This window comes from Passer montanus, unplaced genomic scaffold (assembly GCF_014805655.1).
Source record: "Passer montanus isolate IOZ18808 unplaced genomic scaffold, ASM1480565v1 scaffold4, whole genome shotgun sequence".
Taxonomy (NCBI): Eukaryota; Metazoa; Chordata; class Aves; order Passeriformes; family Passeridae; genus Passer; species Passer montanus.
In genome coordinates this window covers 5,424,720-5,543,652 of record NW_024368818.1, presented here as the reverse complement: position 1 = coordinate 5,543,652, position 118,933 = coordinate 5,424,720, and the positions used below count along the sequence as shown (strand labels likewise).

At 38.7% G+C, this 118,933-nt stretch overlaps 1 protein-coding gene across 1 annotated transcript; it reads left to right on the top strand.

Moving 5' to 3' along the window:
- Window positions 1-17,054: 17,054 nt before the first annotated feature.
- On the top strand, window positions 17,055-90,292 carry ZMYM2 (zinc finger MYM-type containing 2). Its single transcript, XM_039718378.1, has 23 exons — window positions 17,055-17,141; window positions 18,297-19,162; window positions 23,582-23,867; window positions 26,703-26,868; window positions 27,665-27,877; window positions 41,839-41,989; window positions 42,728-42,843; window positions 48,400-48,516; window positions 49,098-49,248; window positions 59,026-59,198; window positions 65,242-65,407; window positions 66,266-66,300; window positions 68,060-68,189; window positions 68,360-68,475; window positions 69,195-69,366; window positions 70,840-70,941; window positions 72,901-72,995; window positions 78,849-79,017; window positions 79,962-80,113; window positions 84,038-84,152; window positions 85,277-85,528; window positions 85,902-86,022; window positions 88,601-90,292. The coding sequence occupies exons 2-23, from the start codon at window positions 18,304-18,306 to the stop codon at window positions 88,791-88,793; spliced, it is 4,050 nt and encodes a 1,349-aa protein (XP_039574312.1). The 5' UTR covers window positions 17,055-17,141; window positions 18,297-18,303; the 3' UTR covers window positions 88,794-90,292.
- Window positions 90,293-118,933: the final 28,641 nt, after the last annotated feature.

Here is a 118,933-nt window from a genome sequence, read left to right as displayed (position 1 = left end):
GGTGCGCGGGCTGCGCCGCCAGGGGCGCCGGCGGGCGGCGCGGCGGCTCCGCTGGGAGCGTGCAGCCCGAGAACAAAACAAAAAGGCAGCGCCTCGCTTGGGTACAGCACGCATTCAGGTGGTCTTCCCCACCGCTCGTATGTTGAAATTTTTTTCCCCCCCCTCTGTTTCTGTCCCGTGCTGTTGTACGTGGTAGGTTTTCCAGATTTGCAGAGCTTGCAACTTTGTCACTTTTTGGTGGCTTACATGTACAAAGAATGAGTGGTTCGCTGCAAAACCTCACTGCTTAGGATGAGGACATCAGATCTGTATTTATTCTGAACATCTAAAATTATGAACCACATTAAAGAGTTTACATGGCGTGTTATCTTTAATATAAAGTCGTCTGTTCCAACCCTTGACTTGCTACAGCAGTTTAAAATTTTTAATAGTAATTTTTTAACTCTTATTATATCTTGGATGCAAGGCTACCATCTAATTTTACTTCTGTTTCATTCATTATGCATTCCAGTCTAACAGCTGTTCTGTTTTTTCTGATGATCCTTCATATCAAAAAAAGTTACTTCTAGGAGCAATCAAGGCAAATGATGCTTTGGAAGGAGGGAGACTGTTGTGTACTGAAGCTGGTTTGACAAAAATTAATTCAGCTTTGTGTGGCTGCTTATGAAAAGATGAGAATATTGCCAAGAACAGCCGTATAGCTAAGATTCAGTAAACCTTTGTAAGACTTAGTAAACGTCTTGCACAAAAGCATCCTGGTAGGTGGCACGTTGTCCTCTTCCAGCTGTGAGGATGGTGGTGCAGCCTTCTTATGGCATGTGATAGGACCATGCTGTTCTGGGAGGAAATGTATTTGGTGCTCAGTGCTGCAAGGTCATCTCTAGGAACCAAACTCATCAGCCGTGTTATTTGGTGGTTAAACTAAGTAACTTGTTTTAATAGAAGTCTCCATTAATTAGAGCAATAAATTAACTTTATTCTCTACTAAATTTGCTTTATATTGTTGTTATTAATCCTCTTTGACTTCAAATATGTGATTGCATTCTCCTGTTGCTTACCCTGTAATAACATGCTAAGAGGGATTTGCATCAGCAACAAAGTGGCAGTGAAAAAATGAAAGCAAGTTTCTCTGTCTTTTGTAGAGCTTGCTCAAGTATGTACAGAGGGCCGTGGTACAAAGCTGGTACAATGTTTCAGATTTTTGCTGGAGTTGTTTGGTTTGGGTTTTGGTTTTTTTGGTTCTGCGGAATCATGAATCATCTTGTGGTGTTTGGGAAGTTTTCATTTTGGTTTTGAGGACTAAGTACAGAATTACTGAAGTTCTGTCACATTGTTTTGAGTTTGCACTCAGTTGATGTACCCTGCAACAAAAGCAGTATGGGGAGTTCTGTTGAAAACTTGTATCAAGAATTGTTGCTAATGGAAAATTCACTGTTCATGGAGAACTATTTTTCCATCACAATTAACAATGAGCTCAACCAATTTGTGGAAAGGGATTGGAATTTGAAGTTCACAAGAGTTCAAAAGACTACTCAGGTGTCTGGTGTGAGAAGTTTGAGGTAATACTTGCCTCATGAGGGCCTTAAAAGTCTCTTGTGTTGCAGTGGAGTTTTGCGTCCACTGAAATTTGTTCAATTCCGGAGCTGAAAGTGTTTTCTTTTCAATTTCTTCTTAACTTTGTTCCAGTGGCTTAATCTTAGTAGTTGAATGCTCTTGTGGCTAATTGGGTTGCTTGCTTACACATTAAAGTTCAGATGAAGCTTAGCTTGTATTCCATATTTATAGCTTGCCCTATGTGCTGCTGGCAGATATGGCTGGCAGTACATGCCAACTTGATGTATGAACTATTTACTCAATTTAGATGCTACTATTTACATTCTTCATTTTTTACTGAGATTTGCAAGTTTGTCAGATAGCGTTTTGTACTTCCAAGAGAAATTTTTGATAGAAGGAAGAAGTTTGAGACTTCTGGAATGCAGTTGCATGTTATGGCCTCTTCAGTTAGGACTTTCACTATATTGATTTTTATATCATAGTTTTCCAGCTGCACAGTGAATTATCTCAGCCCCTCCTGTTTGTTGCCCATGCTGTGTGTATTGGTGTAAATGCACTTTATTGGGACTATTCATCCTGCCACCTATTTTGGGAGAGAAGTGCTGATTCATGTGTGACTGTTCTCAGGTGTTTCTGTGGTTTCTAATGCACAGACAAGCTTTGCGTCTTTGCTGTCACATGAATCTCCATCCCTTACCCCCTGCTCAGATGGTTAAGCAGCGTTCATTGCTGCTGTGATTGGCATGATTGAATACAGTCCTGGGTGTGCCCATTGGCCCAAGAAGGCCGATGGCATCCTGGCCTGGCTCAGCCCTGGTGTGGCAGCAGGAGCAGGGCAGTGACCGTCCCCCTGTACCCAGCACTGCTGAGGCCACAGCTCCAATCCTGTGCTCAGCTCTGGGCCCCTCACTGCAGGAAAGACATGGAGGGGCTGGAGCGTGTCCAGGGAAGGGCAACGGAGCTGGGCAAGGCTCTGGAGCACAAGTGCTGTGAGGAGCAGCTGAGGGAGCTGGGGGGGTTCAGCCTGGAGAAAAGGAGGCTCAGGGGGACCTCATCCCTCTCTGCAGCTGCCTGACAGGAGGGTGCAGCCAGATGGGAGTCTGCCTCTTCTCCCTGGTTACAAGTGACAGGATAAGATGGCCTCAAGTTGCACCAGGGGAAGTTTGGATTGGATGTTTGGGACATTTTTTCACTGTAAGGGTTGTCAAGCATAGAAATATGCTGCCCAAGAAAGTGGTAGAGTTGCCATCCCTGCAAGTAATTAGAAGATGTGTAAGTGTGAAACGTAGGGACATCATTTAGTGGTGAACATGGTGATGCCAGTTTAATGGTTGGACTTGATCTTGACTGTGTTTTCCAACCTAAATGATTCTATGATTTCAATGCCATTAAATAATTTTGACAGTTGAAAACTTTTCCATGAACTCCCAGAAGTATTTTATATGTATTCTGTGGAACTCAGTGCCACTAGAGTTCAATAAGACACACACACAAAGAGTTTGATTATATGTGTGTATGTATGAGAACATCAACAGTTGTAGTAGATGAGATCAGTCACTGTTCTTCATGGACAGAGTCCACTGAGGGTTTCTTGTCTCTTCACCTGAAGTATATTTTGGGCTGGACATGTGAATGATGAAAGTTGTTTTCTTGCTCTGACTTGCTATCAGAAGAAAATTATTTCAATCAATGGTTATAATACAGACTTTATTAGTCCAACATAAGTAAAATGTACAGAGATTGTTAATTTTTGTGTTCTAGTGACAAGATTGCCACCAACATATTTTTTCAAATTGCTCTTAGGGCATTTGTTTTCCGTAAGTTTGTTGTTGTGCTTAAATGCTTAATTTTTGTCCCTGTTTCCTAAATTTTTTGGGATTAGTTTTACCATAACTTCTTTCTCTACCCCATTCTCACCATCCGCTATTAAGAGAATAATCTTGTAGGGATAGTAGGGACTCATCACAGAGGTGGGGTGCAGAAGCAAGTCTTCAGTGATCTTAGAGTAGCTGCAGTAGTGAAACACTCAGGTGTTGTCAGTGTTGTCAGCCAGCCATACTGAGTGTCAGTAGCACAGGAGGATTTTGGTTGGGTTTGTTTGGGTTTTTTAAGTTTGTCTGAGGTGAGACTCCGTAATGGTGTTTGCTGTTATGCAAAACTATGTGTTTGGGTCTCTAAAAAATATAATGTGTAGTATGTTACTTCTTTATTTAAAATGGTTATGATCTTTATTGTACAGCTTCTTTAACCCTTCCAAGACTATGAGAATCCTTCAGTTAGCATCGCCGTAGCTTCCAAAGGCTGTAATACTGACATTTGTGTACCTAGTGCTGTACAGAAGTCTGTTCACCATAGTATCTGCTCATCAGTTTAACCCCCAACACATGCTAAGCAGGATGTGATCTCAGTTCCACCTTTCTCCCATGGAATAGTTTGTACAGTAGCCATGTATGCTTGGGCACGTGCTGCCAGTTGGGCACTGATGGGGACAACAGCTGCTTATGTATTTGAACCAGAGCTACTGATGTAACTTCTGCTGGGCCAGATCACTAGGAGAGATGAGTGACATTATGGAGGAGTTTGTGTTGGTTTCTGCATTTAGTTTCCTCTAATCTTTTGCTGTGAAAGATGGTATTGAAGAAGATAGAAAATCATGCAAATAGAATTGTATAGGTTATGCCAGATTTTACTAATTGAGGGCTGCTTACAGCTCACAGTCAGTCCAAGAAACATGGACATCTTTGTTTTCCTCCTGCAGGCTTTTGTTGGAAATGTACTGGCATCTTACTTTTCTTTAGGCTCTTCTGTGCAATGCAACCATACTGAACATTAAAAAAACTTAATTCATTTCAGTTAACTTACAATGCAACTGTGCTTTTTTTCCTTTTGCTTTTTGTTTTCCTCTCTCCTTGAAAGTAACCTTGGTGAAAACCTTACTTCTTTTTGGAGTTCCTTTTCCTTAGATCTGTGTAAGATCTTTCCAGCTTTGTATTTACTCCTTGTACTACATCAGATTTCTCTAAAAGTAATTTTGTTCATCTCATTCATAAACTCTGCTGTCATGCCTGTATGGATGACCTTCAAGTCTCTCTCTCTTCATGACTTGCTGCCCTCTAAACTACCTAAATCTCTGTGTGCTTTTGACTTCTCTTTGTGGATGTCTGACCTTTAGCTGAGGCTAGTATTGCAAAGGAAAACTCTCTGTGCTGTTGCTTGTAGACAGCAGTGTCATGAGATGTTTGGTTCAAGCCCATAATCTAGCCTGGTTTTAGACATAGTACACACTCTTCTAACAAAGACTGTAGATTTCTCCCACATATTAAGTGGTGTCTTAACTGTTAATCAATTAGGTGTTTGTTATTTAGCTGTGTTAAAAAATCAGATGAGTACAAGATCATGCCTTTGATCTCTGTATCATGTGATAACAATTTTTCTTAACAGATGTGGTAAGAATGATCCTGCTCTGTTGATATGGACTTGGAATTCTATACCAGAGTGCTTTCCTGGACATCTCCAGTCTTTTTGCATGTTATGGCGGTAAAACCAACAGGTTTTACTTACCTTTAATCTAACGTTGGGATTTAACTGTGAAGGGTACTATCTGTTTTTTGTTGTTAATGAGATTGTAAGTGGTGTTTAGGAAGTGATGTCATGGGCAGTTAAACAATTTCATTCATTCTCCTGTGATGCTTGTCATGCTTGGAGAAGTTCTGCGTGTGCACCCTTACAAGCAAGCCAGTTGCAAACTATTAATGCAAAAGAACCTGACTTTAGGAAATAAAGCATACTGAAAACAAACCCCAACCACCACCTTTCCTGTCACCCTGGGACTCAAACACACCATCCTTAGAACAAGAACTAATTGTAACCATTGTTTATGGTGGTGCCGTTTCCTTGTATTCTCATTTTTGTCTCTCTCCATCTGTTGCCCCTTATGTTTAGATTGTTTGCTCTTTGAACAGTTTTACTCTGTTTGCACAGTGGCTAGCATGATGTGGTCTACAGCTTTGGCTCCTGGGAGTCTGTGATAACAGTTGTGCTCTATGGGTGTGGTATTGGTGTCTTTTTTCTCTTTTTTTTGTGTGTGTGTATGGAAAAGAGAAGAAGACCTAGTGTTCTGTTATACCTGAGATAATGTCATTGTTTTGTCTGAGCAACAATTGATTATTAATAACAGTTCTTAAACATTTATAGATTGGTATATTAAGCTGGCAGAATTTACCAGGCATCTTTTGAGTTTATAATTAGTGTTTGCACATGTGTATATTTGGGATTTTATTTATTATAATAATTATTAGTAGTAGCAGTAGTTTTTCTTGTAAAGGTGGTTGTATTTTTGGGGAAAAAAAAAAGTAAATTCAGGAAATTGTTTTGTTCTGGTAGGTGATGCCTCATTAAGGAAGCCTAGTAGTATCTAGAGAGGCCAGGTAAGAAGTTCTTTGTAATCTATGTAATAAAAAAGAAATCCCGATTTAGAAACAACGGAAAACAGAGAGCAAACATAAGGTGATTTGTTTTTTACCAGAAGCAAAAATGGGATGTTTGCCATTGTCGCTGTGTTTGACCATCATTATGTATACTTCTGTCCAAAGAATTAACACATAGAAATACTGAGATGGTCTGACTAATATTGTGTATAGTACAGTAATGATCTGAACTAAATTCAGCTTTTTTTTTTGGTAATTCAGAAGAGCCATAAAGTTTGGAGAAGATACACAAGAGCTACTTAAGAAGGAGTGGCAAACATGCTTTCTATTAACAGACTTCAGAAACTCAGTCTATTGCTCACATAAAAGAGAATGGATTACAGTGTGACTTAATCCTGATCTAGGAAAGACGGTGCACCCAATAACATGGTAGATAATTGGCTGTGCTTCCTTCATCTCCTTCTCCATCTCCAGTGTTAAAGGCTGAACTTCTGAGTGTCAGTTATTGCCTAAGCAGTACAAAATCAAACAGGGAACACTGTGTAGCCTTTCAGCAGGTACAAGAACTAGAAGGTGGAATAGCTTATTGAGGCATCACTTTATTCTTTTTAGACAAAAGTTTATAGAGGATTTGAAAAGCTCCCTGCTAGCAAGTTAATAGTTTGTGGTGTTTTTTTTTTTAAGGCGCAGACTATACTTCCAGTTGCACATGTGGATTCAAAAGACGAAATACTGGCCTAAAACAAATACTATGTTGTATATTTTTCAAGGGTTTAAATTTAATGTATATATCCTTGGTTGTATGACCATTTAAACCAAACTAACTTAGGTTTGGCATTGTCCTTTCCTGTTTGTACCAACAACAGCCTTTTCTGGATTTTTTTTTATTATTTTATGTTTTTAATTTTGGGAGTTAATTTAGATCCATGAATCATCATAATGAAATTTGAGGGTGAGCAGCTATGTAGGTGTAGAGTATTTGCTCTTGGTTTTTTTTGTGTTTCTGTTTTCTACCATCTGAGCTCCCATGATGGAGTGGCTGTTAGAATCCTTAAACAGCTAGGGAGAAAGGGGAAAGGAGTAGGAATTCAAAACCACAGTAGTCCTGTCCAGGACTGGATGTGGTTTGTAGTTGTGGAACCATGGCCTTAATGAATACAGTATGCATTTTACTTAAAAATAAGACTACCTTTTACACTTTAAAACAGTTGGATAACCTGGAGTCTTGATTGCATAATGTAACTTGTAGCCAGCCAGCCAGTGCAGCTGTGAAAACCTATCATACTTGCCTTGCTGACCAGATCTATTCTTGCCCTGGATTCTGTTTCCCATCAACCGTACCTCATATACAACTGGAACTATTTTGTGGCTGGTTTTTTCATTTGATTTTATCCCATTTCTTTTTCTGTCTCATTTTGTTTGTGGTGGTAAGTTTTTCTTTCCTTTGTTACACTGTAGCTTCATTGTCTGTTTATTTGGTCTTGGTCTGCATGAGTTTCCCTCCTACATACAGCATAATATTAACTTACTCTTTTAAATTCAGTTTTCTTTGTTCTGAATTACTTGATGCATTGAATACTAATCACTGCAAGTAAATTGTGTTGAAGAAGCTTGTCCATACCATGCCCAAAATACTAGGTTGTTAGTCAATACTTGATTATTTCTCAGGGATGAAAAATCTGGTTGAGGCTATTAGCTGATGTTAGTTATGCTAAAGGCAAAGAAAATGGTCTGTCTGCAAACTTGTTCATTTACAGACTTTGGCATGACAGTTTTTCCTCTTTCTAAGCATACACAAAAATAAAGTATTTTAGAAGCATTAGCCAAGAAGATTTGTGTAGTCAGGCACTGAGAAGTGGTATGCCATTAGGCATGGTGGATACCAGTTACCCATACAGAGTTATACATATATGAGTGTAGACTAAATGCTGATTTAAAATAAAAATTTAAAAATCCCAACCAATTAAGAAGAAGCGCTATAGAATAGTGTTAAAAGTATGTATTGTTAGTTAGAAAGTGTCTTAATTTCCAGGATGTTTGGGAATAGTACAATCTGGGCACTAATAGGATAGAAGCCAGCTTTGGCTAGTCCTGGAGAACAGCAAGTTAAACATGAATAGTGCACCCTAGCAGGATGAATGTAAACAGCATACTGGACTGAAATAAGTAAGGTGGTAGCCAGCAGTTTAAAGAAAGTGATGATTCTGCACTGTCTTATACTGGGAGAACCCATCTACAGTGTTTAGTCTGGTTTTGGTTAGACTCCGTCCTAATGAAGATACGGATATTCTGGAGTAAGCCCCGTGTAAGACCAGGGTGATGGAACACATAACAAAGAAGGAAAGGCTGAGAAAGAGGGGAAGGTTGAAGGGACAGGTTACTGCTGTCTTGAACTAATTAGTGGGAAAATAGAGAAGACAAAGCCAAGCTCTTCTCTGAGATGCCTTTTGGTAGAATGGCAGGTAGTAGGCATAAGTAGCAGCAGGGGTAACAATTGTTTATAGCTAAGATAAACAAACATTGGAAAATTCTTGCTCTTGGGATTTCTGTTTTTTCTGGTCTCTAGTTGCTTGATCACATTTGGTTGGTTTATGTATGATTGGCTGTACATCCAGTTTTTGTAAATTTACAGATTTGAAAGATTGTGTGTTATTTATGTATATCAGTTTTTTTTGTTTTTTTTTTAATGCTAGCAAAAGCTAGGGACTTCATAGATTTGAATTCTGAGTTAATCTTCATTGCTTCATGTGGAGCAAGAGTAAGGCATATTTTTGAAATGTGTGCTGTGACCCATTGACACCAGTGGCCTGTATTCTATTACCCAGGCTTGACATCTAAATAAATTTACTATTCCTGGGTCTGTTTCTGATCTAGTCATTCAGTATTTGTTTTTCCTATTAAGTGTTGCATTTTTTAAAGTTAAGATCCATCAGATGACAACTTGACTCTTTTCATGCTGTGTTAATGCCACTTTCTAGTTATTTTTCAGGATTTAACATGTCCTTTTCCTGTTTTCATATCTCTGGCATAGTGTTTCTCTACTGTTTCTGTATTCCTTTTCTACTTAGCCATCTTTCAAGTCTGTTGCTGTGGTCCAGTGTTGCCTGTTTTCTGAAAATAGACATACATCTGGATATGAGTAATAGATAAGCGTTTATAGTGGGTCCTTTGTTTTTCTGTCTTGTTTTACCTTTCTATTCCATTTATAATAAAGGACATCCTTAAGCAGCATCTTGCTGCGTGAGTAGTAGATAAAATTTACTCTCTACCACATTACACATAATGGCTTTTAAGGCTAGAAATGGTGCTGTGTTCTTGCTGATCAGCGTGTTCAAGATTAAACAGCCATGAAATACATAGAAAGTGTGTGGATGAGGAGAGACATGGCAGTGTGGCTGCCCTAAAACAGTGTTGGTCAACTGTATGATTTTGATTTGCCATGAATTCCTATGCCAAGTGCTGCTCATTCTTTGATGAGGAGTCTTGAGAATTACTGGTGCTTGTTTCGGATACCCCTTCATAAAATTAAGTTTGAGGTTGACTCTGTATTTTGCTTCTGTTTGTGCATGCAAGGAAGCATTTCTTAGCATTCATTGAGTAGGAAGACTCAAGGAAGAAGCTGTGTTAAGCAAAATTATTCAAATATTCCTGGAAGCATCAGTTGGAAAACAGATGTCAGCATTCACATGCAACAGTGGTGGCTGCAGTTCAGTTAAGATGCTCAGAAGATATCAGAGTTCACATTCTTTTAGTAAGGCTTAGCTGTGTGTAAGTAGTTACTCTTGTGAATAAAACTAAAGCTTACTGATTTGCTTCAAAATACTTCACTAAGTAAATCTTGCCCTTTTACTGCTTTTAGTTACTGTCTCTGCAGGATTTCAGGTCTTTTCATATGCATTTTGTTGAATTCTCTGAAATTTGCGTGACAAATACATTTTAAGTCTTACATCATGACTTTTAGTAAGCTAATTTCTTTAATCCATACAAAAAAAAAGGAAAGATTTAAATTTGAAGCAGCTCCAAACCTACTGGAAAATAAATTCTGAAGTAGTGTCTCAAAACTGAAGTAATGAGATATACCAGACTTTTGTAATGATGGTTCAGATGAACAGGTATACTGGATTTGTGAACTTAAACTTAATATCCTGTTCCTGAAAGCTGTTACTCATGTTCTGAAACACCAGCAATATAAATACATTGATGGGTTTGTGTTAAATATTATTCAGACTCTTTCATTAGCTTGTATAGTAATTTAAGACACTTGTTTTACTTTGGTGTTGTGAATACTTGCACTTGAGGTTAGCCCAAAATATGCAAGTATTCCTGTTGAACTCATTACCATGATTTGTGTGTGAAACTGGCAGATGAAATGGTTGAGTCATTGTGGCATTAGTGTAATATCTGAGCCTTGCTTAAAGCCTTGCTTGTTTCAGATACACAACTCAGCAGTGGCCAGTGGATATGCATGTTGTAAAATTCAGTCTGACCTGTTTTTAATATTCAGCCTGTCACTGCTTGCTGTGTTGTCAGTGGGCACATGCATGCTGGATTGCTTTACGCAGTAGCTGCTGTCAGGGTAGAGCATTTCTGTCTGTGTCCATCAGCTTGTCATGGCTATCCCATCTGCTGAAATTATCTCTGTGCTGAAGTTTAGAGCTGCGGCACCAACATTGATATGTTCAGGCACAGCTGTAGTGTTCTTGCACAAAATTTTTTTCTTTTGGGGAGCTGATCTGGCTGGAAAGGATTCCAGCAGGAAAGTCTCTTGTCTGGTTATGTGTGTGGTTGCAGAAACAGCTGTGCCACATGCTAGTATAGCAATGAAACTGTGGATCTGGTAAATAGGCAGACCTCCAGAAGTGTTATAGTTTTTGTTAGAGATGTAAAAGTTAACAGTAAGTCAGAGCTACCATGTATCCAAGGCATATGTGAATGTAAAAAGTTAAGGGTGATGACTGAATATCCCTCAGGAAGGATATAAGGAAGAAAAACCCACAAACCAAAACGGCTTATGTGGTTGCCTGTGGTAAGAGTTTTATGTCTGGCGACTCAGAAGGGCCCTACAACTGCTTTGTATCTACCTTGGAGTTGTGTTCACACAGGTAGGAGTCTCTCCATACACAGTATATATCATTTACTGTGCCCAAATTGAGACTGTAGTAGTACCATGCAGATGTAGTTTTAAGCTGGTTTAAATTACAACCCTTTAAAAAATCTGGGCTACTTGTGTTTTTCTAGCTTCTTATGTGTGGATATAGTTGGGTTACTAGCTTGCTTCAGTTGCAGTGGAAAAGTCCTACTTTTAGGTGATGTTAATTGGAGTGGTTTGCTTTGTTTTTGGGGTGAACTGTAGCATACATTCAGGCAGCCACTGGGTTGATGGTTCATACCCCAGGAAGGCTGTGGTAGGTGGGTTGCATCTGGCTGTGTAGGAAATGAGTGTTCCTGAGCTGTAGCAAGACATTAAGCTAGAAAGCTTGATAGCTGCTTTGCAGATAGTCTGTACTGAGCTTGTGATCATCAGACAAAAGGAGAGTCAAGTGATAACAAGTGATTTTCTGTAATAAGGAGAGGAACTTCAGAAAGTAGCTGAATTAAGGAATTAATTGATATTATGGTCAAATGAGTGTCAGGGTCAGGAAGTGACCATTAGAACTGGATGGCCTCACAAAACATCGGGACATGTTCATTAAGTTTCTAACCTTACACCAAAATGTTCCCTCAGCTGAAGTCAGCTTCAGAGCCATAGGCTGAAATTTGGATTTTTTGGGTAAATGGATAGAGTTTCTGTGAGGCTAGTGATAGTTCTTTTGTATGTAAGAAGATTATTATTACTCTCCTAAGTTAGGGAAATGACTGTTCTAGGCAGATAGACAATTAGGTAGCTTGTTTGCAACAGGGATGTCTAGGAATAGAAGCTTTTCTGTTAAAGCTTGATTTTTCTGCAGGTGTATTCTGGTTTTCAGTTGGCTGGCCAAGAATTTTGTAGAGTATCCTTTGAACCATTGTGTTTAAGTCATCATTGCATTTATTTTATGTTTGCCCAATCCCTTTTTGAACTGGTTGCATTTCTAACCTCTGTAGCCTTCTACAGCAGTGACTCTCCCAATTAACAAAATGATCTCATGCACAACAGGTTATTAAAGCTTCTTAATTATTTAATTTGTCACCTTTTTGTTCTTGCAAAACACTGGACAACTCTTATAATCTGTATTTTTTTATTCTTTCAGATTTAGGATCTTCCTTGAGTTGTTTTCATTTCAAAGAGAAGTGTTTTCCATGAGTATAAATTGTTCATGTAACTCATCAGTTTTTCCATTTTTCTGAAAAGTGAGCATCTCATGATAAGCAAGATGTGTGTGTAGTATGGGGGTTTTTGGTAGTAACAAATGCTCTTCGTTTTATTTGATTCTTCTTTTTTCCTCTTTGGTTGTTGATGATTGAGTAGCTTTGATGTAAAGGAGTGAGAGAGTTCCAACTGGACTCCTAAATTATGTGTATTCTTTCCCCCCCGTTCATTACCTTGTATTTATTACTAGTGATTTTTCCTGCCACGCTGCTTTACAATCAGTTTGTGTTTTCAGCTGCTGTGAATAAGTTTATATGATTAGGAAGCACTCATTTTGGGAGTCATCTCTTTGGCTGACTTATATATGTTAATCTGTGTCATTTTATTTTGGAACCCCCGTGGTAACTTGTCTTTATTGTGGTAACAACAAGCAACACATGATATTTTTTTCTTTAAATAATTACAAATCCCCCAAAGAACATCTTCTCAAAATCTTTATTATAGATAATTTCCACAGCAGTCTTTACTGAGTATGGTGTTTGAATGCCTTTTGGAAGACTTTAGTGGGACGTATCAGTTTAATCAGGGTTGGTCAAAAAGTATGTGAACCCTTCAAAAGATTTTGACTGTAGTTCTGTGAGACATTACCTTCTCATTGCAAAATTTGTGTTACTCCCCTCCCCTGTGGTTTTTTTGGGGTGTATTTATTCAGCTGTAGTTTCTACCAATTTATTTAGTGATAGAGATAGGATTGTAGTCTGAGTAATTGTTCGTGCCTTCTGCTTAAGTAATTGGTTGCAGATACTGAAATAAAAAATTGCTGACTGCCTTTAGAAATCTTAAGTGACTTCCACATGGCCCTAGTGATTTGTTCTAAAGTCCTCTTGTGTTAGCCCTTTGCAACATTTTTCCTCTGACCTGACCTGTAGAAAGAGAGCTTAGATGTGATCTTCCCTGATCTTTTTCTCACTGAACATCAGTGCAAAGAATTTATTCTGTCTTTTCTGGTTCAGGCTTCATGGATACTCTTTTACTTCAGTAAAATTTTACTGATTGTAAAATTGACAAGAATTGGGATTTTAGACAAACTGTTGCTCTGACATAGGTTAGTAGCCTGTTTCTAACCAAAAGGTGTATGAAATGTATATAAAACATCTCCCCCAGTACGATTCCAGCACTTTTGTAGATCAGAGACTTCCTGATAGTAGTCTCTGTTGGGTTTTGGAGTCTTTTTGGGCTGGTTGTATGCATGATACAGTGAGTTTTTTAAATGGCCTTCATGCTTTCAGGCTTTTTGTGCTAGCTGCTCCGTTTCTTTTCCTCCCACCGAGGTTGTTCTTTCTGAAACCAGATGTTGGAGTAATGAGGTATTTTATATTTATTTTTTGTTCTCCTGGGAATTTAAATATGCTTTTCTGGAGTGCTGTCTGGATAATTACACCTTGAACTATCTTGCGTGGCCCATAGTTAGACTAAGATTTGCTTTTTCTTCAGAGACTTCTCTAGGTGGTTGAAGTTGACTGTGTTGTAAAAATTTTTCCCATCAGTCAGTGGTGGATTTTACTTTTTTCCACCCTAGTTTGCACAACAGTTGTTAAAAGTAGTTAAAACAGTAGTTAAGTAGTTATGGTGAGTAATTATCTCACCATAGTGAGATAATGGGAATGAGAGTACTTTGCAGTCTCATGCTCATTATCTCACCTATGGTGTCACTGTTGAGTGGAAGTGATTGATAGTGTAGCATTAATGGGCTGTTTCTTCTGCTTGGGATGTAGAATTTAAAAGTAGCCCAGTAGCACTTGAGGTAAATAATTTAGTTATGATACTGTGTTTTCCTAGCAGAAAGTAGTATTCTTTTGCTGAGGCGAATAATTCTCTTTCTTTTTGTTCCAGTATTTGTATCTTAGGATACGGTCTCCTAAATTTTGTGTATTTGTTCACATTTGGAGATGTCCCAGGCATTATTTCCAAACTAGTCTTTCAAGTTTTCTTTTTGTTTTTAGGTGTATAGCATTGACAGGGAAGACACTGTACATGCTGGTCCTACTTTGGATGTCTGTTTCCAATGCCCCCTTTTGGTGGAACTGCAGTTTTAGCCAGATTTCAGTGACTCATTTTGATTTTTGTGGTTTTGATCCAAGTGTGTACATAACTGTGACTTTGATCTTCTGTCACCTTCATTCCATGTGTTATTAATGGCACTTGGTAAAGGCATTTAAATTCCAGTTTCTGCTTTTATTAAAGCAGAGTTGATTTTTTTTTTTGAGGCGCTCATACACCTCACCTGGGTTTCTGCAATTTGTGATAACTTTAACTCTCTTATCATTCATCCATGGAGTTGATCCTACAAGTATTACTTAACTGTGTTAAGAGCTGTAGTAGTTGTCATAATTCTAAAGAAGTACCTACATTTTGTCTCTTATTTCTTCCAGAAATTAAGCCTTGAACAAAGCAATGGAATCGTAATTTATTTCAGCGTGAAGACTTTTAATAGGTGAGTGGTGTAGCTTAAATTAAGAGGGACACACAAGGCCTGGTTCAGGAAGGGCTGTTGAATCTTGGTAGTGCTGGTGTTTCTGTCCAGATGTGATTTTGGTGTCTGTGTACCACCACAAAGCTTTAAGCTTGTTCTTCAGCAGTATTGAACATGCATTTTCAGCAAACTAGGTCTCACTGTTTTGTGGGTTGTTTTTTTTGTTGTTGTTGTTTGGTTGGGATTTTTTGTTTGAGGTGTTTGTTCGTTGGGTTTTTTAATAATTTGGTTTTGTTGTTGTTCAGTTGGGGGTTTGTTTTGTTAGTTAGTTGGGGTTTTTTCTGTTTCAGTTTAGTTTTTTCCCCCCAAATCTCTGCAATTCATCCAGTGATCAGTCTAATCAATCTCATGGGTTTCTAATAATTGTATTTCTATTGTAAAGCATCTTTTGCTGTTGCCTTTTTTTAGGTGTTTTTCCCTGGTTTTCCATTCTAAACATAATTTTTTTTGCTAAGTCACTTTTTTGGGGTAGTTTTTCATTTAGAACTACTGACTGTGACATTGCCAACGTGGTTTTTATGTTTCTCCTTGCCGTTTCTACTTTTAGAAAACAAGCTATCTCATTTTGCACATTTTATGGGTAATTTTGTTGTTGAGAGGTAGGAGCTATTTGCAGGGAAATATATGCAGATTTTGCTTATGACTTTGCGCTAGTAGTTAAACACAATTTTTTTTTAATACTTAACAGTACAACTCATTAAAACCTATGAGCTTTGTGGAGAAAGTAAATAGATTTAGGCAAAAAGATACGTGTTTGGAGTCTTAACTTTGCTACATGTTGTGTGCATGTACTGTAATACAGCCCAAGTCTGTTTTTCTACTAAGGATTTGTGACAATAGGAATCACAAAGGTTTTGAGTCAGGCCTGGGGTGTAGTCTTGGCATAGTCTCATTTTTCCCCTGCTCACATCTGTTCAAGTATATTTGAAACTTTATTAAAAGCTTTATATGCTTGTGATGCTTTTGTCCTCGTAGAAAAAGAAAATATATAGAATAAACCTGTGAAAGTTTAAGAATTAAATTAATTCTTTTCAGCAAAATGTGAGATGCAGAAAAATTTAAAGTTATTCAGACTCAGAGGAAAAAGTAAAAGCGAAAGAGAATATTTGATTAAATTAACTTTCAGCATAACTGACTTATTTCCAGGGAGGTACATGCCAACTACGTTGATAATACAGTTTTTTTTTGTAAGAAACCTTCTTTCATTCCAGTTCAGTGTTCCCTTTATTGTGGTTGAAATGCTGTTATATAATGGCATTTGTCTGTAATGCTAACATAGGAAGGAATTATAAGGTGGTCGCCTGCCTCTCCTCTAGGATTAATCTGGTTCACAGCTTTACTGTTTGGTCCTTGTCCTGCCCTCCCTGCTCCTGCTCAGTTAATGGTCAGCAGGGCTTGAATAGTGTACATGTGTAGAAGAATATTTGAGCTTTATTCCTCTGGGCATTTTTACTGTCTGGGGGTTTTAAGGGAAGTCCACAAACAGTAGATAACTACACAGGTTGATGCTCTCTCTTTTAAAAATGCTGCCAAGTCTGGAAAACCTAATGACTGTTATAAAATCTGAAGAATAAATAGATGCTTGAACTTTGAACATTTTCAATCTCTTGTGAGTGATCACATGTGTTAATAGAGGCTATGGATGCCTGAATCTGTGCTGAGTATCACTGCAGTGCATATACACAAGTTGAAAAATATTAGCAGTATAAGGTTTATATTGCATTGTAGGCCTGATTTTATGTCCTGTAGTTTTCATTTTATATTTTAATTTTAGCATAGTGTATTCTGCTAGAGGCAGCAAGGAGGTTGACATGATAAAAATGAAGGGGATGTAGCTGCTGAAATTTTTATTTTCAATTGCTTAGTTTACTTGAATAATTTATTTTTCTTACTATTCTATTACAGATATGCTTCTCAATTTTAATGCTTGATTACTCAGTTGCAGTTATGTATATCTGTCTCTTACCAAACATGGCATATTTTTCTCCTCTGTAAAGCCTTCTGGAAGTGTAATGTGGCAGAGTAGAAGATCTCAGACAGTGCTGTTGCTGCTTTATTCACAGCAGGGATTGAATAGACTCACATTCTCTCTAAATGTAGGATCATAGTGCTGAAAGTCAGGTTTGAACTTTTAACTGTAAATTTAGAAGAAAGTTGGTGTAAGCAGACTGTAACATAGCTGGCAGATGATGCTTGAGATGAGGAAATAATTTTGGGTAGCTAATGTTTGTTTTAACCCTGTTTCAGATCACAGTACTTTTGTGAAAGGCAGCAAGTTGGTACAAGAGCAGTTTCCCCACAGGAAAGAAAATAAAAGTGCTTGGAGCAACTTATTAAGGTAAACAGATTGCAGTGGATTTCTGGATGGGTAAGTATAGATGAGCAGGATATTTCTACTTCTTGCATTTACCTTCCTGTATAAAGGTTGTATAAAAAAGCACAGAAGATAGCTGCTTCTAACCTGCCCCTCAGTGATGTCACAGATCAGTGTTTATTCCAAGACATACCCAAATTATAATTATGTCTGTATTTTTCTTGGAGTATTGTATCAAGATCGGTTTAACTTACTGATCTTTAGTACCGATGTCTTTTAGAGCCATCGTAGGTCTTTTAGCTTTGATTATATCCAGGTTGACTTCTATATTTTTTGATTCATGGTTGAATTGACATTTATGAAGACCAGATTCCCCCAAACTGAACAATTACTAAAAGCAAACAGATCTCCTCAGGCAAAGTAGCTGTTGGGAAGTAGCTTGAATAAACACTGCTTGCTCTTAAAAGAAATAAGATGAAGTCACTGAAGGTTGCAGGAGCATGAGGTAATAAGTCAGGAATTCAAGTGAGCTGTCAGCTTGTAGTGGCTACAAATGAGAGGTTGCTGTCCACTTTCTGCTGCTCAATAATGTATCAATTCCTGTCAAGTGCAAGGGTTTCCTATATATCTCTTCCTTCCTTACTTACTCCCTTACAGTTGTCTTGTGGCTACCTAGGAAGCTTTGGCAGTGTGAGGTTGGGGGAAAAAATCAGTTAAATTTCAAAGTTGTTAACATTCCTAATAGGGCCAAAATTTAATAGGAATTCACTTTTTCTTTCTGTGTGCCTAACTCTTGATCTTGCTTTGCAGTCTAGCAAATGCAGTGTTAGAAGATAATTACTTGCTTATGTGGGGTGGGAAAGGGACTGAGAGATCAGGATAATTTAATAAATAGCACTGAAAATTCTGTTTCCTGTGTGTAAATGTGTTGATTAAACATTGTGATGTGTAGCGATTGCATATTTTTTGCTAGTATAGGATTAGAAAGTAAATGGATGTTGAGACATTCAAAAAAGAGCATAGAAAAACTTAATTTTTCTTCATATTATCTCAGGAAGGAAATAACTACTGAATTAATAGTTCCAGATTTTATCTTTAAGAACTGTTGCTGGAAAGTCGTGTCTTACTCTGAAGTTGGATGTGTTCTTTTCTTGCTTTATGTTTTTCTTCAAACAGCAGATCTGGAATGGACACGAGTCCTCTGGGAGGAGTAGACTTGTCTGAAAATACTCCTAGTCTACTAGGGAATACCACCATGGCAGCAGGTCTTGCAAATGTAGGAAATACATTTGGAGGGCCACCAAGTTCTTTAGTTTCTAGACCTAATAAATTCCAGAACTCGCCTATAGAAGATGATGACGATGTAGTTTTTATCGAACCTATACAACCTCCACAAAATTCTACATCGCTGGTAGCAGACCAAAGGAACGCTGCATTTACATCATCTAAAAATGAAGAACTTAAAGGAAGTGATTGCAAAATGCTTCCTTCTCCAAAAGACTTAAATTCTCGAAAGGGGAGTATAAGTGAAACTATTATTATTGATGATGAAGAAGACATTGAAACAAATCAAGGACAAGAGAAGAATGCTTCCAGTTTTAATGAGCGAAGACTTCCAGAGTGTAAAAATAGAACCAACGAAATGGAATTCTCACCTTCCAGTTTTTCAAGAAGTAAGGTAAATTCAGGAATAGGTAATAGTGGTATAACCACAGAACCAGACTCAGAAATTCAGATTGCTAATGTTACTACATTAGAAACTACATTAGGTGCTATGAGCTCTGTCAGTGTCGGTCATTTAGAAAATGATGGTGACGGGCGTGACATGAACCTAATGATTACACATGTAACGTCACTGCAGAATGCCAGCTTGGGAGATGTATCTAACGGACTGCAGTCAGATAATTTTGGTGTTAATTTGCAAACATACACCCCATCTTTGACTTCACAGACCAAGACTGGTGTAGGACCTTTCAATCCTGGTAGAATGAACGTGGCTGGAGATGTATTTCAAAATGGAGAATCTGTGACTCATCATAATCCTGGTAAGTTGCAATTTTGAATTTCCCCTTAAAGTCTGAAAATAAGTCCTTAAATAAATTGATTATAGAATTTTTGATTTAAGTATTTTTTAGCAGTGACACTGCTTAGTCTTTTAGCTTAATATGTATGAAAGATCTTGATTCTCTTCATGCCCATTACTACCTTATCTGTGACTAGAATAAGATATGCTCAGTGGCATAATACATGAGGAAACGTGTCTTCATGAAAAGGACTATTAAGTATTGGAACAGACTGCCCAAGAAAGTGATCTCCAACCCTGGAGATATTTAAAAGGGGTTGTAGATGTGGCACTCAGGGACATGTTTTAGTGGGAGTCCTGGGTTAATGATTGCATTTAATGATCTTAGGCATCTTCTCCAACCTAAATGATTCTGTAATTATATATGTGGTTTGGAAGATTTCTTCTGAATCAGTGTTAATCTGTTTTCCTTGAGTAGGTGCCACTTCTCCGTATGAAGCAGTAGGTGCATAACAGAGACACTTTTGTCCTATACATTAATTTAGAGTCTGATGTCCCCTGTAAGCAGTGAAGTGCCTATGATGGAATGGTTTGGGTTGGAAAGGACATTTAAAGATCAGCTCATCCAGCCACCCTGCTGTGGCAGGCACATCTTTCACTGGATGAGGTTGCTCAAAGCCCCATCCAACCTGACCTGAAACACTCAGGGATGGGGCATCCATAGCTTCTCTGGATAACCTGTTTCTGTGTCTTGCCACCTTTCTTGTAAAAGAATTATGTCTCATGACCAATATAAACCTACCCTCTTTCAATTTAAAGGTACTGTCTCTTGTCCTGTTACTACAGGTCTTGTTAACAAATCTCACTGCATTTTTTTCTCTAACCCTCTATATATGTGTTGAAAGACTGCAATATGGTCTTCTCAGCCTTCTCTTCTACAGACAGAGCAATTCTCAACTCATTGCTTTTCTTCACACGAGAGGTGTTCAAGCCTTCTGTTGCTTCTTGTGACCCTCTTTTGTGCTTGCTTTAACAGCCTCATTTCTGTCTTGTACAGGGGACTTCAGAGCTAGATGCAGTGTTTTGCAGGTGGGCTCTCAGCAGAGCAGAGGGACAGAATCACCACAGACTAGGGTACAAGTGACTTTTTGGTCTGTAAGCACAGGTTGCTGGCTCATGTCCAGTTTTCCATCTACTGGTCCCCCACAGTCCTTCTCCACAGTGTTGCCCTCAATCCATTCAGCCCCCAGTTTGTACTGATATTGAAGATTGCCCTTGCTGACCTTGCACTTGGCCTTGTTGAGCTCCGAGTTTTCCATAGGTTCATTCATCCAGGCTGTCAAGATCCTTCTGGATGGCACCCTGTCCCCTCTGGCTTATCAATTGCACCACCCAGCTTGGTGTTCCCAGTAAACTTGCTGAGGGTCTGCTTAATCTCACTCTCTGTATTGTTGGAAAAAAAACCTAAATAGTATCAGTCCCAGTACAGACCCTTGAGGGACACCGCTTTTGATTGGTTTCCACTTGGACATTGGGCCATGAACTGTAATTCTTGGGGTCCAGTCATCCAGCCAATTCCTTATCTGTCAGATAATATATGTATCCAATTCAGCAGCAGGAACATTGTGGGGGGACCTTATGAAAGGTCTTGGGAGAGGTCCAGGTAGATTAAGTCCATGTAGATATACTTTAGAGTGGAACTTAGGTTTTGTTTCTCTCAATGGAATCTAATTTTTGTGTTTCAAAAATGCTCTAGAGAAAGAGCCAACACCTAGTAAATTGAGGATGCAGTTTACAATTGCCCTGATGTGAACCAGGTTTTAATGCAACTGTCTGTAGCTCAGTGTGTTTCAAAAGCTGCATACCTGTGTAAAACTTCAGTACTGTATTCTTCCCCACCTCTGCCCCAAGTTGTACTGACACATTCTTTTCAAAGCTTTTCAAAAAAACCTAAATTTTTGCAAGATGACTCTGTAAAAAAAAAGGTGTAAATGACAGGAAAGGATAATTTTGTAGTGCTTTAGAGCAGGAATGAGTAAGAAAGAAGGGGAGCAACCTGAAAAGCCATAGCAGTAAGAAGTACTGAACATGACACTGTATAGTCTCATAAAACTTGGCCATTACAGAATTGCAGGTAGGAACCTGAAGGATGAAGACATAAGGCAGTGAGGTATGAAAACTCACCAAGAATTAACTAAGGAAGTGTGATGCACCTCAGTTCAAGGACATGAAAATTGGATTTTACAGATCCTTTGTGGAGAGCTCTAAGCAAAGGAAGTGACATGGCTGAGAATTAAGATGTGAAGAAAAGGCATAATATAAAATAGGTATCTATGAAGCTGGGATATGGAAAAAATAAAAGAAAAAAAAGGTCAAGAGATGTTATTGTTCTATGTTTATGGAAGGAAAAATGCAACAAAATATCGAGGGAGGCTATCTGAGGCCTTAAGAAAATAAGGAATAATTGAAATAACCTTAAAGAGATATTATTACCTAGCTTAATTAGGTATTAGTCATGCTGAATGTTTCAAACCTACATGAGTGGCAAACCGAAGTTTTCATGACTGGCAGTTGAGTGCTACTGGAATTACAAGCAGATGTCTCTATTGCACATGCTGTGCATTCCTGATAAGAGAGGCAATGTGCTTTCACTTGAAGTCTAAAAGAAAAGAGGAAACTCTCAGAACATTTTGAGGTGTTAAAGTGCTACCAGGATATTAGTATATTTGAAGTAGTAGAAGTATAGAAAAGTTTGAAGAGGACACTTAAGTTGATTTTAATTCTAAGCACTTTGGTAGCTTGTCTTAGTTTGTCAGTAAGGATATTCACGCCTTCACAGGTAAATGCCTTTAATGCTTTTAAGACAAATGTGTTTTGTTTTGTGCCCTTTTCCCTTCACCTTTTCATTCCAGCTCTTCTGTTTACTCTCAAGCACTACAGCAGGTAAATTTCTAGCTTGTCTTAAATGCCTGAGTAGTGGGATATCCTTGACAGCTAAAAAGTCGCACCAGAAAATGATCTTTTACCTGCTAAGGAATGTATGTTGTTTCTTGTACTAACAATTGTCTTGGAACTTTGTCCCTAAATGAATTTTAAAGCTGTGTATCAGAATATGTCCTTAATAGAATTCTCTGGGGAAAGAAAGGAATGCAGAAAATAGAAGGAATGGGTTCTTTTTACTTAATGAACGATTATGCATCAAAATAATGTTCCTTAAGAATAAGGTATGGGCAGTTGCTTATGTCAGTAGGTTAATGTTTTTGTTATCTGAAGTCATAGAATTTAAAATTATCTGTCTTACGTTTGGGTATTAGTTGTATTAAAACTCCAGAAATAATCTGACTCACTCCAGTAAACATTCAAGGCTGGGTAAGTCCCAAGGGTTGTCACAGTATTTGGTATAACTGGCACACTATTGAAAATTCATGCAAATGGTTTTTTATCATGCAAATTTTCTTTTTCAGTTTTAATTCATGCTTAAGAAATGTATTACTAGTGGTAGTCTTCAGAAGGTAAACATTTATAAATTCTGATGATAATCACTTTAAATGAAAGCTTAAATTACAGAGAAAAGCCTAGAAATGACATTTTATTGGGGGATTTCTTTTCTCCCCCAAAACTGTCTTCTGCTCCAGACCAAGATATGGAGCATGTAATTTAACATAGGGTGTTTACAGATGTATTTCTTTCCAAAAAAATGTCTTGCTAACATTCTTGTTATATGAGTTACTTATGCTACAAAAGATTGAGCAAAGATAACTTTGTTCCATGGTAGTTTATTTTCCAAAAAATACAGATGGAAAACTAGTGGAGTCTGAAACATGGGGACATGGATCTGTGTACTGGAAGAACTTAACAAAATGTTATTTTTTAGGTTCATTGATTTCTACTGAGGAAGTTGTTTCTCTCATGAGTTTGGAAGTTCACTGCTATACAGTAATAGTTCTCTGGCTGCAGGCTGGACTAGGAGCCAGTCCTAGGGTTTATCACCGAGGCTGGACACATTATGCTTATTAAAGCTTTAGAACAAAATAACTAAGGAAAATTTTGGATCTAAATTTGCAGAGTTTGTCTCAAACATTGGTTTAGAAATTCTCTGTTGTCTGTTGGTCTCTTTTTTTTTTTTAATTGCAGTTTTGTTTGTCTGAAGATAAGATTGCCAGCTTGCAAACTCAGTGCAAGTGAATTGAAATCTGCAAAACCTGTCACTAGATGTAGGATGGGAGCATGCTGAAATTTGTTCATGTTCTGAAGTTTTGTAGCAGTGGAGAGTGGTACCATCAAACAGGATTTTTTACAATAAACCTGAAATTAAAATATCTTTCTTCTGTGGTCATTCCCACAGAAAAATGATTTTATGATGATACGTCTGTGAATACTGTTCTGTACATACATATGTGTCTCTTGATTTACTTTTATGTTTGGGTTTTTTGTCTTGAAGATTCTTGGATATCCCAGTCAGCTTCCTTTCCTAGGAATCAGAAGCAACCAGGTGTGGATTCCTTGTCACCTGTAGCATCCCTTCCTAAGCAAATTTTCCAGCCTTCTCCCCAGCAACAGCCTTCTAAGCAGGTCAAAGTCACATGTGCGAACTGCAAAAAGCCTTTACAAAAGGGACAGACTGCGTATCAGCGGAAAGGATCAGCTCACCTTTTCTGCTCCACTACCTGCCTCTCATCATTTTCACACAAACCCACTCCAAAGAAACTTTGTGTCATGTGCAGAAAGTGAGTTTTTTATTTTGTTTCGCTCTAGGACCTAAATTCAGTGCTATTAAGATTCTTACGCGTGCATGAGAACTGCTCCATGAATGATATAAAATTTGATTATGAAAGTGCTTTATATAGTGTTGCTTTAGTGTTTGGAAATGTTGAATTCTTTGTGTCTAACAAAATAATACCAGCTTTTGAATTCAGAGTATGGGATGTTGTTTTATTGAAAGCCAGTACACTAAAAATAGCTGGTTTGGTTTTTTTTTAAGATAAGGTGTCCAAGTTGTGGCATGCTTTGTGACAAGACATACTTCATATATGAAGTCCTTTGTGAAAAAAGTGTACCGTGTGTTGTGTAGAAAGCACTGATTTTGATAGATGAAGATGTAAAATCAAGAGACGTTAAAAGGATGAGAAAGTCATACTTGCAAGAAGCTGGAAGAAACTTGGGAGTTCTTCCACTCTTGGTCATAGGGGGATAGGAAAAGCCTTAGATTTTCTCCATAAGTGGGGCAACTGGCAATTTTGAAGCTGAAGATTCCTTAAGTGGGCGGTACAGAGGGAATAACAAGCATAGCTAGAAGTGGCTTATTTTAAATTCTGGTTAGGTTTGACTTGCAGTTTTTCATGATTAGCCAGACTTGAAATGCCAAAGAGAAGTCTTCTGTAAGTGTGTTCTCATAGTGTTAAGTGTACAGACTGGCTGTACTGTCTTTTACTTTCAGTGTACTGCTTACTGAGCTTTTTGCACTTTTTCAGAATCTCTGTCTGCTACATGCTGCAGTGACACTGGTTAAAGGATAAATTTTTGCTGAACTAAAGAAGGGTTGCAGTAAAGACTGCCTTTTTTATTGTGTGCTCCAGAGAGCATGGTCTTTGCTCACTCACAGATTTAAAGTAGTAAAAACCTTTTACATGAATGTCCAGTGTGCTGGATTAATGGCTAGTATTCAGATGCAAGCTATTGATCTTTTGTCTCCTTGGCACTCAGTAAAAATAAGCTATAGAAAACGTTGATATCCTGCATATTCATACTATGGTATCCTGAAAACCTAGAAAATATAAGATATTCTAGTTTTGGGGTTTTTTTTTAATCTGTGTGAAAGGTTGAATTCACTGTACCCTTCCCTCTGCAGGGCTAGTTAAAAGTAATACTTGTTCTTTCTGTTGGCTTGTTACGTGTTTATGCACTATTTTTTTAAGACATCATCTGGTGATGATATTCAGCTAGCTGCATGATCTCTATAAAGATGAAGATTAGACCAAACTTTTCTGACTGAAATCGTGGCTAAATCCATGCTGCTTTGCCACTTCAGAGATAATTAAGTTATGTGTTGCAAGAGGCTACATACAAAACTACCCTAAATGAAAAGGCTTTATTTTTGAGGGATGAGGAAAACACCTTATTTCTAGCTTTTGAGGTTAAAGAAATCTTTCTGAAGTCACCTTTGGCAGTTTTGGAGGTGATGTTAGTCTTTGCTTTTCCTCCACTGTGAAGTTTTTACTCAGTCACAGTTAAACAGAAGATAGTATAGGCACTAAATTGTTCCTCTGTGGCACTGTTCCTCTGTATAACCCAACAGGAAAAGTCAAAATTGTTAGGTATTTTATTATAAATCCCTTTTCTTGCATTCTTCTGAACTCTTCTGTAACTGCAAATAGCAAGCTCCCCAGGGGAGAAGCTCTGCCTTCATTTTGCAGAACAGGAATGATAGCATTCCCTGACACAAATCTTAGTAGTTCTGCAAAGGGTAAGCCAAACTCTGTCAACTTCCCCTTGATGGAAGAAGGCAAGATTGCAAGTGTTGGTATCAGGGCTGTACAAGTTAATTTTCAAGGAAGTGTCTAGGGAAACATACCTTTTTCCCTGTTTTCCCAGTGTTTTTTTACCCATCTTAGTTTTAAAGCTTATAGGTATGTGGGGTGTGTGTTTTGCAACTGGTGATCCAGATGTGCACAATAATTGTTTTTAATCATTCTGCCCAATAGCATTTCCTATATGTCAATAGTAGGTTTTATATTTCTGTGGGTTTTTTGCTTAGAAGACAAAGGAGGTGGCTTTTATTTCCTCTTCTTACTTCTTCTAATATATGGTTTCTATAAGCTTGGGACAGTGAAAGTCTCTTTGCTTAGAACAAGGTTTGTTCGATTTCAAATTACTTTTATTGATGGTTGATGGCTTAAGGTCTTAAATTGGCTCAATTACATGGACAGCTGCATGAACTGCTCAAATGCTTTGGAACTTTATAAGGGAATGATGGAATAAAGTTTTGTACATTTTGAATGATAGAACTTCTATGCACATTTGTGGTAGAGTTCTAAGCTTTTTGGTTGTTTATAAGTTTGAGAAATATGAGAAAACAACTTTGTCTCTTCCTGTCATCCTGTCCTAAGATTAATACTGAAAATGTTTGAGGTACCTACAAAGAAATTTCATGCTTTTTATTATAAATCTGAATTTTTTGTATGAAACTTACATATAGCTTTTGTGTAAAGGGAAAAGCCATTGTAAAATGGCTAGTTCAAATTTGCTGTTAGTTTCTTGAAAAAATTGAGTTTGCCATAACTACATCTAATGGTGCATTGACACTGCTTAGTTCTAGAATAATTTAATGGGAAAAAATAACTCAAAGCCAAAGAAAAACATAGGGGTTTACACAGTAAAGACTTAGTTACAGTAGTTGCAAGAATATTATCAAACGTAGTATTCATCCTGTGAATAACAACTGTACACTAAAAACTACTGTTTTAAAGTGGAAGCCTTGAAAGGAAGAATGAATCTTACAACATGTGAAATGTTCTTGTTTATATATGTAAAAACATAAGCACATATATTTTTTTTTATTTCAGAGATATAACAACAATGAAAGGTACCATTGTTGCTCAAGTAGACTCAAGTGAGTCTTTCCAGGAGTTTTGCAGTACATCATGTTTATCCTTCTATGAAGATAAACAGAATCCCTCAAAAGGAGCCTTGAATAAATCAAGATGCACAATCTGTGGTAAACTAACTGAGGTCTGGTTGACTGTTTTTTGTCTTTCTCAATAATGACATATTAATACCTTATATACTGAAATAAGAAAACTGCAAAGAAGAAAATGTAAAATCTTCAGTATTTTGAGATATTAAAATATGCAGGTTTTATGTTCACGAAGAGTGGCTGAAGGAAGAAAGTATTCCAAGAGGTTGATTTTGTTTCAGAAACTTGAACTGCCTTTTGCTGATAATGTGTTCTATTAGGCATAGAATTTTGTAATTGTAACCCAGATTTCTCACATAAAAGAATTGCTGATGAAAAAATGTCAAGATCCACTGTATTACCTATTTTTTTACTGTATATTTTGAAAGGTAATGCAGATGGTTTTAGAGATCTGTGGAATATGTGTAATTTTCAATTCTCATGAATGTATGTATTTATTCTTGATGCCTTCTTGATTAGTGAGCCCAGCATAGTTCAGGCTGCTGCTTTACACAGCATATTGTCTGGCCAATCTTCATATGCCAGGTGCTTCACCTGTAAATTGACTGTTTTATAAAATTGCATAAATTGGCATTCTGCCCTCATATGCAATTTCCACACCCATCCTGCTGGCCTTTCCTTCTAGGCTAAAGGGTAGATGAGTCTAAGAATGTTTTCCTAGTACTTTGGAGACAACAGGAACATCCCTTTCTGTTTATATATTTCATGGTCATTTCAAGTTTTTAAATAGTGAGATGGTTATTTGAATGTAAGACTTCCAGCTGGTCTGTTAGTTTCAGGCAACTTTGTGCTTGTCTAGTGATAGAATACTTTTTCATTTTTATTTTTTAGATTCGTCACGAAGTTAGCTTTAAAAATATGACTCATAAGCTGTGCAGTGACCATTGCTTCAATAGATACAGAATGGCAAATGGTTTAATAATGAATTGCTGTGAGCATTGTGGGGAGTATTTGCCCAGTAAAGGAGCTGGAAACAATGTCCTTACTATTGATGGTCAGCAGAAAAGATTCTGCTGTCAGAACTGCGTTGGTGAATACAAGCAGGTAATGACTTCTTTACCTATAAATTCAAGTTAATTAAACATTAACAATCCTTAAGTTTATCCTGGTACTAATAGCATGGGTTTAGTTCTCCTAAGAAGACATAAGTAACAAAGACTTATAAGAATGAAATTATTGCCAGTGAGAAGAAGCTATCTGCAGTGGACATTTTACTGCTATCTCTTTTTGATGTTGCTGTAATAGCGATATGTATTCATTCTTAATGAAAGTACAATTGAAATTAAATTTTGTTAATAATTTCTGGTTATTTCTGTCAGTGGTATCTGAAGTATATTAATAGCAAGAACACCACACAGGCTTTACTGGTCCTTAAGTTATGGCTTTTTTATATAAAAACCTAGTTGGATGCAGTTGAAACATTAAAAAATATGCAGAACATAACAGATTGGACATTGCTGTGAGAAGGCTCTAACTGGTTACAGTTTGGCTGTGTACTTGCACTATGTCTCATCTCCATTGTACAGTACAGGATTCAAAAAATTGTTACTGTTGTCCTTCAATGTATCAAACTTTATGCATTAATTTTATTTACTTGGTTTGCTTTTCATTTATTTTTAGGACTGTTAAGATAGTAGTAATTGAGTTTAAATATAATGTCAAATCAAGAAGTCTGATGCTGCTGTCTTTTATATTTTACAGAGCCAGCTTAGCTCTGAACTGTTGCTAATGCTGGCTAGAGGGTTTAAATGTTAATCACAGTATTTATAGTGTAATAGGATAGCTCTGAAATATTAAATGTTTCAGGGGAGGATACAGAATATGGGGATTTGGGGGGTGTTATTTTTGGGTTCTTTTGCTTGGTATGTTCTGCTTTGATTTTATAGGAGTAACATTCTGACAGGGTTGTTTTACTAGAAAGAAATTTGTGTTTCTGGTTTTGAAATGCACACTTGAATATGAGAGTGGCCCCTGTGCTGCACTTTGCTCGGGGCTCATTCTTCATCTCTTCCCATTTTTAAGAAACCAATGCTCCAAGAGAAGAGGCATTGCAGTGCTATGTTGTAACGTTTCTTTAATGTTGCATCGTGTGTGCTTGTAGTTTCTCACTGGACGCTGAGCTCTGATGCTTTTGGGGATGGCTGTTCCTGTGTATGTGCTGTGTGTGAAGAGCAAAGCTGGAAATGTGTGAACAGCCTCATTGGAAACGTAACATAAGCGTTATTTTTTTGCCACAGCTGTACCAAAAGGGACAGGATAGGTTTTCAAGCTACTAAAAACATAGGCATGCCCAGAAGCCATGGAAAGACCTGAAGAAACGTTGAATACTGTCTCTTGAAGAAACAAAAATGCAGGAGATTAACTTTGAATGTGAAACATTCCCCCACAACCAGTATAACTTACAGTGCACATGGAATTATGAAGTGAATATGGAATTTTGAGGTTAAATGCTGAATTTGTACTTTAATGACAGAATATACTGTATTTTTTCACAAATCATTGTATTTTTTGTTTAGATATGTGTTTGAGAATGAGAAGAACCTGGGTAGCAAGTTGTATGTTCTAGTTTAATTTGGAGAGGAGGAGCAGTTTGCAGTACCAAGGATCTTCACAAGTAGTGTCCAGTTGATGCATTATTGTGGGAAGCTTTAAAGTTGAGACACTTTGTTTTGGTTCATTCACTTTTGACAGCAAATTTTATGCAAGCAAGTTCTTAATTCCTTTATCAAAATATGTGGTACTGTGCAACTATAATAGGCTGTGAGAAGCTTAATTTGAGTGCTTGTGTGCATCTGTTTTGGAATGGTGATTAAGCCTAATTCTTAACTGGTAGGTTTTAAATATTCACACAGTATGAGGAGTTGGAGTATTATTAAGAGAAGCTCTTATGGGAAAATCCCATGTGACCAACCAAGTGGCTTTCTCGTATGAGGTAACTACACCACTGGATAAGGGAAGGACTACAGATGTAGCTAATCTGGACTTTTGTAAAGCCTGTGACGTGGTGCCCCACAACATTCTTCTCTCCAAATTGGAAAGTGGTGGATTTAGGTGGATTATGAATTGGTTGGATGGTAGCATCCAGAGAGTAGTGATCAATGATTCAGGGTCCAGGTAAACATTAGTGACAAGTGGTGTCCCTCAGGGGCCCATATTTGGATGGGTGTTATTTCATGTCTTCATTAAGGAATAGACAAAGGCACCAAGTGCATCCCCAGCAAGTTTGCAAATGACACCAAGCTGAGGGTGCAGTGACACACCTGAATGACGGGATGCCATCCAGGGGGACTGGACAAGCTTGAAGTGAGTGCATGGGAATCTCAGCCATGTCAAAGGCTTCACAGAAGTCCAAATAAAGGACAAAGACCAAGTGCAAGGTGCTGCACGTGGGTTGTGGCACCCCCCCGTGTCAACACAGGCTGGAGATGAGCAGATGGAGAGCAGCTCTGCTGAGAAGGATTGGGTGATGCTGATGGATAAGCTTGAAGTGAGTGCATGGGAATCTCAGCCATGTCAAAGGCTTCACAGAAGTCCAAATAAAGGACAAAGACCAAGTGCAAGGTGCTGCACGTGGGTTGTGGCACCCCCCTGTGTCAACACAGGCTGGAGATGAGCAGATGGAGAGCAGCTCTGCTGAGAAGGATTGGGTGATGCTGAGGGGGGAGGGGCTGGCCATGAGCTGTCAGTGTGCTCTCACAGCCCAGAGAGCCAAAGCTGTCCTGGGCTGCACCCAGTGGTGGGCAGCAGGGCCAGGGAGGGGATTCTGCCCCTCTGCTCTGCTCAGAGCCCACCTGCAGGGCTGCTCCAGCTCTGGGCTCCCAGCACAGGGAGCACAGGGACTGCTGGAGCGAGCACAGAGGAGGGACACTGGGATGGTCAGAGGGAGAGCCTCTCCTATGGGGAAGAACTGGGGGAGTTGGGGTTGTTAAGTCTGGAAAAGAGAAGGCTTCAGGGTGACCTAGTGGTAATGGTAGCTTCCAGTAACTGAAAAGAACTTAGAGAAATGATGGAACAAGATTATTTACAAGAGCACATAGTGATGGGGTAAGGGGAAATGGGTTTAGATTTAAAGAGAGTAGGTTTAGATTAGATATTAGGGAAAATTTTTACTGTAAAGGGTAGTGAGGCACTGGAATAGGTTGCCCAGGGAACCTGTGAATGTTACATCCTTGGGAGTATCTGAGGAGCGATGGAGCCCTGAGCAGCCTGGTCCATTGGAAGGTTCCCTGACTGCGACGGGGGGATTGGAGCTGGATGATCTTCCAACCCCTAGACCATTCTGTCATTCTATGAGTATGTGAAAGTCATGAAACTATAAAAGCGGATGTTCTTCTGGTATATGCTATAGGTGTCTGAAGTTGCTCAGGACACAAATACTTGAGAATATTTAGTTGATATAATATTTAGGTTTGAAGTTTGTTTAGGTTTTTTGAGTATGTTCAAGGAGTTCTGTTGTTTTTAGAAAAGAAGTTTAAAAAAGACTTGAAAATGTCACTGACAACCCACTGAACCACAATTGGTAAATTATGGGTTGTTTTGTTCAGTTGTAACAGTTTTTTCTTAGAAATCAGTAGACCTTGCTTTAAAGGAGAACTGCTGAAGGAGAGATTTTGGGAGAGTCGTTATTGCATCCTGAAATAAACTTCATGAAAGAAATGATACAGAAAAAGTTAATATCATTTGATTCCAGCATTGTGTTGTACAACTAATCATTGTGTGTCACATAAGAGTTTTAGCAAATGTTTTCTTACAAACAGCTGTAAAATAAATAGGTCTTATGAGCTTTGTATTAAGCAGTTTATATTGTAAATGTCATACACCTATCAATATTGCTATACATTTGTAGTAGTAATAAATGAAAACTCCTTCTTATTACTTGTACTTATCTATATACTTAATCACAATTTTAAAAAATAAATATTACACTGATTTGAACACATAATTTTTCAATAACTTATCATGGACTTTTTTTCTTCTTTTCTTGGAATAAAAAATTAAACTTGTGGGTAATAAAAATTACAGTGGCTCTCAGAATGATGAGTAATTGGATTACTGCAAGTAATCCATCTGCTGCAAAGTGTGTCTTTCCTCTGGTTTAGACTGTTCCTGGCAGTAAGAAACAGTGTTCTTCCTGGTTTTTTCTCAAATGTCTTGTCACCTTTCAAGGTGATGGATGCACCTGTCTTCCTATGTACCAGTTTCAGAACCTGCTTTAAAAATGAGACATACATAACCTTTAATACTGCATTTTGAGTCTTGATTTTCTGAGAGGTCATTGTTGTTCTTTCTTTCTTAAAACTTAGTGATTGCAGATCTTAGGTGTCTTTTAGTATTAAAAAGTTATGACATACAAAATATTTTTAAAATACTTACAAAACAATAAATAAGCATACCATAACTAATGCTCACTGTAGTTACATGCAAGAGCAAGTTAATTTCTCTGTGATACAAAAGCCATGTGTGAAGACAGCTAAGTGCAAGTCAAAAAAGATAAAACAATGATAAAATAATTTCTCAAAAAAAAGTGACAGTCTAGATAAAATGTGAAAACAAAACTCATTGGAAGATTGGAAGTATTTAAATTTTTTAAAATCTGAAGATGACGATTACTGCTAGATTGTACACTCTTGACTGTTGCACTGAGGTTCAAACTCTTCACATGTAGAGAGTCAAGAGGAACTTAAAGAATGACCCTAAACAAAAAGGAAAAAAAACAAACAAACCACACTAGAAGAGAATGAAATTATATCTGAACAGGAACTGACTAAAATTGTCTGATATTGTACAGATACTGAAGTACCTTGTTTTTTTGAGCAGCTATTTTCTATAGTTAAAATGAACGTATGAGCATTTAGAAAATTACTATAATGATTTATTTGAAAATTATGTACAGTAAATTGGAAGTGACCTCAAATATGCCTGCCATAAAGATGTTAACAACATGCAGCACATACCTAGGTTGCTTCATTATTTTTGTTTCTGCTACTATTGCATGTTTTCTGTCTCTACAAAATTAGTTAACTTCCTCTCCAAAATAATTCCCATGTTTTTGCCTTGGTTTGCTGGATTTTGGTATAGGCTTGACAGCCTTGCTTTTAGAAATAAGTGGACTGTTTCTCTGAATTTGTGACTTAGCTTGTGCAGCCAACCATACCTTTTTAATTTTGAGCTTTCCAACTCAGCTAAAGCAATGTCTCTGTCTGCTTTTAAAAATATTTTGCTTCCTTGCCTGATCAGTCCATGGTGCTCTTGATTCCACCAAGAAAGTATTTAATGCCTTCCTAGTTAAAAATGTTCCTTTACCTTTTTTACTCTGCTTCTGTAACTAAAATTCTTCTTAGAATGAGACCTGGTATTTGCTTCCTTTGGGGGCTTCTTAAAAGTGATGGTCTTCATCTACTGCCAAAAAGCAGGAGGGTGGGGAAGGTGGGTGGGAAAGCAGCTCTAGCTATTTCTTCATAGGCTTTCTGATAGCTTGGACTGAAGTGAGACTTAATGAATGCAAGCCCAATGAGAGTTTTTCTAGTTGGAGAGGATGCTTGCAGTGCCTTTTCATTTAGTGAAAAATCTTTCAATTTATGCACTGCATAAAAGTGCATTTGGTTACTTGTTGATTAGATGAAGACATACTACTGAACATGCTTCAAGAATAACAAGGCTATGCCATGCCCCTAAGCTATTCACTTGCAAGCAATAGGAAAAAACATCCTAGGCAGTTGTGCTTCCTTGTTTAGTTCCTGCTCCTTGCCAAGGAACTGCTTTTGTGAAACTCTTGAAACTCATTTGTCTATTTTATCTCTGTGCAGGGGTTTAAGAGACTTCACTATACACAACGTGCATGTCAGTCCTGCAGCTAACAATTAATTGCTTACATAGAGTTTGTACTTAGCCTCATAAAGTGTATTGTTATTGACTGGTTTAAATGGTATGATAGAATGTCCTGCCACTTAGCACTTCAGTGGAAGCATTTGGATTTTCAGCTTTGTCCTGTCCCTGCAGTGTTGGGGTTTTTTTCTGTGCTTCTTTGCTGTTAAGACAGAGTGTCCTTCCTGTCTTCCTTTCTATCTTGATAGTACAATGAACTACAAAATCTACCACTTCCTGCTGTTTTTACTGTTTTATAAACTCTCATTTCCAAAAGAGAAAGTACTCTTGACAAAGTCAATAATTGTTAGAGTTGAACAGCCCACTTAGATTGAAACGTTAGAAATACTGACTTTTTTTTTATTTCTAAATTTTGATCACTTTTAAGGAGAAGTACTGTGGTTTCAGCCAGATCAAACTGTGGTTTAATAGTGGAGTTTCTTTGTCATATAGTCATATACCTGAACTAAACAGAAGTGTCAAACCACTTCTGTTTAGTTCAGGTAATACTCAGTTCGATATTAAGTCATCTCCAATAATACTGTTGTCTGGTGCTATGCATGCTTCTACAAATGGAGATGGCTAGATCCCTTTTTTCCAGATCTAAAATGGTTAAAAGACAGAAATCTTTATCAACGAAGGAATAATAATTTCTCCTTTCTTCCTGCTTAGTAATATGGGGAGGTTTTTTGAGACCTTTTGATATTTATGACCCTAGGTTTCTTGCATCTCTGATGTAAACTGAATCCTAGAAACTATCGCATTTTACCTTTGCTTTTACTATTTATTCACTCCTGCTTTCTGTAACCCTTTATTTTTACTTTTTTTTCTTCAAATGTCTGTCTTCCAACTGTAGAATTCACTGTTCTTCAGTAAAAACTATGGTACCAGATTCCTTAGACATCTGAATATAGTTCATAGTAACTGTTAAGAATACTATTATGTAGCTATTTTAGAAGATAAAAATAGATGGGTCCATCAGAAATGTTAAAATGGTTTTTTCATTCTGAAGAAGACTACATAGAGCAGTCAGATATGCTCTCTGATTTGTGTGGGAGCTCAGGAGTTTCCTGGAAAGAGGAAGCAAAGAGGTGGCATGATTTGGTATCGTATATAACCACATCTGTACACTGGTGTACCTGGAGTAATTACCTGGCTGGTGTTGGGGGGTAGAGAAAAAAGGCAGAACAGAAGCAGCTGAAACATTCAGTTAATGTGTAAGTAACTTATTTTGAGGCAGGTGTTTTCAGCTCTGCTTTTCTCAGAGACAGGAAGACAAGTGTCTTGAGCGTGGGAACAAAACCAGCAAAAAGAGCACTGGCAGTTGGAGATGCCAGGGAAAAGTACTGGACACGTTATCGATCTAGCTGTTTGCAGAGTTCAGCTGATGGAATGTAACATAAATCACTTGGTGTTCAAGGCTCACAAAAGCAATTGCTTGATCTTTTGCTCTGAGGACTTGGGCAAATGCTTTTGAGGAAGAGTTTACACTTGTTCCTCTTGGGGGAGGGATGATTTGGATGCAGTATTTTAAGAGAAAATAAATTATACAATGTCTTCTTTCTTTGCCGGTACTGATTCTACTGATTCTTCTTTTCTTAGACTTGCATGTTGCCTATGGATCCATCAGACCATCCTTTCAAATGAATCTGAAGTAGTGATGACCTTTTCTGAGGGATCACAGTTATCATAGAATTCCATGTAGCAAATGTATCTGCTTTTCTGCTTATAGAAAATGTTTTTTCTCCTTTTCTGTTTGAACACAGGTATACTAAGTTTCTGTCCTGGAATTTCCTGGTGTTTTTCTTAATTCTAATCCAAACCTCTTATTCCGTAAAGTTACCAGGGAGGTTTGCCTGGATTGAGATGTATTTAACAATGTGTTTTTCCATGGAGTTTTAACTACAAAGCATTTCCTTGAACTGGAAGCAAAACTTAGGGCTGCTACATAGCATTGTGGCAATCAGCTGCTCTTCTGATATGTTCTGTTGACTGACCCTTGCGTGGGAAGAATGCTCTCTTACACTGCTGGCATGTCCTTCATCATGCTCTCTTAGTCTTGTCAAGGCAGACAAAGCAGGTGATACTGCTTTTTTCAGTCAAGAATAAAAGTGTCTAGCACAGATGCCTAGATTCAAGGCAGTAGTAGCTTTATTGAAGTATTGTTGCAGCCAGAAGGTTGAAGAACAGAGGCTTTCATTAGTCCCAGTTGCAAACAGAAATGAGGCTTCTGATAAGCTGTGAACTTAAGGTATTGGTCTGACATTTATTTTGGAGTTTGATCTTTCTTCTTTGTAGGGTACATGTAGCAAGAGCTCTAGACTTCAGCTTACATTATTCTTTCAGTAAGATGTAAAGGAAGGTCAAGATTCCTTCTGAAATCATAGTTGTTTAGAGTAGCAAGAACAAAAATTCCTGAGAAACCTTTTAAGTGAATTTTATTTCCAGGAATTAGTATTTTTGTTGAAACAGTTCCTCCAGTTCTGTGAAATATGCCACGTTCATCTGCTTTGTCTTGCATTTTGATAGCTGCTTTTGTAGTTGCCCATTTGAGTTGAACACTGTCCTAGTGAACAGAAGGAATAGTTATCTGGAACTGGTGATTGCAAGAGTTTTCATATCACATTGTTTAATGTCATCTGTCATGAGATACCTATCATGAAATAGACCTGGAATGAAGTCTCTTAGGGATATACAAACAAATAATGAAAGAATGAGTGAGTTTAGAATCAAATACAATCAGAAGAATTTTCAGGCTTTTTCATCAGCCATAGACTTCATGCTTTGGAAGAGGTCAAACAGGCAATAGGATCTAGCCAAAATTAGGTCATCTCAATGCAGAAACTAGGTGGAGTAGTGAGGGAGAGGTGTAGCCCAGACTACTGTGCATCAAGCTTTCCCTCAGAGGGCACTGAGCCTTTATTATCTTGAAATTTTGCTTCTGGATTAACTTCATTTATTTCTACTTAGTAATTGATACAGTTTTCCTTACTAATTTGATTGTGTTTTAACTTCAGTTTTTCTTGAAATTACAGTCCTCAAATGTGCATGTTTTCATGGGATGCTGTAGATGTGAATTTGCACATGGGAGGAAAATGATACTTTCTTTTGCAGATTGGTTTTGTGTTATTTTCACCTTTGAAGGAAACTTAAGCTGAAGCTAGTTTGACTTGCGGGTTTTGTCAAGAGGCAGGAGCACAAGATGAAGCTAATACTTGATCTGAAATGGAAGATAATTGCCCAGAAAGCAGCTTTGGAGAAAAAGATTTGGCCATCCCAGTGGAGAAGATGAACTGGGGTTAGGAGTGTGCCCTTGCAATAAACATGGCCAGCTGGGTCCTGGCTTATCTCATAAAATGCCTGACCTCTGGAGGTCATCTTGTCCACCCCCAGCTCAAACAGGGTCACCTGGAGCAGGTTCTCCAGGAGCACATCCATTTGAGTTCTTTAGTATCTCCAGGGATGGGGACTCCCCATATTGTGTGGGCAGCCCATTGGTTTATGAGCAAGAGTACAGCCAGCAGGACAGGGGAAGTGATCTTTGTGGGCCACCCCCTAATCCTTCTGCTCTTCAGACTACATCTGGAGTACAGTGGGCAGTTTTGGATTTGGCAGAATGAAAGGCATTGTCATGCTGATGGAAGGTCAGTGGAGGACTGCTAAGATGCTTAGGTGGCTGGAGTACCTGACATTGTAGGACAGGCTCAGGAGATGTTACTTTGTTCAAGCCTGAGAAGCATAAAGGGGGATGAGTTACCTAATGTGAGGAGACAAAGTTCAACTCTTAAGAAGAGTTGCACAGTGGAAGGAAGAAATGCAAGAGACACAACTTGAAAACAATGGGAAACTTATTTAGATAAAGAAAAATGTGGTTTGTTTTTTGTTGTGGGGTTTTTTTTCAGTTGATTGGTTGCTGGGTTTTTTTGGGGTTTTTTTATGATTTTGATTCGGTGGGGTTTTTTGCTTGTTTGGGGTTTCGGGTTTTTTTTTTTCTTTTTGTGTGTGTTTTGTTTTGTTTTCCTATAAGGATGCTGAAATCCTCCTGAGTGGTTAGGAGTGCTTGTCCTTGGGAGATGCTCAGATTTGACTGGACAATATCCTGAGCAAACATGGCTGGACCTGCTTTGAGCAGTAGGCTCTATTTGAACTTAGGAGGTCTCCTCCAGTCTGTATGATTCTGTGATTTTGTTCTTCTGAAACAAAGAAGGAAGCAGTGATTTTTAAAACAAAGACTCATGTTTTGCATTATTCATTCCCTCTTTACTTAGTCACTAGTGAAGATTTTGGTATTTTGTTCTAGTTTTCCTCTGCCGTTGAAGATCTTTTTGTGTCTTGCCATGAGATATCAACAACATTGACACAGCTTTAAGTTTTCCTTAATTTCTTTTCTAAACACCCACTTTTCCTTGAGGGTGGGTAAAATATTAAATTTAGTATGTACTGTATTACTGAGAGAGCTGTTATGGTTCTGATCAGGGATTGAAACTTCTGCAGTGATGTAAGTGGGCTTACATGGAAGAGTAAGACCAGGGCAGGAACTTAGAATATTTTCCTCTGAGCATTCTCTTAGCTTCTGACTCTCTGGAGGTCAGGACATCCCTTGAACTTTACGTGATGTTCCTGTATGCTATTTTTGGCAAATCTCTTTAATTAGTGCTTGTCCAGTCTCCTTGTGACTGCATACAGTTTTTCCATCCATGATTCTGTTTGGTGAGAGGTTCTGGTGACCTGCTATTTGTCACATGAAGAAATGTCTCCTGTTTATTTTCAAATTCCTGTTGATAGTCATGCGATTTTGCGTAGTTGTTAATATTAGAAAATACACTGAGCAGTTGATCCATAGTGCCCTACATAATACCATTTTTGGTTCTGTCATTATTCTCCTAAGCTATCTTGTTTCCAGGCCAAAAATCCTTACCTCATAAGAATATTCTTTGACCCTCTGTATTTGCTCTCCTTAATTTTAGTGTATCTTCTGTTTATTCATGGTAGCTAGAAGGATACTTTGAGAGAAAGGATTCCCAAATGTTAATTTTCTGCAGAATGAAGTTAATACTGTAGATTCTTAGAGATGAAAGAGATTATGCTGGGAAGAATTTGAGTGTGGAAATGTAAGTTAGCTGAGAAACTTGATAATCTCCTCTTTTCACACTTAGGAACAGAAAAAAAATTCTTGGTTTGCATTATGGGTATTCAAAAACATTAGAGATATAGTGAGGCTCTCCGTTCATGTTGTTCGTGGAGGAAGTTGTTGAGTTAGACTCTTAAGAAAATAAATGTTTGAGACCCATGTATAATACTGATTGAATACTTTCAGGTATGCATTAATCTTTCTTTAATAATAGTGTGGTACTCCCTGGGGGTTTTAAAAATGGTTTTAATGTTTGAACTTGGAAGTTTAGGGAGTGCTGAATAGAGTAAAATAATGGAAGAAAAATGTTTCACTTGACGGAGATGATGATTACAACATTTTAGGAGCAATACATTAAAGAAGGCTTGAGACTTCTAATTTTCTTTTTCTCCACCATGCTCTGTCTTCTTCATTTGTATAACAATATGTTTCTATTTCTAATAATGCAGAAATGCTCAAACATTCTTTTTAGTTGTTATTAAAAGAATAAAATGAGAGCTTTGTTACTACAGTTTTGCTCCTACCCACAGAATCTTCTGTGTAGTTGGCATGTTTTTTGGAAATTCTTATTCTTTGTAGTCTTAATAAACTAGGTCTAAATTTGCTAGATTATTACTAGATAGAAATAAAATTTTTTCTTGCTTTTAAATCTGAAATAGATGGGGTGAAGTCAGTAAACAACTCTACTATTTAAAAGATGTATGAAATTCAGAAGTGATTGACATGCTGTTGCACTGTTTTTTGTATGCGTGATCCTTTTTCGATAGCACGTAAATGATGAGGTATTTGAGATGTTGGTTAGCAAAAGCTATTTCTGCTTTCAAGGAATTTTTGTTGAGACATGTAGTTTGCTGACACAATGAATTTTTTTCCGATTATGCTCCAATCAGTTTACTATAAATTCATTTATTAAAACTTACAGTTTTGTCTTGCTGTCTCTTGAAATCACTGTAGCCTCTGTTGGATTTCTCTTTTGGATATAGAACTTGAAAAAACTTCATTTGCCTGTATGTTGTTTTCTGATTATATTGCTGAATGCTATTAGTTTAGTTATTTACCAGCATATTTGCATCAATGCTTCTAGATTTACATTTTGGTTTATTCTGGAGCTACCAAGACTATTTGTACAAGCAGATTTTTTAATGATGGTTGTCCATTAAGCATGTTCCAAGGAATCAAGTTCTTTGTAAGTAGTAGCCTCCTCCTGTGTTATTAGTAATATAACTCAGAGGTTTCTGGATGCCCTGCTTTTGTTTATTAGCTTCCTAGAGGAGATGAATGTATAGCAGCAGAATAGTTCCAACTCACAGAACAATATAACTGCTACATTTTGGTCTTGGTATTAAGTGTGAATTTTGTCAATATTAGGAAGATGATGATGTCCTGAGTAGCATGTTTAAAGGCAAATGGAAAAAAATAAAATAGGAAGGAAGTATCCTAGAGTTGTACTTTATACCTTCTTCTAGGTAGGAGTTTGGTATCTTGAATGGTGCTCCTTTCTGGAGGAAATCCTCAGCAAAGATTTCCTCAAAACAGCATGTGGAAATTGTGAAGTTGTGTGGAAATTTTACTGGACTCTGCAAGGTGCTACATCCAGTTTGTGTCACAGGCGTGTGGATTTGTATGTTTTTATGTGGATGCTCTTAGAATAGGAAAGATGACATTATAAACCCAAAACTTCATCTCTAGCTTCATCTTCAGTCTGTAAGAGTGGATTTAACTAGTTTCTGAGTTTGGGTACTGAAAAATAGGAAGACTAAAGATATCCTCTGAAGCATCTCTCACTTTGAACAAAGGGAAGTACCTATGAAACATCGTTTGCCTTTCCTTCTCCTTTCCGTCCTTGAGAATAGGGAAAGAAGAAGAGAGAGTGCCAAAATAATTTCTTTAGAAGGGAAGAAATCTTAAGTGCCTAAGTGACAATTTTCTAGCACTTAATAAGGCAAGAGTCTGTCTAGTAGGAGGCCCATCATTTTTGGTGAGGAATTTTCTCCATCACTGTCAAAACCATGATACTATTTCTATGGGCAGAGAAGGTGTCTAGCTATTTTTTCTGAAACCTGCTTTGTCATACTTGAGATATTTGCCTGACACTGGCATATGTAATACATGTAGCACATCAAAATTACTGATTTTGTATGTCGACTATGTCATCGGTATTTCTACTCTGAGCAGCTTTTTCTGTGCTTTTTATAGAACGTTTGTTCCATTCTGTGGAAAACTGCAGTGTTGAGAGATGTGAAAATCAAGTCTGTTATCAGGTTCATGGAGTCACAGTTGAGCATAGAAACTCTGCAGTGTGTTCCTCCTGCTTGGAGGATTGGAGATACAATTTGTTTTTCTCCCCAAAGTTTATTTATTCTTCATAACTTTGCTGTGCAGGTGACTGCACAATGGAACAGATTGCCCAGAGAAGTTTTGGAGTCTCCCTCACTGGAGATACTCACGAACCATCTGGGATGAAATCCTATGCCTGCCACATGCTCTAGGAAGACCCTGCTTGAACAGGGAGGTTGGACCCAAAGGAGTCTATTCTAAGCTTACCCATTCTGTGAATCACATTAGTCATGCCAGGTTCTTGTTATTTTCCTTAAAACCATTGTCCCATCAACAAGGAGAGAGGAATAGAGTTTTTTCAAACTGCTCAACTCAGCAGAGCTTATTGCACACTCTTGCCACAGTTCAGTTTGCAGATGGTGGGGTTTGGGATGGAATTGGAATGTTTTGGTTGGTTTTGAGTTTTTTGAATGGGTTGTGTGTGTATGTGTGTGTCGTTACACAGAAGGTTATTTTTAGCTGGCTTTTTCCCAGGAGTAAGAGACACAACCATAGTGCTGAATGCTCTTGAGAGGATGATCAGGAGAGTTAATAGGAAGGATCTGATGAGAGAGCAGATGACAGAAATAAAACTTTTCCTTTGTTTATTTTCTTTTCTTAAAGACCATAATTTAAGTTAAAAGCCAAGCATAGTTTTAACTAATGCATTGTTTTGCTTTGTTTTATGTTTTAGAAATGTGGCCAATTAACATCTTGTACTGGCTGCAGAGCTCAGTGCAGGTTTTTTGAAATGACTCAGTGCATAGGACCTAATGGATATATGGAGCCATACTGCTCAACTGTATGCATGAACACACACAAATCAAAATATGCACAATCACAAAGTAAGTGAAAAGGATGATGGGTTTTCATCACTGCTAAGAGCAGACTTTTTAAAAATTTGAACACCGGGGGTGGGTACATTTGTTTTACAGTTAGTCTCTGCGGATATGACTTTATAGATTTTAACTTCATTAAAAAAAAATAATCTTCTATTAAGCACCAGTAAATGAACCCATGAGGATTAATTTTCCTCACTGGCCTTTTTTTGTGATGTTGCAAAGAATTTTCAGCTGTCTTAAGGCTTCCTGTGAAAAAAATGCTGAAACATATTGTGCTCCGATGTGTCACAGGATGATAGTGCAGGTTTTTTGCATATGAATTCATATTCTCTGAATTCTCATATGAATGCCACCCTGGATTTTTTTTTTCCAGTCAAGCAGAAGATGGATAAGAAGGGAGGTAGTTATAATGCATATAGATATTCTCTAGGTAAAGTTTTTGATCCAGTAAATAATTCAAAACATGTTCCTCGGTATGCAAAGCAGATCTCAGCTTGAAGTTGAGATGCTCCAGTGAATTTTATGGAAGAAGGAATTTTCATATTTAGTACTGATCTTTAGTGAAAGTATTTATCTAAACTTCTGTATATTTTTTTTGTTTTGTGTGACTTGTAGAAGCTGACTGGAAAACAGACTAATCTTAGTTTACTACATTGAAAAACTAAAAAGGGCTCACCTATAATAATATTTTTTCCTATTATTTAATGTTTATTTTGTTTGTAAACTACATTTTTCTTTTAGGTATGGAAATTATTTGCCACTTTTGTAAGCGAAACTCTTTACCTCAATATCAAGCCACAATGCCTGATGGAAAACTGTACAACTTTTGCAGTTCCAGTTGTGTAGCTAAATTTCAGGTTAGCTGTTGTGTTAAATATTTTCCTCCCTAAATATTTGTGTGCCTGTGTTTATGTTAAATATTTGAATATTAAACTAACTTGCTTGTGCATATATGCTTTAGAGTTAGAATTAACATAGCAGGTGCTTCTGGCTCATAACATTTTCTTTGATCAAAGTTCTGTTTCATAATGATAACACTAGCTGCTGTCTTAAACTTACAAAAACCTACCAATTTCTGCTTTATATTGTTAGAAAGCACATCTTCCTTTTACCACCTTAGCCTCTTCATGGATGTGAGCTTTGCTGTTTTGCATTGAAGATCAACAAATTTAGCCTCTTTTGTACTAAACTCAATAACAAAATTCTGATATTGAATGTAGAACTAACACAGGTTTGCCATGGAGAAATGTGATTCCTTCTGAAATGAAAGGTTAGAGCCACAACCATTTTATTTATGGACAATACCAGCTGTTTCCATTGTGGCCCAAAACTGGGGGGTTGCAAGGCTAATGACGTGCACTCTGGATGAGGCTGCTCTGCTTGTTGAAAGTGTCATATTTTCAGTATGAATCAAGGTTAAAGCATAAGTGAAACGTGTCATAGCCATTAATCTCTGGGTGATCAAAAGATATTTTAAACAAATATGTTTCAGTTTTTCTATGTAAAAGCATTTTTCCCAGATTTATGCAGGATAATTGATAATTGCTTCCTCATGTGTTGTTGAAGAATTACACCCACACAAGGTTTTCCCATTTGTCATTGAACTTTGCTGTTTTCTGTCAACTGGACAGCAAATTGGTCTTTTAGTTGCTTCTTTAATATACCCTGGGTAGGACCTCTCTCATGTAGCCATGTTCTGTGTTTCCATCACAACCAATTTGATAGGTGTCTGTCAGTGGAACTGATTAACAGAATATCTGTGTGTTGTTAGTATATAATGACAGGCTGTAATACTTACTGCAAACTCATCTAAGATCTATTTTATTGTACGTGATTTTACAATCAGTTGCATCCCCAAGAGCTCTCAGAACAAATACAGCCAGGGAATGACAAATTCAGCCTGGGCCTTCTTGGATTTGCACATAAGTCAGCATTAAGCAACGTTATTGAATAGAACTGCCAGATCATGTAATGCTGGCTGTGGGTTCATGGTCTTACTGAGTCCTTGTGCTCATGCTTCTGTTGCAGTCTCAGTGCTGCACGTAGATCTCCTGTCAGGGTTGTAGTGGAGTTTAATTGAAGCAGCCTTTCAGTCTATGGGTTCTCAGCAAAGACCAGGAATGGGTAGTTGTCACTTGCATACGGTTAGTTTGCTCAACTAGCACTGTTGGATTTTAACTTTTCATAGCTTTTCTATAGTCACTGTGTAGAAAAATAAAATGTATTCACCATAAGGCTAGAGTTGAATGTATGAGAACAACTTCTGTTCTGTTCATTTAGTTTCTCTTGTACCTAAGTGACACAAAAGGTATTGAACCTAAATTGAAAAAATGGTCAATTTACTATGGTGCTCCGTATTTTTCAACGTTAATGGAGATAAGTCTTATTTTAATTTTCTGGCTTCATATTCATCCCCTTTTTCTGCTTTGCCTGCTCTTCCTAGACTTTTTTCTTTAAGGGTTATCCTTCTCGGAACAGAATAATTGCTATTTCAGGCCTGTATTTCCTCCCTTCTTGCAAGTATTTTAGTCCTTTTGGTTTACAAATGGGCAAGTTTGTTTTACACAACTTCAGGATTGATTATAACTGTGTCTTGCAAATAACTTTTTGCTTCTAGCTAGTTGTTCTTTTAATGGATTGAAATACTGGAAAGATTAATCTGAGCTGCATGTTGTAAAGTTTATGGCCATATCTATATTCTCCTTTGAGCAGCCAGCCTGTAAGAGCATTTGATCTTGTAAGAAAGAGAATAAAAGAGAGATAACAGCCTGCTTTATGTGTTTTTGTTTGGTAGTTGGTGGTAGAACTGTGGGACTGAATCTTGTCTTCTACACACCGTCTTGGAGGTTGTTAATGCAGAGTTAAAGATGGAATTGTTCCCAAGGTGTATTGTTTAAATCAGTATTGATACTCATACTTTTACTGGGTCAGTTGAAGATCTTGCTGTTAAGGGAAAAATAAACTACTGATTAATTATTGTGAACGTGGAGGCAATAACACAAGTGTCTCGCCAGAGTTAGCAGCTGTGTAAGTGCCTGACAGTACAAGCTCTCTAGCAAAGCACAAGTCTGTGCAAAATTTGTAGTAAAACTTTGTTGGTTTGGGTTTTGTTTCCAATTTATGGATGTATCTGGAGAATTGTAGGGCCAGTATGGGTAAGAATTACAAGTACAGTGATTTTTAGCGGGATACTTTCTCTGGTTATTTACTAATGCTGCCCTTTTTCACCATTGTGATGGTGCCTGGAAGTGTTCTTAGCTCTATATGTTGCATCTCACTTGTACATATATGTGTGCCCACAGACCAATACTCTCCTAGATTTGATAATAATAAAAATATGCCCTCCATGCCCAAGCTGGAAGGTCTATGTGTGCATGAGTGTGAGGGAAGAGTTTGTTTCCTTCCCTGTTTCATTTAGTTCCAGTGATTTTGCTTGTGGACCAGTTCTAATGAATGACAAGATGTAGAAGATTCCACATAAGTGCTTCTCTTGTGCACATTAAGAACAACTTGATTCTTTCAAAGCTTTGGGGTTTTTTTCTCAGCTGGAAAAAACACCTAACCTCAGTCTGGTGCCTACTCGCTCTTCCACATGTACACTTACATACAGAAATGTTTCCACAATTTGATTTCACGTTGCTGTGAGCAAGGATAACCCTCTGTCACATATGCTGCCATGGCAGGGGCAGGGCAGAAGCTGTGGTGGTCTTCTCAGAAGATCCTGGGCTCTGTCTGCCTGGTGATCATCATTAAACTGGCAGCTTAGAGCAGTTTGAGCTGGTTGCATTGAAGGCTGAAAAGGGCTTTACAATGTTTTGGTTTTTTGCTTTGCTTGTACTTCCCATGCTCTCATTATTGAGGGCAGGCCCTCAAAAGAACAAACATAGGTACATGACTTCAAAGATGTCTTTGATAGCATAGATAAAGCTTTGTGTTCAGGGAGACTGGTGAAAGATTTTAATGAATTTATAATATTTTTTTCTTTTATTATTCCTTGTGTGTAATTATGCTCCCAAATAATTCCTAAAGGTACTTTAAGTACCTTGTAAGTTAGAAGCAAATCAAGATGGTGAAAATACTACATGCATGTCATCCTGGGTCAAATTATAATGCAGAAGCGGTCCTTTATTGTAAGCAGAATAATTGAAACTTTAAAAAGGCTTACAAATCAATGTTTTGATTAACTTGATTTAAAAACCACCTTCTGCTTGGTTTAGAACTTTCAGTAATATGAGTTAAGTTCTTTACAGATTTTTCTAGAAAAATATTTAATTAACCAGAGGAACTCATGATAAAAAACATTAATTTTGGGGTTTTTTTAGAAGTAATAATATTTAATAGTTTGTATTTGTTTAATATAGTTATGTGTAAGTTTCCTTTAAAACAAATTCTAATTTTAAATAGACTCAATCTTTTTTGTTCTCACTTCTCTAGCTTTTTGTTATTTTTCAATTACCAGCCCCCTAGACTTTGTGAGTCTGAATTTCTACCCCAGTAAGCAGTAATGGAAAGAAATAAAAGAAGCTAACTGTGGCATACCTCAGAAAACAACTGAAAAATCTCTTTTACTTTTAACTTATAGCCCTCACAATAGGCTGTTTGGGTCCCATATTTAAAGATAGCTACAAATGTGAAAGATAAGCATTGCTTTTCATCTGATGACCACTATTTCATGAAATACAGTATTTCATCTTCATTCCTCCCTCTGTCTTCAGTTTCTGAACGAGTTGTCATGTCTGTTAGTTCTTTACATCTCCTTCATTCCTGAGCTGGAGGTGCTGGGTATTCTTAAGTTCTTTTCATTTTCAAGGAGATCTTCTGGGGCTTCCATAAAGCACAGAGCAGCATGTGTCAAGCATGGTGTTTGCTCTGTGAGGACCTGCAAATGCAGAAGTGCACAGGTTGGACCTTGCAGTTAAAAATGCCTTTGTGGCTCTCACGTTTGTGGAAGTCAGCCAAAGTTAAGCAAACCTTGCTCAGCCCCAGGGACATTTTCTGGATATAATGGGAGAAATATGATAATATTTTGTGTAGGCATCAGAAAAAAGTTGTTGTAGAAGTTATATATATATGAAGTTGTTACAGGCTGATGGGCCATTGAGTAAAGATGTCATATTTCTGCTGCCTGGCATTTGGTTCTCAGGTCTGAACCAAAGAGATTGGGGGATATGCATGACTACTTAATGTCTGCAGACTCTTGACGAAGGATTAATGCATCCGCATAAAATGATACTGTTTGCACTGCCAGCTAGCACTCAGCAGTGCCAGCCCACATAGATCAGGGTTTATATCAGCAATAAGTCTCAACATAGTTTTAAACTTATTTTTTAGTGTAGGTGAGTGCTTACTAACATGAGAATCTGAAGAAAAGTATCCTGTTACAGAAATGTTTTGAATTTTTCGCTGTTAGACAGTGGAGAGGTAGTAACAAAGCTGTCTGAAGAGAATTTGTCTTTAAATATATTTGTTCTGTTTCAAATAGTTTGGGAAAGTTTGTTGAGAAGACAGATATAAGACCTGGTTTCTTCAAGTGTCTGTGGTTTCTGCTGATTCAGATTGTTTTCTTGAACACCACATCTATAATACACCAATAGTTCTTCCTTAATCAGGGAATTTGCAAAAACATCTATTCTGTTAACACATATAAGACATACTGAAAGATACAGGTACTGCATAATTGAGTTATTTTATCTGCTGATTGCTGCAGAAATGCACTAAAAAAATTTCTCAGTTACAGAATTAAATTCTCATACCTACATATGCAATCTTTAGTATTTTTCTCAGTTTTAAACCTTTGGGTTGTTTTGGGCTGGTTGTGTGAATAACTGCATCTTCCTGCCATGGGATTGAGGCTACTTAGGACTGTTAGCTAGTTTTTTCTTAATCTGAGTAAATGTGAGGTTTCTCACTGAAAGCCTTTTACTTTAGTAGTTGTATTTTCAAGTGGTATGCTTACATAATCTGCCTTGGTGAGGTTTGGTTTTAAAAACATTTGTTTGTTGGTCTGTGTCTGTCACCAAAACAGTACAAGCTGTGAAATGTTTTTATCTGAAAATATGTTTTGTGATTAACAAAAGCATTCTGTTTGGGGATATTTTTTTGTTTAATTTTACAAAAAATGTGTTAATGCTTAAATAAGAGGCATAAGAATGGTAAGGTAAAAAAATATGACTGAAGGTAATTATGGTGGAAGTAAGGGTAAAGATTCAAAATTGAAAAACCTGAGATGACAAGGGAAAAGGAATTCAGGTAAAGAACCAACCTGCAGTGCTTTTGCCAGAAATGTTCTTGAGTTTGTAAACAAACTCCTGAATTCTCAAACACAGTAAGCTTAATTGAAAAAAAACCTCACGTTTTAAAAGTAACTTGTTTTTTTTTTTAGTGATGTATGTATATATATTTATATTTTTCAGACACTCAGTGTTCAGTCTTCAACAAATGGTCAGTTCGTCTCTCCCAGTGATATTCAGTTGAAATGTAATTATTGCAAAAGTTCTTTCTGTTCAAAGCCAGAAGTACTGGAATGGGAGGTAAGGGGGATGTTGGTGTTATTCTTAGAATGATGATGTGTTTAAAAGTTTAAACTTAGAACTTAAACATGGTTTTGCTAGCTATTTTATAAGGTATTGAAGTTTCTTTTTAAAAGCTCAGTTAAAATCTCCCTGCTTCTGTAGAATATAATTTAACTTCAGTATGGATAAAAGCAGAAGTCTTTGTTCATAAATAGTATCTGTGTAATTTTAAAAAATTTATTTTCTCAGATCAGCTGTAAGTCTGAAATCTGCTTTCATCTTCAGTTACTGTAGATATGATAGACCATTATTACACTTCTTTATGAACTGAGAGAAGTATCTAAAGAGGATATGCCAAGATTGACTGGCATATTTTCTGTTCAATGTTTTCATGTGAAATTATGAGTATTTGTAGCACTGTCAGCTTGATTGGGATTTGTAAATGTTTAGCATTAGAAGTCATACTCTAATTATGTGTTCACACTTCAGTTTACTTTGTAAGTTGTCTTAATGGCAGGTATTATTTCAAGTTGCACTAGTTAGACCTTAAGATTTTATCCATTAACTTTATTCACGATGCTTTGCAACTTTGCATTTAGAACAAAGTGTATCAGTTCTGCAGCAGAGCATGTTCTGATGATTATAAGAAACTGCACTGCATAGTTACATACTGTGAATACTGTCAGGAAGAGAAAACGCTCCATGAAACAGTGAATTTCTCTGGTATCAAAAGACCCTTTTGCAGTGAAGGTATGTATGTATTTGTTTTTTTCTCCTGAGTTATTGATTGTTGTTCTGTTGCAGTTTACTTACTTTGTTTATATGTTAAGATTCAAGGTAACAACTCATTCTGTTGTACTTGAGGCTAAACCAGAAGCCTCTTCATTAGTATTATTGAAGTGATTGTACTTTTATTGTTAGTGCAGGTACTCTTTAATTTATCTGAGTTGCCTTTAGAGCTTTTCACCACTTAGTCTAGGTTGAGGGTAACACTCTTCAATGTGTGTGTGTGTATAAATACATACACCTTTATGCACATTGCATACATACATATGCACAAAAAATTACACATTGTATTTGTAAAATGTATGCAGTAGTGCATATACAACATTAACTGCACTGGTGAACACCAAGCTTTCTCTTTGATTAGCTGTTCCTAAATTAATTATAACAGTAGAAGTTCTACGTTGGCTTAGACTGATTACTTAAGCAATAACTTGAATGATGCCTGTTGCTGTGTGTTGATTACTGTCACTACAATTTGCTGGACTAATTACTTGAATTTTCAAAAAGAAAACAAACTGAAAGGGAACTACATGGGCCTAGTTTTCTTTTAAGTTGCATTAAAGCATGGTTTTAATAGAAATAGAAAAATAGATTTTTAACAAGGACCTATCCTTTCCACTTCTGGTGAGCTCTCCTTTGATACTGGTATTTAATCATGATCCTAGAAGTTTAACAATAAGTTTGGATGATCTATTATTCACAAATATGGTGAATATTTTTTCTTTAGTTATAACAACAACACTTCCAATGTCATTTGATAAGACCTCTGTGGAAGATTTCTACTTTTAGGCAGATTAAATAGTAGATATGTGAGTTTAATTGTAGGAGAACCTGTTAAGATGGAGAAGGTTGGAATGCAGGGCTGACGGCAATCTTGTCCATGCCATTCCCTTACAGCTCAGGATTCTGCAGTCTTTTGTTTCTGAAGAATGGAGTGTGCTGTTCTGGACAGGAAAGTGATAGCTGGAGAGTAAAAAACAGACAAATGAAAGCCCAGCCTTATCATTGTATTGCTCAGCAGCCTCTGGCTAGAAATTGTTTCTGTGAATGAAACAATTCCACAGAATACATTCAAACAAGAGCAAAATACTTTTCTGGAGATTAAAATATATGCTTCTATTACTGTGAATATTTGACTCCCTCATTTAAAGCCAGGAGGCTGTCACAGTGAAATGAGTTAGATTCATAATGCCACCTATGCCATTACTACTTCTGTATGAGGAGGCTTGAAGTAAGTGAGGACTTGTGTTTCCTGTTGGAAAATTAAAGGAAGAAAAGATATAAAAACAGTCTTTCCTGTTTAAATAGAGCTACTAATGGTGGGGACTCTGTTGCCAGGTGTCTTAGTGTGGGTCTTGAGTTTGCAGGTGCTGGACTGCCAGCTCAAGGGTAAATATTATATTTATGAGGGTCAATGTGTAAAATTTTACCATAAAGACAAAGTTTATCAGCTTGCTACTGAACCACTGAGTAATAGAGAGAGGATAGTCAAAAGCACCTTGAAGTAGATCATAACTTGAATAAGTACAGTTTATACTTGGCAGCTGTAGCTGAGGTCTACTTTGTGATGCATATGACAAAGAGCTGTATGTGTTCCTCTTGGAAATAAACCAATGACCTGGACAGAAATTGTGAAGGAACCCTAGACCATTAATTTTGGAAATTTGGAAAACCATCAATTGCCATCAATGGCTGCAGAAATAGTGCAATCTGAGAATGAACGGTGCTCGGATCTGATGTAGGAAGGACAGGGGCAGGACTTGTGGTGGACTTTTGGAGGTCAACAAATAGGAGTTCCATCATCAGGCATGATAGATATTTCTTCCCCCTTTCCCAGGCACCTAAACATCACTGGTTTGTCCTTAATTTCAAAGCATTTTACCAGGTATATCCAACTGTTTGTGAAATAACAAAGCCAGTACAAGTACCATATGCTTTCTGGTTGTGGAGGCATCCTGCTTTTGATATTGCAGATTGTTCAAGGAACCTCACCAACACAGATTATTTTTTTGAGCATGCAATTATTCTTCATCAGAAGACAATGTACCACAGTTTGAGAAGGAATAGCCAGAGGTACTCAGTCACAAAAGTTGCTGATATTTTTTGGAAGAAATCGAGCCCTCAAGGGAAAATGTGGGGAATTTTCAGGGGAGTGTTTATAAAAGGCTCCTAGATAAAATCAAAAATCAAACACATGATGAAATTTCTGCAAGTGTACTTACTTGTTCATCTTTGTGCAAACTGATGGAAAGCATATATAAGATCAACCACAAATATCCCTTGACTGCTTACAGCTGCCCAGCTGGAGTACAGAAGATGTTGTCATTGCTCCCATTCTTCATACCTGCGGGGTTTTTTCACACATGCATATACATATATATTTACACACAAGCCCTGGAACCTCTTGGTCTCTTGGATCAGTATTTCTGTGTGGTTTTATTCCAGCTCTGTTTCTTTATATGTTTCTCTTGAGACACTTCAAAATATGTGCAGAAGGTAGCTGAAAATTCCATTATAATAAAGTGTGATTAGAACTGACCTAGATTTTGTGCTGAAGATGGTTATTCATTCCTTCATGGAATATAGGATGCTTTTTCTGTTTTTGTCCAAAAATCGGATGCTATGTGGAGAATGAACAACCTGAACAGAGTAGATGAAAGAGTTTAATCTGTTCCACTGGTGCTGAGGCTGTCCTGGTGTTTTACCACTAGAATGCTGCATTCCAAAATATCTGTGTCTAAATTAAATAAGATATGTATGCTAAAGTAAGAAGTAGCTTGTGGATTTTTATGTATGTGTAGTTGCATGAGACTGTACAAGTTTTTCATCTTGAGGAAATCTTCAAACTACTGGGTTTGGGATATTTTTTGTTTTTGTACTACATATTCCTTCTGAGAGTCTGGGAGAACAAATCAGTCTTTGGAAATCCAGCAATGAAACTATTTTATTATGAATATCACCATAATTTTACTTATTTGTAGATGCTTACTTAATGCACCTTTCCAGTAGAACTAAGTGCTATGACTTGAACAACACTTAATAATTTTAACAAGGCTTAATAATTTTATGATGCAAGTTTTAATGACGCTGATTCGTATCTGGTTGTCTTCTTCTAGGAGGGAGAAGGTCATTAAGCTGTTGGAGTAGCACAGTTATCTGATGCTTGGGAATTCTTTTCAAATGGATAATACAGATAAAAGACAGCTGTCAAACTAGCAACTGTACTATAAGCCTGATAGCCTGGTAGTAAATTTCTGGGAATTATGATTTCTACAAATGAAACTCAATGAAGACATTGTCAATGAAGACATTGAGTTTTCTCTGAAAACGTCTCTGATGTTTCATCTAAGTAGAGATAACCTCTTAAAATACTGTAGAGTCGACAAGTGGAAAAATAAATTTAGGAGATTAAGTAATTTTACGTTCTTCTAGGAAAGGTTCAGTTAAAGCATTGTAGATTTTAGAGTGGGATTTTCCCAATCAGTACTGCTCAGTGGACTGTTTGCGAAAGTATACTATTAAATGATTAGCTGATTAATTTTTAGATTTAGATGAAAATATTACAGATACTAAGATAGTCTAAACACAGGTATGTTAAATTTTATAGAGGTGCTTAAATTCCAGTGTTTCACAATCAATTAGCATACTACCTGATATTTTAGCAATTCCTGGTTTTATTAGAAACAGCAAAAAAATTTTGTATGAACTGATGTGTGATATGAAATGTTGCTGAGACTTTGTTATAGTTGCTGGGCTTCTGTGGTGGATGGGCCAAGGAAGAGTTGGTGCACTGTCCCTGCCGTGCTGAGCTGCTGTGTCCCCCTAGACAAAGGGAGTTGCCATCAACCCTGCATGAATCTCTTTGTTCCTGATGTTTGGTCTCATTATTTTTAAAGTGAGAGCTACAGAAACTGTTCCAGCACAGTTTTTTTAATAGTTTACATTAGCTACTATCTTTTTTAGAGGCATCAATACTGCTTTTGAAAATAAAATGTACGGAATTTGGTCTTGCATACAGAAATTTTTGAAGACAGTATGAAATCACCCTTTTACAAACTCTAGGATTTGGGCTTCACAGAGCTGTTATGTCCCTTTCAACAGCTCATGATGGAGGCCTGCCATGTTGAAATAATATGATCTTGCTACAGTGCCTAGTTTGGTTTTGCTCATGATCACTTCTTCTGGCAGTGTCCCTTGTGAGATAAATTCTAACCTGAAATGTCAGTTTCTATGTGGCTTTAATTTAAAGCTTTATTTGGTGCCAAGTTGGGATATCCTGGCAAAAGGGGACAAGTAAAAATCAGAACACTTCTTAAATACTGCAGAATGCATGATCCTTAAAAATGCTCGTTCACAATTGCAGGAGTCATTTTGTTTCTGCAGGAGGATATTCCTTTCCTAGACTGATTTAGTAGAAAATGGAAGTGAATGTTGGAGGTATTTAGAGGTGCCTGGGCTATTCTGAGGCACTCTGACATCCTGCTATGGACAGAATTTAGAATGGGACATTCCTGGCCTCTTGAGACACGGCAGTTGTCTCCAGGGAACGCTTGATTGGCACAGAGCAGTCATGGTTTGGCCGTGACTGCTCAGGCCATGTCATCTGATTAAGCAGTCTGGTTTTAAATCTTTGAGCCACAGATGACTGTTCCAAACAAATTTTGTTACTGTAAAAGCTGAAATAATATTTTCTGCTTATAGAAATGAATTAAGGTAAAAGAGACAGCATATTCAATTCTGACAAGTCACTTAAGAGGTATTTAACAGGCTCCCTTGCTACAGAAGCACCAAGTGAAGGCTTTTGGTTATGCTGAAGGAAAGCAAAGTTCTGCACCTCCTAGAGAAACACACATGGAAGAGCTGGACAATTTGTTCTTGTGATATTTCACTTGTGGAAGAGTCTCAGTGTAGATGTTGTTTCCAATTAGTGCTTCTTGGATGCTTCTCTCCTGAAGTTACTGGACAGTTTTAACTTGTTAACCTGGATTTTGATACTTCTTACAGTGTTCTTGTAGTTGAGAAATGGAAAGATATAACTATGCTGTGGAAGAGATTGTTTATCTTCCTATCCCTTTATAGGGGGAGAACATTGATAGTGTTCAAGTAATATAATTTAAAATTTTGGTACATGTATTGAGTCTTGAAATTTTTGTTTTTCATTGTGGAGAGATAATTTGTAACATGGTAAAGAATATAAAGTAAAATCCTGTGCATTGTTCGACACCAGCGGTCCTTGTTAGATTTTCATTCTTCTCTGTTAATTCTACTGTTGTGTCTTTTTTTAAAGAGATTTGAGATAGTTCTTTGAGCAAAGACAGCCTTGACTGGTGCAGATAGGGGGTGATGCAATTTAATGTGCTGAGGTTATGAGCACAAGAAGAAAAAAGCTTATAAAGATGCTTCTTATTAATGTGAAAGAATTATCAACCTGAAAATATTTAAGAATAAGCAAAACATGAGTAACTGGATTGGAGTAGGAGGGAGGAGAATGGAAGGAGATAGTACCTAATATCAGAAAATAGTAGGATAAACTGAGGTTGTATGAAAGTTGGATTGAATAATAATAATAAAAGGTTCTTAAGGTGAAGACAAGGAACGAAGGGGTATACACAACTTGTCTTCACACAGAAGAGGGTAGGGTCTACTTTAACAGTAATCCAAGCAGGACCTAGAATTTGGATACGTTACATCTGTTTTCCTAAAAATAATAATGTTTATTATGAATCCAGAGACAGCAGGTGATAGCATTGTGGGTATGGAAGAGGTTTTGTATTCAAATCATTACAGAGGGAGATGAAGCAGAAAAATCTGGATGGAACATAGCTCTAGAAAGCTTCCAAGATGTAGTTTGTGATGCTAAAGGCCTGTTGTTACTCTTCTCTGGAACAGGTAACAATTGAAGTTATTACAAGATGAGAGAAAAGCAAGTTTTGTATATTACTTGAAGGACAAAGGTAGTTTAGTAAGGACAGCATTTCAGAGGTAAAAAAACCAATTCTTTTAGTGTGGAACAATTACTTTTTATAAAATATATTAGTCCCTGTGGTAAAAAAGGGACTGGTGTTGAGGGCTCAGGATTATTTCTGGTTCAGCATTCCTTTTTACACAGCTACTTGATGTGGGAATGTACTGAGCTTCCTTTAATTCAGGTAGGTGCTGTGGTAGAATAAGATCATGTTCTTAGTAGCTTACTTGCACTGAGTCTGCAGTCAGTCAAGTGAAGCAGGGTTTTCTGCCGAGGGCAGCTCTGCAGGGCTGAACCTGGCAGAGATCTTGGATCTGCCAAGAGAAAGGAAGCTCTCTTAACCTGGAAATTCCCTGAGGTAAATGTTTTGAGGAACTGCCTGGGTATTGTCATGTCAGCAATCTTCTCTTGTATGTGTTCAGATAATTTCTTTCATTTATGTGGGGAACCAAAATTCAAGGCCCTTAAGAGATAGGTCGTGTGTTGGGTTTTGCTTGGAAGCCAGAATTCTAATATTGTCTTAATTAAGGATATGTTAAGTTAGCAGATAGTCACTCACTTGGTTTTTGTTTGCTTCAGATTCTGAGTTGGTGATACTTCTGAAAATGGTCCTTAGTGGTCTTTCTGAGACAGCCAGCTTGTGGGAGGGTGTTAGAACTTTAATAAAGACTGTAATTAATGGCTGCTGTAGCTTGAGCCAGATAACCTGTGCTTATAATTTCTTTCAAAGTAAGAGCTGTTTTCTCTCTGAGGCACTTTAAAGCAGTGGAGGTTTTTATCTGATAACACTGTAACTTGTGGGTCTGGTGTTGTAGCAGAAATCTTGAGGAATTTATCTGAGTAAAACCAGATCTCTTTGTTCAAAATGTTGGGACTGTCAGCTGTCTGTTTTAGGCAGTGCTTATACTCATGAACCCCAAGTCCCCAGGGGAGTTAGGCTGAACAACCCCTCAGCATTTTAGTGTTTATATTAGAAAGGTCAGACATTCAGTGCTTTTTGTATTACTCATTCACAGTGTGCTGTAAATCAAAGCCAACTTCATGGTCACATCTACAAGGCCGGCATGGATGTTACTGTTGTGTTGATTCAGGATTTCTGTTGTGCAAGAGAGGACCAAATTGAGCTTAGAATCTGTTTTGCCAAAGTCAAATACCTTTTTCCATACAGTCTTACTCTTTCAGTTGAAACCATAGCATTGTAATAAAAATGTATATACTGGACTGCAGACTACCAAGGAGCTAAGGAAGACATTCTGCTTTCTCTTTCTTTGAAGTCACAAGATAGATCTTGAAGCTAGACCAGTATTTCCCTGGCCCCATAGATGAAGTTACCCATTATAAACGCATAAAAGAGTTTCAGAAAAATCTGTAGAATTTTGCTCATGATGTTGCAAAAGAAAGACTTTGTAAAGATTCTACTTTAGCAAGTTTCAGGGTTGTAAGAATCTACTCTCAACATCCAAAGTTTTATAAAAAAGGGTTTTTTTATCTTCTGTAGAGGCCTCCTTCAGCAAGAAGCCCTGCAGTCAGTGGTCTATTAAAAAAAACCAAAAAAATATTTCCAGGCATTTAGGTCTTAAGGGCTGGGATTTTTTACTTTTTGTTTCCTCTTACTTACTGTTCACGGATAATTTTCCACGAGTCACAGAGATATGGGAGATGTTTGACTGTAGAGTGGAAAATTTCTTACCTGATAACTTTTTAAAATAAAATAGCTGTATCATCTTCAACTTTACTTCCTGTAGTTCAGCAGCCAATAAAAATGTTTCTTTTTTCCATTCCTTTTTGAAAATTATTTAGCCAGATGGACATAGGTTGCCTGGTTGGTAATAGAGAAGTGCTACTTAGTCTGTAGTTTTGATAGTGTGATGCAGCATTGCGTGGCTCTTCTAAGAGACCACTGAAGAGTGGTGCTAAGGTATCTCTGGAATTTTAAAGAAGTGGAAGGAATAGGATGCTCCATGCAATAATGAGAGATAGAGCCAGCAGGAAAAAATACTAGCAAGAAATTTTGCTTTTAATTGGTACTTTTAACTCATAGCTTGCACACAAGTGTCAGGATTATTTCCTTCAAAGCAATGTATTTAAAAGTCCAAATCATTTGCATTCTAAGGATGGTTTCTGGATATGGCACTTTCCATCTGTGGTAGTAATTTTTTTTATTTTGTTGTTGAAGAACTGAAAAGAAAAAGCCCAATGAACAAACAAACAAACAAACAAACCACAACAAAACCACTTTAAACCAGATTATCTACAGTGTCTTATTTGTACAATATTCTGTAAATGTCTTGTTTTGACATTACTAGCAAATTTCATTCATGACAAAGTTTAAGTTCCTCGATAACCTTTTGTTTTTGGAAGATTCAGTCTGCTGCATCTTACATTTGCATTCTTGTGCTTTTAGTGATTTAAAAATAGTATCTCAGTTAATTATTAATTCTGCCCTAATAGACAACAGCAGAAGTCACATAATTGAAATTACTGAATACATTATAATGTTTTTATATTCTATATGGCAGAGGAAGTACAGCATGTGTCTTACATACTGAGTTTCATAACTTACCAGAAGTACAGAAGTCTGCATCCGTTAGATTATATATACATCCTAGCAGAGTGTACACTTGGAAGACTTGAGTTCTCATCTTTGGTGGTGCTGTGATATTTGGTAGATCATAAAAACAGGTGCAGTTCCTTAGATTAAAGGTCTGTGTAAATGTTATCTTGTCCCTACAGTGTTTGATGTAGAGAAATACTTCATTTTCTCATTCTTTTCTCTCCTGTAAAATTAGAACAATTACAGAGGTGTACAGTAATGATTTAGACATCAGCTGAGTAGGTGCTGGATTTGAGGTCATTTAAATACTATGTATTCTGAAAATAGCCTATGTAATAGCTACAGTATTCATCTTTTAATGCATTTACTGTGGTAGAATGTCTTTCTAATTTGCTTCAGGGGGGATCAGATTATGGAAGAATATAGCTGTCATTATTGCAGCCTTGAAATTATGACTGCATAGGAAATTAAAAAACAAAACAAAAAAAAACATCCCAAAAGAACCCCACCAAAAACCAAACCAACACAAAACAACAACCAACCAAATCCAAAATAACCAGTATCTACGCCCCACCCTAATGTGGGAAAAAAAATTAAAATATTAATTGCATATAAATTCTTCCCAAATTTCATGTGCAATTGCAATTTCCTTTCATTGTCTCACTACTGACCATTGCTTACTTTATTGTTACATTTTTAAGAAATCCCTCAGATCTGAGGTCATCTTGTACATATTAGTGTTCTTAAATATTAATGAGTTATCTTAAGTGGTTTGCTGTATTAATATAAATGAAGGTAGTAATAAAATTAAGTTGATCCATGAAGATATGTATTTCTTTAGCAGCTAGTGGTGTCTGGATCTGTAGCATTTTGAGGATGTGTAACTGAGCAATGTAACTCCAAGTCAATGCTTTTGCATGGGTCTATATTAAAAGAAAATTATATGGGTTTCTTCCCTGACTGTTTATTCAGGGAGTTGAGAAAAAAAAATAGCATAGGTGTTTGAAAAAGATGCTAGCATCACAGGAAGCCATAGAGTTGTGTAGGGAAGGTATTTGGGTAAAAATGTCTTGAAATGTAGTCTTACTGTGCAACCTGAATTTGTCTGAAGCCCCAGTTGTTAGCTGTTGCTGTATTCATTTAATTTTCAATATTTAACTCTTAACTGTGATATCTCTCTGTAAAAGTTACTTTGTTCCTAATGTTTAAAATCTGTTTCCAGGCTGCAAGCTGCTATATAAACAAGACTTTGCAAGACGGTTAGGACTGAGATGTGTTACTTGTAATTACTGCTCACAGCTGTGCAAAAAGGGAGCAACTAAGGAACTTGATGGTGTAGTGAGAGATTTCTGCAGTGAAGAGTGCTGTAAAAAATTTCAGGACTGGTACTACAAGGCAAGTAACTCAGAATTTTTGACGAGAGCTCCACAATTAAAAAAACCAAAAATGCACATGTGAGGATATCTCAAGGACTGTGCAGCAAATATGGCTTACTTCAGCAAAGCATTTGCTATAGAATAAGCAAATGTGTTTAATGTCACCATTTCAGTTTTTGCAGATATTAGAGCAGCATTTCTGTAATCTGATTTTATTAATTCGTTTGGCAAGGAAGTCTTGAGTTACAGAAAACAAAAAAAATTAGTATGTATATTTGTTACTTTACAGTTTCAATCTTTTCTCAGTTAATACCACATTTTTCTTGTCAAAACTTCTTAAATCTGTATTCAGAATGTTGCAAATGCTGTTAGTAGCAGCTGGATACCTTGAGTTCGCTGACATTAGCAGAGTTTTTCTTGTTCCTGTTTTTGCCTCCTTTTTTGCCTTTTCCCTTCTCCCACAGTTTGAACTGCAGAGGCTTTGATTGTTCAGTATTTCCCAGTGGAAAGGATGCCAAAGGAAAAAGCAAGACCAAATGGATTTCTAATAACAGTTTAAATCAAACAGATAGCATCTATTCCTAAGTCTCTGGAAGCTTAACTGCCTTGTGAAGCACCAGCAAAGATTTCACAATAAGAGGTTTTTTTGTTTACATTTTTTGAAAGGAAAAGATGAAATTGGACTGGGTTTAACCTGCGATTAGTGCCATGGATAAAATATTTGATCTCTGGTGTGAACGTCCTGGAAAGCTACACTGATAATTTCAAAACAAGAACTACATTATGGATGCAATTGCAAAAAAGACAGTACAAAATTCATCACCGTACCAAAACTCTGCACACAGCCTGGAAGGCAGTAAAAAACTTGAAATGTTAGAGGGCTAGATACAAGTCCTGTAATTCAAGATGATCTACCTACCATAAAAGAACTGATTACGAAGATATATCTGATATTTTGGAATGTCTGGTTCCAGAAATGTTACAGCCAAACACTGTAAATTCTTTATTTTGAGTAATGTATGTAGGGTCTTGTTAGACATTCCTAAAAGAAAACTTCGGAAGACAACAATGTGTTTCTTTTGTCTCACATGAAAATAGGGTGACAGAGCTTGGCTGCAAAGTTCTTAACAAAAATATTAACTTCATACAGTAATATTTAATCTATCTATATGCCGTAAAACTTGGGGTGAGATGAAATTTATCCCTGTGTGAAAAAAAGTGCCTTCTGGTAGAGAACTTAAATCTTTGGTGTGCTTTAGAAATCGTTTGGTGATTCAGCAAAAAGTATAGTCTGGAGGTGTGCATACCAAACTATTTAATGTACCTAAGCTTCTGTGGAAGCTTGTGCTGTGATTCAGCTTTGAGAATCACTTGAAAACTCGGGCTTCAGATTATCCTGATTCATGGCCCAAGGAGCCTGCATAAATGCTTTTGTTACCATGTTACAGCCAAGTTAGATTTGATGTTATAAAAAGGCAATTTAAACAAATTTGCTAGTAACTTTTGATACTTGATGATGTTGATGTGTTAGATACTTCTACTTTTTGGAAGTTATGCTTACTAGGGTGCCAACGAAGAGTTGTTAATTGTAATTTTTTTCAAGTGCTTCTTAAAGCCTTAATGCAATTGAGTTTTAGTTTAAAAAGCTTGAGATTTATTACGTGGGAAAGAGATACAATAGGTTTTGGGGAATTGTGTCTTTTGCTAAAATTCTCTTTTTTATTTCTTTACATCCTTGCTGATAACTTCTCCCACTTTATGGAAGTTGCTCCAGATACATTAGATTTGGTAGTGTATTGTTAGCTCAATATACTTATGTAGCCAAAATAGACAATAATCAAAACATGGGAAGACAGAATAGATAAGCACCATTCTCTGAATTTGTACTTCATTAGCTGTTTTGTCTGTTAGCTTCTTAAAAGAATAGTTACATATGTATGAGCTTTGTCTCATTTATGCAATGTCCAGTGTTATTTTGGAGTTTCAATGAATGTATACATGAAGAGAAATAAGTAGTAATAATTCAGTAATGTTTTAACACCATCATTGTGTTCATTAAACAAGTGTTTGTCTCCATCTTCTTTGTCTACTTTTTTTTATGGACACATCTTTCTCATGTAGTATTATATGGAAAATGTTGTAACCTTTTAAAAGAATCAGGTATTGTGGGAGCACTTCCCTGAATGCCAATATTCTCTTCTCAGAAAGCCAAAAGAAATTAGCAGTAGTAGAAGCACAACAATTTATCTAGAAGTATTAAAAGTTCATTAGACTTACCTAGATAAGAGTCCTTTAAACATAATATGAGGCAGTGAAATGTAAAAGAATAGTTTTAGTCCTGATCATCTGTTGAACAACAGCTGCAGTTGGTGCCAAGTTCTGAGGAAATTTCTACTCTATGGGTTCCATGCACTTCTGAGACAAGAGACAGAATTTTGGGTGTCTGGAGGTTAGCTCCCTAAGTTTTTAGAGCTCCTCCTGTAAACTTGCATGCAGTGGTTTGGATGTTAATTCCAGAAAATCCCTGGGAGACATCAATCTTCAGGTAGCCTGATTGACAGTTTCAATCATTTGGTGTTATACTGTAGCATTGAAATTGCCTTGAACAAGAGTATACAGTTCTGAGAACAGCAGAGGAACCTGTTTCTTTAAATACACACTGAGAAACATTGGTGGCAGTACTGCAGCTGAAGTGCTGTCTGATTCTCCACTGTAACCTCACAGGTCATGCGAGGCTGCAGTGCAGAATTGATTAGACTCAGCATGTGCAGCGATGTCTCTGTTCAGTGGGGGTCTGGTGTCTGCAGCAAAGAGCAAGTAGGAGGTGGGGAACTGCATTCTGAGGCAAAGAAAATCACTGTGGCTGGTGAGCTCAGCAGTTGTAAAATTTGAAAGTGAAGCCAGCATTAATCAAAATGGTAAAGACAGCAAGACAGCCTTGTGGAATTTCTCTTGTTGGAATTCAGCCATTCTCTAGTTAGACATCTCAACCTCCAGTAAGTACTCTTTCAGAACAGCTGATCTTTTATAATCACTCACTCTCTGGGAGCAGCTTTTGCTTCCTATTTACTGCAATTGAAGCTGGAATAGACAGCTAAGATTAGTTGAAATTTATAGCAGTCCAAACCATTGGAGAACATTAGCAACAGGTGATGGAGGGATTAAACATGTAAATAAAAAGCCCCACATATGTAAATTTTATTCTTTAACCCAATTTTGGGGCAAAAATTAGTGATTTATACTAATCACCATGCCCATTTGAACATGTTGAAGCAATGGGAAAAGAAATGTACCAAACAGCAGTTAGGAGTGGCAGAGGACTTGTGCAGTGCAAGCACAGCAAGCAGAGATGGGCTTTTTGGAACACAGAGATAAGCAGACTTGAGGCAGATACTTTGGAGATTCAATTAACATTTAGTGCCACTGTCCCAAGTGAAAACAAATTACAAGGGGAAGGAAAAATCATAAAATGTCATTAAAATCTTTAATTCATTTTCACTTTCAATATATTTGATGCTCAGGGAAGTGGGTGAGCAAACAGGTAGCAGGAAACTTCAGTGCATGGAACGGTGTATAACAATGACTGTAAACAGAATTATGGAAATAGTAGAATTCAAGTATAGTCAATGTAGAGATGAGAAGTGAAGCATCACTGTAAAAGAATCCCAGGTTTCCTGAGGAATAGTAATTTCCATGCAGAAGCAAACCAATTTTTTTTTACCTAAATAATTTAGTAGAAGCCCAGGAGAGTCAAGAGTATATCTATTCAAAAGCCTAACTGAAAAAGGAAACTGGGAGAGGGGGAGAACAGTTGCAGGAATGAGAGAATCACAGAATTGTTGGGTTGGAAGGGACCTTCAAAAGGCTGGGTAATCCCAAAACCTCTGCAATGAGCAGAGACTTCTTCAATGAGATCAGGTTGCTTGGAGTCCCATCCAACCTGACCTTAAAAGTTTACCTATCTATAACCTCTCTGGGCAACATGTTCCAGTGTTTCACCCTCATTCTAAAAAACTTCTTTCTTCTATCTAATCTTAAGTCGACCTTTTTTATATCTAATCTTAAGTTGATCCTCCAATTCAAAACCATTTTTCCCTGTCCTATCACAACAGGCCCTGCTGTAGGAAGGCTGTAGTTGCTGGATTTGACAAGATTTGACCCCTTTTTCTTTCTTTGAAGGAGAGGAAAATGAGCAGAAAGTGGTGCTTTGATAGTCAAGCAGCGTGCAGCAGGTCAGAATAGATGGGCTTTTCTGTACGTGAGTCAGCTGTCATTCTTAATCAGTGTTAGGTGGGTTTGAGATTTAAATTCAGAGTGAATGATACCTTTTTTTTCCTTTTCCTACTGGTATTTCAGTCTTTTGGTGGCTTTGGAAGTTGCGTCTGCCTTAAAGGTGTGAAGTCACAGCTTTCCTGAACTGAATAAATCTATACTATTTTGGCAACACTCTACATTTTATCTTCTTCCCTACTCCCTTCTAAGAATAAAGCTTGCATGCTCTTTTGTCCCACTGAGGTGATCTGCAAAAGGAGCTGTGGATCAGCATCAGTGGAAAGTCCAAGTGACAAATGCAACAAAAAGTAAGGGAGGATGGGGATGATGCAGTGCTGCAAGGCCTCTGACCTTGTGTGCCCTACAGGTGCATAAGCACTGCTGCTGCTACCTGCACAGAGAAGGCGTAAGAGAAATACCTGCTCTTCCAGGGCCACCTGATGCTTAGTGTGAGGTGATCTTGAAGCTGCAGCTTTAATTGCTCCCAATTTAAAGCTGGTTATTCTGTTAGAAACAAGCCTCTCTATGTATCATCTTTAAATACTTGAAAATTACAACTGAGAGCTTACTTTCTTACACTGCCAGAGGATGGTACTATATTGTTCAAATACAGAGAAGAAACTAAACATTTAATTATTTTTAAAATTGGAACTAATTGGCCTGTTCATACTTTTTTGGAGTCACAAAAACTACAGTTGGACTTCGTTTTGTTCTGTTTTGTTTTGTTTTTTTTAAATCATCAGAGCCTTGTGCATAACTGCAATGTTGTGTATGGTTTTATGTATTAATGTTTTATGTTGCATATATTATAACTTCCCTCTTCCTCTCCTGGCTATATTATTAGGTTGACTTACTTTGGATTCCTGAGCATCTTTAAAGTTTTTAATTTTTTAAGGTCTGCTTTAGGATGGAGGTTGCAAACAGCATCAAGGCGAGCTGTAGTGCAAACAATTATTTGCTTACTTGAAGATGTGAAATTGAGGCTATCACTATCCAGATAGTAACTGACAGTGTGGCAGATGAAATGCAGTAGAATCTATTCTGGAGAAAAATATTGTCTGCCTTAGTGATGCCTTATTGAATTAACATGCAGGTTCATGAAAGATATATTATTTAAATGTTTGACTTTCCATGCGAACTAAGTTTTGGGTGAGTCTGCTTTTTTTGAGAGAAATGGTTGTTTATAAATCATAGAGAAACTTGGATGATCTAAAGAATTGGAATTTAAAATTGTTGCCAAACTACTAAAGTAATGGAAATATAAAAAATATGTATGCTGATTTGATACCTAGAGAAGTGATTATTTTGATGACTTTTTAAAACCTTTCATTCTTTAAGTGATTATTTTGATGACTTTTTAAAACTTTTCATTCTTTAAAAAAAAATCAAAAAAACAGAAACCAAAAACTTGCCAGGTCTTGGAAGTACAAAAAATGGCTTGTGTTTGACCTCAGTTCAATAGAGTCATTCAGGAGCCTAACTCTTTCTGCTCTTGTTTTGCAGAATGCTTCAATGAAATTAATTAAAATTGATGCACAAAATTATTTTTTTGATGACTCTTTAGAAGTGAGCAATTTTTTTTTTTTTCACATAGTGACAGATTAATAAAAGCAAGCAGATCAGCTGAAAAAGAAGGTCGCTTAATGCTTTTAATGGTTGTTCATGAGCGAGGCTTAACTGTACAATGGTACTGAGTCCTCTGTGCTCTTAAAAGTGTAGCCTTTTAAAATGTAGCAGTAATTTCTTCCCAAGGCCTGTTTAAAAATGTGCAAATCTTCCTTTGCATTAAGGCTGTACGGTGTGACTGTTGTAAGTCCCAAGGAGCCCTGAAAGAGAAGGTGCAGTGGCGCGGCGAGATGAAGCATTTCTGCGATCAGCACTGCCTGCTGCGCTTCTACTGTCAGCAGAACGAGCCCAACCTGGCCACCCAGAAAGGACCTGAGAACCTGCACTATGGTAGGTGCTGCTTCAGGGCTGCTCAAGGAGCTTCCTTTAAATGAAAAATTGAAAGCTGCACGAATTATTTATTTGTTGTACTAAACTGCGTTAGGTGTTATCCTTTTCTGTGTTATCATCAGAGCTGTTGTCAGCTGTTGTCACTGAGCTGCTCTGGGTTAAGTGTAATTTCAGTGCTGTCTCATCATAGGAACAGAAAATGTTTTCCTCTTTTGTTGTGCTCCAGTTTGTCATCACTTACTCTGTGGAAACATTTCTCAAAATGCTTTTTGGTCACAGAGAACAGATGCACTAGGAATGAAAAAAAGAAATTAATTAAATGGAATTAAAGGAATATAAGTGAAATGGAAATGAGAATACAATGAAAGTATCTAGACAGGAGGAATATATTGCCTTTTTTTTTTCCTTTCTGTTGGCGATAGGTACTGTGTAAATTTGCTCATGGGCACTGAATACATGTTTGTGTGGTTTAAATGGGAAGTCAGGCAAAGTTCAAATAAACCAGCTTTTAAATTAATGCAATTATAGCAGCTCAGCTACTTTGTGTAGCCGTTTTCATACTTGAATGTTTCGGTGTTTACTTTTCTGAAAGAGGCTGTATTCACATCTGACTAGAGCATTGATTTATCATTTGCCTTTGTGTAAGGCTCAATACTGGAGTGTTGAGGGAGATCAGTGGGGAAATGTCCACGAAGGAAAAGTCTTGTGTGCAGTTCTCACCTGCAGTATGATACTAATGAGTTCTCTTGATTTAATGTTATATTGGTGACAGGTGTTGTCTTGAGCTGCTTACTGAAATTTGCTTTGATTTTGAAAAAGGGAAAAAAAAATTCTAAAAATGTTTCCTTGTACTTTTAGATCAAGGCTGCCAAACCCCCCGGACAAAAATGACAGTAAGTACATCTATTTAACACACTCTTAAACCTAACTCTCTGTCTCTATCTCTCTCTCTCTATATATATACATATATATATATATATATATAGACACAAAACATAATTAGATGTACTTAAAATGTGAGATACTGATGAATTAGAAGGATGCTATTAAAAACCAAAAATTATTGTCTTTGAATGATCCTAAGCTAAATTTATGTTGCTTTTTTTTGTCTCTTTCACATGTGTAGGTGAAATAAAACTTTCAAATATTCATACTTTCTTTTCATTGTCTTCTGGGAAACTAAATCATCAACCATGTGTTTTACATCTATAGTGCCTATAAATGTTGCTTAAAAGTTGATCAGCACACTGTGTGTGTTATGCATGTGTTTAGACAGATCAGGTGTATTTATTGAGTTTAGAACAGGAAGAGAATTTCACTGTCCAGTTGGAATATTAAGGTGGTAGCTCAGCTTTAAAAAGCTGAAAATAAATCTTCAGTTCTTAAATTTTATCCTTCCCAAGAGAAGAATTCCCAGGTGCTCAAGGTCTGATTGATTTTGCTGCAGAGTAGGGAAGCAGAGCCTTTTGCAGGATTGCTGTCTGGAGGGGTGGGGATCATCAATGGAACAGCAGCCTTCATCATTATGAGTCTCAGTTTTTCTCAGCTTGTCAAAAATACTACTATTAATATTATTTTCAGTTAGCTTAGTGTATTTTGTTTGAAATCTAGTTTTGTTTTGATTTGTTTGTCACATGGAAGCTCTGGGAGAATTGCCTTTTAAGTGCAAATAGGCATTAAAGATAAATCAGATTTAAGTGAAAAAGTGAAAGTTTTTGATGACAATACAAATATATTTAGGAAAAACACAGAAAATTCCTTAGACAGACAAGCTTAAGCTGTCATGTTAACAACTTTTAGTATTTTATGTTTAATGATGTTAATTCAGGCATGTAAAGATCATGTCAAAGCTATGTGTGATACAGTATTTTTTAATATATTTTAGGGAGTGTACACCTGTTAGAGCATATTGCTATTCTTGGGAATGGGCTTTCTTTCCCTGTCTAAAAGGACATATGGGGCTCGTCCTCCTATATATGACCAAATAAAACTGAGAGTTTGTTTCTCAAATTGGGTTCTAAAAGAGGTGCTCGGGTACAAAAACCATGTCTGGAGCAAGGGTTTTTTACCTCTTGACCAGAAGGATGCAGTTTGGGCATTCTGGGATGTTCCCAGGTTGTTGTCACTGTGGCTGTGCCAGCAGAGGGAGCCAGAAGTTCATACTTTAGGTAATAAAAAGGTGTTTCGAGAATTTCCATTCCGAAATATTAAAAAAAAAAAAAAGTCATCTTTGGACTATGGCATAATTCAAGAAGGTTTTATCTGGAGCCTAAAGTTTGTTCTCGCTGCTTATAATGAGCTCTTTTTACAGCTAAAATTACTTTTTATGTTATAAAATTGCTTAAATGGCGCTTTCACTTAAACAAGCATGTAAAAAAAAAACTTTGGAGGGTACCTTCAATTAAAAAAAAAGGAAAATGAGCCATAAGTGCCAGCCCTCCTCTTATGATGCTGGCAGTGGCAGCTCAGTACTAGGAACATAGAATAGCTGGCAATTTTAGAAATAGTAGTTGGTGCTGTTGTGTTGTGCTTCTGTGAGCTTCCTCTTCAGTATCTCTTTTATGAAAAGTATCAGCTGATACATTAAGTCAAGAACTTTGTGTTGGAATCAGTGTGGTGCAACAGCACCTTCTCTTATTTGCTCGTCTGCAGGGCTCAGCTCCACCACCTTCTCCAACACCTAACAGAGAAATGAAGAACAAGGCAGTTCTTTGCAAGCCTTTGACAATGACAAAAGCCACGTACTGTAAACCTCATATGCAGACAAAATCTTGTCAGACAGGTAACTCCTGAACTCTGCTAGAACTAATTTCCTCATTGCAGTTTTTTCTTAACTGTTACTGTCTTTTAGCATACTGCAAATATTCTGATTTTTTTGTTTCACTAAATGACAAGTGTAAAATATATTTAAATACCTGGCAGTATTTGCCTTTTTCCTTTTTCTCTTAATAGAAGATGAGTGGAAAAAAGAGTATGTCCCAGTGCCTATTCCTGTACCCGTCTACGTTCCGGTGCCTATGAACATGTATAGTCAAAATGTTCCTGTTCCTACCACGGTTCCTGTTCCTGTAAGTCAGCCTTCACCTTCATTTTAAAATTGGCATCCCTTCACATGCATGTGTGGGAGCACCTTGTGCTGCTGGTTGTTCTCCTGGTCCATCTAAAGGATTGCAGGGTGCTGCAGGGCTGTTTATTGAAAAAGCATTAGAATCCGACAGTGGCACTTGATTCCCTGATTGTTCTTCAGCACCTCTCTGCCTGTTTCCAGTGTGAAAATCTTGTGCCACTGAGCTTTTTAGGAACAGTTCTGAGTGATACTTCTGCTTTTGCTGAATATGCTGAATAAGCCTTTAACAGCAAGGTTTGTTCTTGGAATAAGGAAGCTGAAAAGGTTGTGTTGGGAAAGGATGGCAGAGTGGGATAAACAGCAGGAAAAAAACGAGCCACTGAAACAAGATGCTGATTTGTCCAAACTGTTAGTCTGAAGTTATAATCAGACAGGTTTGAAATTCCAAAGACCCTTCAGTTCTTTCTTTGACCAGCTATATTTTGTCTTTACTTTTCCTGTGCCCTTTCCTGCTATCCCTTCTGTTCATAGCTCCTTCATGTTGGGTTTTTAACCTGTCAGCATTTTTGGTTAGCTCGCACTAGAGTGACTTGTTTCTAATGTGTATCAACTCTGTCTCCCAGAAGAGTATAGGAATTTTTTTTTGGTTGTTGGTTGTTTTGTTGTGGCATTTTTTCTATTTTTTCTTTTCTAATTATCTCTGCCTCCCTGTCTGCACAGGTGCCAGTTCCAGTTTTTTTGCCCACTACTCTGGATAGCACTGAGAAAATCCTTGCAGCAATAGAAGAGCTGAGGGGAAAAGTGCCCTCAGATCCTCTAGAAGCTGAGCTACTGAACTTGTCAGGGGTGGTACCTGAACATGCTGGAAAAGCTGAAGCTTCTGATGTGGCCAGTGAGTTTCCTGATGAGTTTTTGACTGTTTGAAGTGCTGGGGAATGTGTGTGACAAGAAGAATTGGGTTTGGTTTTTTATTTTAGGGAAAGCTTGAGTACAACAGTGCTGTCACTGAGGTCTTACTTTAAGTTACATTGCAGTTTAATGTCAGATGGCAGCTAAGTACCACACAGCCACTCACATATTCCCCTCTGCCTGGTGGGGAAGAGACTTGGGAAGAAAAGTAAACCTTGTGTGTCAAGAACAGTTTAATAATTGAAACAAAGTAAAATACAATACTAGCTATACTAGCAAATACGATTAAATAGGGGAGAGAGGGGAATAAAACACAAGAAAACTAAGTGATGAACCATACAGGTGCTCTCCACCCACTGACCCATGGCCAGCCCGTTCTTGAGCAGCAATTGGTGCTTCCCAGCAATTTCCCAGTTATATACTGAGCATTGTGGTGTGGGATACCCCTTTGGATACTTCAGCTCAGCTGTTCTGGACATGCTTCCACTCAGCTCCTTGTGCACTCTGGCAAAACATGGGAAACTGAAAAGCTGATTTAGAGTAAGCACTACTGGGCAACAACCAACACATTATTTTCATAATAAAAAATTATATCTGAAGATCAAAAAGTCCCACATACTATGTAGTTTTAGTTTCTCAGTGCCCATGTCTCTTTGCTCTTCTTTCCTGGCTCTGCTTGCCCAAATCTTCAAATCTTTTCTGTCTTTCCAGGAAAATTTGCCATCACTCAGGTGAATTTTTTTTTTGAGGTTTTTTCCAAGCTTTTTCAACCGATTTCTGAAAATTCTTACACTTCTTGCCTTGTTATGTAGGAGGCCAGTGGAGCTGCAGTCCTGGGAGGTTTACTGTATTCTGTTCTACTGCCATTCTTCTACTAAAACTGCGCATTTCCGGTAGCACTGCAAGCTTGTCATTTTCAGTTTCTTGCTCTCTTTTGTGAAGTACAGCTAGCTAAATGAGCAGATGTATGGGATCAGAGCTTGCTCACTTACAGAGGACTGAATTTGGAGCAATCAGTGTTTGCCAGGAGTTGGAGAGAGTTCAAGCTTTGTTTCTCCCTGCCTGCATGCCTTATTTGAGAAACAGATCCTACAAAAGCAGACTTGAAAGTCTGTTCTGTTGTGACAGGATCAGGTAGGAAAATAGTTAGTTTTGTCAAGATTGTTTGAGTTCTGGGATTGGTTGATATGATCCAGTTTCACCAGTATTTGGTTTTCTATACATGTGCTTTGCTGACTCACCTTCATGGAGAAGAGCAATGGGCTAGTAAGTATCTTTTATGTTCGAAGGAAATCAGGTTGGAGAATTAAGAACAAGAACAAGAAAATGGAGGATAGTAATGAGCAGAACAATCAGTTTTAGAATAACTCAGCTTCTAAAGTTGTAGATCTGCACCATTTGGCTGATCCCATGTGTTGGTTAAAATAATGAAATGTTTTCCTTTTCTTTTAAACAGGTGTGATAGTTGACTCAAATCTCCTAAACTCAGAGTCACGGACAAACTTGCCTGATGTTCCATATGAGCCAGACCTTGATATTGAAATAGACTTTCCAAGAGGTAATTCTTCTGTGATTTTAATAAATACTGTGACACTGTGGACAGCTGTTGTACCTTGTTTAATCATCCTTTCAGAGGAATTTCATTTGATTGCAGGCTCCACCTTACTGACTGTTAGGTAAAATTTTGCCATGCCCTTGGCGACATGGGTGGGGGACTTCTGAATTAGTTCTCCCATCTTTCTAAATACAGTATTTGAAACAATGCAAAGAAAAGGGGAAGTTAACCATTCACAAAGAACTTGGCTGCATCATTTGTTTTGAACATGGATTTAGGAAAGTTGTTCTGAAGGCTCAAGGACTCAGGTGGCATGTGTCATGGAAAACATAATGAATCATTCTTCAGTCTTCAGGTATTTTCACAATTTAGAGAAATTACTGAAGAGTCAGCTTCCCACTCAAGTTTGATAGAAAATTGGCATGCAAGTTGGCATGCTGCACACCACTTGTGTTACCTTTTAATATCTGGGTAATGTCTGTATCTGCCTTTGAAGTAGTAGCATTATTTGAATTAGCAGGAAAAAAATCAGTACTTTGAGACCTTCCTTGAAAGAAGCTCTTGATGCTGTCTAGTACAATTTCTACCACTCTACAGAATGCAGGGAACAGTGTCTGTATCCTTACACCACAGCCTAGTCAATCCAAGATCCAAGAAATCTTCTGGCTGCAGTTACTGTCCCTCTTACATAGCTTCTGTTGGGCACATGACTCTGAAATCTGTCCTGGGCAGGTTCTGTAGGAGCTGACAGGCTCCTTTTGTGCTGTGCTGTAGATATCTGCAGTAGATGCCCCGTTTGCTCCATGCCTAATTTAAAGAGAAAGCCTGGGGGTTAGTCTGACCTTAATCTTGGGAAGTTTGCTAGTCAGATGCAGGGTTTTTAACCCTCTTTTTAGTGAGACTGGGTACATGAGAAAGAAAAACCATAGAAGAAAATAAATAATCAAGTTGGAGCAGTAAGTAGCAGCAGTCTGTAAGAGGCATTGATTACACTGAAGTGCTTCTGAGATAAGATTCTTTGTGGTATCAGGAGAAGGACTCCTTTTGAATCTGGGGCAGAGTTCTGAAATCTCTGCATGTAAGTGCTATTTCATCTGCACCAGTTGGAAAGCTGTCATGAGAAATAAGGTGGTGAACTCATATTATCAGAAGAGCATTCAATTTTGAGTGAAAACATTCTTTGATGGCTAAATGAGGGATGAACCATCTTCAATAAAGTAAATAAAGGTGGGACTTGCAACACTAAATCCATTCATATGTTGTCTCATTCCTCAACTTTGCCTGAAATAGAGTCCTCAATCCTACCCCTGAAATGTTAAATAGTAAATAGTATTTTGAGGTATTGCCATACATCTGCTTACCAAACTTAACTGTGTTATTCATCATGAGCTAGACCTCCACCACTTGTATAAATACAGACTAAGCCAGTTTCACTGAAGAAATTTGCCTTCTGATTCTTAATGTTTTAACCAAGTGTGATGTGCTACATAAAATAACAAAACATATATATAGAAATCATCTAAGTACATGAACAAAACTACATGTACAAAGTTAATTTGTATTTTTTCCAGTCATAGCTGCTTATTCTTGCCATACCTAAGAATTTTTGATGCCAAAGACAGCCTGGGCAGAAAACATTATGTGAGAGTCTACAGTAAGAAATGCTGCCTTAGCAACTTCAGATAATACTTGAAATGTTGAGCATTGTGTCCTCTGAAACCTACTTAGAAATAAACTATTTGACAGCTTTGTCTTTGTCTTACAACTTGACAGCTTTGTCTTAGTTTGAATATAAAAATAGGTTTGTTTCCTCTTACCAAAATCCAGTGTTTGGTGGTGTTTATTTGTGTGCCTTTGTGGACACCTAATGTTAAGGCACATCAGCATAGACAATTGTTTCTTTTTCAAAGCAATGTTATTTAAAAGACATTTAGAAATAAGTTTCTGTTAATGTATTTTCAGCAACTGAGGAGCTTGATACAGAAAATGAGTTTTTATTACCTCCTGTTTTTGGTGAAGAATATGAGGAACAGCCAAGGCCTCGGCCCAAAAAGAAGGTAATTTTTTCTTGCTATTAAACATAACAAGAAATGCCCAAAAATTATGTAGGAAAAAATAGCCTCTTTTTTTAGCTCTGATAATGGTTTATAGTGTTACAGTGTTACTGTCTACTCATACCTAATATCCTATCTTTATGACATAAATTGATACATTTCAAGTAATACAATTATTTCAGTGGTATGTGTTGCAGATAGCTGTTAGATTTGATAAGAGTGTGATTTGTAAATTCGGATCCTGTTTTTGCTTCACAGTGGCAGAACTGTTGATGTAATGTGCCACTGTGTATATACCTACTGTATTCTTAGCAATGCTGTTTTACCTTCTACTTGGAACAAAGGTGTCTTGGTTTTATTTGATAATAAGATGGAAAAACACTGGCATTACCGTGAGTTATAATGGGAGCCATACCATGTGAAAGAGTTCTAAAAATTTTTTTTATTTGCTTGTAATTTTTCCCAGGTTTTATTTTTAGTCAGTCTTAGTTTAGACATTGGATTCAGATTAGCCATAGTATTTTATTTAGGACACTACCAAGAAATAGTTTTCTGTGTCTGGTACAAAGCTGAAATGGTTTTGTTCCAATAACTGGAAGCTGCAGTAGTCTGCTTTTGCTGAATATGCTGAATAAGCCTTTAACAGCAAGGTTTGTTCTTGGAATAAGGAAGCTGAAAAGGTTGTGTTGGGAAAGGATGGCAGAGTGGGATAAACAGCAGGAAAAAAACGAGCCACTAAAACAAGATGCTGACTTGTCCAAACTGTTAGTCTGAAGTTATAATCAGACAGGTTTGAAATTCCAAAGACCCTTCAGTTCTTTCTTTGACCAGCTATATTTTGTCTTTACTTTTCCTGTGCCCTTTCCTGCTATCCCTTCTGTTCATAGCTCCTTCATGTTGGGTTTTTAACCTGTCAGCATTTTTGGTTAGCTCGCACTAGAGTGACTTGTTTCTAATGTGTATCAACTCTGTCTCCCAGAAGAGTATAGGAATTTTTTTTTTGGTTGTTGGTTGTTTTATTGTGGCATTTTTTCTTTTCTAATTATCTCTGCCTCCCTGTCTGCACAGGTGCCAGTTCCAGTTTTTTTGCCCACTACTCTGGATAGCACTGAGAAAATCCTTGCAGCAATAGAAGAGCTGAGGGGAAAAGTGCCCTCAGATCCTCTAGAAGCTGAGCTACTGAACTTGTCAGGGGTGGTACCTGAACATGCTGGAAAAGCTGAAGCTTCTGATGTGGCCAGTGAGTTTCCTGATGAGTTTTTGACTGTTTGAAGTGCTGGGGGATGTGTGTGACAAGAAGAATTGGGTTTGGTTTTTTATTTTAGGGAAAGCTTGAGTACAACAGTGCTGTCACTGAGGTCTTACTTTAAGTTACATTGCAGTTTAATGTCAGATGGCAGCTAAGTACCACACAGCCACTCACATATTCCCCTCTGCCTGGTGGGGAAGAGACTTGGGAAGAAAAGTAAACCTTGTGTGTCAAGAACAGGTTAATAATTGAAACAAAGTAAAATACAATACTAGCTATACTAGCAAATACGATTAAATAGGGGAGAGAGGGGAATAAAACACAAGAAAACTAAGTGATGAACCATACAGGTGCTCTCCACCCACTGACCCATGGCCAGCCTGTTCTTGAGCAGCAATTGGTGCTTCCCAGCAATTCCCCAGTTATATACTGAGCATTGTGGTGTGGGATACCCCTTTGGATACTTCAGCTCAGCTGTTCTGGACATGCTTCCACTCAGCTCCTTGTGCACTCTGGCAAAACATGGGAAACTGAAAAGCTGATTTAGAGTAAGCACTACTGGGCAACAACCAACACATTATTTTCATAATAAAAAATTATATCTGAAGATCAAAAAGTCCCACATACTATGTAGTTTTAGTTTCTCAGTGCCCATGTCTCTTTGCTCTTCTTTCCTGGCTCTGCTTGCCCAAATCTTCAAATCTTTTCTATGTCTTTCCAGGAAAATTTGCCATCACTCAGGTGAATTTTTTTTTTGAGGTTTTTTCCAAGCTTTTTCAACCGATTTCTGAAAATTCTTACACTTCTTGCCTTGTTATGTAGGAGGCCAGTGGAGCTGCAGTCCTGGGAGGTTTACTGTATTCTGTTCTACTGCCATTCTTCTACTAAAACTGCGCATTTCCGGTAGCACTGCAAGCTTGTCATTTTCAGTTTCTTGCTCTCTTTTGTGAAGTACAGCTAGCTAAATGAGCAGATGTATGGGATCAGAGCTTGCTCACTTACAGAGGACTGAATTTGGAGCAATCAGTGTTTGCCAGGAGTTGGAGAGAGTTCAAGCTTTGTTTCTCCCTGCCTGCATGCCTTATTTGAGAAACAGATCCTACAAAAGCAGACTTGAAAGTCTGTTCTGTTGTGACAGGATCAGGTAGGAAAATAGTTAGTTTTGTCAAGATTGTTTGAGTTCTGGGATTGGTTGATATGATCCAGTTTCACCAGTATTTGGTTTTCTATACATGTGCTTTGCTGACTCACCTTCATGGAGAAGAGCAATGGGCTAGTAAGTATCTTTTATGTTCGAAGGAAATCAGGTTGGAGAATTAAGAACAAGAACAAGAAAATGGAGGATAGTAATGAGCAGAACAATCAGTTTTAGAATAACTCAGCTTCTAAAGTTGTAGATCTGCACCATTTGGCTGATCCCATGTGTTGGTTAAAATAATGAAATGTTTTCCTTTTCTTTTAAACAGGTGTGATAGTTGACTCAAATCTCCTAAACTCAGAGTCACGGACAAACTTGCCTGATGTTCCATATGAGCCAGACCTTGATATTGAAATAGACTTTCCAAGAGGTAATTCTTCTGTGATTTTAATAAATACTGTGACACTGTGGACAGCTGTTGTACCTTGTTTAATCATCCTTTCAGAGGAATTTCATTTGATTGCAGGCTCCACCTTACTGACTGTTAGGTAAAATTTTGCCATGCCCTTGGCGACATGGGTGGGGGACTTCTGAATTAGTTCTCCCATCTTTCTAAATACAGTATTTGAAACAATGCAAAGAAAAGGGGAAGTTAACCATTCACAAAGAACTTGGCTGCATCATTTGTTTTGAACATGGATTTAGGAAAGTTGTTCTGAAGGCTCAAGGACTCAGGTGGCATGTGTCATGGAAAACATAATGAATCATTCTTCAGTCTTCAGGTATTTTCACAATTTAGAGAAATTACTGAAGAGTCAGCTTCCCACTCAAGTTTGATAGAAAATTGGCATGCAAGTTGGCATGCTGCACACCACTTGTGTTACCTTTTAATATCTGGGTAATGTCTGTATCTGCCTTTGAAGTAGTAGCATTATTTGAATTAGCAGGAAAAAAATCAGTACTTTGAGACCTTCCTTGAAAGAAGCTCTTGATGCTGTCTAGTACAATTTCTACCACTCTACAGAATGCAGGGAACAGTGTCTGTATCCTTACACCACAGCCTAGTCAATCCAAGATCCAAGAAATCTTCTGGCTGCAGTTACTGTCCCTCTTACATAGCTTCTGTTGGGCACATGACTCTGAAATCTGTCCTGGGCAGGTTCTGTAGGAGCTGACAGGCTCCTTTTGTGCTGTGCTGTAGATATCTGCAGTAGATGCCCCGTTTGCTCCATGCCTAATTTAAAGAGAAAGCCTGGGGGTTAGTCTGACCTTAATCTTGGGAAGTTTGCTAGTCAGATGCAGGGTTTTTAACCCTCTTTTTAGTGAGACTGGGTACATGAGAAAGAAAAACCATAGAAGAAAATAAATAATCAAGTTGGAGCAGTAAGTAGCAGCAGTCTGTAAGAGGCATTGATTACACTGAAGTGCTTCTGAGATAAGATTCTTTGTGGTATCAGGAGAAGGACTCCTTTTGAATCTGGGGCAGAGTTCTGAAATCTCTGCATGTAAGTGCTATTTCATCTGCACCAGTTGGAAAGCTGTCATGAGAAATAAGGTGGTGAACTCATATTATCAGAAGAGCATTCAATTTTGAGTGAAAACATTCTTTGATGGCTAAATGAGGGATGAACCATCTTCAATAAAGTAAATAAAGGTGGGACTTGCAACACTAAATCCATTCATATGTTGTCTCATTCCTCAACTTTGCCTGAAATAGAGTCCTCAATCCTACCCCTGAAATGTTAAATAGTAAATAGTATTTTGAGGTATTGCCATACATCTGCTTACCAAACTTAACTGTGTTATTCATCATGAGCTAGACCTCCACCACTTGTATAAATACAGACTAAGCCAGTTTCACTGAAGAAATTTGCCTTCTGATTCTTAATGTTTTAACCAAGTGTGATGTGCTACATAAAATAACAAAACATATATATAGAAATCATCTAAGTACATGAACAAAACTACATGTACAAAGTTAATTTGTATTTTTTCCAGTCATAGCTGCTTATTCTTGCCATACCTAAGAATTTTTGATGCCAAAGACAGCCTGGGCAGAAAACATTATGTGAGAGTCTACAGTAAGAAATGCTGCCTTAGCAACTTCAGATAATACTTGAAATGTTGAGCATTGTGTCCTCTGAAACCTACTTAGAAATAAACTATTTGACAGCTTTGTCTTTGTCTTACAACTTGACAGCTTTGTCTTAGTTTGAATATAAAAATAGGTTTGTTTCCTCTTACCAAAATCCAGTGTTTGGTGGTGTTTATTTGTGTGTCTTTGTGGACACCTAATGTTAAGGCACATCAGCATAGACAATTGTTTCTTTTTCAAAGCAATGTTATTTAAAAGACATTTAGAAATAAGTTTCTGTTAATGTATTTTCAGCAACTGAGGAGCTTGATACAGAAAATGAGTTTTTATTACCTCCTGTTTTTGGTGAAGAATATGAGGAACAGCCAAGGCCTCGGCCCAAAAAGAAGGTAATTTTTTCTTGCTATTAAACATAACAAGAAATGCCCAAAAATTATGTAGGAAAAAATAGCCTCTTTTTTTAGCTCTGATAATGGTTTATAGTGTTACAGTGTTACTGTCTACTCATACCTAATATCCTATCTTTATGACATAAATTGATACATTTCAAGTAATACAATTATTTCAGTGGTATGTGTTGCAGATAGCTGTTAGATTTGATAAGAGTGTGATTTGTAAATTCGGATCCTGTTTTTGCTTCACAGTGGCAGAACTGTTGATGTAATGTGCCACTGTGTATATACCTACTGTATTCTTAGCAATGCTGTTTTACCTTCTACTTGGAACAAAGGTGTCTTGGTTTTATTTGATAATAAGATGGAAAAACACTGGCATTACCGTGAGTTATAATGGGAGCCATACCATGTGAAAGAGTTCTAAAAATTTTTTTTATTTGCTTGTAATTTTTCCCAGGTTTTATTTTTAGTCAGTCTTAGTTTAGACATTGGATTCAGATTAGCCATAGTATTTTATTTAGGACACTACCAAGAAATAGTTTTCTGTGTCTGGTACAAAGCTGAAATGGTTTTGTTCCAATAACTGGAAGCTGCAGTAGATATTGCAGCTTTAAAAAAACAGCCAACTTCTACTAAAGCTTTCTAATAATAAATGAGTCTTTCTACTATCAAATCTGGAGTAATTAAAAAAAATAGCTTTTGTTAATATGCACTGGACATTATCACATATCCACTGCTGGGCATGCTTGAATCTGGAGCCAGTGCTGCCTTTTCCATTGGCAAAGGGCTCATTTGAGCCTCCGAGTGGAGCCTGTGACACAGATTTGTCACATCTCCAGCTCCCTGTGCATCAACACTGTGAATTTCTGTGCATGCCCTGAGGTTCAGCGTGCCCTTTGGCCTGCAGCTGGCTGTGCCACCTTCTGTGTCCCTGCTGGTGGGACTGCTGGTGGCCTTACCCTCTGTGTTGCCACGGCAGGGCGTGAAGAGGAAAGCGGTGTCGGAGTACCAGGCGCACGACGACAGCTCCGAGAACTCGGAGTGCAGCTTCCCCTTCAAATACGCCTACGGGGTGAACGCCTGGAAGCACTGGGTGAAGTCCCGCCACTTACACCAAGAGCTTCCAGAGCTAGAGGAACTCAAATCAAGTAAGTAGTTCCAAAAATCTGAAATCAAGTAAGTATTTCCAAAAAGATGGCATCCAGATTCTGACCTGCTAGGGAAAATTGCCATACTTGTGTGACTCTCAGCTGGAATTTTTGATGGAATTTTTCTCATGTCCTTAATGTTTCCAGCATGACTGAGATTGTTTTACCACAGAGTTGCCAAACTCTTTTTTTTCTAGTTTTTCCTGTTTGGTTCAAAATGCCGGGTCTTACACTTCTCACGAAAGCTAGCACAGCACCTTCTTGGCTATTCTGATTTTCTGTGACCATTTAAATTTTTTGTTTGCATCCTATTTTTCCTCATATTCTAACTCACTTCAGGGTTTGCACTGTACCTGGGCTTCTACATGGCAAGGGAGGGACATCCTCCTACTCTTTGTCCTGTAAGGAGATCTTCCTCTGAGGCTGGCATTACCTGGCCATGGAGCTCTGGCACAAGGTGGCCTTTGATCCCCTGGAGCCCTGCTGCTCTTTCTGCAGCTCTCCTCTCTGTACACATTTGTGCTGTGGGGGAAAAGGGGAGTTGCTGCTGCTCCTGCTGTTCTTCAGCTCCCACATGCATCTCAGCACCCTTGTGTTGTGCTCTTGGGTCTTTGGAAACTGCTGTTTCCCCTGAAGGTGCCCCTCTCCACCACTGGCTTCACTTCAGCATCTTGGGCTGCCTCTGTGTCATCCTGAGCTGTGCATGACAGTACATTTGTTAGCAGGTGTTACTGCATTTGGTTAACTAGACTATGCTGTGGGAGCCTTGATTGTTTTAATACAGACCTAACATTTTAACTTCTTAGTACATTTTAGTCTCATTCATTGGTTAATGGAGAGGACATCAAGCCAGTTTGCCAGTTTCCAGTCAAAAAGTACCCCATCCCACCTTCACTGTGTGACAATTCTGTTGTATAATGTAGCATTTCTTCTCTATTTTACAGTAAAGTCTGTGAAATTAAAGGAAGATCTATTATCACATACTTCAGCTGAGTTAAACTATGGGTTGACACATTTTGTCAATGAAATTCGAAGGCCTAATGGAGAGAACTATGCACCTGACAGCATCTATTATCTGTGTCTTGGAATTCAGGAGGTTAGTAGAGGCTGTAGAGATGGGAAATGGAGCTGCTGATTTGACTGTAACCCATTTCAGTAGAAGAGTGGAGATAACTTGGATTTACTGGTTAGGAGCTACCCTTAATACATGGCTGTGATCAGGCTGCTGTGTACTCACGTTGTAGAGAGCTGTCTGTGTAGGAAATGAGTTTGCAGACCCATCCTGAAAGCTCAAACACACATTGGTATATTGTAATAATTTTAAGCTTTTTGCTGGGTTAAAGCAAGTAATTAACCCAGTCAAAAACTACACAGTCTTCTCAAATGCTGTGCTTCATTTTGTTTGTTAAAGAAGTCCAATGTAAAAACAGAATGAAACAAGGCATGATCTCTAAGCCTTTGACTAATTCAGTTTCTTAGCATAGGGAGGAAACAAGCTAAATGGAGTGTCTTTTGGGGAGGGTCTAATTTACTGAGTATTGCAGACTGTGGGCAGGCATGATAGGGTGCAGAAAAATGCTGTATTGACTGCTTACACAGAGTAAGATGGGAAGGAGTCAGGTTGGATGTAATGGATGTGAAGGCAGTAAACTATTGCTGGGTAATTAGAGAAGCTGTTCCACAGCTGATCTTCTAAGCAGGGAGGGCTGTCTTAATTTTTGCTACATAAGCAAAAACATAGGCAAAATAAAAAGTGTTCAGAGCTGAGAGCACAGAAAATTGCATTCAAGTTAAAAGGCAATAGAAGATGTGTATGATGTGGAAAGCAAGCTTCTCACAGGGTTTGCAGTTCTGCTTAAACTGTTCTATACTTGAGGCAGAGGACTTGAATCAAGTAACAAATTTTTTAATTGAAATATTTAATTGAAATATTCTTATTAAAAAATAAGTAGTAAAATAGTAATTTTCCTGTGTTGCAAGTATGCAAAAATAAAGAGTTAGTTGCTACCTTTGCCTCATTGTTGAAATTTGAGAAGCAAACATGGATTTTTGTCAGTGGCTTAGTCAGTATTGCTACAAGGTGTGTTTCAAATTCAGCTAGCTTTCTGCTTCTGCACTTGCATGATACACTCTCTCTCTGTACCTTTCTGTTGAATTGAAAATACGCATCTTGAGCAGATAAACAGTACACAGGGGGAAGTATGTGTTTATAAAATGGAACTCAAGATTTTTATTAATGTTTTTCTTTGTACATTTGACATTGTCTGTTATGTCAGTCATGAAAGCTAGTTGCGTATAAAACATCTTTTTTTCAGCTCTTCAGAACCATAGTTTCTGTGGCAGCCACAATTATCATGAGGCCTAATACACATACACAATGCTGGAACATTAGTGGAGTAACATGTGGTCATTTTACTGTAATTTTACTGCAATTTTACTGTTTGTACTTCATGTCCAGTATTTCATTCAGGCAGTGTGAACAGCCCTGACTTGTTGGCCAGACCAGTAGGAAGATGTGTTGTGTCCTGATGAGTTTGCATTTCACAGAGGAGACAGCAAGTGAGGGACAGAAACATGAGCTGTGAAGGGCTGCAGCCATCATCTGTGTGCAGATGGCAAATATTTGGGGGCAAATATTACCACCTTTCTGAAGAAACATGTTTAAGCAAGCTAGTGGTACACCAAATGCAATGCAGTTGTCACAATGCACAATAAAACTCCATTGCCTTCTAGAATTTGCTTAGTCCTTTCCACCTGACAACCCTAAGCCTGAAAGAGAATAAATTCTCTGCTACTGCATAAAAGATACTGGCTTTGTTGAACTTGGAAGGGGCTCAGAGGAGCTTAAATGATGCCATTTCAGGATACAGTTGGGCCAAAGATCATTAATATTTTGGTATCTTAGAGTAAATTTCTCTTCAAAGGAGAAGGATGTAGGATGTAGGCTAGTAAAAAAGTGCATTCCCCTTCCACCAGCATTACTGCCCTCATTGTGGCTAAATATTCAGTTTGGAGGTTTTCCTCATGGATAAAATGTGGTTTGAGCCCAGGAGTCTTCAAGTCCTAAGTTGGTTGTTTTCTTTTTTAAGTTTGTAAAATAGCTTTTCCCTAAAGGAAGCACTGTAAAATCTGTTCCAGGAAACAGGTCCCTGAGTCAGATGGTGCAGTTTCTCAGTTCAGGTTCATTTGCAGCTGAAATTGTTCTGCTTTCAGACAGATGTGGTTCAGTGATGGTTTTGATAACTCTAAAGGAGTGATCCCGAAAGATATCAGACTTAGAAATAAAAACTGCTGCATGGTCAGGCAGGCATCTAGTGGAGAGGGTTCATCTAGAGGAAGGTGTTAACCTGCAGTGTTCCTTTGTTGGCCTTCATTCTTTGTCCCTGACTGGGATTATTGGGATTTGGTTTGGGGTTTTTTTCTTGTTTTTTGTATGTCTGGTAATGGGGTTGTTTGGGCAGGCTGATAGAGTTGGGCCAGACATTTTTCTGAAGGTCAAACAAACAAAATCGCTGTGGACAGTGATTCAGCCTGTTCTCCTCCACTGTGGGATTCAGAGGCACATCCAGTTCCTTCCCATGATGTAGAGCTCATCTCAGGTGGGGATGGCTTGTGCTCATCCTGCTCCTGTAGGGTTTGTAGAGCAGCAGGGCACGGTGCTTCGGGAATGAAGGTTTGCAGGTTTGCCTGGTAGGTTGGAGTCTGCCCTGCTGCACAACGTCATCCTTCTATAGACCTCCAGTGCCAGTGCTCCAGGGAAGCTTCAGACTTCAGCTGGTGATGCCAGGGTTTAGTCAACACTTACTCTGAACCAGGAAGAAGTATTTTTAGTTGAGTGCTCACAGGCTTGTGTGTGGATTGGTTTTGAACCAGTTTTCAGTCATCATTTTCACTGCCAGCATTCAGTGTGAGTGTTTAATGCAAACCAGAGAAAATGCATGGTGGAAAACTGTGCCAGGGAATGGAAGGGTGAATGCCATGAAGCTTACAGTGAGCTGTGTTATCTGGCTTAGAATTGCTTTATGAAATCAAAACTGGTGTATGTAGAAACAAGCACATGTGAGGCAATATTGTGCTTTGAGGAGTTAGTTAAACCTATCATATAAAATAGTTATCTAAATGAAAATGTTATTGAAAACCTGTAGGAAGTGTATTTCATTCATTTGCCCTTATTATAAAATTAAGTGCAAAGATAAGGAGGCTAGGATGTACTGAACCATGATCACCTATTATAAGTGTTGAGTTTAATGTGATTTCAAGCATGGGCACAGAAATAGATGCCATTTCCAGAAGCAAATGTGGTTTTTGTCTGTCACTTTTATTGTGTTCACTAACAGGCATGTTCTTGCAAAGATAATGCTGAAGTGGAAAATTTAAGAAGCCAATCCTCCTTTTCTTAGAAATGTCTCAGAGATGATAATGTCAAATAGTAGTCCTCAGCCATTAATTCTTGGTAAAGGTTCAAAAGAATTTTTGTCTGTAAGATCAAGAGGGGTGAGATAATTAGATTGCAGAATAGTCCAGTGCCTTGCACCATCCTGTCATCTTTCTTGTATTGCTGTATATTATTACCACAGATATATGGGTGGGTTTTTTTCTCCCACTTTTGTATTGAAGATGGTTTTGTCGCTGTTTGGAGTTCACATTTAAAAGGGCAGATTCTTGCTAAATGTGGGTTGGTTTTGGGTTTCTTTGAAGGCCGTGGTGTAGGAAAAGCTAAATTAGTTGTTTGAGGTTTTTTTTAATTACTCCCCATTCACTGATACAATGTTGCACACATGAAATCTTAGAGAAAAATGTTAGTTGCAATTAAACTATGATTCATATCCAGTTAGAAATCTACAATATACAATTATATTGGAAGTAAATGTTACCTGTAAAGTATTGGAAAAGTGGCATAGCTTTATTTTTAGATACTGCTTTTCAGTACAACATTTGCACAGTTACAAAAAAAAGAACCCTGTACACAGGAGTTGTTCTAATCTGGAGCTCTAAATTCTGTGTCTCTCTCTTTCTGTAGTATTTATATAGGAGTAATCGGAAGGACAACATATTTATTGATCCAATCTACCAGACGTTTGAACAGGAATTAAATAAAATCCTTCGAAGTTGGCAACCAAGCATACTTCCAGATGGTAATTTTCTTTTTGGTCATGTATGTTTTTCATCTCTTAAGAATTACATATTCTTAAGCATGCATATATTTATATCTATATCTATCTATCTATCTATATATATATGTATGTATATGTATGTATATGTTATGCATTGCAATAGCAGTTGATGAAGAATTACAGACATGTCTTCTAAGATTTAACTTAAAACTGTACCTGTTTTTATTTGTCTTGTTTCTGGGTAATCCATGCTACAAGAGTTGTTTTTGCCACTGACTGTTAAAATTAACTGTTCCATCTTTAGGAGAGAAAATTTAAAAAAACTCTTTGACCTGTAGTTTTTACCTGAGCTGAACTGGTTTTTTTTGCCCATTTTTCCCCCAGATGGAAGCAGGCAGGCAGGCACTGCACTATATGTAGGTAGGGCTAAAAATTGATGTATTTTAGAATTTCTCACCTGGATTAGGAGGACTCTTTTCTGGGAATCTTCTGCTCAGAAGGATCATCAGTTCATGGAGAAAACAAAATTTCCCAGCAGACCAATGTTGGTGCTGAACTGGAGAATCAGCTGTTCTTCCAGCTTTTCCACAAGCTCCACTTGAGTGAGAGCCTGCCCTTGCCAGACCTTTTCCTTTCTTTTCTCAATACTGGCTTCTCTCACTACAGCCCAGAGAGCCTCTGTGTTGGGCCCTTCCTGCATCCTGTTATGGTCCAGGAATGTTTTCCAAGTGAGATATCCATTAGTAATAAGAGAAGGAAGAAGGTACAATGTTTGGAGGCCTTAACCCGAGCAGAATAAAATGAACTCAAAAATATGCCTTTTAGGATGGAATTAAGTTTACTCCATTGAACATTAATTTCTATGAAATAGCATGAGAGAGCTGCATTTCAGAAATGCTGTTGTAACTAACAGAAATGTGTTCTCTCTGAAATTGCCTGTACTGATATTTCCCATTGACTGTTTCCGTGAGTTTCTTTAACAGGTGGGTTTGGGGAGTGTAGACATAAAAATAAGTAAGTTTATCAGCAGCTTCTGTCATGATAATTTTGTTGCATTTCACAGTAAAAAAAACTTGATTTTTTTTTAACCTTGACAGTTCATGGGCTAATCCATTGTATTTTCTCTACTATTCTTTTTTTCCAAGGCTCAATATTCTCTCGAGTTGAAGAAGATTACCTTTGGAGGATTAAACAGCTAGGATCACATTCACCTGTTGCTCTTTTGAATACTCTGTTCTACTTTAACACTAAATATTTTGGCCTGAAAACAGTGGAGCAGCATTTAAGACTTTCTTTTGGCACTGTTTTTAGACAGTGGAAGAAAAATCCTCTAACAATGGAAAGCAAAGCTTGTCTTCGATATCAAGTGTCTTCCCTGTGCAGAGCTGATAATGAAGGTACTGTGGCAGTTCAAAATTGGCATTGCAGGGGCATCCACATGGCACTGTGGAGGGACATCTGGGCACCTGGCCAGCAGCCAGAGCTCTGCCTTTGCAGACAAAGTCTAGCAGCTCTCAGCTCCCAGAACTCTTAATTGGAGTGTGTGGTCCATGGGGACTGCAGGGTCTCTGAGTTAATTTGAGCCCACTGGTCTCCATGTGAAATGCTGTGACTTTGCCGTGGCTGTGGGTGGCATTTCCAGTCTGCAGATTTGCACAGTTGTGGTGAACCACCCTGTGGTACTTGGTGGGCTGCTTATGGGGAATTTTACTGAAAAATATGAAACAACTTCAAGTTACAGCATAGATGTTGTTGATTTTCTTCTTAAAGATAAAATTGCTACTGGAAAAAGGAAACATGAAGATGATGTGCCAGTATTTGAACAAATTGAAAACACATCTGATCCAGCTAGATGCCCTGTGAAAATGTTTGAGTGCTATCTGTCTAAAAGGTAAGTGTGATACAGGCTAATACAGGCGGGGTCTAGAGTAAACCAGGCCCAGAAAGGAACTGTTTTGGTGCAACATAAAATGTGCTCAAGCAAAGGGAATGGATTGAAATCTTATGAAAAATACCTAAATGAAATCTCCAGTTCTGTACCTGGACATTAAGTGTGAGAGCAGTGGATTACTTCAGTGTTAATTGTCAAAGGCTCCATCTGGGAGTAACAATACAATTCAATTTTCTTACCTGGGAGTACCAGGCATCTCTACAGAGAATTTCCAGATCAAGGATTCTGGTGGGTTTTGCTACTGAAGTGTCTTTTTGTGAGGTCCCCATCTCTTCACTAAGAATTAGGTTAAGACAGATTTGCTTCATTATAAGTTATCAGGCATCTGAAATGTAGATGCTTTTGAGGTACCCAGTGTGGAAGCATGTTTGAAATATATTGTAGTAGGAAAATGACTGCTGGCATTAACCCAGTATTTAGAACTAGCTTGTTTCTATGCGATCTCTACAATTAATTCTGCAGTAAGGAAGGAAGGAAGCAGAATTTATTACATTAAGAAAAAGCTTAGGCAACTGTTAAAAACTTAATTTACTGGCTAAGTGTTTTGAAGCTTGAAAACAAGATTTCTTGGAAAGTACTTTTCCTTACCTGTTACATCCATTCAAGTGACTGATTTTAATGTTTTGTGTAACTCTAAGGGAAATGAGGGCAAGTGATACCAAAGAAATAAAATCACCTGGTATATACAAGACAATAAATTAATTATGAGACTCAATGTGTGTTAGGAAATGGCATCATGGTCTGAAAGGTGAAGTTCACACACAGCATCAGCTGAAGTAGGAGCATGTGATGTTATAGAGAGAAACAAGTAAAGAGGAGCTTGTGGTCTGTTAATGCAACCACCTGTTTTTCAAAAACAGAGTTGATCCTGGGTGTTGCAGGGGGATTTTGCCCTCACTTTCTCTACTTTCATAATTTGGAGAGAATTTGTCATTAAGAAGTCCAAGTTGGATTTTTAGACTGAGTTACACAGTCACTGGGGGAGAGACACCATAATTTTTTGTTCTTTAAGAGGAACATCTCAGCTTTGGGGAAAAGAATGTTCTTAAACCCATTTGGGGCATCTGTTATGATGTGGTTTCAAGCCATGCTGTCTTGCAGATGCTGGTCACCATTGTTTACTAAAGCAGCAGACTGTTTCTCCTGGTTCTGCTTCTTAATTTGTTGAAATAATTTTAACAGAATACTTGACACTGTAAAAGCTATTGTAAAGTTTTAGGTAATGCCAGCTGCTTGCAATGTACTTGGCAACCAGTGGACAGCTGTAGCTGAAATTTCAGGATGCTTTCATTCACAGCTCTGAAACATTGTATAGTCTCAAACTGCACATGGGGGGATTAGGTTGGACATTAGGGATGAATTTCTCCACAGAAAGGGTGATCAGACACTGGAATGGGCTGCCCAGGGAGGTGCTGGAGTCGCCATCCCTGGAGGTGTTTAAGGAAAGATGGGATGTGGCACTCAGTGCTGTGGTCTGGTTGACATGGAGGAGTTGGACCACAGATTGGACTCGATGATCCCAGAAGTCTTTTCCAACCTAATTGATTTTGTGATTGCTTCTTCCTATGAAAATACTGTTGTTTCAAGCAAGTAGGGAGCAGGTTAAAATATTTAAATTATTAGACTATTTTAAACAACCATACTTTACTTCTTATCTGACTCTTAATCTGATCTACACGAGAGCAAAACAATGTGACAATCACCCCAGCAGGTGAAGAGCAACACCTGAAATCTTATCAACCAATTTGGGAAGGTGAGCTGGTGAAAATCCTTATTTTTACTGAAGAAACATGAAATATAGTTGACTCCTGAAGTCTGCGGTATTTGTGAAGGAGAGAGCTTGAGTGATCACTTGCTCATCCAGAATTGAAAGTGGCTTTCTGAGACTTGCTTAAATGGATGAACTGCTAGGATTTCCTGAAAGGATCTTCTCTAGTGTCTCAAAGCATGTTGCTGAGCTGCATGTAATTCCATAATATAGCAGCTAAGGAATTAAGGGATTAAGATTTATAACAACCCACCTTTTAAATAAAACAGGAGGAGGAGGGATTTTAGCTGCTTACACTTCTGTGCATCTCAGAACTACCATCCGTGGCTTTTCAAGGGAACCCCAGACTTTACATTCAGAGGTAGCCACATCAGCCAACAATTGTGTGAGCAATTATTGATGTAATTGGCATTATTAGTGTTGGTTCTCTTTGCAAATAATGGGAAGTACTTTCTGGTTTGGCAAGACCTGGATGTGCAGGTTTTTGAAGAGTCTGTGATCTCTTGCATGCTTGCTGAGTCCCAGGCATCTGGGACTGGCTGGGTTTGGGTCAGACCAGGCATGGCTCCTTCTATCAACAAGACCACGTTTGTCCACATTATTCTTTTCATTTTGGTTGGTTTGGGGGTTTTTTTGATAACTTGCCTAGGTACAGTCAGAATTTTGCTTCTGCAAGATTTTGGAACTGCTAACATACTGTTTTGTCCTGTGATGAGGCTGTTTCTCACCCCCTGTGTTTTCCTCCTGTAGCCCCCAGAATCTGAACCAGAGGACAGACATGTTCTACCTGCAGCCCGAGGGCTCCGTGTCAGCAGAGAGCCCCATCTGGTACACTGCCACTTCACTGGACCGCAACACTTTGGAAAATATGCTCGTACGGGTTCTTTTAGTAAAAGATATTTATGATAAAGACAATTACGAACTGGATGAAGACATAGATTAAAACAAACTTCCAAAAACTGTCAAGACAACAAACAGCATTAGATATAGTCATGCTGCTAGACCTTTACTATGGAAAACATTTCAAGTTTACCCTTTGTTTTATGAGTTTTGTAGCAGTGTGTACCCTCACCCGGGTATTACCATGTAAATAGTTTGTGAGTGAAAGTCTCCATTATTCTGCGTAGTGGTTTTAGGATACATAACAAACACATTTCAGATTCTTTTTTTATTATTTATTTCATTAGGTATGTTTGTAACTTTTTACATTGCAAAATATGAATGAGAATGTGCCATGTGTAATTTTTTTTCCCCTCGTAGTAAGATACATCCATGTTGCACAACTCTGCTGTTGGAAGCTCCCTTGGAGGAGGCTCTTTTAATGGCTTCTTAAACCGGATGGTTGTGTATGGGTAGCACTACTAAAGTTTAGAACTTGCTGTGTCTTTCAGAATTTTTAAATGAATTGTAAACTAATAGGTTTTTTACTTTTTAGTTACTGAAGCCTTATAAGGTTATGTAGAGAGATTCCATCTTATGTACCAAAAATAGACAAAAGAGAATGCTGTCAATATTGGTGTACTGTAATGTGAATCTATTCTGGTGAAAACACTTTTTTGTTGCCCTTATTAAAACCTTAGTGTCCTTTCGTTATTTGTGACTCTCTCTCAATTGCCCCTACAAATAAAATATATATGTAAAAATAAGTGAATATAAGCTTAGAGCATGTGGTCATCAAGACACGTATTTTGTAAAAAGGAAAAATAAACCAAAAGCCCCTCAAAAAAAAAAAGGAAAAAAAAAAGAGATGTCTGATGACGATGCTGTATAATCCTTTTTTCATCTTTACTTTTCCAATCATAAATGCCAGTACCTCATATTAATGTAAATTTGTCCTTTGTAGCCTTATAGAAAGGGGTTCTATGCCATATTACATGAAGTAATGTGGTATGCTAAATTTTTAACTTGTTTGTCCTTGCATTGCTGTATTTAAATACAGTCAGTACTTGACCATGGGTGGAAAGCTTATTTTAACTAATGCCTCCATTCAAAAGCCATATGAGATGTGAAGTTGCAACAAGCTGAAAGATAATTTTTCTTGAAGAAAAATCCTTTCATTTGCTCTATATCCTTTCCTTGTGCTTACTTTACTTAAGTAGTCTGATTTCCAGATACATATTTAACTGCTTAAGTTCTGTTACTTGCTCTTGTTTAACTAATACAAACAATATGGTGGTTCAAGCAATGGTTGTACTGAAAAAATGTAGTAGAGTATTCTACTATACTCATAAGCTTAAGTCTCTCCTAAATAGCATTAATTATCTGTTGAGAGGAATCATCTACTAAAGGAGAAACTTTCTATGTATATATTACCACCTGAGGATTTATTTCTTGCAAGGGCTGCATGGCTTTTTCATTTTCCTTAGCTTAAAAGAATGCACATAAGGATGCATCTTTCTATATAGATAAATAAAGCTTCAGTTGCTTTGTTTTGTTAAACAAGTTCATTTAAATTTCTGCTATTCTGGTGTGTCTGTGAGTATGTATTAATTCTACATATACCACTATTTTAAATGGAGATGGAAATGTACGTGTTTAATTTTTCATTTCTTTCTGGTGGCATTACCCTTCCTGTGAAATCAGGAAATACAGCACAGCACCAGTGAGTAAATCACCAACAGCTTCAATGCACCTTTCCCTTTGTGAGTGAATACTTAAGAACTTAGTTCATTAACACTTGTTGTTTTCAAACAGCAGCCATAGAATATGCCCATGATACATAAAAGGATGACATCAGGAAGTGTAGTGATTGTTTTGTTCTGTCTCTCCTGCTTTTTTAACGCCTGACTTGACCATAAGTTAAATTTACATATGGGGATCATTACTAATTGCCTGTGTAAAATGAAATTTGAAATACTGCATTCAAACCTAACTTTTAAGTGTTTTGATAAATAGCAGTAAGGATCACTTGCAGCTCCTTCTCTATAGTTCAGACTTCAGGGGCTTCAGCAGAGGTTTCAATTGCTCCCAGATTATAACTGTGTTTAATGACAAACACACTTTTGTAAAACTGCAAACCTTTAATGTGAAGCTGAAAGTTAAGTGTATGTGTTGAGTGTCTTAAGCAAGAGTTTCAAATTCTTGTTCTCAAAATCAGATTACAGCTATTTCTTAATAGTAAGGTCAGTCTTTAGTATGGCATGTTGAACAATCTCCAGGCATTTTCAGCACCAGGAGGAAATAATTAATAAATTATTCTTATATTTTATCAGAAACCACATTATTGTTGTAAAATTCCTTCCATTTTCTACCCAAGATGCATCTGCCATCAGTAAAAATATCCAAGCTGGGTTTTGAAATAGACATTTTTAGAAATAGACATATAGGTCCATGTTGGAAATGTAAAGATGGTTGTTAAGAAAATAACTTTTATTCCAGAAGATGGAGCTATTCCATCATCAGCAATAATGTTTTTTGGGTGGCTCATGTGTTCAGATTGAACATTGTAAACTGCAGATATGTTGCAGTCAAGTCTGCATCATGGTTCGATGTATGCATTTTATTCCTAAATTTGAATGGTGATACAAAATGCAATAAAATACCTTAGTTCTGAAAAAATAAAGATATGCAATTTTATAGTAATTAGGAGTTCAGGGCAAATCCTTTTTTTTTTTTCCCTTTGGCAGAACTGTCAGCAGCTGGAGTAGAATAAGGTTGATGTCAAGGAATTGTATGCTGTGCAGGACAAAATATTCTGTTCCACACAGGCACACAGCTTTCAGGTAGTGATGTGTCTAGGAAACCTGCCCTCACTTTCCTCCTTAAGAGGGTTTGAAGTGGCACCCTGGCTGTTGAGGGCATCCCTGTGAGCTCTGGCAGAGATTACCTGAGAAATGCAGTGTGGGAGCTACACCCCTCTGTCCACACACAGCCCTGCACTCCAGTCCTGGCGGGGTTTTCTTAACTTCTCCAATCATGCCAACATCTGCTCTGCATCTCTTTGCTGTCAGATCAAATTTTGAACAATTCCCAGGTGAAGAAGTGGTCTTAAGACGCTAAGAAAGTTAGCAGCAGTAAGAAAATCACATAGAAAATATAGTTCATTGTGAGAAACAGTTAAAAATTGATGCAATTTTCAGAAAATAAATTTACTTTGATAGTCATCTTTTTTATCTGTGACTGTGTTCAGTCAATGAGAATCTTTTTGTAATTAGGGAACTAAGCAAAGATTACAGCAGTTGGTTTTTATTGAACAAAAGGTTGTGTTTGTGAAATAACTTCAGTGTTTGCAATATTAATTACCTTTAAAGTACTCGCAGTGGGACTCTACAGTGCAGCAAAATTTGTTTTCTTGGTATGTGTGACTCTGTCCCATGAGAGGCTGTGTAAATAGGTGAGGAACACAGGAGAGGTGGTCTATAAACCTTGCAGTCCCACAAGGAAGATGTGTGAGATGGAAGAGAGAAAGGCATGAGTAGTGGTAGGAAAACCTATCCCATACCCATTTTTGCTGACTTTTTTATTATATAGGAGAGGTTTTTCTGTTCCACTTTCCCATTTTGTTTATTACAGTTAGGAACAGCAGTAAAATATTTTCATTTCCATTTTTTTAAACATCCACCCTTCAGTTCATTGCACTCATGTGTGCATTATATAATACACATTATGTGCAGGGCTGAGTATGTGGCAGAGTAAGTGGAGTGAGAGTTTAAATTACTGAGATGTGAGAGGGTGTTTGGCCGTCACAGGTGAGTCTCTGGATTATAATGCAAAGGTTCATGATGTTTTGAAAGCATTGAATTTGAAGTGTTGAAACCCAAAAGCCTCAGCACACGAGCCACAGCACTTGGGACCAGCATGTGATGGGGCCTGTGCTTTGGAACTCAGGCTGGTGTTGGTGTCTGTGACATGGGGAAACAGCAACAAGAAAGGGTGACTGTGTCCACTTTGAACAACTAGCAGAGTTTGAAAGTTACAGGTTTAACATAGATTTTCTGATGAGACCTGAGCTTCTGACACATATTACAACTTCCTGCACAGCCTGGCTGAAAGCTCTTCAGCAACTGCTGCACGCATGGTGGATGTGGGAAAGAGGTATGTATGTAAAAGTTTTATTGGCAAGTTTTATTTTCGGGGAATTGCTGTGTTGGTGTTTCCAAATACATATATCTGGAAAATTGTTTCCTCACCCAAGAACTGGTTATCTGTATGGAATAAAGCTACTGATACAGCAGTCCTGCATGACACATTTGCAATTGCATAATTTGAGTAGGGAAGGATGCACTTAGCTCTGTATCGTGTCCCAGGTACCGGTGAGGTATTGCAGCACTTCTGATTGTTTCATTCCATGTTTTTCTATCTCCAGTGTGCTTCCTCCCTTCCCCCCCCACCACCCCCCCCATCCTTTATTTGTGGTTGGTTTGGTTTTGTTGTGTTTTGCTTGGTGTGTGAAATGAAAGAAGAAAATCTCTGAAGGTAGCAGAGTTCTTGGAAAAATCCTTCAAGGACATCATCAGCCATTTCCTCTGTTGCTGGCAGCAGGATGTGAGAGGTGGCTACTGGCAAGGAGCCATAGAGGAGCCCTCTTGTTTGTCATAGCTAGGAAGAGCTATGGCATGAGTGCCCAGACTGCTGATCTCATGAAGCATGTTTTTTACCCAGGCAAACCAGTGTCTGTGCCAGTCCTGGAAACACTTCTGAGCAGAGCAATTTCTGCAGATGCTCACAAAAAGCAAATAGAGAAAGAAAATGAGAAGATCAAGCTCAACTTTGATTTCTTCCTCAACTAATTTTTCAAATTCCAGGAATGTGAGTATGAATAAAGCATGAACATGATCTGAGTTCTGCTTTGTCTGAAATTGGCATTTCCTGGGGAGGTGGCGTGTGGCACTTGGTGAGGGTAATTTCTGGCTGCCACCCTGCCTTGGGGCAGGGGACAATGTCAAGGCAGCAGCAAAGCTGCTGTTTACCTTCCTGACGTGAGAGCTGAAAGCTTCCTGGAATTGTTCCCCAGGTTTAAATCTTTACTTGGCCCAAATTACTGAGAGTTTGACAGAAGTACAGATACTGAAAACGTGTGTCCCTCTGTCACTGGGTGCCTTCAGCTGTGAGAGAGGCAAAAGCTTTGGAAGGCAAAGCCCATGGATGCCAAGCAGGAGAGGCAGTAGGTTGGACTTGAGAGGTCTGGAAAAAGCAAAACCTAACATTAAACCAGCTCCTTCTTTGAGTTATGCCTGTTCCTGGGTTTCAGTTTGTATATTAAATTTAAAAAAAATTTAAAATTTTGTTTTGGTGGCTATGTCTTCCCGCAAGCAGGAGCAGACTGCTTTGGTTTCTCTCAGAAGAACTCCTCAAGGATGGGTCTTCTGCCCAGTACAAAGAGAGTTGGGGTTATTAGCATCTTCTTCCATTATTTATGTATTTGTTGATTTATTTATTGAAATAATTGTTCCTGGTTCACAGTCAAAGAAGAAGGAAGTGTTCAAAGCTTTAGTGGGTTATGTCATGTACAATGTGCTGGGTACTTGTAAGTACCTTCTCTATTTTGTTTTTATACTAAAATTCTGGTTCATAAAACACGAAACCTCTGTGTCCTTTTAGGCACAGGAATAGGAACATCCTTGTCATCTGTGTAATTTAAACTGCTGACATTTCATTTGTGCCAAAAACACTGGAAATTCTTTGCCAGTTTAAAATACGAACAATTATTTTATTTCTTAGTATGTTAGCTGAATAAGTCATGAAGATTGCTTCCAGCCATGAAGGTTATTTCTGCTTTCAGCATGCATTATACAATGTGTGTATTGTATAATGTACAAGGCAATATGTGTAGTATTTGCATTTCTAGTCTTTAATTAACATTTTTTAAAACTTGGAAGTGAAGAGAGAGCATTTCAGCTCAGGATAAATCTATGTCACTAAGACAAAGGAAGGGGCTCACCATCACTGCAAAATCATCAGCCTCAGTACCTAGTAATTCCAAAAATCTTCCCTCCTCATTCTATCTTAAAATATCTTCTGTTTGTCTTTTCTCCAGCCCCATATGTGACATCCACATTAGTATGTAATAACTCTATTGTGGTAATAAAAAGAATAAATACAGGAAGATTTATAATCTGATTTATGTTAACTTAAGAAATAAGCCCTTTTTTTGTTCCTTTTTTCCCCCTCTGATGAATTCTGGCTGTATCAATGACCAACAGGGATTAAAGGTGAAAGTTGTAAAACACACTAAATAAGAAAAGACAAATTTGAATGAGAACAGGAGGAAGATCAGTCTTTGTCCCTAGTGTCAGCTGACAGAACTGAAAAGGCCTTTGAATTCCCTACCAGTGTGTCAATTCAATTCAGGTTGGTTGAGGATAGGAGCCCAGGCACCTTTAGCAGTGGGCAGACTCATTCATATACCTGTTCCTGTGTCCTGGACAGCTCCTACTAAAGCAGTCATCTCTGAGGACCTTCAGGCAGAAAGTATTTCTTACAATAAAATCCCACCTCATCCCCAGAGGTGGCGTCCAGTGTGTATTTTGGAGTATTTTGAAAAAGTGTTCTCACCCTCAAGGGAGAGCATTCTCATCTATGTCATTGGTATCTCAAGATACAATGTGGTTTCTTCTCCAGCTTCAACTGGAGAATCCCACAAAGAAAAGGAGGAGGAGGTTCAAAGTAATTCCTCACATCAACTGTATCTCTAGAGCCACAGGCCAGTGGTGAGTTAAGTCTCATATGTTGCCAGAACAAGAGAGAATCGTGTGAAATAGCAGGGATGGTGCTCATAATGTTGAGGTTTGTGTTTGATCTTTGTCTGGGCCATTCACTTAGGAGCTGGACTCGATGATCCTTGTGGGTCCCTTCCAACTCAGGATATTCTGTGATTCTGGAATTCCTTGGTGGCTCTGCAGTCAGTTTAACAAGTGGCCAGATTTAGTGCTGCAGTTCTTGAACTTAGTAAGGACCTGAGCACAGCAAAGGTGTGAAAAGGATTTTCTGGGAGCAAAACTGAACAATTTGGACTGCTTCAGCACAGTAGGGAGGAAGTGAATAGCAAGAGATGTTAGAACAAACTGTTGAGCAAAAGACATAAAAATCAACAAGAAGAGCAATGCCTCCTTCACAGCATTTTGTTATTGTGCAGAAATCCCTTGGGATGGGATCTCAGAGAGGAGGAACATTGCTAAGTCTTCTATGTAAGGGTGGATGTAATTTTGCATCAGAATTTGCATTGTTGCAGAAACATTGTATAGATTATTTTATTTTTTTTAATGCAAGAAAGTGACTGTTTGTTTGTTTGAAGCAAGTATTCTGCCTCCTCCTACTCCTTCAGCAGCATCCTGGGACAGATTTTTGCAGGGCAGGGAGGAGCAGGTGAGCAATAAGAGCCTCAGGGAAACAAGATCATCTCTGAGTTATTCTGTGCTCTGCCTTCCCAAAGGCACAACTGTTACCAGCATAGGGAAGAAGGCTCCTGAGCTAAGGGAGAGTTGTGTCTTGCTGCTGTCCTCTTCTGAGATGAAAATTACCAGGAGGAAGATTTCTCATTGCTATTGTCATCCTCACTGCCACCAGGAGGTAGAGATGCACTAATGGGGGCAGCATTTGTTCTGCTGGAGCAGGCTGGGGGTTGAGGTGCTGCTGCTGATGCCAGATGTGCCTGTCCTGGGAAACACCAGCCCAGTTTAGTGTTTGCTCTGGTGTTTGGCTGCTGCTGTTCCTTCTCAGTAACAGAGTGATTCCAGTGTGCTGCTGGAAATGTCCCAGTTACAAGGGGTGAAGCAGTGGCAGCTGCACCAGTCATGCCTGAGAACTCCAGATCTTCATGCCTCTGGCAGGGTCCTGCCAGCTGCCCTAACTCTGGTGTTCCTGGCACATCCCAGGAGTGCATGGGAGGGACAGGGAATTTGGCATAAGCTGGCTCATTTGAATGCAAACTCTGCTGGAACCTGTTTTTGTGTGATTCTCAACTTCCCAGGGGGAATCAGCATTCAGCTTCCCAAATTGTATCTTATGGGAAGTGTAGGTACCAGGGAGAGTCCTAGGAAACCTTAAAGGGCTGGGGTTGCTTTTTTTCTTTGAAAAGGTTTTGAAGATGAGCATTTATAGCCCATAATTTCTGGTTCATGACAGTGGCTGCTGAGCTGTTGCTAGAGGAATCAATAGATCCAAACTTCCCTTTTCAGGAAGGTAACCAGCACAGGAGTGAAGGCCTTTGAAACAGCTTTACTCCCTCTGGAAATTGAGACCATGATTGTAGCAAGTCATGGTTTGGACTCTGTAAAAGGTCCTGTTGTTTCTCTGTCTGGGGTTAAGAAAGGTGAAGAATTGCCAGGGTCAAGGGGAGGACTTAACCCAGGATGCCCAGCAAGGTACCTGGTAAAGGGGTCCAATTCAAGAAAACCCAAAGTTTTCATCAGGACAATATTTAAACTTCTGAGAAAAACCCTATTTAGGTATAGCAGGGAGATCAGGCACAGAAAACCAATCCTTTTATGCATCATTTTCAGCCCATGAGCAGCTGGGTTTGCATCCATCTCTGGGGTCCTCAGCATAGGAATGGTATGGACCTGTTGAAGCAAATCCAGAGGAAAACTACAAAGGTCCTCAGGGCTGGACCACTTCTGCTTGGAGGAAAGACTGAGACAGCTGAGGTTGTTCAGCCTGGAGAAGAGAAGGCTTTTTAAGGAGAGAGTAAGGGGGTTTATTAGAAACATGGAAACAATTTTTTTTTAGCAGGGCCTAAAGGGATAGGACAAGGATAATGTTTTTAATTTAAGAGAGAGTAGATTCAGACTAGATATAAGGAAGACATTTTTTTACTATGAGGATGGTGAAACACTGGAACAGATTACCCAGAGAGGTGGTTGATAGCTCATTGCTGAAAAGATTCACAGTCAGGTTAGGTGAGGCTCTGAGCAGCCAAACTGTTCCATGATTCTATGATTCTAAGCAGTGTCTCCCACTGGGATCACAATCAAGCATGAATTCTGAGCACGTATAACACAAAGACAAATAAAAGAGACAAATAAACTTTTTTCTTTTAACAAAAAATAGTATTTTCAAACTAAGCATTTTGCGTAATAATTACATTTTTCCCCAATGCCAAGCAGTATTTCTTAAATACAAAAATGCTACATGTCTTTTAGCCTTTTCAAGCTGTATCACCTGCTGCTGAGAGGTCCTGACCCAGGAAAGGAGAGCAGTGACAATGGCTTCCATGAGCTTTGTACATAGATCTGCAGGCACAGTACAGTGATTCTGTTTCTCAGTTACAGTAAGAATTAAATCAGCTTTTTTCTCTGTAATAGGGAACATTAACACTCTTTGACATATGCTGCTGTAGTCACTGCCAGGTTTGACTTCAATATGTCTCGAGTTAGAAGTTTGTCTGTCATATGTCAGCAGGCAGGTAGCTTATATCATGCTACTCCATAATTTGTAGTAATTGTCATCATCATTTTCAGTTGTTCAGTGTTCCAAGTGCTGTAGAAGAATCTCAGTGGCAGTGCCAGCCGAATTAGCTGGTGCTGCATGAGGCAAGGCAGAGCACAGTGCAGCCATCGCGTGGTTCTCACTGAGGCAAAAAAGCATTAAAAGACAAATGATATATCAGAGCTTTTAGCAAAATATATGCTCTTCCAACAGAAGACAATTGTTTGAAGTTTTTTTGACAGAGCTGGTGTTGCTGACAAGACGAGAGCCTTTTTATGCCATTGTGTGAGGTGTCTGGGACGGTCACGTGCGCAGCCAGCGCCCGACAAAGCCGCAGCACATCACTGACACCCCTCACAATGAAAGCTTGCTGTAACCACATTTTTGTTAACTCTCTGAAAACTCAGGAACATGGACAATGCAGGTCCCAGAGAGTTTCATATTAAAGGGAAATGAGATGTAATAATTACCTAGTGCTGTTAACAAGAAAAAGATTTCAAGAAAAATAAATCAATTTCATTTAAGAATGTTGGGGACAATGATTATCTAATTTCAACTCTGTTACTTTCCTGAACTTTATTTTCAGTGCTGCTGGTTTCCAGGCACATTAATGTGCTGTAATAAAGCAGGGCAAGGCAAAGCCAGTGTTAACCAGATAAATTCAAACAAAAATAAATTATTTAAAAGCAGTAGGAGGGTGGTGGGAATTTTACACTGCACGTTTTTCTTTCTAATTTGACAGACAAGAGGGAAATGAAGTGAGACAGCAGAGCACTGCAGCCACCCCCAGCCACAGGGCATGTGGGTACCTGGTGTGGAGCAGGGCTGAACCAAGCAGCAGTGATTTCATCACTGAATCCCTCAGCATGGAAGGAGAGGTGTTGGGAGACCAAGTCCACTTGGAGAGCACTGGGTGCATGGGGGTCACTCCACCTAATGTGCACACCCAGCAGCCTAATGGACCAGGTTGTAGTCATTGAACCAACACATATGCTCTAAATTTCTGTTACATATTCATTACATTTCCTGAATACATCCATATGTTAATTATATCTGTGGAGTTATTTGGATACGAGTAGGAGTCACTTGACCCCTTTGGTCTTTGGTGGTTGTTTGGGAACATCCCCTTCCCTAAATTTCCTTTTCATGGTTCCAGAATTCCTAACAAATCTTTTCTCCTTAAGAGTATCTCAAATATGTGGTCAGGTCATGATGTACTTTTCTTACAATTTTTTGCTTGGGCACATTACCTTTGTTTTCAAAACTAAGTCATCTGCCAGTACATATTAATCACTGATATAGGTAAATAAGGAAGCTCTAACTGGCACAGGACTTATTAGTCACAGATGTAGGCAGTTAATACAAGGCCACATTAATCTCTGGCATTTGTACTAAGCACTATATGGTACAAAAATAAGCATTAACCACGGATACAGGGATCAAACACTATTGTGCTAATCTTAAAAGAGTTTTCCAACATCTTCCCCCACTGCTGCATAGACTCCTTTTTAAAGAAATATAACTTGTTTGGTACCACTGTCATGGAGGGTTGTTAGAGGATTGTTCCTGTGTTGATGGCCATATGTCATCTGGTTGTTGTCACAGCCCATATGAGTTTGAGTTTCCCGAGCTGGCTGCACTGTGGCTTTTCTGTATGGCTGTGAGCAGACAAAATCAAAACCAGAAAACCAAAGTAACAAAGTTCCCTTTGGTCACCTGGCTGCTGCAGAGCATGAGGAGATTGGATAGGACAGTAATTACCTCTCTGTAAGTGCTGGAAATGATCATTTAACTATTTAACTATTGCTTCCGCTGAATAAATGCTGTTTCAGTGGTAAAATAGCACCAGTGGGGGATGGATTCTGGAAGAAACAGCAGATCTCTGTGCTAGCCAGCAAGAGGATCTGGGTTTGGTAGGCAGGTTCCTTTTCCATGGGAAGGGAAGCTCTGATAGTGGCAGGCATGGTCACACTGATTTCCACAGCAGACCCTATCCATGTGTTACCCTGAGTGTGCTCCATGGGCCAGGTGTGAGCAATGGGACAGCAGCTGACTGCCCCAAGGGACTGCATCCAGGCTGGAGGAGAGCTGAGGTGAAAGAGAACTGTGGGAGCTATGCAAAGGCAGCATATCATCAGCCACGCTGGAAGATTGAAAGAAATCCACTACAAGGCAGTCCTGAAAAATGAACTTTAGCAGATATAATGAAAAATATGTTAAACAATGGGAAAAAGAAGTTCCTGGCAGGAGAACCAGTCTCTGCAAAAATGAGCAGAGAAGACTTTGTTTAAATTTGAAAACCTGAGCAATGACCCCCATGGGAGATGTAAAATACTTTGGACTGTGGGATGTCTCATGTGGTTTTTCTGTGTACAAAGGGAGTTTGTACACAACATTTTTTGAGGGCTATGAGAGATTCAGGAAAAGCCTGAGCCTACCTTGCTTTTGCCAAGTGAAAAAGAGGCCACTAGGACAGACTATCTCTTCATCTCAGAAGCAAACATGAGCAATTGAGAGAGGAGCAATAGGCTGTGGAGTAGGGTTTTAAAAGAAAGAAACTGAAGTTCTGTGATTCAGATTGATTGGATTTCTTTTCCCTCAGGAAGGGGAACTGCCATTTGGTGGACACTGGCCATCACTGAGCGCCTGAATTCCAGCAAAGCTGGAAGATCTGGTTCAGCAGATGAGTTAAACTGGCTGAGGCAGAGGTGTGGCTCAGAAAGGTGCAGATGGATGCCCAGAAGCAGGGTACGAGGGCAGGGGGGTGTTTGCTGCCTCACCACTGTGCCACACCATGTACTCAGCCTGCAGCTTTCACTCACACCTGCTGCTGTAAGGCTATTCTAAATATGCTAAATAAAAAATAAATCAGGACAAAATCCCCAGAGGCATCAGGAAAACAGTGCCCCCATCCAGCCCCGTCTCAAGCAGGTTTGCCGTGGGGAGGTGGGTGGCAGAGCCCATAGCAAAGCAGTGTGAGCATGACAAATAATGAAAACTAAGTGAAAGTAGCAGAGAAGCAGAAATGTCCAAGCTAAACCTCAGGCTGGGGTCTCTTTTGAGCTTGGGCTTCCTCACCATATTTCCACCTGGTACAACACAAGGCAAGCAGGCTGTGGCACCAGTCCTGTGGGCTGGAGGTGAAACCCCCTTCCCTGTCCCACAGCCCCAGCAGCAGCCTCCCTGCCCCTCTGCCCTCCCCAGGAGCCCCAGCACACACCTGCCCATGGTTCAGCTCTAGCTAAACTTTTCTCAGCTTCAGACAGCACCTCACTACCTTCTATTTTCACGTTGGTTTGATACGCAGATCTCTTGAAAGACAGCAAAAAGGAAGCGCAAAACCAAGAAAGGTCTGGTTTGGTTGCTCATATCACTCAATAAAGACATGACAACTATTTTCATGTTGTTATCAGCATACCATCTGTAACAAAATTGACCCACAAAGGTGCATTTTTGCTTTATTATATCTTGATTTGTTTCCTAAGCTGTACATCAATGCTGCATTACCTATGACAAACCTAGACAGAAAGATCTAATGAGTCATCTTCAACCTTTTGATATTTATCCTCATCATACTTTACCAAAAGAAAAAATAAACACTACTGAACAGTGATAGTGCATAAAGCACAAATCTGAGATCGTATTAAATCAGGTTGTCTTCAGTGGTGTCCTGTAGTTCTGTGAAAGAAAGTTCTTGCTCACTGGTTTAGCCGGTCACTTTATTTTAAACACATCAGGACTTTTTTTTTGGAAGATGGAGATTTCTATCTCTGGCGTTGGCCAGACTCCAGATTTCTTCTATTCATTGAGAGCTATAACAGCACTGAACACATAGCTGTGAGTGTGAAAGCAATGTTCACCCCTGCATTTTTGTTTCTGTTCAGTCCTCTCGTCCTTTTAGAAAGCATAATAGAAGTGCTTCAGTAAGCAGGGTCAAGTAGGATATGCCAGTGAGAAATGTTAAAATGAGACTATAGGCTGTGATTATGGGCTCTAATGTGCAATGAATCCTTTTTAATCACATGATATGAACTAATGTCACCATTTATTATAAAACAACAAAGTGTTCAGCTACAGGAGGAATAGAATGCATGACAACTGCATTTTTCAGTGTTTTGTTTAAGCAAGTACAGTGTGATCTTTTTAGATAACTAGGGAAAACTGAAGTTAAAATAAGTGCAAGTATTTCCAGATGGTTTTGGTTAAAACAAGTGTCTTTTCAGGATATGAAGATTTCCCCTGAAAAAGGGATATGCCCTCAGTATCCACCTGCAACTCTGAGCTCAAGTGAAAACTAAACTTGATTATTATGCTAATTTTTTTTTTAAAGTTAATCCAAGCTGTGTTTTAGAAAATGTAAATACAAAAGTTAACTGCAGTTCTGTTCTAAAATGATTTCTAATGGTTATTTAAATATAATGTTCTTAAGTGATGGACTTTATTTAATAACAAAATGTCACAGGAAAAGTCTGAAAATACTATCAATTTTGACACATTTTCAATTGTCCATCCTGTATTCTAGGTACATATATTACAAAATATTTCTGGTATTTAAGACAGTCAGAAAGAATTGTACCTGAAGAGGACATGGTGAGGCATTCCAGGGCCTTATCATCACTCAGAAATTATGGTTACATGGTTACCAAGGTGGAGGCCACTTTGCCCAGCCAGCCCAGATCTTTTGCTCCAGATCACAGATCTGATTTTCTGAATGTATCCTGCTTTGCATGACTAATTCAGTTCATTTCTTACCTAGTTTAATTCACAGGACTAGGAAAGGTCAGTAGCTCCTGGCAGGGGGTAGTGGGAGTATCAGTGGGAAGCACTCATTTAACTCAAATACCCAGCAGCCAAGTAAACTTCTTAGATAATAAAACTGGGGCCAGAATCTCTCTGGATGGCCTTTTAAACTGTTTGGAAGTCCTGCCTGGAAGCACAAAAGCATTGCTATGATTTCCTCTGCCTCCTGCCACCTTAAACCATGCTGCCATGCCTCCCCTCTGCATGCCCTGATTCCTCAGCTTTCTGGAGCAGGAATCTGCACAGCTCATCTCCTCACCCTGCTCCCTAATAATCAGAATTTAACTGAATGTTGCTATAAAAGCACTGATTGCCCCCAGGACTGGCCTCCCATGACCCTGTGTATCACTGGAACCTCAGCGCCAGGACATTATTGGTTTCACAGGTTTAAAATGCATTGATTAAGACAAAAAGTGGCAGAAAAATCTTTGTGACTTGTACTGTAAAATAGTTTTGTGAGAAACGGTTTAGAAGTATATGAACCAGGAGATTTAAATTTGGCAGAGGTGTACCATGGTGCAGTGTCTTGTGGGGAACAACACTGCAGTGAAAAAGTGCAAGAATTTCTTCCATTTCCAGAGCTTCAGGTTCATAAATAGGAACATGTCATCATTCCTGCACTAACCTTTCTTGCATGTGACTACATTTTTGGTTTCTGAAAGAAAGCTCTGCCAACTATGGTCTGGCTTTGCTGTTACAGAATCTTTGCTGATAGATGATATAAGCATTGTCAGAGATTGTTCTGTTACACAGCCTTTCACAGAGTCACAGAAAGGTTTGAAGTGACCTTCTGAGACCACCTGGTTCAACCCCCTCCTCCAGCAGGGCCACCCGATTGTTCTGTTACACAGCCTTTCACAGAGTCACAGAAAGGTTTGAAATGACCTCCAGAGACCACCTGGTTCAACCCCCTCCTCCACCAGGGCCACCTAGAGCTGCTTGCCCAAAACCATGCCCAGACAGACAACTGTTGAGAATCTCCACATGATGGGAACCTCGTAACCCTTCTCAGCAGTGTCAGTGCTCCATCACCCTCACAGTAAAAAAAAGTGTGTCCTAAAGTTCAGAGAAAACTTCCTGTGTTTCAGTTTGTGCCTGTTGTCTGTTTTGTCCCTGGGAAGACTCTGGCTCCATCTGCTTTGTACTTTCCCTCATGGTGTTCATGTGTATTGATAAAATCCCTTAGAGCTTTCTCCAGGCAGAGCAGTCCCAGCTCTCTCAGCCTTCCCTCCCATAAGAGATGTTTCCATCCCTTCATCATCTTTGTGGCCCCTTGGTGGACTCTCTCCAGTAACTCCACGTCTCTCTTGTACTGGGGTGCCCAGCACTGGACTCAGCACTCCAGGTGTGGCCTCACCAGGACTGAGTGGAGGGAAAGGATCCCCTCCTGTGACCTGCTGACAGTGCTCAGCCCAGGATACCATCAGGTTCCCTTGCTGAGAGGGCCCACTGCTGGCTCATGTTCAACCTGCTGCCTACCAGGTCTTGTTCTCCCAAACTGTTTTCCAGCTGTCTGGTCCCCAGCATATGTTGGTACCTGGGGTTATCCCTCCCCAGGTGCAGTACTTGGCACTTCTTCTTGTTGAACTTCATGAGGTTCTTGCTGGCCTGTTTCTCCAGCCTGTCAAGGTTCCTCTGGATGGCAGAAAGACCAGAGGTTTATCAGCCACTTCTCCCAGTTTGGTGTCATCTGCAAACCTGAGAGTACACTCTGCTCCATCAACCAGATCACTAATGGAAGTGTTAAGAAGGTACAGCCTGCTGTTGTTCTCTGGCTCACACCACTTGTTATTTGCCTCCAACTAGATTTTCTCCTCCTGGTCACCACCCTCTGGGTCCAGCCAGAGCAGTTCAGGCAATTTTCAATCCACTTCACTTTCTGCAGATGCAGACAGTGTCAGAAACCCTACTGAAGTCTAGGTAGGCAACATCCACTACTCTGTGCCCCTCCTAACAAGCCACTCATCTCATCATAGAAGTTTGTCAAGTGGTCAAACACGACTTCCGCTTGAAGTTATGATCTTTTGATTGCAGCAGACAAGGAGGACAGACATCCTTAGAAATTTCCTTTTTTCTTTCTTACATGCTTCTGCTGACTCTTGTTATTTCAAACACGTTGAAGAGCTATAAATAAATCAGAATCAAACCAGAGTATAACTAGGTGTTCTACAGCACTTTCTTGTCAAGTGAAGCACAAGACTGACAAAGTAATTGTGAGTAACACAGCTGCACTTCAGTGTCCTCTCACATTCAAGCTTTTCAAACACACATTAAGAGAATTATAAAGTTCAGGCTTTTCTAATATGAGAAATCAGGACAAAAAAGGAGAGTGAAAAGGAAAGAAAAAAGCAGTAATTCTGCAGATCAGGTTGGACAGAGAGCCAGCAGCAAAGCTGGAACCTAAACCTGTGTCTGAGCCTTTCTCTAGTTCCACAACCATAAAATCATTCGTTGATTATATATGGAAAATTTCCTCTAAGTTCTTGATGTCTTTTATGCTGACTACAATCAAATACTTTTAAGAGTATATTTGCAAAGTTTGCAACTAATTGACATTCATGTGTGCCAGAATTCACAGAGGAAATCATCATGTCAAGTTAGCATATGAAATCTCTGAAATCCAAGAGGACTACTGCCCTCCCTGGAGACAGGAAAGTGCAGGCAGGATGTCTGTGGTGAAACAGGAGTTACAGAGAAGATGGACATGGACCTGGCTGCACATCAGAAAATCTGTACCTCTGCAGCCAGGAAATATGATTCACATGTCAGCTATGTATCACTGGCCTTCTTCATACAGGCTTTTTCTTGATGCAGACCCCTTTCTACCATTATTTCATGAATACCTGGCAAGAGCATGGTGCAACATTCTGTGCCTGCAAAAAGCATGGATGGAATGAAGAATGTGGCTGCTGATTGCTGTGCCCACAGTACTTTCTCTGCTTCACTGATTTCTGCCTCCTTTATAGTGATGACAGCAACGGGAGTTCAAAAGGTGGCTTCAGATCAGAAACATTTACACACAACTCTGCTAGAAGGAAAGGAAAATTAAGGTCAACAAGAAAGGAATACTACTCTGTGTTCCCAGAAATCACGTCCACAGTTTCCCATATCCTGGAGTTATGTGATTTACTGCTGAACTGAAGACAGTACTGCTAGCACACTGCAATACAGTGCCTCATCCAAATGGTCAGCGTGAAAATTTTTTTGTGTTTGAAAACACAGAATTGGAAAGACCTAAAGTATAATAGTGTGGTTTTCGTTTTATTAGTATGCTTACTGTTTGATTTGTAATTTTGTAATTTCCTTATGCTGTCTTTTTGTTTCTGCCCTTTTCCCAGAACTTTCCTGACTTCTCCTTTCATTAAATGCCAGTCTCTCCCCAAACCTGCCTTCTTTTGAGAAACTTCTCCGTCAGTTTGTATTTCTCCAAACTTTATTAGTTCACTGAAAATGTTCTCCTCCCTTGAAATTCTTTATTGGTTTATACATTGTATTCCCCCCCCCCGGCCCTTGTTTTTCACTCCCAATTCTTCTAATTTGTTAAAGGTTGTATCCTCCCCTTGGGACCTGCCACCGTTTATAAGTCACTGCCTGCCCCCAGTTCGGGATCCCGGCACGCTGAAGAGGGGAAGTTTTACCATGGAATAAAGTTACCATGGAATAAAATTACCACCAGGACCCGTGGTGCTGCTCTTTGTTCATGCTGGGCTGTCACTGGTAGCTGGGATTCAACGGGGATCAAAGCGGGGGTTCTGTCACCCTCCCTGTCACCATCCAGCCGGGATGAGAGACACTAGAGGAGCTAAAGGGAACATCAGTCAGGGAGAAAAGACATGTCCCTGAACAACTCAAAGTCCATTTAGAGCAGAACAACAGTTTGTTCTTCATTGGGTAATCAGCATACAACATTTCATTCCTGCAAAGTTCCCAGGTGAATTAATGTCCAAGGCAAGGTGTTGCACTCTAAAGCTCGAGGAAGGGAAATCTCAGAGGACACCTGGTGATTTATCCTCATTACCTCCTCAAGAGCAAGAATTTTGTTTTACACATGAGTAGAAATTACAAACCCAGAAACTCCATGGGGAACTAAAAAGAGCTGTCTTGATCATTCAGCAGTTGGCACCTTTTTGCCTCAGCACAGGCTTCTCAGAGAAAAGCACTGACTGCTCTGTAGGGAGCTTCACATGATGTCCTTACAGTGACCATGGCCTTCACATCCAGCTGCCTTGCTCTTGGCACCTCTCTTCTGCTGATGTTGGGTGGGGGCATTGCATGATATGAGTGTCTTTTAAACCCCTGACCTTCCCAAACCAGGGATTAACAAAAGCAGTGTGAACAGTTTAAATGGCAGGAATGATGCCTGTAGAGCCTCATAACTAAGGCAAAGAGCTAAAACTGCAATCACTCTATGATAACAAGCAAACAAATGAGCCAGAAAAGTGAATTATTTATTCAATAAATATGACCTTAGAAAAGGATTGCTCCTATTTATTTTAAGAAATTCTTTTAAAGAAATTGCTCCTATTCTTAATACCCTTGTATGGGAGCTGGGTGGGTTCCCTGATTATGGCTCACCAAACCTGGGAAAACCCTGATGCCTCTGCCCTAAGTTAGGAAAACACTTGCCAGAGGAAAAGACGTAAGAAATTAAGAGTTTGTCATGCACTGAGGAATCAGAACTGAGGAGTAAATCACTGTCTGGAAGTACCACTGCCTCCCCTTTGGCTACTGGATGAGCCTGCTTGAATGGGATGGACTAGCTGAGTGGCACTTTGGCAACCAGTGCTGAATGGGATGTGTTCCACTCTTCACACAGGAATTTGGGCTGTGGGAGTAAGACCTGTGACCTGAGGACTAGACTTCCATATGTTTGTGCCCTGAAACAGGTTTGTCTATTGTGGCTGGGCCTTCAGAAAGCTACTTGCCATTCCCCAGTCCAGTCATCCTCTGCACTTGATGAACTGCTCTGGGCTTTACGGTCAACTATTCTTGGACTTCTGAGTGAGCCCTTTGGAAGTCAGAGCAGATGTGATCAGCTCTCTGGGGAGGCAGGAGTAAAGCACACGAAATTTCCAGGAAAGGGGCTATTGTTGTTTCCTGCCATTTTCTGAGAAAAGAAGCAGCCTAGCAGCCCATATGGGACCACAGACATACAAAACCTTACATATCAGATAGATATGACGGTATTTCTGAGGTGTGAAAAGAACAACAACACAGACATATGCTTTGTGTACATGGGAAAGCCAAGGTAGGACCAGAACTAGAGAGAATAATTACTTTTCCCAACAGAGGAAAGCTTGTTCAGGTCTCCAGCAGGTAGGTTCTTCTGAAATTCAGAATAGTTCTTTATTTTCTTGGCAATGTGAATACATATAAAGCATGTGAAACAATAGCAGAAATCCAGAGTGTGGAAACATATCTTTTGGCTGGATTTTTTAAAAGGAGTTTTACTCCTTTGGCATATAACTTTTCAGTTTGATCCCAGTCTTGCAGAAATGTGAGAAAGCCTTTAAGACTTCTGGATCAAACTGGAAAGTTATTTTCCATCTTAAAGATAATTCACCAATGTCTGCTAACCCTGTTCAACACGCGGTACTGGGACAGTGTTCACCACATACGCCTTCTTCATGGGTATATCCCATTTTGAAACTGCCTGTAAGGAAGGATCTGGGGGAGAGGGAGGTGTGATAATTTTAGAAAGACCTTGCAGATACCTGGATTTTCAAACACACAGGACATGCAGACAACTTGTGAAAAAAGAATCAGAAGCAGGGACTTTGCATCTCACACATTTTTGCCATGTGGAGTCATTTCACACTAAATTAATTCTTCCTGAAATTATCTGGCTTTGTGGGGCCTATACAAATAAAAATTCTAGCAAATTTAATTGAAGTTCAAATACTACTAGCAAATGAAGCTTTTCTCTTGTTTTTTTCTTCTTGGCAAAGCAAACCCAGTGGTATTGATAATGAAATCTCAGAGAGGATGGATCCTCCACAAAATCTTAATAGATTATTAAATTGAAAAATATGTAGATCATGGCAGGTCTGGAGACTCAGCTGCCTGCTTGCAATATTCTGACTCTCTTTTCTGACCACAGGGTCATCTTTTTCTGAGTGGGGGTTGTTGAAGTGACTCTAACATGCCTCCACTTAGGCTGGGGCAGGATGGAGGCACAGAAACCTTACAATAGCTCTGTGTGGCCTTGTGTGCTTTGTCAAGCAAAAATTAATTTAGGGACTTGTTTGGGGATTGTCATACAGTGTATTAAAAAAAAAAAAGCCAAGTTCAACTGAGAAGTTGAAATATACCAACAATTTAGAAAAAAGAGATCAGATTTATTTTCTCAGAAAACACTTGTGGGTTGTAGTTTTATTTTGGTCATCACTTATTTTGTCTAAGACAGCAATAACCTGTTCCATCTTAAAGTATCTTCCTGGCAGCAAATATCCTGTGTACAGACTATGAACAAAAAGATTGTGGTATTGATACTTAAGTAAATTAGTCCAAATGTCCAAATGCCAGGACAGCCAGTGCTAATTGCCCTAATGATGTTTTTTGCTTTGTCTCTAGCAGTTTTAGACATTTGTTTTCAACCTGCCTGAGACAAATGTAGTAAACACAATAGTGTTAAATGAGATCTAGGTATGAAAATTATAAAATGGTACAACATCCTACTTTTTATCTCATTTGAATAATTATTTTTATTTTCTCCAAAAGTAAAGCTGAAATTTTCTGGCCAGTAGCCACTCCCAAACCTCATGTGCTGGCATCCAGCTTGTCATCTGTTCTGTCTTTATATCTCTCGTCATTGCATCTTTTCAGCGTCTTTGCATTATTCATCTTTGCATCCCTCAGCCTCTCTTGGTGCTCTAGTTTAACATCAGCCTGTAGCTGCAGCACACCAGTAAGATCTGTGCAGGATCAGCTGCTAGTTTGTTCTGGGACAAATCATCTCCAATCCCCTCTGTGTGGCACAGCATCAAAGCAAACATATCTTGCCATCTGAATCCAATGCCAAAATAACTTCCCAACAAGATACTAAAACATTTCAGCTCTCTTTATGTTAACCATTTTTCCTCTAGTGTTCTGTCAAAGCCGAAAGTTGCTGTCTACTGGGAACAGCAATTTGATGACTCTTAAGTCTTCTTCAACAGACCAGAAGCATCCTCTTCCACCCACACCAGTTCAGAGTACTTCCTCTCAAGTGCCAGCATAATAGAGGGGAATGAGTGAAGGACTGAGTGCTGCTGCACTTGCAGTGCTTGACCTCATTGCTAGCACTGTCAACAAGTTGTCAGCATCTGCTCAGGACTGGGAAGACAAACAGCTGGGCACCATTTCTGCTGCTGCAGGCTAGACAGAGTCACCTCCACAGCCCAGAGGTGCCAGTCCCCCAGTGCCTTCCTGTCCAAGGTCTACTTCTTGTCCAAGACTACTCCAAAGCACTTGCTCTCCACTTCCTGAGATCCTTCAAAAACAGATAACCATCTGCAATTGCTTTCTGAAACTAACCATAGAAAGATATTTCCCACTGAAAGATTCTGGGACAGCGTTAATAGGATCTAAACGACAGGCTAAGAATGCAGAATCAATTAAACATTACAAAAATTCTTGTCTTTATCTTGAAATACGTTTTCAGCAGTAACCCCCTCAGACATGACCATAAGCTCCTTGTACCTGTGTTAGTTGTCCCAGTTTCATGAAGCCATTGTGCTTGGATTTTATGTCAGACATAGGGATTCCTCAAAAATAAGGCCTTCCTTCTTGACAGATCCCACAAAATGCAGTCTGTCAAAACGTGGGAAGTTTCGTGCTGTTTTCTGGTGCATGAAAAAAGAGTTAACACAGATAACCAGTAACACACTGTGTTTCCTTCTCAGGATAGACAAAAGGAACCTGGAGAAGCACAAGTTTGCCTCTCAGCTTCTTTTGCTATGTGGCATCATCACCCTCAGCCACATTTTGGTGATTTCTTTGTTATGTTGAACATCCATTGCTCATGGCAGATCTTCAAATTCTTCCTCTGTTTGGGTCTTCTCTCTAAAATTACCCTGGCTTGTTTCTTAGGGACTTGTTGACACATCATTCATATGAAAGATGACTATGTTAATTGTCATGGGATGATATGGCACACTTCAAGATGTCTTTAGATAGTTAGTGAAGCTATAGACACATGGCAGACATTTTTGGAGCTGTAAAAAGGGATGCCTTAAGTGATGTACAGAACCAGCAGTGTTATGATTAGAAATAAATATTTTTTCATAGGTTGTTTTCTGCAAGACTTGTATTTTGCCCATCATATTCAATTTGCTAAATCACATTTGCTTATTTAAAAGATTGTGCATTTGCATATGAAAGAAAGCTTATACTAATTACCACAGTCCATTCTTAAAAGTTTGGTGTCCTTTCCCATGACTGAAAGTATCTCTGTACTTCTCATCCACAGATGTGAAGGCACTTCCTAAAGCAGATGAATGCCATGGGTCCCTTTTGCAGATGGGGTAAGGCAGGTACTGGGCAGGGACAGGATTTCCTCAAGGTTAGCGCGAAGGCATTGCTAAGAGAGTGAGGCTGCATAGCTGCTGGATTTACAATGAGCACAAAGCACTAAAATACTGGGGAATCATTTTGGAGGAAAGTCAGTATAAAAGTAAGGTACTATACTTACTCCATAAGAAGGGCAGTGAGCACCAAAGCTTGCCTGCAGTGTGAATCTAGTCTTGGCAGGAGGTAATTTTTAGAAAAGGTAAATCCAGCCAGAGCAGTAACCTTCAGGAACCTTGTGCTGACATGCACCAACAGTCTGTAATTCCTCAACACGGGATATGAACTCAGACATACAGAAAGATGTTCAGTCAAGGCAACAATCAGTTGGATTTTTGATACTCAGAATGCGCATTTATGGCTTGGTGTCCTGTACTTTGCAGTCTTTCTTTAAAGAGAGCAGCTGAGCATGCAGGAGAAAGGGACATGAAGCTGATTGTGCTTCCTGGGCCCACTTCACTGTGTCACTCACGCCTGCCTCTGAGCAGCACGGTGATAACACAGCACTCCATACAGAAGGGAAAATAGCTGCTCCATGACCACTCTACATTTTACATCTAACCCTTTAGCTCTCCTCTTTGGGGTTATCCATGTTTGATGCATACACAAGGACAGCTGATAAATTGAACTTTGACACTAATAGATAGAATTTAATTTCTTACATGCAAAAATTAGTCATCTTAGTCTGGAAAGAAGAGCTTGAAAAATTCAGTTGGCCACTAGAGGCCAAAAGACCATCCCACTAGCTAAATGCTAGATAGAGGGCTCTGTCTGCATCATTAAAGAGGAATAAAATCCTGGTGAGGAAAGCAGCTGGAACTCCCTGCAGGAAAAGGTTTTCATTCTTTGCCAGTGGCTGAAAACTTTTAAATATAAGCAAATTCCCTGTGTATATCACAGGCAGTAATTTGTTATTTTTTCTAGTACAAAATGTTTGCAAGCCAAGCATGGACGTACTCTGTAAGTCTGCCCCTTTTGGTCCACGGAGGCAGTAAGATACTATTCCATGATCAGTGAGGGACAAAATGCAGAAAAACCTACAGTTAGAAGAAAATCTGGCCAGAGGCACTGTGGAACAGGGGCTCAGGGGCTCCTACTGCAGGCAGATAAGCATCCTGAAGTGAGCAGATTCCAGTGCATGGAGATGTGTCAACACCATTGGCTGCAGCAGAATGCATGGATGGCTCAGAGAGTTAAATTAAATAACCTAAAGACCAGAACCAGAACAACAGTCAATTCAAGGACTCAGTGTTTAATGAAAGTTTTAATTCAAGGAAAAAAAAATATTTCTGAGCCATGAAGAAGGCAAAATACACATTCAGTCTGCCATGTCTAGCTGATACTAGCCAATCTATCAGGAGAAAATATTTATTTTTACAGGCAAAGTGCTCTGTTTGTCGTTGGAATCTGTCCCAGAATCCAACAGCTTTCTATGTCTGGATCTCTTCATCACGTGTGTTTATCTGTGAGATACTTAATATGCACAGCCCTGCTTCATTTTTCATGACTGACCTTACAGAGTGCAACCCAAGAACCTTCCAAGTTTACACCTTTTAAGACAGTTATCTTTCAAAATATATTTTAAGTATGTCTCAAGAAAATGCCCATGAAATTGGTCTTAAAATTATGTTAAGGGAAGGTTCACAGTAGCATTAAACTAAATCAATATGTAAACACATTTACATGAGGGCTAGTTCTAGAAAAAGGCTGAGTAGCACCTGTTTCTACATGAAACTGATCTCTCAGTTTTCTAAATAACTCATTTTTGAAGTTGATGGGCAGATTTAAAGCAGGGATTTCAAGAAGATGGAGATAATTTAGAAGCAGAACATTGACTTTTACCAGAAATGTGGAAGATTTACTAGCAAGGTAAGCAGAAGTTAAGAAAACAAAAGAACTTCAGAAAGAAAGATGACACAACATTCCAAAACCAGAACGGCTCCTGAGGGGCTGAAGAGTGTAAGCAGGAAGGAACAATTTTGGAGTTTGGCCAGGAAGAGGGCATTAAAGGCAGCTTGATGTGTGTGGTGAGTTAGCAGTAGGGAAAGAAGACAGAGTAGAGGAAGGCAAGAGTGGGACATAAAAAACCCAAACCAATCACAGGAACAAATTCTGAACTGCAGTGTTTGAACTTCAAAGTACAGGAAGGTGGGTGACAGACATCAAAGTAGAGACCCAAAGATTTTCTTTTTTTTTGAGAGGCTGGAATGTGCTAAAGCTTGTGTATGGGGAAAGAGCTGGAGGATAGGCAAACAGCATAAGAGAATGGGTTGAGATGGAGTGAGGAAAAATAAGAAATGGGGCAGGAGAGTGCAGGAGATGACAGGAGACCATACGTGCAAATGGAGTTACTAGAAGGAGAGGGCAGAAGACAAACTACATTTTTGCTGGCTGTTCAGCAGAGGAAGAAGAAATATAAGCTGGATAATGGGGGAAGTTTTGGGGGGTGTAAATTGGGGGAATAATTCTGCAGGGACTGGTAAAATCTTTCATGAGGAAAAATATCTGATGGAAGGATAGTTTGAGAAGTGGGCCAAAAGACTCATGGAAAGGGGAGATGTTTATCTGGAAGAATGAAGAGTTACAAAGGGCAGCGCAGGGGAGTGTTGCAGCCAACAGTGACATTTTTAGAGATGAATTGGGTGCTGCAGAGACAGCAGGAGAATGTGGGGAAGAGATGGACACATCACAGGATAGTAGGATGAGTTCAGGCAGAAAGGACAGAAATAGGAATGGCTGTGGTTCTTGCCAGCATAACTAGAGAAAGGTGGGGATGTGGGACTAGCTCTGAGCTGTTAAGGTGAAGGTAGAAGAGCAGCAGGCAAGGGAAGAATTGTAAAGGGATGAGACTGCAGAGTATGTGTGGACAGGAAAGGGAGGAGCAAGAGGCACAGAGTTACAGCAAGAGCCAAAAAGAATAGCCTAGATAAGGTTTCTAAAGAAGTCTGTCAGCGTGACATTTTCAGCTGTCCTTGTGAAGCCAGGAGGCAGTGACCTCTGCCTCTGGAGGGACTGAGCAGGCTGGGAACATCCTTGGATGTGATGACGTGATCCTCTAATGCTCCTCAGCAGCTTCACACAGAATCTCAGTCCAACCCCAGTACTGGTTGCTTCTCTTAAATGAGCCCTTCTTCAATCTCTTAACACATGACACAATGTCAAATTTTAGGAAAACCAAACCTGTAAAAGTCCTTTTGCACTGCATAATGCAATCTTAAAATTAAAATGTTCCTTTTCAAATGTAAAAATGAGGATCAATTTTATAACATGTGGTTTGGTTAAATTTTAAATTGAAGAATTAAGGACCATTAAGAAATAAGAGAGAAATAAGTTCAATTTTTCTGAACATTACATTTAATAACAAATTCTTCAGCAATTATGTAGATCCCATAGCTATGTCAGGGCTGCAGGGAGTGCCTACAAATTCTCTACATGAGGGTGAGGTACTTTGTACCAATAAAGCTGGACTCCAGTCCCTCTGGAAGTTGGTTCCAATCAACCTTCTACATTCTCCCTCTCTTCCTTAGTAGGGTTTTACTTCCTGATACTTAGCATGGTGGTTCAAGCATCACCAGGCTTTTTACAAAGGCCTGATACTGAGCAGAAAGTCACAGCAGACCAGCCTCCATCACTGGCACTCAGGGCATCTCCATTCCCATGGATAAAGCCAAGGCAGCACCAGACACAGCACACCAGCCTCTGCCCATGCTGTGCAGAACACGTGCCCAGATTGTTCACTCCCTGCATTGCAGCCTCCCTGCTTCTGCTGGCATTTTCCTGAGACCCAACACGGAGACAGTGCCTGCCCCCAGCATGAGCCATGGCCCTCAGCCACACCGCCCTCAGGGGCTGGTGGAAATGGGAACAGGATTCTGCATCTCATTCCAGGATGCCAAGGAGTAAAGGCACCAAGGAAAAAAAGTTTAGCAGTGCAAAGGCCACAGTGCTTATCACCCTGGGATCTTTTGTCCTCTTTACAGATCGAGGACACTGTGTTTGCCCAATGGCCTCAGTGCCACTGCCAGCACCCAGAACCAGCACCAAGGCTAAAGAGCCCACAAACCCAGTCTTCAGAAGGCTCTGACATTTCATTAGGTGAACAGCAAACTGATTCTGACCCCACAGCCTGGGGTATCAGAACTTCTTATGATTTCTGGACAGCAAGAGATCTCCAGGTTTTATTCCTTAATGGATTTCTACATATCTAGCAACTGCAATCACTAAAAGCAGTTCCCCAAGCTTTATGGTGTGCTGTCTCTGTCCTTCGCAGACGAGTCTTTTCCATTGAAGAGAATATTCCCAAAGTATCTACCCTCTTCAGTACACCCTGGTCATTGCCCAGCCAAGCTCTAAATACGTGGGACAATATTGTTGAGAATTCCCAAGAATCATCACTACTTTAATTCCTGCCTAAACTACAGGTTGTCACAGTAGTCACAGGAGGCTTTTTCTCCAGCAGGAGAAAATCTGCCAAGCTGCCAGTGTGGCAGAGACTGGAATGCAGCTCAGTCCAAACATGCAGTGAGTCCATTAACATAACTGCAAGCAGGGTTGCAAATTGCAAGAAAATATTGTCTGGAATTGCAAAGATGAGACTAACCCTTGAGCAAGATTGTCTCAGGGTGCTGAAAAGTTAGCAGTATTTTTAAAAAAAGAGGTGTGAGCAAGTTGGTTGGACAGATCTGCTGGACCACAGACACTATGGTTGCAGCTCTAATCATACAGAAAACATGACAAACTGCAACTTTTGTAACTCTGAGAAAGGCTAACTTCCTTTCTCTCTGCTATTGACAGTTGCCCTGAGATCCCTAGTTATTTATAAACCATGCTGCTGTAGGAAACCCTATAAATATCCAGAGCGATAAGCATGCCCTTATTATTCTTAGAGTGGATAAGTAAGTAAAAATGGAAATCACCCTTGGCCTACTGGAATTTCTGTAGCCACATCCTCTGTCCCCACCCCATCAAGCTAAAATCAGCATTGCCAGCTCAGGACTTGACCTCACCATCACAGCCTACACCTCAGTCTCTGTATCTGATATGGTGACAGCTGGGTATCTGACCACCACACACAGTCAATGAACCCAAGAGGAGATGCAGGACATTTGAGAGACAATGCAGGAAAATGGACAATGCACAGCACAGAAGATTATATTCTTCAAAGTGCAAAGATGATTGCTAGGAACAGCACAAACAGGTCCAAATCTGGCCCTAGCCATGACACAAAACATCTATAAAAACCTCAGTTTTCCACAGGAGTATTTGTTGCCTGGTTCTTCTAGTGTATACTTTGCCTTTTTTGGGCTCACTTGTTTTTGACCTCTTCTTGCTGCTGAAGTTTTTTAAAGGTCTATTTCAAATCTACCTGTGAATGAATGAATGAGAAATGTTCCAGCAGAGAGCCCACAGTATATCTCTCTGAGTGCTCACTGCCAGGCTGCATCTGCCCTGGGAAATATCATCTCAAGGAGGAAAATGAGGGCAAATATCTTGATTTTATGTGAGCGCCAGTAAGGTGTGTGCACCAAGAGCAAGCGAGAGCACCATCTGCAGTGCTGTGTCCAGTTTCACAGCCCTCAGCTCAAGGAGAATGTGGAGAAACTGGAGAAGGTGCAGCAAGGGTCAATAAAGATAAGCAGGGGCCTGAAGTCCCAAAGAGAGGTTGTAGGAGATGGGTACACTTAGTTTGGTGAAGGGAAGGCTGAGGCAGGGTGTAATAGGAATGTAAAACTGGTTGCAAGAGGGTTACACAACAAAGCCAAACTCTTCTTGGTCAGGGCAGATGATGGTGTAAAAAGTAGCAAAAACATGAAGAAGGAAAAGGCATTTATGCAACTGTGACACATAGTGACTGCTTAAAACATTCATCCCGTGTGTTCCTCTAGTGGAGTGTGAACAGACAACTCCACAAACACTGTGTGCGCTGTTGGCTGAGGGACTCAGCAGCTGTAGCAATGTCTGGTATCATAACATTTGTAACTGAAAACTATACAAAATGCAAGCCTGAAACAGAGAAACATTAATGTTACATTAACTTATTGAAAGCTAAATGAATACTTTCTAGATCTGATTTGGTTTGCTCTTCACACTCCTTGACTACTTCTATTATTTATGAGGACTCTTCCATAAGAGCTTTTCAACTCCTTTTGAATTAAAGGAATAACTCTAAGAATTAAACATTTCAGAACTGATGAAACTATTTCTTTCTCTCTATTTTGTTATAAGTCTGTTTCTATGAGAACAAAAGAGTTAAGGCATAAAAATTGTGTCTGACAGCCATAATGTCACTTTGTAGCTAGAGGGAACATTCCTGCTGTCACTAAAATACCGCCGATGTAGCCAATTGAACAAAAATGGTACTGTCTAAACAAACTCAGCACACAATGGTTAGTTCCTAACTTCAGAGGTTCAGCAGACCAACTGTGCTCCAGACAATGCTGAGTTTGTTTAAAGTGTAATACATTTAGTTGTGCATGCTTATATATGAGTTATTGTAAAGTTGCTTCAGGCTAAATTCATTTCTGCTGCAACACCACTGAAATGAATGTACTTACAACAGAGATTAATTTGGCCCATTATGTACTAAACTTGCAGATCTTTCTTTCTTTAAAAAGGAACTATTCTTTTTGCAATTGATTTCATTCACTGGAGTCATTTAAACACAAAGAAAGTCTTATCTGTGTTACCCCGGTGTGGTGGAGTTATACTGGATTTACGTTGTTGCAACTAAGAGAATTCTTTCAGCTGAAAATAAAGACAGCTGCCCAAATTACATGCAGATCACTGCACTTCTCCCATACACCCAAAAACTTGTAATGCACATTTCAGTGGCATGCATGACTTGCTACAGCAGCTGTAGGGAAAAGGAATTCCTGATACACAAAACTTTGTTAGAAAGCTAGGTCATGGCTTTAGCTGTAAGAGATTTCAACATCTCAGCAAATAGATTTAAGCTTTTCCATTATGCATGGACAGCAAGCAGTCCATGCTTTCTCCAACTTATGGGGCAGCCATGGAATTATTTTGCCACGTGGATCATCTACAGAGATGGTACATCAGCATTCTGAGTATGAAAACTGGGTTTGAACTCAAGGATGGATTCAAAAATAAGATTCAAAATAACTAGGTGTCTAAAACAAAACTATAAATTAAATTACTGAGGCATTTTATATGGTCTCATCTTACACAGGAAGACAAGAATCTCTTCCTAGTCTTAAGCAAGTTCTGAACCTGAACTAAGCCCCACAGCTTGAATGCGTCAGGAGCGAGCTGTGCTGGCGGGCTGCTCGGAAGGACTGCTGCTGCCTGCTGCAAGAACGGCATGGAGGCAGCCCAAAGGCAGGCACTTGCAGCTCCACCTGCAGCCACAGA

Excerpts from the sequence above, each read along its gene's own strand:
- ZMYM2 (XM_039718378.1), top strand. The coding sequence starts at position 18,304 with ATGGACACGAGTCCTCTGGGAGGAGTAGACTTGTCTGAAAATACTCCT. Across the intron at positions 26,869-27,664 it reads TCTGTGGTAAACTAACTGAG|ATTCGTCACGAAGTTAGCTT; the intron begins GTCTGGTTGACT and ends TTTATTTTTTAG. Across the intron at positions 48,517-49,097 it reads CAGAAGTACTGGAATGGGAG|AACAAAGTGTATCAGTTCTG; the intron begins GTAAGGGGGATG and ends CTTTGCATTTAG.